Genomic DNA, 144,179 nt, shown 5'->3' with positions numbered 1-144,179 from the left:
CAAGGATATTGGCCTGAAGTTTTCTTTTTTTGTTGTGTTTCTGCCAGGTTTTGGTATGAAGACAATGCTGGCCTTATAGAATGAGTTGGGATGGAGTCTTTCCTGGTCAATTTTTTGGAATAGTTTCTGTGGGAATGGTACTGAAGTTGGCTGTGACTCTATTAGGTCCTGAGCCTTGCTTTTTTTTTTTGGTTGGTAGGCTATTTATTACTGATTCAATTTTGGAGTTTGTTATTGCTGTGTTTGGGGAATCATTTTCTTCCTGGCTTGGTTTTGCAAGGGTGTGTGTGTCCATGAATTTATCTATTTCTTTCAGCTTTTCGAGTTTGTGTGCATAGAGGTATTTGTAGTAGTTTTTATGGTTGTTTTTATTTCTGTGGTATCAGTAGTAACATTTCCTTCATAATTTCTAATTGTGTTTATTTGGATCTTCTCTTTTTCTCTTCTTTATTAGTCTAGCTAGTGGCCTGTCTTATTAATGTTTCCAAAAAACCAACTCCTGGATTTATCTTTTGAGTGGTTTTCCACGTCTCAATTTCCTTCATTTTAGCTCTGAGTTTTGTTACTTCTCATCTTCTGCTAGTTTTGTGGCTGATTTGTTCTTGCTTCTCTAATTCTTTCATTTGTCATGTTAAGTTGTTAGTTTGAGATCTTTCTAACTTTGTGATGTGGTCATTTAGTGCTATGAATGTCCCTCTTAACAATTCCTTAGCTGTGTCCCAGAGATTCTAATATGTTGGATCTTTGTTCACATTAATTTCAAATAACATCATGATTTCTACTATAATTTCATTATTTACCCAACAGTTATTCAGGATCATATTATTTGATTTCTATGTAATTGCATGGTTTTGAGGGATAGTCTTAGTCTTGAGTTCTACCTTTATTGTGATGTGGTCCAAGAGTTTGTTTGGTTTGACTGGGCTCTTTTACGTTTGTTGAGGATTGCTTTATGCCCTATTATGTTGTCGATTTTAGAGTATGTGTCATGTGGTGATGAGAACAACATATATTTTATTGTTTTAGGGGTGAAGAGTTCTGTAAAGGCCTATCAAATCCATGTGGTCCAATGTTGAGTTTCAGTACTGAATGTCTATGCTAATTTTCTGCCTCAATGATCTGTCTAATACCATCAGTGGAGTGTTGAAACCTCCTACTATTACTATGTGGGAATCTATGTCTCTTTGTATGTCCCTAAGAACTTGCTTTATGAACTTGTATGCTAATGTGTTGGGTGCCTATGTATTTAGGACAATTAGGTCTTAATTGAACCCTTTAACATTATGTAATGCCCTTTTTTGTCTTTTTAAAAAAATCTTTATTTTGTCTGCAATTAGGATTATAAACCCTGCATTTTTCTGTTTTCCATTTGCTTGGCAGATTTTCCTCCATCCCTTTATTTTGAGTCTATGAGTGTTATTACCTGTGAGATGGGTCTCTTGAAGACAGTATACCGTTCGGTCTTGCTTTTTTAATCCAGTTTGCCACTCTGTGCCTTTAAATTAGGGCATTTAGCCTGTTTACACTCAAGGTTAGTATTACTATGTGTGGGTTTGATCCTGTTATTGTGCGGTTAGCTGGTTATTACATTGGTTTGTTTGTGAGGTTGCTTTATAATGACACTGATTTGCGTGTTTAAGTGTGTTTCTGTGTTAGCTGGTAGCATGATTTTTTTTTCTACATTTAATATTCCTTTCAAGATGTCTAGTAAAGCAGGTCCCTTTCAAGATGTCTAGTAAGGCAGGTCTGGTGGTAATGAATTCCCTCAACATTTGCTTATCTGAAAAGGATCTTATTTCTCCTTCACTTAGGTAGCTTAGTTTGGCTGGGTGTGAAATTCTTGGTTGATGTTTTTTTCTTTAAGAATTTTGAATATTAGCCCTCAATTTCTTCTGGCTTGTTGGGTTTCAGCTGAGAGGTGCACTGTTTGCCAGATAGGGTTCCCTTTGTAGGTGACCCGCCCTTTCTCTCTAGCTGCCTCTAACATTCTTTCTTTCATGTCCATCTTGGAAAATCTGACAATTTGGGGATGTTCTTGCATAGATCTTAGAGGGGTTCTCTGTATTTTCTAAATTTGACTGTTGGCCTCTCTAGCAAGGATGGGAGAGTTGTCATGGACAATATCCTGAAATATATTTTCCAAGTTGTTTGCTTTCTTCTCTTCTTTTTCAGGAATGCCAATGATTCATAGATTTGGCCTCTTTACATAATCTCATACTTTTTGGAGGTTTTATTTGTTTCTTTTTTTCTTTATTGTTGTCTGACTGTCTTATTTCAGGGAACCAGTCTTCAAGTTCTGAGATTCTTTCCTCAGCTTGGTTTATTCTTCCATTAATACTTGTGATTGCAAAAATTCTTGTATTGTGATATTCAGCTCTTGTATTGTGTTATTCTTGTATTGTGTTATCTGTATTGTGTATTCTGTATTGTGTTATTCAGCTGTTATGCTCTTTTATTTTTTTTTCTTTTTTCTTTTTCAACAGTGTTTTCATCCTTCAGCTCCTGTATTATTTATTGTGATTCTTATTTCTCTTGGATTGGGTTTTGCCATCCTACTGAATCTCAGCGATCTTTGCTTCTATTCATATTCTGAATTCTATTTCTGTCATTCCAGGCAGTTCAGCCTGGTTAAGAACTTGTTGGAGAACTGAGCATGGGTGTTTCTTTAACTGCAGTGCAGGTTGATTATAGTCAATCAACTTATTTTCTGGATATTTTCACCTGGGCCAATGCTTTGTGCAGAGTCTTTATTTGAAGCTAACTGTCTCTGGTTTTCAGAGGGGGGTAAATTAGCATGGTATTTTTGGTGTTGAAGTTTTGGGGTGTGATCCAGCAGGTGGCACTTAGGCTTATTAGTGAGTTGGTAGACTCTTGCTCAGTTGTGTGGTTCCCTTATGTTTCCTCACAGTTGCAGCCATGTTGCCTCTCAATGTTCTGAAAGCATGCATTCCTTCCTACCTTGAGTGCTGGCAGTAGATCATGACTTGACATTCCTGGGTTGCCCACTGCAGCTCTGGGGAGATCTCAGTGTTTATGTTCCTTCCCCAACTTGGAGGCAGCAGAGGGAGGGACCTTAGTAATGACTGTGGTCAATAGTGGTTTGCTTGTCTCCTGGGGGCTCCACCCCAGAGAGCTGCAGAACAGGAATTGCTTAGTGCAATCAGCCCTGGGTGGAGGTTCTGTGCTGTGGGCCCAAGCCAGGAGTTCTCTGTCTGGTGACAAGCAGTGGGGGATATGTGGGACCCTTGGGAGACAGACTGGCCTCCTCTCCTTGGTTAGACTGCAGTTTGTTGGAGGTGTGGATAAGGCATTTAAGATCTTTGCTATTTTGTTAGTGCAAGGGTAACGGCAGTTCCACTGCAGAGGCAGTGGCAAAGAGACTTTCAGTTGCCCCTGGAGGCTCTGTCCAGGGAGTTGGTGAATTTGTACTAGCTCAATAGCTCTGGTGGCAGGTGGCTGGGCCCCAGGCCTGGAGGACTTGCCCATTGAGGAGATAGGGGAACAAGGACCCAGCTAGCAGTCTAGTCACTTTTCTGTGGGGCTGCTGTGGTATGCTGGGAGCCCACTCCAGTCCCTAGTTGCCTCAGATTTCCCAGCACCTGGAGGTATCACCAGTGAAGGCTGAGAAACAACAAAGATGGGGGCCTGACACTCTCTCTGGGAGCTTCATCCCAGGGAGGTGAGGTATGGGCCTGTTGCTGGCTCAAATGCACCTGTAGCAGGTGGCTGGAGACCCCAGTTGGGAAGTCCTACCCAGTGAGGAAAATTGGGATCACTGACCTGCTTAACAAAGCAGTCTGGCCACATTTTCGTAGAGCATTTATGCTGTGCTGGGGGTCCACTTCAGCCTGCAGTTACCTTGGATGCTCTGAAGCCTGAATATTACAAGGCCTAAATTGCCCAAATGGGAAAGATGGCAGCCCACCCCTCCCTCTGGGAGCATTGTCTCAGGAAGGATTCAAATCTCTGTCAGCTGGGGAACACGGGCAGGGGTGGCTGGAGGCCCCTTTTGGAAGGTCCCACCCAGTGAGGAGGAACAAGATCCAGCACCTGCTTGAAGCAGCAGTCTGGCCACATTCTGGTAGAGCAGTTGTGCTGTGCTTGAGGATCCCTTCTACCCCTGGTAAGCTCAGATTCTCCAAAACCTAAAGGTTGGAAAGGCTAAGGTGCCCAAAGAGTAAAGATGGCCACCTGCCCTTCCCACCAGGAGCTCCTTTTTAGGAAGTGCAAGGCTGCTCTGGTGACTGGCTGGAATGTCAAGTCAATGGGTCTTATTCTGTGAGGTGCCATGGAAGTGAGGCCTGCAGGCCGTTGCTGATGAGCCCTCTGGATTCAGCCTCTTTCCTTGGGTTATATGCAGGGGTCTAACCTCCCACTTTGCTGGAGTTGCACTTACTTTTGCCAGGAAGCCCGAAGCCCAGATATCTAAGGTCCCAGGGTCTCCATGAGTGCCAAAAATACATGTAGCTCTGTTTGTCCGACTGAAGGCCCTGGTGGAGTGGGTTCACAAGGAGATCTCCTGACCTGAGGGTTGCAAAGATCTGTGGGAGAAGTGGGGTTTCCCAGGTCACACATTCACTCACTGTTTCCCTTGGTAGGGGAGGTTGTCCTGACTCCGTGTTGCTCCTGGGTGGGCTGTCCTCTGTCTTGCTTTTCTTCATTTTCCATGTGTCAAATTGTTTCTTTGATTAGTCCCAGTGTAAGTACCTGGAAGTTTCAGTTGAAGGTGTTGTATCTACTCACCCCTTCCATTCCTCTCCATGACAGCCACACATACTAGTTGCTTCTAGCCGGCCATCTTGGCCACTCTCAATATTTCTTATTTTATAATTTTTTTATGTGTGTGGTTGTGTGTAGTGTTTGTTATAGAACACTCTATTTGTGATTTGGATAAGAAGAATATGCCAACAAAAGGATTTGCACAGCGCACTAAGGGAATATTTGTCTATTCGTTATTTGAAATATCTTACATGATATTAAGTTATTAAAATAAAGATTATTATTTTATAAAAGTATTCAATGTAGAAAGTCACTGAATACTAAGATCAATAAGTTACTGGAAAGACAATTATGAAATAAAACAAATATTTCTGGAAAACAGAGATTCCTAAATCAAAGATAAGTAATTTTACAAACACATTGTAAAGTTTCTACCAGAAAAGGCCAGGTGTGGTGTCTCATGCTTGTAATGCCAGCATTTTGGGAGGCTGAGGTGGGAGGATTAGTTAAGCTTAGATGTCCCTGATCAGCCTGGGCAACAGATCTTGTCTCTACAAAAAACACAGAAAAAAAAATTAGCCTGGTGTTGTGGGTGCACCTGTAGTTCCATTTACTCAGGAGGCTGAGGTGGAAGGATTGCTTGTGCCTGCAAGGTAGAGGCTATAGTCAGCTGTGAATCATGCCACTGTACTCTAGCCTGGGCAACAGAGCAAGACCCTGTCTAAAAAAACAAAACAAAAACAAAAACAATAAAACGACTCTACCAGAAGAGAAACTCTCTTCACATTAAAGATACTTGACAAAGATATCATTGCTTACATATAACCAGAATTGGAAACAAAGCTTCATTCTGAATGGTGGTAAGTTTTCTAGTAATAGGAAGAGCACCAACTTTGGTGAGCATGCCTTTATAGGCTGTGTAAGAAAGAGAACATTTTCATGGTTAGAGAGGAGCACAAGATGTTATTTTAATATGTAACTTTGCCCAGTACTCCCATTTTTAATAAAACAAACTATTTTTCACAAATACATTTTAAAATGCAATACACAATGTCTTTCTCAGGAGGTTCGATTTGCAGAGGTAAATTTTATATCAAGAATATTGAACAAATTTTTCAATATTCACAAATGTTCTAATTTAATACAATTCATTTAATACTATGACACATCAATGTAATTGTAGATGTTGATTGTCTAGCTTTCAGAAAACTTAATAGAAAAGAATCATTAGAGGTCTTCATTTTTACATCTATAAGATTTTGTTTAGTATGATAACCACTTGAAAAGAATAAGAAAACCAAAAAAATTATTTTAAAAGTCCTTGTCATATTAGTTAAGAAAACCCATTGAACTCTATATATTAAATATATTTTAGAGTCAATTTTGCATTGGACCTTCAATATTTTGGTGGAGAACTAATTAATTCACCAAAAAGAAAGAAATAGAAATCAATTAATAGGGATTTATAGAGTACTTATGGAATGTTCAGCTTTGGGCTGGATGCTATAGAAAAAGGATGATATTTAAGAGTGAATCACTACCTTCAAGAAAATTACAGTTTGATTGAGGAATTGCATTAGCTCAATGAAAATAATTTTGGAATGGTGCAATGAGGAATGGAGATGATTGAAAAAGTTTCATAAAGCAGCTGAGAAAGGTTGGGGCTTGAAGAACAAGTAGGATTTTGAAAAGTTCAAGAGTATCAGAAAAATGATAGTAACATTTCTTGAGCCCTACTAATTTCTAGATATGGTGCTAAATTAATCATACACATTTTTTACCTTTAATTTTCATAGCAGTCCTATGAGACAGAAAAAGTTATTGCCATTTTGTAGTTGAAGAAACTTAAGCTTAAAGAAGTGAGTGAATTTACCCACAGTCCACAGCTTATGTATTGCAGAAATGGGTTTAAATATAGGCCTGTTTCTCTCCCCAAAATTTATGATGCTTTGCCCATTACAATATTTCAGAGGTGAAAACTGCTATGATAAAATATAGAGGCAAGGGAGACTGCTCATCTCAGAGAGAAAAAGAAAAAAAAAATCAGTAGGTACCTACGGAACTTGAGACATTTTCCCCTCAAGTATTGCAGATTTCAGAAGTTTCCTTGGGCTTATTTTACCTCTTTATGGAATAATATCCATAAATCTGTCTCCCTTAACTCAAAGTACAGCATTGCTCTGCCTCCAGTTGCTCACATTATCCTTGAGTTGTTTTATATATTCACCCCTTTACTAATCCTTTAGCAAATTCTGTTGTCTCCCTCTCAAATATCTGTCCTTGTTCTTGTGTCTCCACCTCTGCCTAAATACATATATCAATTTCTATATTGATATCTAGATCTATTTTTATCTAAATCTATATTTGTGCAGTTAACCCTTGAAGAGCATGGGTTTTGACTGTGCAGGTCCACTTATACATGAATTTTTTTCAACCAAAATGGATCAAAAATACAATATTTCCTGGATGCAAAACTTCCTATATACAGATTCCTCAGGACCAACTGCAGGACTTCAGTATGTGCAGATTTGGGTATATGTGGGTGTTCTGGAACCAATCCTCTGATTATTCCAAGGAATTACAGTATATCTTTATCTCTATCTATATACCTTATCTTTAATTCTATATCTGTGTCTATTTCTCTCTGCATATCTATATCTAAATTTCTGTTTCTATTTACATCTATAGCAACATACCCCATCTTTGTACTATACCTACATATATATGTCTGTACCTATACCTACATATGCACCTACACCTTTACCCATATTTAATTTATTTATACCTATATCTGTACTTATACCTACATTCATCTCAAATCCATCTCCACTGGAACCAACCTAGTCCAAGACATTATCATCTCCTAATTGGATTACTGTAATAGTTCCCTTACTGCTCTTCCAACTGCTATTCTTGAACCTCTATAATCCTTTAAATATGTAAATTAGTTCACACAAATTTCAAAAGTTTCCAATGTCTTCCCTCACACTAAGAATAGTATGTGAATTTCAGTTCAGGGTCTATTGACTACTTTTCCTCCCTCATCTCCTTAAAATCTCCCTCTCAGTCACCAAGCCCTATCTGCTATAGCTTTTGCTCCTTTTAAATACATCAATTTTTGATGCTTTAGGATTTTTGTACTTGCTATTATTTCTGCCTAGTATAGTCTGCTGTCAGAAGTAAGCATTTTAGTTTCTTTTTGCCATTCAGGACTCAGTTCAAATGCTGCCTAGGTAGAAAGCCATCCTTGATCACTCAACATTTTGCTGGAGACTCTGCGGTGGATTAAGGACAGCAACGCATGCTTTGGTACCTCTCCTTTGGAGAGGTAGAGTTTATATAGCATCTCCTTGAGTCTGGGTGGGCTCTGTGACTGCTCACACCAAGAGAATATGGTAGAAGTGTTGAGTCAGTTTCTAGGATCTAGCCATAAGAAGTTGGCAAATTTTACTCACATTTAGAAGCAAGTTGCCATGTAACTACAAGTGTGAATCCCCTTAACTGCCATACTTTGAGAAACACAAGCCACGTGGAGCAGCTCTTAAGGATAAAATGCCATGTGAATATATAGAGAGAGACAGAGAGAGAGATGAACACCCTGAGAGACTCCGAGGTGCTAGACGCGTGAATGGTTTTTGGAAGTGAATCTTCCTGCCCCAGCTGCTGCTGTGTGGTTCATAGACACACCATCCAGCTGAATCTTTCCAGAATTCTCAACCCACAACAACTGTAAACAAAACACAATGTTGTGTTAAGCCACTAAATTTTGGAGTAGTGTGTTACATAGTAATAATTAATCAGAACACATGTCCAAGTATGGTTTATTCACACTATCCTTTTAATTTTTCTCCTAGTTATCACTGCCTGAAATGTCTTCCCTCACTTCCTTCTTCCCTCCTTTCCTTCCTTTCATCCTTTCTTTTCTTTCTTTTCTCTGCCTCTATCTTTATTTCCTTTTTTTTGGTACCTATTTATTGCCTCAACTATAGATTATAAGCCCTACACAAAAGGTAACTTTGTGAATCTCTTCTCTACCGCATCTCTAGCACCTAGAAATGGGCCTCACCCATTTGATATCTTTATAAAGTTGGTATCTTTAAATATTTATGAAATAAACAAAATAAGCCTGTGCACTTAATTATTCTAGCTGCATATTGTCAGTATTTAATCAAAGGTGTGACACCCATCCTTGTACATAAATACACAAATAAGAGTCTTGCTAAAATAATTTCACTTATAAGTGGGGGAAAGAATACATGAAATAAGCTATTCTGTAGTTTTACAATGTGATGGGTTTCAGCAAAGTAGGATGCTTGAATGGGGTAAAAATTATACCTCTATACTGCTTTTTGGCATTAGACTTCAGTGGGATTCCTAATAGTTGGCTCAGTGCCATAATGAGCTTCAAAGAGAAAAAAAAAATCATAGGTTTTGAAGTAGCTTAAAACACACCCTTTAGCTCCTCAGTACTAGAGCTTGTAGCTGGCAGAGTTCCAAGTCCCTTTTCTTCAGCTGCATGGTGACATGGAGCCCGCCATGAGGATCCTGGATGCTCGGCTGCCTCTGATCTGAGGAGCTGACACAGAAATAACTTCCATTGCTCATAGATGACTCTTCACAAGGCCAGAGTTGGTACTGCTCTCCAAATACCAACTCGAGGCCATTTGAGAACTCCTGCTGTGGAGAAGATGAGGTTTTCAAGATATAAAGACGAGGACCTTTCACATCCTCGCTCTTTGTGCTTAGTATAAAGACAGAAAAGGCAGCAGAGAGTTAGAGAGGTTCTCGTCATCCATAAAGTAACTAAACTGAACTGGCCACTTCACAGACGCCTCCTATGCTGCCCACCAGCCCGTCTCCGTGTTCCCCTCTAAGATCATTCTCTCCTGCCTCTGTTGTCACAGGGCTGAGCAGGCCACCTTCTTTTGACTTTTGCAGTGTGCAGGGCAACTCCCATATTCAGGGCTTTTGCACAGGCTATTCACTCTGACTGGTACTTTCTGAACTCTGACCCTGCTCACCCCATTCAAAATCAAGGCATCAGTTTAAATGTCACTTCCTCTGGAAAGGCTTTCTGTTCCCCTAGGCTAGGTTTTTTTCTCTCTGCTACACAATTGTATTATACCCCTTGTTGCAAGGGACACCTCCATATTTAAGCAGTCAATCCACTATGTCAAGTATTTTCTGAGATTAACCGATCAATCAATAGTGTTATGCATACTCTGGTGTTAGTAAGCTCAATAAAGGGAGAAATCAGGCTTGCTTTGTTCTTTTCTGTATCCTGAGGACGTAGCATGAGTCCAAGTATAGATCAGACAGTCAACAGTTGACGAATTAATGGTTGATAGGTGGATGGATTACAGGGATACTCTCTTTTATTGATTTTCACCTCTTGGATCTGGAAGAATCTGTGTATCCCTAGTGAAGGTGAGAGTCTTCATACCTCAGTTCTTTATTTCTAATCCTTATAGGTCACTGATCTGTTCAATGGCAGCTTTAGCTGCAGCCTGTGTTCTGGACCAGTCCTAACTTGAGACAGGAGGTGGATAAAATGCCCATTCTCTAAGGCCCCCATTCCAAAACCTGGCCTCCAGATGACATTTCTAGACACACACTGGGCCAAAAGGGAACCTGTTACCTTGAAGAGAAGGACTCAGTTTTGGCAGGATTCATCACCTGCTTACTAAAGAGCCCTTGGACCCTGAATAACCAGTGGTGATACCCAAATAGTACGCTGTGGTGGCTATGGTGAAAGACTCCTTCTGTTTGAGAAAAGCAGAGGATAAAGTAAAGATGACTTTGTCTTGCACCATGGACACCAGATCAGCCACAGTGGGGTAGAGCCACAGGCAGGCTCTTGGGGTCCCTAAGTCTAGGCCTAAGTTCTTAGACATTTATGCGCTGAGTTAGAATGGTGAGTACTAGACCTGGTAGCATTCACCACAAGCTGACTGAAGAGCCCTTGGGCTTTAAGTGAATATGGGCAGTGGCCTGGCAGAACCTGCTTTGGGCCGGTGGTGGTGGTGACCACACCACCGGAGATAGCTTCTTCACTGGAGAAACCTCATCTTCTCCACAGCAGGAGTTCTTAAATGGCCTCGAGTTGGTATTTGGAGAGCAGTACCAACTCTGGCCTTGTGAAGAGTCATCTATGAGCAATGGAAGTTATTTCTGTGTCAGCTCCTCAGATCAGAGGCAGCCGAGCATCCAGGATCCTCATGGCGGGCTCCATGTCACCATGTAGCTGAAGAAGGCTACACTTCTTCACCGGAGAGGCTCTTCTGCCTGTGGAAAGGAGAAGGACGAGTGGGAAGGGCTTTATATTGTGGTTTGAATGGCAGCTTAGCCACGGGAGAAGAGAATGTCAGGTAAATTTCTAAAGTTTTTGACTTTGATCCCTGGCTCCTAGACAACATTTCTGGACCTGCCTAGAGCCTGGAAGAACTCACTGTACTGAAGGAAAAGACACAAACTGATTGGCTTCACTACCTACTGCTGGTAGAGCCCTAGGGCCTTGAGTGAACATAGATGCTAACCGGGTAATGGTTAATAAGAGACAAGAAGGTCATTATATAATGATAAAGTGGTGAATTCTGCAAGAGAACAAAACAATTATAAACATATATGCATTTAACATTGGAGCTTCTAGACATATACAGCAATATTATTAGAGCAAAAGAGAGCAATAGACCTCAATACAAGCTGGAGACTTCGACACTCTACTTTCAGCATTGGATAGATCTCCCAGACAGAAACTCAACAGAGCCACATCAGACTTAAGCTGCACTGTAGCTAAAAATTAAAACCAAAAAATTAAAACAATTGAACCCATGGACATAGAGAGTAGAAGCATGGTTACCAGAGGCTGGGAAGGGTAGTGGGGATAGATAGGCGTGGGAGTGAGCTGGACATGGTCAATGAGTATAAAAAATAGTTAGAAAGAATCAATAAGTAATAAAGAATTGTAATTTTTTCAGAACTTGGCTTCTGGACTGGGGGTTCTAGCAAAGGAAAGGTCTTTGCTGCCAGCACTATGCCTTTGTCTATTCTCTGGGTGAGTCTCCAGTTGCACAGAGTGGGGATTTTCCTGGATATAGGTATGAGGTTCTTTTTATGATGTTAGTGATGGGTGCCCTATCTACACATTCAACAAAGTGTCTGTTGGAGAGCTGCTGTGTCCATTTTTTGCTCATAAACGTGAAATGCAAGATGATCAGAGCTTCCTGAGTATCTTTCCTGTGATCGATCCAGACAGTGCCAGTCCCCCAATTTATTCTGGGGAAAGTAAATAAACCTTTGAAGATAATCATCAATAGGAAGTTTCTGTGTGCCCATAGCCAGACTAAGAACTTTTCTGCTAGATACACAAAAGTACAAAGGGATCGAAGGGAAAGATCAGTCATTTTGTAAGCCATGAACACAAAGTAAATATATTAATTAGGGGAAAATTACATTTTACATCTAAACTTTGTCATATTGTTTTCTTTGGGGCTTATGTTTATATTTCTGTTCAATAAATATTTTGAAATTTTAAAAAAAGAATGAATAAGACCTAGTATTTGATAGCACATCAGGGTGATTATGGTCAATAATAATTTAATTATACATTTAGAAATTACTAAAAGTGTATAATTGGATTTTCTGTAACACAAAGGATAAATGCATAAGGGGATGGAGACCACATTTTCTACGATGTGACTATTGTGCATTGCATGCCCATATAAAAATATTTTATGTACCCCATAAATATATATACCAACTATGTACCCCCCAAAAATAAAAATAAAGGCTGGGTATGGTGGCTCATGCCTGTAATCCCAGCACTTTGGGAGTCCGAGGTGGGCAGATCACGAGATTAGGAGATCGAGACCATTCTGGCTAAGACGGTGAAACCCCATCTCTACTAAAAATACAAAAAAAATTAGCCGGGCGTGGTGGCGGGCACCTGTAGTCCCAGCTACTCGGGAGGTTGAGGCAGGTGAATGCGTGAACCCAGGAGGTGGAACTTGCAGTGAGCCGAGATCATACCACTGCACTCCAACCTGGGCGACAGAGCAAGACTCCATCTCAAAAAAAGAAAAAAATCAAAAGTAGTAAAAGAAAACTTAAAAAATGCCCATTCTCTTATTCATGAATTTCTTATAATGTTGTTTTTCCTAATAAGGGCTCTAAAGCCTTTGGTGCTGTTTGCTGGAGTCTCAACTATATCCTTTCAGGATATTCCATTATGATAAAGGAAACCCAGTGCACTTAATTCAAGCCTAAGCTTCTGCAGTATGTTGCAATTACTGAAACATATTTAAGTATCTAGCCTAGTCCTTGGCATATGGCAGGGACTCATTAACTGGTAGTCATCATTATCAACATGATTATTGATTATTAGTCAATGTTACAGTTGGGCAGGCTTCCCCTCTCCCTGTGAGTTCCATGACCACTTCTTACATCTCCAAGACATTCTTTCAAACAGGTCCAGAATTTTTTACTCTGACCCTAGTCCATAACCTAAGGCTTTTCTCTCCTTGCCTGTTTTTTTCTGATGCTGCTGTCATGCTTCTCAGCAAATAACTGCACTGTGTTTGTGCTAGAATCTCACTTATTGAGACTCAGTACATCTATTGAAAACCCACAGCTACTTTTTGAATCCCTCCCTTAGCAGAATCATTTAAACTGATCATTAATGAGATCATTACAACTCTTTTTTTTTTTTTTTTTTTTTTTTTTTTGAGACGGAGTCTCGCTCTGCCGCCAAGGCTGGAGTGCAGTGGCCGGATCTCGGTTCACTGCAAGCTCCGCCTCCCGGGTTCCGGCCATTCTCCTGCCTCAGCCTTCCGAGTAGCTGGGGCTACAGGCACCCGCCACCACGCCCGGCTAGTTTTTTGTATTTTTTAGTAGAGACGGGGTTTCACCGTGTTAGCCAGGTTGGTCTTGATCTCCTGACCTCGTGATCCGCCCGTCTCGGCCTCCCAAAGTGCTGGGATTACAGGCTTGAGCCACCGCGCCCGGCCGAGATCATTACAACTTTTGAATATGATTGCTATATCCTCCAGTCTGAAATACTAATATTAGAGTCATTGTATCTGAGCATCTCTAATCTCTAATAGTTAAGAGTCTGGAGATTAATTAGAGTCAGACACACAAGTTTTGAACAATGCCTCCTTTACTTAGAAGTTCTGAAAATTTGGAAAAATTGTTTAATTCTTAAGCTTCTCTTTCCCCTTCTATAAGATTGAAATCACTAAAAGTACCTGACTCCTAGGGCTACTGTAAAGATGAAGTGAGATGAAATGAAATTAAAAGACTATTAGCAAGCCTGTTCTCCTCCCAAGTCTGTCTGCCTACCTGCGACTACCATGTTTTTACTCGGTCTTAACCTCTATCCCAAGACTGTGCTACATGTGTCTGGCTCAAGCACTGCCCCTGTGTATTAACTGAAAGCACACATACATTATTCATCTCCTGGGACTTTGGGAGTTGGAGATTGAACAGATGCCAATATTTTAAGCACATTTTGAATGCATTCATTTGTATAATCACAGTAGCAAATATTCTTTTTGTATTCTGTTATTTCCTGGGAAATCTTTCATATGAACTGGACTATTGAGTTTTCAGGAAAAAAAAGGAAACCAACTTAAAAAAATAAACAATTATAAGTGCAATCATTTTTTTAAAGTTTTCTAATTTGACTTCTGCTTCCAGAAGATGAAGTAGACATACTTCCCTCATCATCATGCTAAATACAACTGAGAATATTTTTACATATAAATATCAGAATATTTTTATGTAAAACAAACATAAGACATCTTTGAAAGATACAAGAGAAGATGGTTGATTGGTCAAGATTCTCGGGACCTAAAGAATAACATGGTGATCAGTTACCTGGGTTTTCCTTTTGCCTCATATATCCTGACCTAGAGCTAATGAAGCCAGTGAACTAAAAACACCAACTTGCACAGATGTCAAAATTTCCAACTAAAGCCCTAGACAAAGAATTACAAAGGGGCAGCCTAGCAAGACAAAAAAATTTGGAAAAAACCTGCTCTATTCTAGCTAAAGCTCTGACCCCATCCTACCAGCAAAGGCTGAGTAGGGACCCACTCAAGGCTATTAGCAAAATCCCAATGCCCCTGCTGGGCTGGTTTTGAAGGTCATGTAGAAAGCCCGGATTGAATCCCTGTTGGCCAGTAACGAGCTCCTCATTCACCGTGATAGTGCATGTAATGTGGGAGCCTGGATTTCTACTCGTGCCTGGCAATAATGTTCTCATTCTCTAGCTGGGTGGTGTGAAGGAGACCTAATGTAGAGGATGATCTTTCACCATCACCCAGTGGTGACAAGGGCAGCTCCACTGCTGTCAGTGGAGACAAAATGGGAGTCAAATCCCTACTTCTGTCTAGGAGTAATGAAGAAACTTACCTAACTTCTGTGTCAATGAAGGCTGAGTACCAAGCTGAAATTCTACCTCTGTGGTGATGCCTTCCCCTTTCCTCATCAAAGTTACATAAAAGAAAGCCAGCTAAAATAGAAGTTTTAATAAGATTGAAAATTTTGTGACACAAAAATTTCCAGTTGTCTTTTAAAAATGGTTTGTCATATCAAAAATCAGTAAGATCTCAAACTGAATGAAAAAAAGACAATCAAAAGATGGCAACACTGACATAACAGAAATGTTAAAATTTTCTGACAAAGATTATAAAGCAGCTATCATAAAACTACTTTAATAAGCAATTATGAATACTCAAAACAAACTGAAAAGAGAAAGTCTCAATAGAGAAATAAAAGTTATAAGTTTATAACTGAGAGATAAAATTTTTAAAATAAAAAGTATAGTGGAGGAGCTCAATAGCAATATGGATAGGGCAGATAATCAGTTGGCTAGAAAATAGAATAATAGAAGCTACCCAATATGTACAACAAAGAGAAGACAGACTAAAAAAATGAGGTAATCCTGAGAAACCATGTGACTATCATAAATGATCTGACTTCCATGCCACTGGAGTTCCAGAAGATAAGAAAGAGGACAAGGCTGAAAAACTGTACCAATAAATAATGACTGAAAGCTTCTCAAATTTGTTCAAAAGACTTTAATCTACAGATTGAAGATGAGTGAACACAAATCAGAAAAAGAAAGAAATCCAAGGGCAAAATATCTTGAGAGTGGCCAGAGAAAAATGACACATTACCTTTAGAAAAATAACAATTAGAGAAAAAGCTGTGAAGCTAGATTAATATTTTACACAGCCTGGAACTGATTGTCAACCCAGAAATCTATACCCAGCAAAAAACATTCTTCAGGAATGAAGAGGAAGTAAAGATATTCTAAAATGAGAAAACAAAATGAATGTGTCTAGTCTCAGACCTATTCTAAATTAATGGCTAGAGAATGTTTCTTTAAACATTAAGAAACTGTAAAATAAGAAACCCTTTAAGATCAGTGAAGAGGAGAGAATAAGGTAAGAAAAATTTATAATAGCAATTCCTTCTTCTCAAGCTTTCTAATTTTTTTGATAGTTGAAGCAAAAATTATAACAGTGTAAAATGTGGCTATAAATATATGCAGAGGAAATATTTAAGACAACTATATTATAACTAGGGGAGGGCAAAGAGAACTAAAGAGAGATATAGGTATTATGATTTTTTGAATAATAAAATAATGTCACCAGTAGACTGTGATAGAACACCATACACACACACATACATGCACACACACGCACAAACACACACACACACACACAATGTAATGCCTAGAATAACCGCTGAAACAGCTACATAAAGTTTTATATATAGTTTATCTGTGGTATTTTAATATACACAAAAGCACTTCTGCTAAATCTCAATAGAATTCTAACAAACTTCAAGTGAATCACAGAAAGGCAGGAAAAAGAAAACAAAGAAATGAGAAGCTGAAAGAACAAACAGCAACTAAAAATGAAATGGAAGGCTTAATGTATTAATAATTACATTAAATGTAAATGATGTAGTCACACCAATTAAAAGACAAAAATTGGCAAAATGATCCAACTATTTAAAAAACAGATATATCATGCAAAGAATTGAAGGAAATCAGAAGTGGCTACACTAATAATAGACGAAGTAGTCTTCAGTGTATAGAAAATTACAGGAAAGACAGCAGGATCCATGAACTGATAAAAGTTAAAGCCTATGAAAAAGACAGTAATCTTAAATGTATATGCACCAAGCAAAACAACAGATCCACAAAATGCATGAGGCAGAAACTGACAGAACTGAAACAAAAAATAGACATTCATTATTATACTTGGAGACCTCAACACCCCTCTCTCAAAAATTTATAGAAAAACTAGGCAGAAATTAGTAAGGGTATAGAAGAACTCAACAATACCATCAACCAACAGTATTTACTGGATATTTTTAAAGAAACAACAGCAAAATACACTCATTTTCAAGTGCTCATGAATCACATGGTTGTATACAGGGCCATGAAATAAATCTTGAAAATTTAAACTAACTGAAATTATACAGAAGGTGTTTGCTTACCACAATGGAATTAAATTAGAAATCAATAAGAGAATTATTGCCGAAAGTCTCCAAACATCTGGAAGCTAAATAGTATATTTGTAAATAATCCATGGGTCAAAAGGTAGTCCCAAGAAAAATTTTAAAAAGAATATTTAATTGAAAGAAAATAAAGCTGCCGGGCGCGGTGGCTTAAGCCTGTAATCCCAGCACTTTGGGAGGCCGAGACGGGCGGATCACGAGGTCAGGAGATCAAGACCATCCTGGCTAACACGGTGAAACCCCGTCTCTACTAAAAAATACAAAAATCTAGCCGGGCGAGGTGGCGGGCGCCTGTAGTCCCAGCTACTCGGGAGGCTGAGGCAGGAGAATGGCGTAAACCCGGGAGGTGGAGCTTGCAGTGAGCTGAGATCCGGCCACTGCACTCCAGGCTGGGCGACAGAGCGAGACTCCGTCTCAAAAAATAAATAAATAAATAAATAAAGCTTATTAAAATATGTTAGACACAGCTAAAGCAGTGATAAGAAGAAAATTTATGGAACCAAATTCAAAACTTAGGTTAAAAAAGCAGTTTCAAATCAGTAATTAAGCTTCCTTATCAAAAACAAAACCAAAAAACACCTTACAAAGGACAAAATAAACCCAAGTAAACAATGAAAGAGAATAATAAACGTAAAAGCAGAAATTAATGAGCTTGAAAATGTTAAAACGTAGAAAATTTAGCAAAACCAAGAACCAATTATTTGAAAAGATTAATAAAATTGATAAACATCTAGCAAGACTGAGAAAAAAAGTGAAAATACACAGATTACCAATATCAGTAATTTGCTCAGGCCTTTCTAAGAGAAAGGCTTACTGGCTTGAGTCATCTTTGGAATAAATTGACTGCATTTAAAAGAAATTTTTCTTTTAAATAGCTGTCTGATGTGTATCTATAAAAAGTTACAGCAGAAATATAATATCTACTTCAAGAAATTCATTGGCAAGATTGAAAAGCAAAAATCAGATTTAAAGTAAATTTATTTATTTTTTTTGAATGATCCAATTGCTTGTTTTGAATTTTCTGTGAGATTTGCTACACGATGCTTCAATCTGTGGTCTAGTGATTAAGATTTGCACTGTCAGTGCTTTTGCCTGGGGTCAATTCCTGGCCAGGGAACAAGTCCCTTAGAGATATAAACTTGTTTGGCTCAGGAGAGAAACATTTGTGAGAGTTAATTGGAGTTATTTGTAAAAATCTTTTTGAATTTATATTTGTGTGACTCTTGACTCTTTGGGGTACCCATTTGACTAGTAATCCTTTTCTTACCATGAAAATCTTTTGCTTTTCTGTTTGTCTTACCAACTCTTCATCTCTTCATTTTTCATTGATCAGGGGCACATTGGTTGTCAGGCAGCTGTGTGCAGGTGACTAACTCAAAGGTTGGAATCCCTGGGGATATGGCTAGATAGAAATGTGTGTTGTACCCGATCCGTGCCTCATAAAAATTTCCTTCCTTTAAGCTGTTTTGAGGTCTGGATCTTGGAAGGGCTTCAGTTGTCTGTTCTTCTTTGGAGACTGGCTAAAATCACAAAGGGCTTCTGGGCTTCGGTCTTGTATGTGAATATTTGTTTTGGTTTATAGGTCGTTGTTCATATACTCCTTTGGTTTATATTCAGAGCATGATAGAAACTTTTTTGTTTGTTTAACCTTCTCTCCCGAGGTAAACATGGAGCTATATACTCAGAAAGAAAGGAACCAGTAGAGACAAAAACAGACATTGTACTCTGGAAGCTCTTTTTGCCCTGTCTTTCTCATCTCTGTTCATTAGATTTTTATGTGGGCTTTCTTAGGAGTGGGTAGGAGAGATCCTTGTGACTAGCCACAGACTGGGCCAGAGAGACAGGCCTCCTGCCTCTGCCCTGAGCCTAATCTCTGAGCAAGTCAGCAGAAGGTTCCTCCCAGGCAGTGGGAAAGATGCTGCCCCGTTTACAGCCCGCTCTAGTCCCTTGGTTCCAGGGGAAGGCCTGCTGCTTCCAAAGCCCACCCATTCTTACCCACATCCAAAACTCCTTCTAGGTACAAATTTCAGGGGAAAAAAACTGGTAAATGGGAAAGTTTGCTCTTTGCTTGGCTAAAGTTTGATGATAAAATGTTTTAAGCATTCTATGGTCAAAAGTCGCTTAATTAAAAGCTAAAATCCAGGCTGCAATATTTTTTAAAGGCCTCTGATTTTTTCCTTTTGAATCCTGTTTCTCCTGTTAGTTACTTTTAAGTCAGCTGGACTTCTTTTTCTTGAACTCCTACTAACTAGATCTTCATTGGCCTTTTTGTGAAACTTAAACTCTCCTGAAACTGGTTACTTTAAGACCCATTCTTCCATTTACTTCTGCTTCTCCTTCCTTTTGCCACCTTTGTCAGCCCCTAGTTCTTTTATTTGAAGGTTAATGACTAAAAAATTTCTGAGAGAAAACATCAGAGTCTCGGGTATCACATGAAGTGATCTAAAGGAGACTTCTACTGACCCTGAGACCTACAGAGGAACACACAAAAAAATGTGCCACTGACCTCTTTACTGGGGATTTCTGCCTTCCTTACAGAGTCTCAAGACACACAGATGGGCTCATCTCAGGTCTGAAATTTTGCTCTTTTTTTGTATTGAGCAACCTAATTAATTTGGCTTTTGGATGCACAAGTGTATGTGTGTTGCATATTGTGTCTACATGTTTATTTCTATACGTGTGTTTATATATTATCTACATGGTACCAAATTGACATAGAGATAAAATGAGCATGTATGAACTAAATAATTAAGCCCAAATACTTTTCAAAGTTTATTTGACTTAAATAAATCCTTAGGAAATTAGATGAGTTAAAGATTGTTGGTTTAGTAGAAACATTTTATCTTCTGGATTATCAGCAAAACACCTCAGTAGTTTTTGTTTGGATAGTAACTGCCTGATATACATGTGTTATATAACAATTAATAGAAAAAAAACGAGATGACTAAACTGTGTCTAATGTCTGATAAAATTTTTCAAACATATGGGAAAACTGGATAGCCACATATAGAAGACTGAAACTGGATCATTCTCTCTTACCAAATAGAAAAATTAATTCAAGATGGCTTAAAGACTTAAATCTAAGATCTGAAGCTAAAAATGTCTAGAAGAAAACCTAGGAAAAATTCTTCTGGACATTGACCTAGGCAAGGAATTCATGACTAAGATCCCAAAAGCAAATGCAACAAAAACAAAAAATACATAAATGGGATTTAATTAAACTAAAAGGCTTCTGTAGGATGATAGAAATAATCATCAGAGTAAACAGAAAACTCACAGAATGGGAAACAGTATTTACAAAATATGCATCCAACAAAGGATTAATATCCAGAATCTAAAAGGAACTCAAATAAGCCAGAAAAATAAAATAAAATAAAATAAAATTGCATCAATAAGCAGGCAAATGACATGAATAGTTTGTTCTCAAAAGAAGATTTACAATGGCCAAGAAACATATGAACAAGAATTCAACATCACTACATCTTCAGATCTAGTCATCAGGGAAATGCAAATTAAAACTGCAATGAGATAACACCTTACCCCATCCAGAGTGGCCATCATTAAAACATCAAGAAAACAATATATGTTGGCATGGATGGTGAAAAGGGAATGCCTATATACTGTTGGTGGGAATGTAATTAGTACAACCTCTATGGAAAACAGAGTGAATATTTCTCAAATAACTAAAAACTGATCTACCATTCAATCCAGCAATCCAACTACTGGGTATCTACCCCCCAAAAAAGAAGTCCATATACATATATATATAAATGCCTGCATGTGTATGTTTATCACAGCACAATTTACAACTGGAAGGATATGGAACTACCTAAGTTTCAATCAGCCAAAGTGTAGATAAATAAAAAGTGGGCCAGGTGTGGTTGCCCACACCTGTGATCCCATCACTTTGGGAGGCCAAGGCGAGCGGATCACGAGATCAAGAGATTGAGACCATCCTGGCCAACATGGTGAAATCTGGTCTCTACTAAAAATATGAAAATTAGCTGGGCATGGTGGTGTGCCCCTGTAGTTCCAGCTACTTGTGAGGCTGAGGCAGGGGATTTGCTTGAACTCAGGAGGTTGCAGTGAGCCGAGATTGTACCACTACACTCCAGCCTGGCGACAGAGTGAGACTCTGTCTCCAAAAAAAAAAAAATAAAGGAAGAAATAAAGAAAACCTGGTATATAGATACATAGAATACTACTTAGCTATAAGAAAAGAATGAAATATTGTCTTTTTCAGCAACTTGGATAGAGCTAGAGGCCATTGTTCTAAGAGAAGCAACTTAGGAATGGAAAACTTATATATTCTCACTTACAAGTGAGAGCTAAGATGTGGGTCTGCAAAGGCATGCAGAGTGGCATAGTGGACATGGAAGACTCAAAAGTCAAGAAGGTAGAAAGGGTCTGAGGGATTAAAAAACTACATATTGGGTATGATGTATATAGTACATTGGGTGATTGGTGCACTAAACTCTCAGGCTTCACCATTGTACAATTCATCCATGTAACCCAAAATCACTTTTACTCAAAATGATTGAAATAAAAAATAAATGAAATAAAATAAAGTAAAATAATTTCCAAGCCTAATTTTTAAGGATTAATAAATCAAAGAGATGTAAATGGGATATAAGTTTGTAAATATACTTTTTTCATGGATAATCATACTGATATTTACTTAAAAGATTTCCCAAATCACTTTAGCAATATACCCTTCTAGTTTTGCTGAGTTAACGATAGATATTCATCACATTTCTAGGTTATTTCTAAGTAATATATAATACTAAAACATTAACAGGAGATTTAAGTTTATCTACTTTTGGTTTCTTATTACAAAGAAACAAAATAGATTTAGATCTGTTAGTAAATTTGTTCTGTTCCAATTTTTTAAAAAATATTATTCCATTAAGAAACATTTTTATAAATTATAAAACGGTATTCATAATTTTATTTTTGGTTTACAGTTGCTAAAGATTGAAGCTCTAATTAATGTAATTAATTAAAACTACTAAAAATAAGAAAAACAATTTTGTACATACAGTTTACAAGGATGTGTTTTTGGTGAGGAAGGCTGTAAGGAATGCGTGAAGATATGGATTTTGTTTAAGGAAAATCATTTATTTTTAGTGTAGAGTATACTTAAATGTTGTTACAAAATGAACAAGTGGAGAAAAATTGTTGTAGGTAAAACTAAATAAATATGAAAAGTTGGAAAAATAAAAGAGAGTAAAAGAAAATCTTATATGGTTAAACAAACTCAAGCTAAATGAATTTATTAAAGGGTTTTAATATTGAGCCTTAATATAAAAAGTACACCGAAAGAAAATTAGAATTTGGTTTTCTCTTTTTTAAAAAAAATTGAGCACTCACTCTCCCATGATATTTCTCCCTTGCCTGTTAGATCAATTTTGTATGCCTTTTTCTATTAATCTGACTATCGTAAATTCATTTTCACCAAGTCTTCAGAGGGTAGAGGAGAAATTTTCCCTCCTTGAATCTACAACTTGAAGATCAATTCTTACATTAGTGATCTAAAATTGCAGTGAAAGCCTGGGTACTACCCTTAAGCCATAGCAGTGTATTAGAAAGCAGTTAGGTAAAGATAGGACATGTCTATTTGTCAGGTAATATTATTGTTCAAAATCATTGATTCTCCTATTTGTAAGCACTTATAGATCCTTGTGTTTGCCTTATAATTGGCAATACAGCTGTGTAGATGACATGAACTTTCCTGTCCTGTTCTTAAATTTGTCTAGTGCTATTACGGGAAGTCAGGGACTCCGAACAGAGGGACTGGCTGAAGCCGCGGCAGAAGAACATAAATTGTGAAGATTTCATGGACATTTATTAGTTCCCCCAAATTAATATTTTTATAATTTCTTATGCCTGTCTTTACTGCAGTCTCTGAACATAAATTGTGAAGATTTCATGGACACTTATCACTTCCCCAGTCAATACCCCTGTGATTTCCTATACCTGTCTTTACTTTAATCTCTTAATCCCGTCATCTTCTTTGTAAGCTGAGGAGGATATATGTCGCCTCGGGACCCCGTGATGATTGCGTTACACTGCACAAATTCTTTGTAGAGCATGTGTGTTTGAACAATATGAAACCTGGGCATCTTGAAAAAAGAACAGGATAACAGCAGTGTTCAAGGAACAAGAGAGATAAAACTTCTGGTTGCTTGTGAGCCGGATGCAACAGAAACATATTCCTCTTCTTTCAAAGGCAAATAGGAGAAATATCACTGAATTCTTTTTCTCAGCAAGGAACATCCCTGAGAAAGAGAATGCGCCCTGAGGGCAGATCTATAGACTGCCTTTTATGGTAGAAACCGAAGGGATGAAATAAGCCCAGGTCTCCTGTAGAGCTCCCAGGCTCATTAGGACAAGGAAATTCCCACCTAATAAATTTTGGTCAGACAGGCTGTCTGCTCTTAAACACTGTTTCCTGATAAGATGTTATCAATGACAATGCATGCCTGAAACTTCATTAGCAATTTTAATTTCGCCCCATCCGTGGTCCTGTGATCTCGCCTTGCCTCCATTTGCTTTGTGATATTTTATTACCTTGTGAAGTATGTGATCTCTGTGACCCACACCCTATTCGTGCACTCCCTCCTCTTTTGAAAATCGCTAATAAAAACTTGCTGGTTTTACGGCTCGGGGAACATCACGGAACCTGCCGACACATGATATCTCCCCTGGATACCCAGCTTTAAATTTCTCTCTCTTGTACTCTTTCCCTTTATTTCTCAAACCAGCCGAGACACCTAGGAAATAGAAAAGAACACATGTTAACCATCGGGGGCGGGTTCCCCCATACAGTGCAATTTGAGTGAATATGATATAAGCCATGTTGGAGCAGAAGCTTTAAATAGGATGACATGGTAATCTTGCTTCTGCTTCCTGCTCTGAGAATGGTGCTTTCCAAATAGAGGTTGCTTCTTTAGCCTGGAAATCTAGCTGAGAAGATTGATAGAGCAGCACACAATGGGAGCAGACCCTCAGGTGGCCTGAAGCCTACATGCAATATGAACAAGAAACATAACTTTGTTTCATATAACACTGAGATTCTGAGGTAGTTTGTTACTCCAGCAAAGCCACCAAATACATGTGCTTATACAAATGCTAATGCATGTACACCTACCTAGAGGTTTGTGGTTCTGTGACCTTTTATTCTGACTCTGTAAAAATACATGATTGTGTTGTATATTAATAGAAAAGTTTAATTTACGTACATTTAGTAATTTTATTTTGGTTAGTAATACTGAATAATCTCATAATAAATATAAGTAATTTGAATAGGCTGCCTTTTATCGGTTTGCACATATTATATTAAAGCCAGTGAAGTAAATTTAATGTACTATTTCAGATATCACAATGCCTTTCAAGAACAGTTCTATAAATAACTAGAAGCAATACTTTGCTAATATATTTTGAGTTGGTAAATGGCTGTATTGGTAAAGCCTTATTTCAAGCTTTAATTTTAAATGACAGGAACTCAAATCACACCAGGTTAAGCAAATCCTAATGCATAAATATATAAATAAATAAATAAAATATGTCTGTGTGCATGTAGGCATGTGTGTGTGTGTGTGTGTGTGTTAGAGCAAATATTAATTAGCTTGTGTAACTGAAAAATAGAGTTTGAAGCATGACTGGATCCAAGATCTCAAACAATGTCATCAGTGTCCCAGTCCCACTTCTTCCCTTTGTCTTTTTCTTCTCCTTTTTCTTATGTTTGTCTTACTCTGATTTATTTCTATTTCTGAACTATGCCTCCCTTTTTTGGCTCAATTCTTAGAGCTGGCGGTGAGAGTCTCATCAGAAGCCACTGAGACTGAGAATATGAGATGAGGTTGCATAAAGAAAAATCAAGGTGCTATTATCAGAAGAGGGATAAATGTTAAGAGGGCAAAAAGAAAAACAAAATCAATTGTAGGAGTAAATGCCACAAAGCATGCTCAAGAAAACACAGGTGTCTGCTAAATTGTAACAAGAGTGAGAAGAGTTAAATGTGGGGCATTTGTTTTGCTGAGTGAATGATGCTAATTTGGGGCCAGAGCTGAATTGTTCATGACAACAAAGTAGAAGAAAGGAAGGCCACCTGATCCTCCTGATAGTATACAGGCTTTTCTGTATACTAAAGGAATGTTACCCAACTACTTATTTAAAAATACCAGTTCAAACAGGGGCCATTATCAACTTAAGAGCTTGTCAGGGGAATCTTAAAACTTCCTTTAGCACTGTCTGTAGAATTTTGGTTTCTATACACATTACAAGGCTTTGTTATTCAAGATTTAAGTGGGAAGAATTAAAGAGGTGTCTATCAGAAAATGGTATCATTAGGTCACAACTTTCTCCCACTTTAGTTCTTTTGGTAGTACTTTGTGTGCATGATTCAGTATCTTTCTCTTTATTTAAGAAATAAAATCAATATGTAAAAATATAGACTTTTAAAATACAGTCTCCCAAGTGTCTGTTGCAGTCTCAGGCCCCCTTTTTCTCCTTCATTGTTCTCTTAATTGCTACTTCAAAACAATTAGTTAGGTATTCATACACAAATATGTGCAAATGAAAGGGGTTTAATATAAGTGATTTTTACTACTAGTTAATTTCTACTTTTGGGTCTACTGATAAGATCTGGAAAACTGCTTTATTTGATACCCTTACCCCTTGGGGCATAAAAAAAGCATGATGTGAAAGCTACCTAAATACCTCAAAAGTACTGCCATTGTTAAAAATTGTACTTCAACTTGGAAAGTGTTTTTGAATTGTCTCCATTGTCTGCCTGGCACTGTCTCAGAGAGAATGTTATGTTGAAGATTACATTATTTGTTACTGAGTAGATTAGTTATTCAGGATCCAGAATGGCATTTGAAGTACTGTAATCAATATGGGAATGGTTAGGAAGGAAAGAAGTAATCATAAGAAAAATAAATGGAATTGATTGATTGAACCATAGTTTCAAAGCAATCAGAAAATATTTATTAAATATTATGAGTGGAGAGAGATGCAATGAATACATTAAATACATATATTTGAAGCTTCTGAGAATTACCAGATAATGTGTAAAGTGGAGGGGGTAGTTAAAATGTAGCAATTACAGTTTTTCTTGATGTGCTAGGTTAAAGATGTCTGCTGTATCTTTGCTAACCTACCATTGAGGGGGTGAGTCTATTTTCTATCTTCTTGGAGTTGAGTTTGCTTTAAATAATTTGGCTGATCAATGAATGCAGTGAAAGTGGTCTTCTGGGACTTCTGAGGCTAGGTCAGAATGAGGCTTGCAGCTTACATTCAACTGAAAGAATACTCATACTGGGAACTCTACTGCTCTGCCAATGAGGCAGCCCAAGCATCCTGTGAATGGGCCTTTATGGATCACAACCAAGTTACCCTAACAAAAGACTAGGCCAAGTTCTCAGACAACAGCCAGCACCAACTTGCTAGCCATATGAGGGAACCATCTTAAAAATGCATCCACTGGTACTAGCCATGCCACCTCAGCTAACATTTCAGGGATCAGAAAGGAAACACCCAGCTAAGCACTTCCCCAGTTCCTCATCCACAAAAATCATGATCCAAAGAAACTGTTTTTTTAGACCACTGAGATTTGAAATAGTTTGTTACGTATCAACAGGTAATGGGAACACTGGATATGGATTAAAACAAACACCCAAACAGCTGGCATTGAGAAAGCAGTGGTGTTACATGTAAAACTTCCTTTGCAAAGCTAAATACATGATCTATTCACAGACAGTTTAAACACAGGAAGTGATTACATTCAGTTTGCAATGCTAAAAAGAGCATTTAATTAGTAAGATTCCCTTCCTCACGTTTTAAGTTTGGCTCTTTCAGTCTCTTTTCACCAGTGGAAGGCCTGAAGGAGAGGGAGGAGCATGTTGCTGAGGATAAATATCCTGGCCAGGACTCCAATGTCCTCTGCACAACCTACAGATGCCTCAGTGACTAATCTTCATCTGCAGATAATTCAGAAACAGGGCAGATCCCTTGGATTTGAAAATGGGAACTAAAACTCATCCATCTTTTCCTGATGGCTAAACAGGCTATTATTAGCAGGCCAGATGATTTAATAGGCCGGGGATGGAAAGGCACATGTTGATAATTAAACACTCCAGAGTTCCATTCCAAAGCAAGTGTCCTTTAACAACTCGCCTCAGGTTTGTTTGCTGTAAAAACACTTATCCTCCACTTTCATGTCTCTGGAATATGTGCAGGCTTCAACCTAAACTTTTCTGATGGATTGAAATGTGGTTTGTCAAACCAATATGCAATTGTTTGGGTGACATGTTACATGGAATTAACTGTCCTAAATCAGCTTTATAATTTATGAATGTATAAATCTCAAAAAGAAACGAGACCAGTCTTTCAGCAAATATAAATCAAGGTCTAATAGATTGTGATAGAGTCATATGAGAAATGTAACTTAGTGCTGGCTCTGATAGTGATTGTTTGACCTGGAGCAAGAGCTAGGAACTGAATGTTTGTGCTCCCCCAACTCCCCGCCCAAAAACTAATAATCCCTAATGTGATGGTATTTGAAGGTGGGACTTCTGGGAAAAATTAGATTATGAAGGCAGAGCCCTCACAATGGGATTAGTGCCCTTATAAGAAGACAGAGAAGAGAGTTGGCTGGCTTTCTCTCTCTCTCTTACATGAGGAAACCACAAGAGAACCCTCACCAGACACCGAGTAGATCTTGGGCTTCCCAGTCTCCAGCTCTGTGAAAAATACATGTTGCTCAAGTCGCCCAGTCTATGGTATGGTATAGTTTGATCATTTGAAAGATTCTGATTCTAAAGTTCTGTCAAGAACTAGAGTTTGCTTATTCTAGAAATTTCATTATCAAGCCAAATCCTTCTCTCAATGATAAATTGGCTCATGGAGTGGTTAATAGAATATGATTTCTTTTTTTTCTGCAGTCCTACACAACTATTTTCTCAGCTTTTTTATTTAACATATTACCTAGCACTCTTTTCAAAAATACAATTTTCTTTATAAGAGTTAATATTAATTTTACTCATGACTAATTGTGTCACACACTGTGCTCAAAGCTTACAGGTGTAATGTGATGTATTCCTTCCAATAAATCATTGAGGTCAGATATAATCAGCTTTATTTTACAGATGAGATGATTAGATCTCTGGGAGGCTGCATATCTTGCACAAGAGTGATGGAATTCAAACTCAAATCAAGTTCTGTCTGATGCCAGAACCCCTACTCTTTTGGGTATTTGCCCTACAACTTTTAATTTAGATGTCTACATTGAGCCTAAAGACTAACCAAAGCTTTTAAAGCAAAAATATTTTAATTATTTATACAGTTTGAGCAGAAGTCATGTAAAATTGAAGGCTACAGTGGTGGCAAGCTCATGGAAAAGAGCTATTCTCTATGGGATGATATTTGCCTTGATCTCTTGAGTGATTATTTTCCATCCTCACCTTTGAATAGGCTTCAGGGAAGCATTGAACTACAATAGTGCAGGGAAAGAAAATCACATAGTTTTCTTCAAATATTCTTCAAATGTTCTTCCTGCTCTTTGAGGTAAGACTGCTTGATATTACTTTCTGTGCATTGTGGTATGTGTTAGTGTATTCTCACACTACTATAGATAAATACCCGAGACTGGGTAATTTACAAAGAAAAGAGGTTTGATGGGCTCATGGTTCTGCAGGCTGTACGGGAAGCATGGCAGCATCTGCCTCTGGAGAGACCTCAGGAAGCCTTTAGTCATGGTGGAAGGCAAAGTGGGAACAGGTTTCTCACATGGCAGGAGCAGGACCAAGAGAGTGTTGGTAGGGAGAGGTGTCACACACTACTAAACAACCAGATGTCATGAGAACTCACTCACTGTACAACAGCAAGGGGGGATGGTGCTCTTCATAAGAACTCTGCCCCCATGATCCAATCACCTCCCACTTGGCCTAAACTTCAACGTCGGAGATTACAATTTTACATAAGATTTGGTGAGGACACAGATCCAAACTATATCATGGTACTTCCAGGGAAGGGGCTTAATTATTTTAGTTAGAGTTACTTTCTGAACATTCCTGGCTGTTTTATGTTTCTGAACTTATAAACTTCGATTCCTCCTTAACAATAGATTTCCGTTGTTCTGGAAGAGTCACCACTATGACTTTAAGTTAAATGAAGGTAGAATAGATCCGTATTCCTTCTTATGAAAGATGCACTGAAACCTGCCTACTTGAGTAGGGCCCAAGCTCAGACTGAGGGAGCCTTGTTGCTTCTCCAGACTCACAACCTACTATGGATTGAACATCTGCATCCCCTAGCCCCAAATTCATATGTTGAAATCCTTACCACCAAGGCGATGGCATTAGAAAGTGGGGCCTTTGGGAGGTGATTAGGTCATAGGTACAGAACCTTCATGAATGGGATTAGTGTCTGTATAAAGAATGCCCAAGAGAGACCTCTCACAACTTGAATGTGTGGTATCAGGTTAAGTTACAGGGATTTGTACATACTATTTACTGTTTCACTCTGCCTGAACTTTTATTACGGCTTATCCTCCCACTCCATTTCTAATAATCCAGCAAACACAGAATCGTGGGTATTTTTGAAGAAAATGTGGCTTGTATATGAACATATCTGAGCTACTAAAGCTGTGATAGTCCTGAGCCTTGATTTTACCCTCCTTTGAAAAGTAACCTGATTTGCTGCCTTTTTTTTTAAGATAGTTTTAACGCCAACTCTGTATCTCATTTTAACGTCATGACCTCTATGAAGACCTTATTTCCAAATAAGGACACATTCTGGCCGGTTAGGATTTCAACACATACTTTTTTTTTTGGCGAAGGTCGGGGGAAATTTCATGTGATTAAAACCGTTTTTTTCTTTTTTTTCCTGGGTTGTATTCACCCTTCTACAGAAGCAGGTGTGACTACAGCTCAATGGTTGGAGGGCAATGAGACAAAGGGGAAAAAAAACCCAATTACATCTTACCAAAGTAGTTTAAGTAAAGGCAAAAAGACTAGGAACTCATTTCCCAACAAACTCCTGCCTTTCACAACAGAAATTTATTTCGCACAGTTCTGAAGGCTGGAAGTCTGAGATCAGGGTGTTGGCATGGTTGGTTTCTGGGGAGGGCTCTCCTCTTAGGTTCTTAGGTTGCAGACCATCCCTTTCTTGCTGTGTGCTCACATGAGCTCTTCTTTATGTGAATACAGAGAGAGAGAGAGAGAGAGAGAGAGAGAGAGAGAGAGAGAGAGAGAGAGAACAAGTTCTCTGGTGTCTTTTATAAGGCTACTAATCTCATCATAAGAGTCCAATCCTCATGACCTTATTTAATCCTAATTACCTCCAAAGGCCCCATCTCCAAACACCATTGCACTGGGAGTTAGGGCTTCAACAAATAAATCTGGGGGTTACACATGTTCAGCCCGTAACACCAAGAGATGTTCTGATTTATTTTATATCGAGTGGAGCCTGTGTATCTGAACTTTTAAGCAATTGGGACACACAGTTACTTGGTCAAATTATTTTATTTTCCTTCCTTCCTTCCTTCCTTCCTTCCTTCCTTCCTTCCTTCCTTCCTTCCTTCCTTCCTTCCTTCCTTCCTTCCTTCCCTCCTTCCCTCCTTCCCTCCTTCCCTCCTTCCCTCCTTCCTTCCTTCCCTCCTTCCTTCCTTCCCTCCTTCTCTTCTCCTTCCCCCCTTCCTTCCCTCCTTCCCCCTTCCTTCCTTCCTTCCTTTCAACAGGGTATCACTCTCTTACCCAGGTTGGAGGGCAGTGGCGCGATCTCGGCTCACTGCAACCTCCGCCTCCTGGGTTCAAGCCTCCTCCCACCTCAGCTAATATTTTATACTTTTTGGTAGAGACGAGATTTCATCATGTTGCCTAGGCTAGTCTCCAACTCCTGAGCTCAAGTGATCTGCCCACCTTAGCCTCCAATAATGCTGGGATTACAAGGGTGAGCCACTATGCCTGGTCCAAACTATTTTCATAGTCCTTTATCTCTATGGAAAAGTCTAGTAATTTTGTATTGCTGGTTAACACAAAAGACCACAGGCAAGCAGTCAGAAGCCACAACATCTTTCTCCACCATTCCGATTGCTTGGTGCCTGTCTTGTCACCCTTCATCTTCTGTAAACACCTGAAGAAAAGTTACCCATTTCTGACAGCCCTTCTCTAAATCTCCTCAGAGGCAGCTACTTATTAAGCCTTTAAAAATACAAGCTGATTGGTCAAATAGAATCTGGAATTATTTATTTCAACTCTTTTGCTTCAAAAACAGTACAAATAAAGCATCAATACATGCACATTATTAATACTCTTCTGTAATAAAGTAATCTCAGGAACACATTGGAAATTTTACTGCATCTAAATTCTGTTATGTGTGTCCATGTGAAGAGACGACCAAACAGGCTTTGTGTGAGCAGTAAAGCTTTTCAATCACCTGGATGCAGGCAGACTGAGTCCAAAAAAGGAGTCAGCAAAGGGAGATGGGGTGGGGCAGTTTTATAGGCTTTGGGTAGGTAATGGAAAATTACAGTTAAAGAAGGTTTTCTCTTGCAGACAGGGGTGGGAGTCACAAGGTGCTGCATGGGGAGCTCCTGAGATTCGTTGTCCAGGAGAAGGAATGTCACAAGGTCAATTGATCAGTTAGGGTGGGACAGGAACAAATCACAATGGTGGAATGTCATCACTTAAGGCAGGAACTGACTATTTCACTTTTTTTGTGGTTCTTTGGTTGCTTCAGGCCATCTGGATGTATATGTGCAGGTCCCAGGGGTTATGATGGCTTAGCTTGGGCTCAGAGGCCTGACAACTTCAGAGTCTAGGGGCTGAGGGGTTATGATGGCTTAGCCTGGGCTCAGAAGCCTGACAAATTCAGAATCTAGGGGCTGAGCCTGGACTAACCAAATAATAGAAATACTGAAAGACAAACTCAGCCTCTATTTTGTAATTAGTCTTTCTATGTGTGTTTTTTATACTCTGGTGAATCTAAACAACTCCAATGCAGCAGAGCACTTAGTAGGTCAAATCTTATTCTAGTGTTGCTGTTAGATGTACTAGAATTGAAAATGGGATCGAAAGAGATTTTCTTCCTACAGAGCTGAATTATGGATAGAAGCTCAGGATAGGCAGTCTCAAGACCCTGTCCCTCCCCTTCAGTTTCATCCTTTGCATCATTGTTATGTAATATTTTTAAAAAGGTATTTTTAATGCCAGTATCCTGGAAAATATATTATAAATATAATATTCTGAAATTCACAGCCTCCTCTCCCCACCCCCCTGCCACCAAATCAGAGTAAAAATCACTCACATGCTTCTAACTTCTGGAAAATAAGTTTCCTATCTGTCCATCCATTATAGGATTTTTCTATTAACTTAGCACACCCTGATTTGTTTGAAGAGATAAATTTCACCCCCAGCATTTCTTTAATAATCCTTTTTTACTTTCTTCTTATCTCTCCTCTTGCTGCTATTGTTTGATAGTGCCACTTAAACAGGTCTTTCCACAAGGTTACTCAAATTAAACATTAGCTAGCTCAAAAAAGTAGCTACAGAAAACTACTGACAGTATCTAGCAAGATAAACATCCGCTTGCTAAACTTTTGAGATTTCTTTATTTCCACCTTGATTGTCTCAGGGGAGTGTTGTTTAAAGACCACCTGACTTGCTTTCTATTGTGTACTCAGATATTAGGCCTTCTGGTGCCAACCAGACCATGTGGCATTGGTAATTGACTAGATTTCACCTCATTTGGTTGATAGCAAATTTAACATCTATATGTTCTTTGCCAAGGCTCGAGAGATGGAAACTCTACATTTAGAGATTCATTTCTTTGAATTAAACAATAGCAAATATTAAAGAAACAATTTCTCCTTTTATCTATGGTTCTCTGGGAAAGGTAAAACAAACAAACCCAAATCAAAAACAGTAACAAAAAACAACTTCTTAGCTAACATCTAAGTGAGAATCAGTTTATCATAGATGGTCCTCTTATAGAAAATGCAGATAAGCTGAGAGCCCTCCATGCACAAATGGAGGGGTGCTGGATACTACAGAAAGAAGATCAAGCCTCAAAAACAAAAGTTACAGGTCAGAGGTATCACAGGTAAACTTTCCATATTTAATCAAGGGCAAACCCTGAGTAGCAAGCTCTGTCTTAGGGCAAGAATGCTTTCTTCTCTGATTTTGTGGTGAGTGGACAGAGTCTTTATGTTCAGACATGCCTCTGAGGAATTCCTGGTGTCTCCGCTATTACTCATGAAATCGGGACAATATTGAAATTCATTGAGTTGAGTGTCACTATCTATGAAAAGTTCATAATAACATATAACTTTTAATAGTGCTGTTGGGACAATCAGATGAAATAATGTTCCTAAAGTGTCTGGCTTGAATAGAGCCTGCATACACACCAGTCCACATCCAGCACAGAAATCTCCCCTTGGCTTCCTATACTTCTTCAGTTTTTTGCTGTTCTCCTCCATCAGCAGCACATGAAAAAGGGATTTGTCATTTTGGCAGGGCATGATGAAAACCTATGTTAGAGTTGCCTGAGAACTCGTAGCTCAACAGTTGGCTCTGCCTATTTTCTCTCCCTGTTTCTTTCCTCTACCTCCCCAAAGAAAAAAGGAAGTGTGTGGCTGGGCTTTGAAGAAACAGGACTGATAGTTCCTAACATCAGCACTATTAACATCAAAAAGCCACTGGGAATTCCACATCCTATTTTCTACGATATACATGTACAGATAGCCAAAGACCTTTAGAAAACACCAGAAGAAAACCAGGTGAACTTAAATTTTACTTTATTATATACTATAGTACATAATAATAGTATTATATTATTAAATATAATATACTATATTATTCTATAGAATATAATGTATAGAATAGTATGAGACCATTGCATAACATATAGAATAATATAGTATATAGAATAATGTAGATAAGCTGAGAATAATTTATTAAATATTACAGGATACTATTATATGATAATGCTATACTATTATTTAATACTTTATTAAATAGCATGCATATATATATATATATATTATTGCATATACCTCTAGAATGCAGGGGAAGGTGCTCTTTACAATTAGGTGGCAGAAAATGTGGGAGACAATGAAGAATCCTTAGTGACAACCTGTGCACGGTTCATGGGAAGTCAGTTTTTATGTAATGTGGAATTCAGGTGAAAGAAGCATGTATTGGGGGGTGTGTGTGTGTGTGTGTGTGTGTGTGTGTGTGTGTGTGTATAAATAAGGGCAAATAGAAGGAAGAAGATAGAAGCAAGAAGAAAGCAAATTTTGAAGGCTTCAGTTGCACAGGATCAGTCAATGTGCCTTCTGAAACCCTCCAGGTTGGATTGCCTGGATGAGAGCAAGACTATTTTCTTTTGATCTTTCAGTCACTGCCTTTGTAAGTATAAATTAATAATATCGATCTGGGGAAGAGGATAATGGTTTCTCAGTCAAAATGTTATTTGCCATTGGAATTTATTTCCTTGTTGCTTGATTTTTACGTCACTGTCCCAGGTCTTCAATATTCATCAGGTCCACGGAAGTCGTTGGGACATACATGAAAGGGATCTTCTGCCAGGACTCATGCACCACCTCCCTGCCCCTCCTGCTTTCTACCCTTGATATAAAATAATACTTTTGATTTTTACTCCCTGACAACATTGTGAATTAGTATAATATGCCTCTGTCTCCCGAAGCTTGTCCTGGTGGTATAACATAGGAGAGAAATGTTAGATACACAAAAGCAACACAATGTCAACAATCTTGGAGAGATAGGAAGCAGTATTAACCAAAAAAAGGACCATATGGAGATTACTGTGGGGGGAAACTCCATTGTCATCTGCATTGAGAGGACAAGACACAGGAGAGCTTCTGTGAATTAGAGGAGCAATAACAGCAAGGAGACATCATCAGAGTGACAGGGTGGATACTAGAAGAAAAGAGAGGACCCAGCAGTTATAAAATTGACTCAAGAGGTACACAGGAAATAAAAATATGAATTAAAATTAAAAATTCAATAGAAAGGATAAATAGCAAAGTGTATCCAGCTAAAATATAGTGCCCACCTAGAATATGGGGTTTGGGTGCTACCACAAGACAGCAGGAAGGAATAGAGAGATAGAAATTTTTTTTTTTAAGTTAAGAGATATAAGGAAGAGAACTGTAAGTTTTCACGTTTTTATGACAAGCTTTTTTTTTAAAGGAAAGAGAGGACATAAATGGAGGTGAAAATGTATTTTATGAAATAAGGGGTGAGAGTTAATTAAATTAGAGGATAATGAAATACCTCAGATTGAAAAATATTATAGTGTGCTGAAAAATTAGATAAGGAAAATCCACAATAGACAACTTACGATGAATGATAAGAATAAAAATGGCAACAATAATATATTAAAATTTTTCAGAAAAAAAAGAAGATCATTTAATATTTAGCTTCTCCACAGCAATACAAGGAAAACTAAAGAGGCAACATTTTCAAAGTGTTAAACAAAATTAAACTTAAAATTTTTAGTAAGATAAATTTTAAAAATAAAGCTATTTTCAGTTCTCATGAGGTTTACCCTACACAATCCTCTTTGAGAAAATTCTTGGGGGAAGTACTCAGGCAAGAAGAGAAATGATTTCTAGTAGAAACACACAGACACAGACATGCACACACATGAAATGTACATGAAATAAGCACATGAAATTAGGAATGAGTAAATAATTCTGTCAAGTTTATTGTCTAAAGAAGCAAAGACAGTATATATTGCCTAGAGAAGTGAAGATGATACATACCTGAGGCTACTGAGGTATCTTCAATTACTATATGGGTATAGGGGAAGAGAGTAACTAATAAATTTAAAATGATATTTTAATATACACTTATAAGTTAAACATAATTAATCGAAGGCTAAAAATAGAGCATATATCAAGAAGAAATCATAGAGGAGATAAACACATAATAGATTTAGCATTGAATGACAATGCAAATGCATTTCTAAGAGGGAAATTAATAAGCATTCAATTTAAAAAGTTGGACAAAGCAAACAGAAGAAGAAAACCAATGAAGCAAGCGGGGAGCCAATCATAATTAAAGAATATATCAGCATGCAATCCCCAGGGGCTGAGATTTTAGTCTGCTTTGTCCGTTGCTAAATCTGGGTGCCTAGAACAGTGCTAAGCAAATGGCAGGTGGCTCAATCAATATTTAATAAGTAAATGAATAAGTAAACCCAATAATATATAAAGAATATTAGCAAAAAATGTATTTTTAAAGGATTCATATGGTAAAGATATCTTTGGCAAGACATATAGAACAAAATAAAAGAATATAAAATCAATATGATACAGAAAAATGTAATGAATATATGTACAGAAAGGGTTTAAAAATAATACAAATTTTATTATAGCAGCTATTCAGGAATACATTTGAATATATTTGAAATCTAGAAAGAAGAGAGACACTTGTAGAAAAATATAAAAGGCCAAAATTGGAGCAAGAAGAGTAAAAACCCCAAATAGACCAATAATCATTAGATAAATTGAAAGGGTAATTTCAGGCTTTCCTCAAACGATGCCTCAAGTCCAAATAGCTTCATAGTTGAGTTCTTCCATACTTTCAAGGGATAGATGGTTCCTACCTTATAAAAGACTTTTTAGAAAACTAAAAAAAAAGGTTTTAGAAAACTAAAGTTTTGATGAGGCTAATATATATTGAATAAAGAAAATGCAAAATAAGACATTTGTAGATTCCAGTTATCTATCACCACATATAAGACTAATCATATAACTATATTTTGTAGTTTGCAGTGTGCATTTTATGTTTTAAATTTAAAACTAAATTGTATTGTATATATTTATGGTATACTAGGGGGCACACAAAGGTAGTAAAATGGTTACTATAGTGAAGCAAATTAACACATCCATCATCTCAAATGTTTACCCCACCCCCTTGTTTTTTGTTGTCAAGAGCAGCTAAAAGCCACTCATTTTGCAAAAATTCTAAATACTGTACAATATTATTACCTATAGCCCTCATGTTGTACATTAGGTTTCTAGACTTATTCATCTTACATATCTACTATTTTGTATCCTCTGATTTACATCTTTTCATTGTTGTATTCTCTGTCTTTGTATATTTGACTCTTTAAAGAAATGATTCCACAAAGATTTGTGATCATATAGTATTTTTCTCTTTATGTCTGGCTTAATTCACTTAGCATAATGTCCTCCAAGTCCATCCATGTTTTAGCAAATGATAGGATTTCCTTTTCTATTATTATTATTATTATTTTTTAGACAAACAGTTTTATTTGAAAGGGGGAACAGCCAAGTCCCCCGGACCGCGGCCAAGTCCCCCCGACCCCGCGGTCCTGACGACGTCAGTGTCAGGCGTGGGAGGACCAGTGTCCTGAGGAGAGAAGACAGGGTTAGGGGTCAGTAGCCGGGGTCAGGAGTCAGGGGCCAGACCATGCGAGCTACCGCACCCACGGCGCCTGTCTGGGCCTGGGTTTCGCCGCGCACGTGGATGCCTCACCCTGCTTCAGCTCTCGCTGGTCGGGCTGCAGCAGCTGACCAGCACCGATCGTCCGGCACTCCCCAGTGAGATGAACCCAGTACCTCAGTTGAAAATGCAGAAATCACCGGTCTTCTGTGTCGCTCGCGCTGGGAGTTGGAGACTGGAGCTGTTCCTATTCGGCCATCTTCTAAAAATCTTAACATTTTGCTGAAAGTGAAACATTTATTCCAAAGCATAAGGAAAGATGAAAGAGCTATAGATAATACTTTGAAAAAGAAAAGTAATGAGAGCATTTCCTCTGGAAAGATATATTGCAAATTCATTGTAAAAAGAAAGAAAGAAAGAAAAAAAACATGAAAAACCTGATACCAAAACAAAAGAAATACATAGGCAAAAAAATAGGAAAAAGTAAATTAATAAAATAATACTCACTTGCTTAAAGTGATACTCATTTGCATATTATAATTCGATTTAAATCACAGAGGAAGGAAAACTGGCTAAATTTATGGGGAAAAAGATGCTTAATTCCTACCTTACACCATAAAAGAAAGTGCCACTCCATGGATTAAAGGCTTAAATGTGAAAGATAAATCTACACAACTCAAAAAAAAAAAAATTGGAGAAAATCTTTATTACCTAGGAGTGATGAAGAACTTCTTAAACAAGATGGCAAAACGAAAAACTTAAAAGTAAAAATTGGTAACTGTGAATACTTAAAAATTAAGAACATCTGTTTAATGAAGGATATCATTAATAAAGTTTATCATGGAAAATAGATAATAATAGTAGATACGTTTTTTCCAGTCTACCATAAAAAAAATTACTTGCAAAATCAAAAGTCAACATAAGATTAAAATTCAATATAAAAAGAATTCCTAAAAGTAAATAAAAACGAAGGGGGTAGGAGGTCCATTAAAAAATCATTAAAAGCTGTGAATAAGGAATTAAAAGAAATGACAGTCAATAAATAACTATTATTAATAATAATACTAACATTTTTACTATTATTATGAAGACTTCTGGCCTGGAGAAGTAGAACACAAATTCAACAGTGTGTGGCCTTGAGAATGGAGTAGAGGTGGGAGTTGACATGAAAGAGTTGTCATCAGAGATATGTGGACCATTTTCAGCCGCTATGTATCTGAAGCTTCAGCCACGTCTCCATGGAGCTATAACTGGATAATAGGAAAACAGCAGATGATAATGAATAACCAAGAAGATGGTCCTTGTGGCCAACTGTGAGACATTTTCTGGGGCTTTTTAAGAAAAGGTTGGTGACAAAATTAGAAGGAATCTTTAGAAAAAGTTTAGAAGTATTGCAATAACCAATGGGAGAAAAACCAAATGAATGTCATCTGGGAGCTGTTATAAAACCGCCTTTTCATACTTTGGGACTAGCCTGGTAAATCAGAGCCTTAAGGATGAAATATCAGAGCCTAGATGCTGGTTCTATAAAGAGGAGTAGATCATGGTGGCTGCCATCTGAGGATGGAAAACCTTTACTGTCACTCTAATTAAAATAAAAATTATTACTGTTCTTCCCAGTGAGCTTAAGTCAGAATACTGAGCGAACAGCTTCATCGTGAATAGATAGAAATGTTAATGCTTGATGGTGATGACAGTGATGAACCATGGGCAAATAAGAAGAGCGCTCTGAGACTTGATGTTACCAAGGAAGTAAATTGCCACTTTAGGAATTAAATTAAATTAATTGATTAATTCCTGCCACTTTGTTAGTAGATATTTTATTCTGATTTAACATGGCTAGTGTTCAGAAGCCTGCTATCTCAGAATTGACAAAGACCTTCGATTCCATTCAGCCCATCCATCATTGATAATGTTTATATGTATTTAATCAGATTATATGTCATCACATAAAATGTAAATTTACTCAATTGCTATTTGTTTTGTAGAAACTTACAAGCTGAGATAAACAACTCATAAGGAAATGTGAGGGATTCAGAATAGCCAAAACAATTTTGAAAATAACAAGGTTAGGGGATTTTCATTTTCCAATTTCAAAACTGACTATAAATCTATCCAGTCAAGATAATGTGGTACTGATATGTAGATCAACATAAATATCAACAGAATAGAAAAAAAGTTAAGAATCCAGAAATAAATCCATGCATTGGGTTGGTTGATTTTTGACAAGAACACCAAGATAATTAAATGGGGGAAGAATAGTGTTTTCAACAAATAGTGTGGAGCGATTGGATGTTTACATGCAAAAGAACGAAGTTTAACACTTACCTTACACCATGTACAAAAATCAACTCAAAATGGATCATTGACCTAAGTGTAAAAGCTTAAAACTCATAGAAGAAAACATTACACTAACTTCATAACTTTGGGTTGGAGAGTGATTTCTAAAATATGACACCAAAAACATGAGTGATTAAAGAAAAAATAAATTGAAAATATTTGTGCTGCAAATGATACCATAATGAAAGTGAAAAACAAACTCACTGAGAGAAAAATATTTATAATTATGTATCTGATAAGGGACTTTTGTTCATTATATATAAAGTGTTGTTACAATTCAACAATAAAAAGACAGACTAATTGGAAAATTGGTAAAATATTTGAATATATGGCCGGGCACAGTGGCTCATGCCTGTAATCCCAGCACTTTGGGAGGCCAAGGGGGGTGGATCACGAGGTTAGGAGATCGAGACCATCCTGGCTAACACGGTGAAACCTGTCTCTACTAAAAATACAAAAAAATTACCTGGGTGTGGTGGCAGGTGCCTGTAGTCCCAGCTACTCTGGAGGCTGAGGCAGGATAATGGCATGAACCCAGGAGGTGGAGCTTGCAGTGAGCCGAGATCATGCCACTGCACTCCAGCCTGGGCAACAGAGCAAGACCCCGTCTCAAAAAAAAAAATTGAATATATATATTTCTTCAAAATAGTTATACAAATAGATAATAATCACATGCAAATATACACAACATCATTACTTCTTAGAGCAATGCAAATCAAAGCCTAATGGCATGCCACTTCACACATCCAAGGATGGCTCCAGAAAAAGTTATATGTATCAGGATTTTTTAGTTGTTATCAATAATGAGTCAATAGTAAGTGCTGATAAGAGTATGAAGAAATTGGAACGTTCACACAATGTGGATGAGAGCGTAAAATGGTCACTTTGGAAAATATTTTAGCAGTTTTTCAAAAACTTAAATACAGTTACCACATAATCCAGCAATTCCACTTACAGTGTACACTGAAGGAAAGGGAAAACATATCCAGATAAAACTTGTACATGAATACTTACAGCAGCATTTTTATAACTGACAAAAAGTGGAAAAAATCCAACTATCCATCACCTGTTGAATGAATATATGAAATGAAGTCATTCCACATGATGGAACCTTATTCAACAGTGGGAAGGAATGAAGTACAGATACATGCCACAGCTTGGATAAACCTTGAAAATACTACGCTAAGTGAAAGAGGAAGTATCCACTAATGCTACACATTATTTGATTTTGTATATATAAAGTGTCCAGAACAGCAAATCTTTTGAGCCAGTTAGTAGATGAATGATTGTCTACACCTAGGGTTGAATGTGAGGAATGGGGAATAATTGTTAATGAGTATGGGGTTTGGATTTGGAGTGCTGAAACTGTTCTAAAATTATGTTGTGGTGATGGTTTCACAACTCTGTGATTATATGAAAACCCGAGAACTGTGTACTTTAAATGGGTGGATTTTATGGTACATAAATTGTCTCAATAAAGCTGTTTAAAAAGCAAGTCATCATTTTATCCTGCATCTACCTGTTTGGGATCAGATGTGGTCATTTAATATAATATTTTCTATTCTTCCCAGTAAATGCCAATTGCACATGTAATATGCATGTCATTGGGATCATCATCCTAATCATTGATACATACTGTAAGTTAAAATAAAGTTAATGGCAAAGTTATTTTGTATGCTATTAATAGCCTTCCCCTATGGTATTCATGATTGCTTTTTGTCCATGTTCATTCCTATAGGTAAATCGTGCATCCACTTACTTGTCAGCACTTCTTATAAGGCAGGCATTATATTGGATGATGAGTATCCATCTAAGAGAAAGTTTAATGCCTACTCGCTGCACTTAAGAGGAAGGCAGCCTGTTACGTGAGCTAGACAAAGAGATAAATCCTGGAAAAGTTGTATCTGTTAGGATTTTTTAATTGTCATCAATAGAAATAAAGTCTCACTAACTTCCTTCAAAAAGAAACTTCAATGAAAACTATGGATTACTCACAGTACTGAAGGAAATTTGGAGTAACTAAGGCTTCTAAATGGACAAGAGCCAGAGAAGCTCCATGATAAAAGGCAGGAACCAATCAGTGTTGTTTTTGTCAGGCTGCCAGTGCTAGTATTAATCAGCCCTAACCATTCTCCATCCTGGTATCTTTCCACTCAAAATCTCAATTTTCAAGAGAGTAAGCTCAATTGGCCTAGCTTTATCTCAACCCACCACTTGGCCAGAAGGAAGCAGGACACTCTGGATGGCAAACCACCTAAGAATGCACATCACAGAGAAAGAAAATCGAAAAAGAGGGCATGAATTCTGAGCAGACACATAACAGAAAATTGCCACTAAAACAGCTCTATGTTGGAAAAATTTAGAAGTACATAGCGTTAATACTGGAATAACCCCGAAGGGTTTAGGGTGTCTTCCTGTTGGAAGTGATGTTTTAACGGAAATATGAAAATAAATATCAGTATGAAGTAGGGAGCAGGGAGTGGGGTTGGGAAGTCATGAGGAATTTTAGCCCGATATTACTTCAGTAATATGAGTCAAGGCGTAGAGGATTGAAAGCTCTAATTCATTAAAGAAATGGGAAATTAGTCACACCAAGTCAACAGGAGACTTTTGGATATGGGATTTGAATATGGCTAAAGAAGTGGGAACTGGAAACCTTATAAACATCTTTCATGCCTTTACTGTAACAAATTCTGAACTTTGGAATTCAGGAGAATCATCTGAGGATCCTCAAGCAGTAGGTGATATGATTAGATCTGCAATTCAGAAAGTCTGGCAATTGCGAAGAGTGGTTTGAGGGCTGGACAAGAGAAGCAGACTACTGAGGAGGTTATTTTTAAAAGTCCAGTGGAAGCTTGAAAAGAAATAAGTCAGGGAGATGCAATGAGGATGCAAGAGAGGGGCTCTATATGAAAGCTGTAATGGAATGAAAGAGCCCAGGGCTGGATGAGTAATTGGATATGAATTGGAGAGAGAGTTTCAGAGAGAAAGGAAAGAGTCAAGAATCTCACCTGGATTTCTAGTCTGGGGGAGTTCTGTAATTTCTCAGGAAGACTTTTTGCTGTTGGGTTTACTATAGTAGCTCCAGATGCTCTAGTTTGTGACTGTCTTGTCTTTCAGATGACAGGATGGAGATAACAAGTCCCTCAGGCTTATCTCTGGGCACTCATGTTCTACGAATCCCAGTTCTGATCCTGTTGTGTTTGTTTTGGAGCCTCTGGAGTTTAGAAGTGAAAGCCTAAGCAGTCTCATTTCCTCTGTCACCACAGGGCTTTGTTGTAAAGGCTTCACTGCCTTAGTGCCCGAGGTCAGTTTAAAAGTTGCTGCAGTTTGGTCATTCGTGCAACCCTGAATCACTCTTTTCAAAGGCAAGATGGAACACTCTCAGGGCAATGCCAGCAAGGCTTATTACTTTAGATAGTGCGGTCTGTCCTGGATGCACTCAAAATGTAGTATAACTTTGGTGCCCTGCCAGTGCAATGCAATTCAAACTCACACTCCAAATGGTAACTTCTCTCTTGCATTATGGATTCACTGATCCAGGAGTGCAACTTAAACTTTCTGATTAATTCAGATGACCTTTTATCAAATGGAATCACCAGGTTAGAAGGGACACTAAGTGGTCATTTACTCTGACCCACCCTGTGTCCCTGGCAAGACTCAACATAAATTCATGGAGGAGGTTAAGTGCTTAGGCTTTTCTTTTCTTTTTGATCTTTTCTTTTCTTCTTTCCCGACCCTTCCCTTCTCTCTTTCTCTCTCTCTCTTTTTTTTGACAGAGTTTTGCTCTGTCATCCAGGCTGGAGTGCAGTGGCACGATCTCGGCTCACTGAAACCTCTACCTCCAAGGTTAAAGCGATTCTCCTGCCTCAGTCTCCTGAGTAACTGGGATTACAGGCATGTACTACCAAACCTGGCTAATTTTTTTCTTTCTTTCTTTCTTTCTTTATTTTTTTTAGTAGAGATGAAGTTTCACCATGCTGGCCAGGCTGGTCTCAAACTTCTGGCCCCTGGTGATCCGCCCACCTCAGCCTCCCAAAGTGTTAGGACTACAGACGTGTGTCACTATGCCCGGCCTCAAAGAGCCTTCTGCTTATTGGAGCAGTCCCTAAAGGTGCTTAGTGTGAATCTTGCATAGCCAGGTAGGTCTTCTAAGGATAAAGTATGGTTTGCTCCCTTGTACAAGTCACCTTCTTGTTCTGGACTCATTAGAAGTAAGGGAATCTGCTTCTTGTCACTCACACACTTCTTCATATACTTGAGAACTATTATTAATTCCTTATTTAGCCTTCTTTTCTGTAGGCTAAATAAACTCTGTTCCTTTAGCCTTTCCTCAGGGGGAATATTAGTCAAACCTTTAATCATTTTAGTTGCTATCTTCTGGACTGCCTCCAAATTTTTCACAGCGCACTTTATTTGGAAGAGCTGAAAGGGAATGAAGTAGGGTAAAAATCACATTAATTCAGATGCTGACAATTTGAAATTTGTGATAATTCAGATGGAGATTTTCCTAGCAAACACTTTCTTCATGGATTGTGCAAGTCCGAGGCAAGCCAAACCAGGAGCACGTGGAGTCTTAGGAAATATTCAAAATGCTCATGAGAGCTAGGCTTTTCCCAAATGTATCAGTGGTGTACTTTTCCACAGAGCCGCTCGTAGGCCACATGCAGGCACTGTTGTTACCTGGTCATTTCAGCAAACTCCCAAAAGACCTACACTAAGCCACAATGCAAGATTAGAATGAGTTGTTGTTACTGTGACTGCACAGTCTCTCCCCAGTGAGTGTGCTTATTGGGCCAATGGCCCAGTCTGATATTGTTCCAAAATTTGGGGCTGTAAGTCACCATGATTTCTGTATGTATTCTAAAGTTACACAATTATCTTTTAATTTGGTCTGGGGCTTTTCTCCAGATGAGAGCAAATACTCTTTCATGAATCTCCATGATCGTTTTTTACTTCTGCGTACAGAGGTTGAGATGGTCCGTGTTTAACTTCAAAATGTGTTCATTTCCCAAGTCCAAATTATTCATTCATTTATGTATTGAATAAACATTTAGTAAACGTGCACTTTGTTCCTAGCACTATATTTTCAAAAAAGAGTAAGATATGCCCCTATCTTCAAGGCTTCTTAGCTTGGGGTTGAGTATTATAATACAGTATCTTTGAGAGCACAGAGGAGGAGCAGTGCATGTTTGCCAGGGAGGCCAAGGAAAGCTTCATAACAGAGGGGACTTCTAGAGAGGTGACCATATCACAAAGGGAAACAGGACTTTTGCAGGTAGACAAAATGGAGAAAAGAGTATGTACAGTATCACCTCATTATATGGAAACAATTTAATTAGATTTCACCTAAGCCTGCTATAATGACTGAATATTTTTGCTATGAAAATTCTAAAAAAGAAACCTTACACCCATTTGTATATAAATCTTAATGATTTTAAGAAGACAAAATAAGAATTCCACTATTGAGACACTCAATATGGTAGACAAGGAGATATAAAAATATTTTTGTTATTGGTGATAATGGGTAGTGATATGGTCTAGCTGTGTTCCCAACCAAATCTTACCTTGAATTGTAATAATCTCCATGTCAAGGGTGGGGCCAGGTGGAGATAATTGAATCATGGACCAATTTCCCCCATACTGTTCCTGCGGTAGTAAGTGTCACAATATCTGATGGTTTTATAAAGGGGAGTTCCCCTGGCAAGCTCTCTTGCTTTGCCTGCCACCACATAAGACATGACTTTGCTCCTCTTTTGCCTTCTGTCATGAGTATGAGGCCTCCCCAACCATGTGGAACTGTGAGTCAATTAAAACTCTTTCTTTTATAAATTACTGGGTATGTCTTTATTAGAAGCATAAGACTAGACTATCACAGATAGATTGGTAATGATGGGCAGGTTGAAGGATATATCACAAATATACGGCAACAATGGATTACCTGATTGCTAAGATTTAATTCCCAGTACTAGGTAGGGCTAAAAAATCACAGGCTTCACAAAATAGAGATAAGCTCTTTTCTCTACGTATATTGAGAGATATCAGATTTCCTTCCAGTTAGGGAGATCCTAAGATAGCCCAGAAGCAGCTAATTCATAGAGACCCAGCTCTTCATAGCAGTTCAGGGAACTTCTATAAGTTCAGACAGTTCAGGGAACCTGAGAGGCCAGACGTATTTCTCTAGTGAAAGCCCTTCAAAAGAAATCATAAAAAGTATGGACTAAAGGTTCCAAGTGGATTTATAATCTGCCTCTGTCCAGAGTTAAGGTTTATTTTCCATGAGTTTCAGCACGAGGATCTTTATCATCAACACAGCTCCTAATCTAATCAAGTGTATTATCACTCTCTGCTGGTGTGAAAATCAGGAGAGAGAGTCTAAGGACAAGAAAAAGAGCCACAGCAGTGATATTTGTGTTCTAATTCTGTCCCTTATTAACTGAATGATCTTGAACCAGTGACATGACCTCTCTATGTAATGTGTGGATAGCAATCGTATGTACTTCATTGGGTCACTGTGAGTTTTAAATGAGTTACCACATGCAATATGTTTAAGTCAGGATTGGCACACAGCGGATGCTGGATGTGTACTAGCCCTTATAGGATGGGTTTCTACCCAATGCCTAAGGGCAAATTACTCATGGCAGTTTTCCCTCATTCTTTCAAAATTAAGAACCACCATATGGGCACCATATACCACGTACTATGTGCAACAGGTTAGACCAGTGCTTCCCAAACCTTCACGTGCCTGTTGTTCACTTGGGGGCCTTTTTCTAAAGCAGATACTGATTCAATAAGTCTGGGATAGAGGACCAAGATTCTTTAGTTCTTAAAGTTCCCAGATGATGCTAACACTACTGACCAGTGTACTAGATTTTATGTAGAACTAGTATAGATACTTGAATCATGGTTCTATTAGTGCATTTGGGTGGGTCTAAAAAAATACAGGCTTAAGTGCTGCTTCCAGGTGTAGACATCTGGGTTTGGTTACAATGGCAAATTTCATTTCTCTAAGAACTCTCTCACTTACAGCCTGTGTAATGTATTTGTACCCTATTGCTTGTGATTTATAACTCATAACTCTCTCATCAGTTAGTCTTTAAATTCTTACACTAACTCCTTAATTAAGATAGAGTCAGAATACATCCTCTGATCAATTCACAGCCCTGACAAAACCTGGTACTTAGGGACAAGTTAAATTGATAAAGAGTTCCTTCTAGCATTGGTTCTCAAACTTCACCATTAATTGGAATCACCTGGAAGACTTTTTCAGTCACATACTGCAGGACTCCATCTCAGGAGGTTCTGATTCAGAAAGTCTAGGTTAAAGGCCGATAATTTACATTTCTAACAAGGGCCAAGGTGACGCTAATGCTGCTGGTTTGAAGACCATACTTGGAGAATCAAATGCCTTACAATAATGAGGTCTGCGTGCCTGTGAAGAGGAACTGACTGGGCAAGGGTGGCCAATCATACTTGATATCATCAGGTTCAAAAATAGCACAAATGTAATACACATGTAACCAACAGATTAAGGGAGTAGAGAGGAGGATAAATCCTATTTCATCAAAACCCACAGCAGCTGAAACCAGCTCACAGCATTCAAAGCCCTTATTTACTGTCAACAGAGAGGACCGCATGAAATTGAGGAAAATGATTATGTATAAAGGCCAATCCTGGTTTCTGTGTATTTCAAAATCAAATAATAATGAGGCCCAGACAATTTACAAATTTTTCACTGAAATGCACCACAAAATCATCCTAATTAGCATATCATCATGCATCAAATGTTAACATTCACCTCTATCTCCTCCTGAAATCTTTTTCTGATAGCTCGAGGCAGAGGTGAATGTTTCCCCCCCTCGGTTGTGTAGTGTCCATACCACACTGGTAGTAGTTATAATTTTATGTTACCATTTACAGGATAACCAAGTTTTTAGACTTGAAACTCATAGAGGATAATGAACATGTCTTTTATTTCTGTGTTTTCCTTGTCTCTCACAGTGCGTCTAACATATATTTTAGTATTGTATGTCTGCTTTCAGAAATTATAATAAAAATTGCTCTGCATTCAATACACCTGTTTCTGTTACAAAGTTCAGTGTTAAATATGTATAATAATTGGTAGAAGAAGGAAGTTGGCATGATGTCACTGTTAATACAGATATTATATCTACAGGAAAATAGTATTTTCCCACATGAAATAACTTCAGTAACATGTTCAATTCATGTATGATGTAAAATTAATGTTTTTGAAAACTTCCTGGTAAAAATCTCAAAGCATGATTTATAAATAAGACATATCTAGACAATGGAATATTATACAACAGTGAAAAGCAGATATAACTAAAATTGATCCTCACTATGTATGGATCATGTAGTTGCAAAGTTGCCTACTTCCTAACGTTTATTTGTAACTTCAAAATCACATGGTCATTTGTGATAATGCACACAATAGTGAAAACATGAGTTGTGACATACACAGTCCCAGCTGGGGTCAAACAAGGAGATGCTGTGACTTTTTGCTTCAGCTCTCAGACTTTAAACAAATGACCTTTGCATGGTCTGTTTAGTGGCCTATTTTTCTCACTTTACTGTTTTTTGTAAGTGGTTTTGTTATTCGAAATAGACCCTAAGTGAATGCTCAAGTCCTGTCTAATGTTCCTCAGTACAATAAAACTGTGTTGCACCTTACAGAGAAAAAAATATGTGCTAAAAAGTTTTGTTTAGGTATGACTAATAGTATGGTTGGCCATGAGTTCAATTCTAATGAGTCAACAGTATATATCAAATAAGGTATCTTTAAATAGAAACACACAAAAAACAAGTTTATGCATTGATTGGTTGATGGAAATGTTGTAATCAGAGTTTCACAGGAACATAACCCTGTATTTCCCCTAAAAGCAATAGTTCAGTATTGGCTAATGCATTGTTCAGAGTGGCTTTATATAACATCATTATTGAATAATGAGAATTAACTGTATAGCAACTAGATAAATTTTAGTGACATAATTCTAAGCCAAAATAGCACATCCTAGAAGACTGTGTGGTCCCCTTCTTATACAATTCAAAAGCAACTGAAACAAAACAGTACAATGTTGAAAAAAAGTACTTTAATAAAGTGAGGAAACAGAACATTCAGGGTAGTGATTACCTCGTGAGGGTAGAAGGAACGGGACTGGGTAGAAGCAAATTGGGAGATATGAGGTATTAAGTGCTGGGTTCATGATTGTCATCTTTTAAATGTCTCTATGGTTTGTATACGGTTTATTTGGCCCTTCCAAGTCTCATGTTGAAATCTGATACTCAGTATTGCAGGTGGGGCCTATTGGGAGGCTTTTGGGTCATGGGGGTGAGTACCACATGAATGGCTTGGTGCCAATTATAAGTAAGTTCTTGCTCTGTTAGTTCCCTCAAGAGTTCTTTTGAAAGCTGGTTGTTAAAAAGAGTCTGACACCTTCTTCCTCTCTCTTGTGTCCTCTCTTGCCATATGATCTCTGCACATACCAGCTCCTCTTCACCTTCCACCATGAGTGGAAGCAACCTGAGACCATCACCAGAAGCAGATGCTGGCCTCTTGCTTCTGCTTCTTCTACAGCCTGTGGAACCTTGAGCAAAAGAAACAAAACAAAAGAAAACAAAACAACAACAACATCTCTTCTTTTAAATAAATTATCCTGTGTCAGATATTCCTTTATAGCAATACAAAAATGGACAATATCTAACTGAAATAAATTAACAAATTAAGAGAGGATAATTTATGAAAGATGACATGGGCCATAAACCAAGGATTCCAATTAAATTAATTAATTGCACTGATATCTACTGATACATATCTGTACATTTTACATACCTGCAAATATTTGTAGTGATTAAATGAATAAATAGATATCTTCTGTCCCATAGAGGTGGCTTTTGTCCCTCTAAATTGAGGCTTTCTCAATGAGACCCTGACTCTGCTATCTACATGAAGATTTGGAAGGCACCCTCCCACTGATGCTGTGAGTGCTCACACTTTACTAGCAACTGCATTACTCATGTCATTCCTGACAGTTCAGACACCTAATGTATGGATGTATCACTCACAGAAAGGTGTTCCATAGTGTGTAACAGCACCTTAGGTACCATCATGGAATTCAGATGTATCCCTGGCCCAAGCCATCAAAACTGCACACTGAAAGAAGGAAGAACAATTGTTCAAACTGAGATCAGAAATACAGACCAAAAAAAACCTAGATCTCGTGTGATTTAAAGCTGTAGTTTAGAATGAAAGCCAGCTTTAAAGCCAAGAATTCTATGGAAATGGGCAATATAAAGTGTCTGTAGTGTTGAGACGGATACAGAAAATGTAAATGTTTTTAAGTATGAGTTTGCTGCTGGTTTGCCAGGATGGCTAAATCTAGAAAAACCTGAAACTAGTGTGATTGGATTTGAGGAAAGGCAAGTATTGTCAAGGCAACAAGGAGTGTACTCTCTTAAATGAGAAATCAAGGTATATTCTCACTGGAGGTTTGCCTTTGATGTATGAATGTTATATACCAGCAACCAGTTTGCTCTTAGCGGTCGATAATTTAGGGTGATTTGTAGAATGCACCTTGCTGTATCATGCAAATGACACAACCTTCTTTGCCTGGGCTGCACTGGAGTACGGCTGGTGGAACTGAAACAAATGCCTGATGTTCAAGCAGCATTTAATCACACGTTTGGTTTGATTTACTAATGCTATTGTCTTTCCATTTTCTGTTAAGAAATTATTAGCAGGAAGTAACTCGGCCTGAACGCCACAATATGTTGGATCAATTTAAGAGACAGTATAGATCACTGGGATTTCTTTTGTCAAACGGAACCATCAGACTTGCATATTAAAAAGTATATATTTCTGTTTCGAGTGTGTAAGTGATACATTGCTTACCATTATGCAAAAGGCCACCCAAGACGACAAGAGGAGAGATATGAATGGATGGCAGGGAAGGCATGATAAATATGTCATTGCATACAAAGCTTATATTAGACTCTGGGTATCTTGTTATGTTGCGAGGAGTTTCCCTCTTTTCCTTAGAAGGCGGCTTGCCAATTCAACATTGTCACCCATGAACTCAGTGAGAGTCCATCTTCTGCCCTTTATACACACATGCTATCACTAAAATATATTACAACTATAAATACCTACTCATATGGCAGTTCTTAAGTCTGGGCTTTTGACAAGCACTGTTTAAAAATCAAACTCAAGACACATTCTCTCTCCTTTTCATCCTCTAATGCATTTTTCATCATACTTGCTTTTCTCTGTCACATAGGGTCTGTTTTTGAGTGTCATGCCGTCTTTTGCTATCCAGTGCATGGACAGAACAGCTGAGTAATTATATCAATGTGACTGCAGTTTTACCTTTGGGGCCCTCTTGCTTCACTGGCACATAGGTGACTAAACCAGGATGGTGACATTCCTTGCTGATAGGAATTGACCATGTGACTCTATCAGCTGGCAGTACAGCAGGCAGCTGAGTCACACGGGATAACTTTACAGCTTAGCAGTGTGAGTCTGAGAAAGGCAGGCAAAACGAGACCCTAGGCACTCCATCCCAAGTGAGTTTGGTTTCAGATTATGACTGAACAAATAAAATCTAAAAAGACATTGTGGACCAGGGAAAGAAGTAGCTCTCTGGACTCTCTAACCTTGAATCAGGCACTTAAGACTTTTGAGCATCCATTTCCTTTTCCACCTTCCAATTAGATATAAGGTAAAGAGCAGTAATAATAATAATAATAATAGTCACTAACATTAAATGATTTAATAAGTGGCCTTTGCATGCCCTTGTTTATTAGCAAGAAAATAAACACACAAAAGCACCAAGGCCGAATGCACTTAGAACCAAAGCAATTTGTACAAAAGCAAGTTGAGCAACAGCAACTTGCTTTGGATCCAAAATTTTCTGCGAGTGTTTTTTTTCCAATGTTGACCATTTGGGTATACAACAAGGTAGATTCATAAGCCTTTATGAATGCTTTTAAGCAATTTTCCATGTTACAGATTTTGTTGGTTTTCTTGTTTTCCTATGTTTCAGTGTTTGTACATTTCCCATTTTACTTCCAGCTGAGTTTTTGTCCTCTTTGCTATTTGTAGCCATGAAAAGATGCTCATTTAGTTTGCCTTCAAGTAATAATATCCTAGTGTTGGTCATCTCTTGTTATTGTCATTTTGGTTGCTCCAATGTATATACTTATCCAAAACCTAGAAGGCCTGCTTTGGGCCAGTGAACCAGAATCTGGTCAAAATAAGAAAGCACAGAATGAAAACTTCAATGGTTCTTGTACTTATTGCACTGGCCAAAATGCTGAGCATCTACTCCATGCCAGAAGCTGAGCTTGATCCTGAGGCTATGGTAGTCGCCCTAACAGACAGCACTCTTGCTTTCAAGAAACTTACAGTCTAGCAGCAAGAGGTAGATAACAAAAAAAGTAAATATATTTAAAAACAATCAAAGTATAAACTCCACGAAGGAAATCGAGCAACATGAAGTGTTAAAGAGTAACTCAGAGTGTTACAAACTGTGAATGGAAGGAGGGGAATGTACTAGCCATGATCAGATCTAGGAAGCAAATATTTCAAAGAGACTTACAGTAGTTTATCTGGAACAGATGATTTTGTAGAAAGGAGTATGAAATAAGATTGGAAACATAGTTTGGGAAAACAGTCTTTGAAAGCTGCGAATATCGCAGAGAAGCAGTCTTATCGGTTGAATTGTGTCCATCCAAAAGATGTTAAAATCCTAAGCCTCAGTACCTGTGAATGTCACCTTATTTGGAAGTAGGGTCTTTGTAGATGGTCTGAGATGGGGTTTTTAGAGTGAGCCCTAGTCCAACATGACCGAGTCCTTATGAAGTGGGAAAATTGGATAGAGAGACATACACCGGGAATGTTATGTGAATACAAAGGCAGAGATTGAGGTGAGGCATCAACGAGCCCAGGTAGGGTAAAGATTGGCAGCAACTCCCACAGAAACTACAGGAGATGCATGGAGCCATTTCTGTCTCATAGCCCTGACAATGAGCCAGCCAGCTGACATCTCAGACCTCCAGAGCTATGAGACGATGTATTTTTGCTGTTCGTCCACATAGTTTTTGGTACTTGCTAGAGCAGTCCTAGGAGACTAATAGGGGCAGTGACCCCAAATCCCTAGTGCTGTGGCAGATGCATCCCTGCACCTCAGTGCATGTCATGGCCTCATAACATTTCTTAAAACAACCTCCAAGTAGCCAGTAACAGTCAACTGGGCTTAGCAAAACTGAGAGAAAACCCATTGGGCTAACATATTTGAAGTTTTGTTTTGTTCTGGTAGGCAAGAGAAAGCCCTTTGAACATTTTGAGGAGAGAAATTAAATTCACCAACCTACCTTTTGACCTCACTTTTCAGCTTAAGGGATGTTTATAAGCTATTTCGTTCCTCTTCTAGTGCTAGCGTTGATTTCACAGAGTCCTGAGTGCTGGTTTATCTGTCTGTTTCCTCCTGTAAACTCGGAACTATCTGAGACGAGGAATTTGTAGTTTATAGTTCTGTATGGCCAGCATTTGGCCTAGGCCTGGTGTCTAGCAGGTGCCAATTTATTGCTTGCTTGGTTGTAAATCTTGCTGTTTTTACTTTTTATTTTGAAATAACTTCATACTTTCAGGAAAATTTCAGAAATAATATTAAGAACTCTCATATAGCTGTCAATCTGATTCATAAATCAACATTTGGCTACATTTGCCTTATAATTTTCTTTTTTCTACATAAGCAAATTTTTTTTTTCTGAACCACATAAGAGCAAAGATAAAATAAAAATTAGAATAAAAAAAGAAATTGGAATTAACACTGTGATTATAGACATAAAGCCTCTACACCTAAAGATTTTATCATTACATACATTTTCTAAGAACAAAGGCATCAGCCTAGGTAATCATAGTAAAATTATAAAAGTCAGCAAATTTAATACTAATAAACATTATTGTTTATAGTCAATATTTAAATTTTTCTAATGTATTCTTTGTAGATTTTATCTTTTGTGATTGATGAAATGCAAGATCACACATTTAATTTTTTGGGTGGGTCTCTATAGTTTCCTTTAATCTAGAATCATTTGTTAGCCTGTCTTTTTCCTTCATAAACAGTTTTAAAGACTACAGAACAATTATGCTGGAGAATAGTCCTCAGTTCAGTGTGTCTGACGTTTTCTAATGATTAGATTTAAGTACACATTTTTAGGCAGGGATGCCATTAATGTAATTTTGTGTTCTTCTCAGTACAGCATATCAAGAGGCACATTATGTCAACTGGTTTGTCCCATTTTTAGTAATTTTGATTTTGATTGCTTGGTTAAAGTGATAACTGTCACATTTTTCCACTTAGTTAATATTTTCCCGTGTTAATTAATAAATAATTTGTAAGGAGATACTTCAAAATATTATTTTCCTCATGAAATTTTTATAGACTAGTTTTAGTGTCCATTGTTGATTCTTGCCTGATTCAATTATTATTATGGTGATTGCACAATGGTTATTTTGCTAACTGAATCATTTCTTCTACATTAGAGGATATCGTGCTGTGTTTTCTCCCTAAATGTTTATTTTTTTTTTTTCACTTATTACCAGTATGGGCTCAGGTATTATTATTTTATTCAATGGATTATAACTCATTAGTGTCATTATTTACTATGAAGCTCAAATTGTCTCAGATTTATCCTCTGGGAACCACTTCACTCTGGCCTTTTTGTACTTTTTGCTTGTCCTTATTATTTATTTTCTCAGCACTTTTTATTTTCGGCACAGCAAGATATTCCAGTTTCTCTTATATTCGTTATGCCCATCTCTGGAATCATTTATTTCTCTAATTTATTTTAGAGGAAAATGATGCTTAGAAACCAAGATTTGGGAATAATAAATTCATTAAGAATTAATTCCCAGCACTTTGGGAGGCCGAGGCCTGAGGTCAGGAGTTCAAGACCAGCCTGGCCAACATGGAGAAACCCCGTCTCTACTAAAAATACAAACATTAGCCAGGCGTGGAGATGGGCACCTGTAATCCCAGCTACTCAGGAGGCTGAGACAGGAGAATCACTTGAACCCGGGAGGCAGAGGTTGCAGTGAGCTGAGATCGCGCCACTGCACTCCAGCCTGGGCAACAGAGTGAGACTCAGTCTCAAAACAAACAAACAAAATAAAACAAAAAACAAACAAACAACAACAACAAAACAGAATTAATTATTCACTATTTCAAGACTATTTTTAAAGTTTATTTTATTTATCACTTGCTGGTTCCTTGTAACATTTGCAAAAGATTCTCTTTTAAACTTTCTTGTAATCCAGCGTAATTTTTTTTCCTCTCTCACTCTCAAAATTTTTTGGTTAACAACCCTGCCTTATCCACCCTGTGTTTTTTGTTATCTTTAGGTAGACTTTGAACTTCCCTCCTGTGTCTGGGAGAAGGTGGCTGATATGGTGTGGCTCTTCATCCCCACCCAAATCTCACCTCAAATTGTAATCCCCATGATTCCCATGTGTCAAGGGTGGGACCAGGTAGAGGTAATCAGATCATGGGGGTGGTTTCCCTGTGCTGTTCTCATGACAGTGAGTGAATTTCAGGAGATCTGGTCATTTTATAACCATCTGGCATTTCCCCTGCTTGCACTTACTCCATTATGCCAACCTGTGAAGAAGGTGCCTGCTTCTCCTTTGCCTTCTGCCATTATTGTAAGTTTATTGAAGCCTCCCTAGCCAGGTGGATCTGTGAGTCAATTAAACCTCTTTCCTTTATAAATTACCCAGTCTCAGGTATTTCTTCATAGCAATATAAGAACGAACTAATACAGTAGCCCTCTGCCTTTTTCAGGTAAATCCTACAATCTCCTGTTTTCATTTCTTCTTGTCTTCCCTGAGACCTTCTGCATCTACTCTTCCATTTTCTTCTTACATTTTTCCTTATTTTTGTATACACAGTATACTTCTCTGCATATACATTCTCAGGTCTCTTTTATGTTAGAAAAATATCTTATCTAACGCTATACTTTTGAAGAAAACAGCCTAACTCTGCTTTGTTTCACTATCAAAATGCTTACCAGAGCAGACTACCTTTTCTACCTTCATTTTGATAGCACACACACACTCCTTGAGGGCTGGCAGAGATCTCTGCTCTTCAATGATCTCTTCAGTGTCGTCAATAATCATAAAGTCAGCCATCCTACCTTTCTCGTGGATTTAATACTTTATAAGAAAAAGACATGTAGGGAAAAATTTGGAATTGGTATTAAAAATGAGATGTTACTAAATGGTGTTTAAAATGAGAATGGGAGTTAAAAAAAAAAAAAAAAAAACCTCTCCAAATTAGGTAAAGAAAAAATGTACCTCAACACAATAAAAGCCATAAATAAAAAGTTTATAACAAACATCATACTCAATGATGAAAAGTTGAAAGCTTTTCATTTAAGATCAACAACAAGACAAAGATACCCAGTCTTATCGTTTTTATTCAACATAGTACTGGAAATCCTAGCTAGAGCAGTTAGACAATAAAAAGAAATAAAAGTCATCTAAATTTGAAAGGAAAAAGTTAAATTGTCACTCTTTACAAAAGATGACATGATTTTCTATAGAGGAAACCCTCAAAACTCCACCAAAACACTGATAGAATAAACAAATTTAGTAAAATTACAGAACACAAATTCAACATAAAAATAATAGTATTTCTATAAACTAATAAAAAGCCATGCAAAAAGGAAATTTTGAAAAAATCATATTTAAGATAACATTGAGAAAAATAAAATATTTTGGAATAAATCTAAAGAAGTAAAAGATCTGTACACTGCAAACTCTTCAATTTTTTATCAATATTTTATAAAGCTAAATAAATGGAAATACATTCAGTATTCATAGATTGAACCAATAAATACTGTTAAAATGTCCACACAACACAAAGAGACCTACAGATTCAATGCAATCCCTATGAAAATTTCAGCGACAATTTCCACAGAGATAGAAACAAAAATCCTAAAATTCTGAGAGGAACACAGAAGACCCAACTTACAGTGAGTCCAGTGTCACTTCCAGGTCACTTCCCTAGTGTCAGAGGGCATAATTGGCATATACATACTTAGCAGCTGACAGAACCCCCCTATTGGCTCCCTGACTGGTAGGGTGAGGGCTATTATGGTGGGAAAGGCCAAATGGAAGCCATTAGAGCTGCCTCTACCTGGAAAAATAGTAAATCAAAAACAATATTGCATCTCTAGAGGAATTGTGGAGATTAGTGCTACCACCAAGGACTAGAAAGATGCAGGGTTGGTGATTCCCACCACATACCCATTCAACTCTTCCACTGACCTCTGCAGAAGACAGGTGGATCTTGGAGAATGACAGTGAATTATCGCAAGCTTAACCAAGTGGTGACTCCAATTGCAGCTGCCGTATCAGATGTGGTTTCATTGCTTGGGCAAATAAACACATCTCCTAGTACCTGGTCTGCACCCATTGACTTGGCAAATGCCTTTTTCTCCATTCCTGTTCATAAGGCCCACTACAAGCAACTTGCCTTCAGCTGGCTGGGCCAGCAATATGCCTTTTCTGTCCTACCTCAGGTATATATGAACTCTCTGGCTTTGTGGCTTTGTGTCATAATCTTATTCACAGTGACCTTGATCACTTTTCATTTCTGCAAGATATCACGCTGGTCAACTGCATTGATGACATTGTGCTGACTGGATCCAGCGAGCAAGAAATAGCGAACACACTGGACTTATTGAAGAGACATTTGCGTGCCGGAGGATGGGAAATAAATCTTACTCAAATTCAGGGACTTTCTACCTTAGTAAAATTTCTAGGGGTCCAGTGGTGTGGGACTTGTCGAGATATTCCTTCTAAGGTGAAGGATAAGTTACTGCATTTGGCCCCTCCTACAACCAGGAAAGAGGCACAATACCTAGTGGGCCTACTTGGACTTTGGAGGCAACACATTCCTCATTTGGGTGTGTTCCTCATTTGGGTGTGTTTCTCATTCCCATTTATCAAGTGACCCAAAAGGCTTCTAGTTTTGAGTGGGGTCCAGAACAGGAGAAGGCTCTGCAACAGGTTCAGGCTGCTGTGCAAGCTGCTCTGCCACTTGGGCCATATGACCCAGCATATGGGTGTCAGTGGCAGATAGGGATGCTGTTTGGAGCCTTTGGCAGACCCCCATAGGTGAATCACAGTGGAGGCCTTTACAATTTTGGAGCAAGGCCCTGCTATCTTCTGCAGATAACTACTCTCCTTTTGAGAGAAAGTTCTTGGCCTGTTACTGGGCTTTGGTAGAAACTGAATGTTTGACTGTGGGTCATCAAGCCACCATGCAACCTGAACTGCTTATTATGAACTGGGTGCTTCCTGACCCATATAGCCATAAAGTGGGTCATACACAGAAGCATTCCATCATCAAATGGAAGTGATATATATATGATTGGGCTCAAGCAGGTCCTGAGGGCACAAGTAAGTTACATGAGGAAGTGGCTCCAATGCCCATAGTATCCACTCCTCCCACCCTGCCTTCTCTCCCCCAGCCAACACTGATGGCCTCATGAGGAGTTCCCTATGATCAGTTGACAGAAGAAAAGACTAGGGCCTGGTTCATACATGATTCTGCACAATATGCAGGCACCAGCCAAAAGTGGATAGCTGCAGCACTACAGCCCCTTCCTAGGACATCCCTGTAGGACAGCTGTGAAGGAGAATCTTCTCAGTGGACAGAACTTTGAGCAGTGTAACTGGCTGTGCATTTTGCATGGAAGGAGAAGTGGCCAGATGTGCAATTATATACTGATTCATGGGCTGTAGCCTGGAGGTCTTAGTTCCAGAGGGAGGAATACTGCCACCATGAGAAGCAACGATTCCATTAAACTGGTAGTTAAGATTGCCATCTGGACACTTTGGGCTCCTCCTACTTTTAAGTCAACAGGCTAAAAAGGGAGTTACAGTGTTGGTTGGGGTGATTGACCTGGACTATCCAGATGAAATCCGTCTAGTACTCCACAATGGAAGTAAGGAAGAGTATGCATGGGATACAGGAGATCCATTAGGGCATTTCTTAGTATTACCACGCCTTGTGATTAAGGTCAATGAGAAACTACAACAGCTGAATACAACCAGGACTACAAATGACCCAGACTCTTCAGGAATGAAGGTTCGTGTCACTCCACCAGGAGAAAGACCACGACCTGCTGAGGTGCTTGCTGAAGGCAAAAGGAATACAGAATAGGTAGTGGAAGAAGGTAGTCATCAATACCAGCTATGACCACCTGACCAGCTGTAGACATGAGGACTGTAATTGTCATGACATGTAATTGACATGACATGTAATTGTCATGTCACTGTAATTGTTAAAAACATGTTTGTGCATTACACACTTGTACTAAGAAAATACCTTCATTTTATTTCCTTTCTCCTTTATCATGTGATATAAGATTTATTGACTTCACATCAGCATTTAAGTATTGTTAACTTTATATAATAGTATTTGGGTTGGGGATTGGTGCATTTCTGGTTGTACAAATGATAGTTGTATTTTGTTAGGTGTAATTATGATATTATTATTGTCTTTAGTTGAAGATTATGTATGATCTCAGATGTGTATGGATTCCAGTTGACAAGAGGTGGACTTATGATGGTTAATACTGAGTGTCAACTTGATTGGATTGAAGTATACAAAATATTGATCCTCGGTGTGTCTGTGAGGGTGTTGCTAAAAAAGATTAATATTTTAGTCAGTGGGCTGGGATAGGCAGACCCACGCATAATCTGGGTGGGCACAATCTAATCAGCTGTTAGTGTGGCTAGAATATAAACAGGCAGAAAATATGAAAAAGGAGACTGGCCTAGCCTCCCAGCCTACATCTTTCTCCTGTACTGGATGCTGCCTGCCCTCAAACATTGGACTCCAAGTTCTTCAGTTTTGGAACTCAGATGGGCTCTCCTTTCTCCTCAGCCTGCAGATGGCCTATCGTGGGACCCTGTGATCATGTGAGTTAATACTTAATAAGCTCCCCTTCACATATATATTCCATTAGTACTGTACTTCTAGAGAACCCTGACTAATACAGTGTCCATCAATAGATGAGTGGATGAAGCAAATGTGGTACATATAAACAATGGAATACTATTCAGTCTTAAGAAGGAAATCCTGTTATTTGCAACAACATAGATGAACCTCAAAGATATTATGGTAAATGAAAGAAGCAGGCACAGAAAAACAAATATGACACAATCTCACTTACATGTGGAATATAGTAAAAAAATTGAGTGTAAATAGGATCTGGGAGTGGAAATTAGGGAGAAAGTCAAAGAATAAAAAACTTCTGGAGGAATATATTAAGGAGAACTATTGCACAATATGCTGACTATCAGTAACAGCAGTGGATTATATATTTGAAAATTGCTAAGACGGTAGATTTTAAATGTCATCACACGCACACAAAGGAACTATATGAGGTGTTGAATATGCTGCTTAGCTTGACTCAGTTATTCTGCAATGTAGATTAACAAAATATCAATAAGTATATGCAATTTTTATTTGTCAGTTATATTAGGTTGGTGCAAAAGTAATTGCAGTTTTCCCATTACTTAAAAAAAAAAAAATGGCATAAACTGCAATTACTTTTGCACCAACCTAATAAATTACAATGTCTTTTTCTGATCATTGTGGCTACTTTTTTCACATAACTACCAGAATAAGCTATCAGTGTTTCTAAGGTGTCTAGAGCTACAAAATAAATAAGTAAACAAACAAATAAATAAATAGAAGGAGAGAGAATGGCAATTTGTGTTTTTCCATTTACCCATTTGGTGACTTATTTAAAATGTGTTTTTATTTTATTTTATTTTGAAAAATGGAAAGAACAGATTCTTTCCTCATGGGAATGTTCTCAGGACCAATATTGTAAATTGTAATGCATCATATAAATGCTAGTTCTTATTATTAGATAATTGAAAACTACATATCATAATGTTACCTTTAAAACTATAAAATGTCCACAAAGATTAGTGTTAATTATTAGAAGGCTGAAAAATATTGTCAGTATATTTGCATCTCTTTGTGTGTGTGTGTGTGTGTTTTTTTTTTTTTTTGAGATGGAGCCTTGCTCTGTCGCCCAGGCTAAAGAGCAGTGGCACGATCTTGGCCCAGGTGCATGCCTGGGAGGCATCTCCCTCCCAGGTTCAAGTGATTCTTCTGCCTCAGCCTCCCGAGCAGCTGGGACCACAGGCGTGCACCACCATGCCCAGCTAATTTTTGGATTTTTAGTAGAGATGGGGTTTCACCATATTGGTGAGGCTGGTATCAAACTCCTGATTTCAGGTGATTCTCCCGGCTCAGCCTCCCAAAATGCTGGGATTACAGGTGCGAACTACCACGCCCAGCTGATTTGCATCTTTTCTTACCTTTTCTTTTCATCTCCTGAATACATTTTATTTTCTTCTTATGTTCTTAGTTTTGTTCCTAGGGCTAGTCCTCAGCTTTCTCTATTTTCCTTTTCCTGCCATCTTTCCTCTTAGACATATTACACTGTCATTGGATCCTCAGCCTTGTGGGGAGCGAATTTTCAGTTGCTGTCTTTCATCAGACCTGTGTCCTAACCTTCTCTCTATCTGCCAGACAAATTCACCTAGGAAGTCCTTCCAGATTTTAGCTAACTCAAAGTCAAACAATATTAACTTGTTTTTCTTTCCCCACAAATTCTGTTACTTTTTGGGAAAAATTCCAATTATTTTTCCACAAAAGAAATTCAACTCTTTCTGCATGGGGTTGGCAAGTTCTCTGAAGCAAAAACAGACAGACTTTTCTTGTTTTCTTTGCCATTTTTTAAACTGAAGTTAGATTAGTGTATCTCTTAGGAGAATTTTCACTTTTTATTTGATATTACTATCAAATCTAAACAAAACATATTTCTAGTAGATTTTTTTTCTAAAAATTGTGATTAAGTACACATAGCATAAAATTTACCATCTTATTCATTTTTAAAAGTTCAGTTTGGTAATGTTAAATGCGTTCATACTGATATACAATCAGTATCCAGAACTTTTTCATCTTGCAAAACTGAAATTCTATATTCATTAAACAGCAACTCACTATTTCCTTTGTTAGGGTTTTTCTTTTCTTTTCTTTTCTTTTTTTTTTTGAGAGAGTATCAAATCCTATCTTATTGATCTTACTGTTATAATTGCTAAAAGGATTATTACAATACATTTGTAGAGTGGGCACTCAAGAGATTTGAGATCATCAAAATTCAACTAGCATTTCTTTTCTGTTTATATTAAATAATATCATTGCTTTTGTATGAAACTGTTTTATTGTTTTGTTGTTTCAGATAATAATGAAATTGGGTTTGTTGTGTATTATGATGGGCAGATTTGGGATTTTTTGTAGGGGGGTAACGTTTGCTGATTTTATTTTATTTTTTAAATTTTAGATTCACGGGATACATATTCAGGTTTGTTATATGTATATACTGTGCAATGGTGAAGTTTGGGCTTCTAATATACCAAGCACCCAAATAGTGAACATTTTACCCAATGTCCCCCTCCAAATCTCCCTCCTTTTGAAGTCTCCAATGTTTACTATTTCTGTCTTTATATCCATGCATACCCATTTTTTTTTTAGCTCCCACTTGTAAGTGAGAACATGTGGTATTTGATTTTCTGTTTCTGAGTTATTTCGTTGGATAATGGCCTCCAACTCCATCCATGTTGCTGAAAGGGACATGATTTCAATCTTTTTTATGGCTGATAGTATTCCATGGTGTATATATACACCACATTTTCTTTATTTAGTCATCCATTGATGGACACTTAGGTTGATTCCATGACTTTGCTATTGTTAATAGTGCTGTAATAAATAAATGAGTACATGTGTCTTTCTTTTCATAATTTTTTAATGTTCCTTTGGGTAGATGCTCAGTAATGAAATTTCTAGGTTGATGGTAGATCAATATTTAGGTTTTTTGAGAAATCTCCATGCTGTTTTTCTGTAGAGGTTGTACTAATCTACATTCCCACCAACAGTGTAAAAAATGCTCTTTTTCCACATCCATGCCAACATCTGTTTCAAAAACATTTTATAATCACCTAATGTATGCCAGACTCAACACTATGAAATGAAGGGAGAGATAAAAACACCATGATACAAATAGTAGTCTCAAGAATTTTCAGAGTTATAGGAAATACAGATGTGAAAACTAATAATTAAAATAGAACCTAATAGTGCAATAATATACCTTGTTCCGGCATCATTGCTAAAATAGAAGGTATATATTAATGCTGAGAAATGGCAGAGTATGCTTCACAAGAAAGGTAGTATTATACAAGCATTTTTCTTCTTTTTAAAGGCTGTATGGTATTCCACTGTGTACATATGCCACGTTTTTAAAACCCATGCATCTGTTGATGGACAATACTAAGCGAAATAAGTTAGGCACAGAAAGACAAATACCATATGCTCTTACTTAAATGTGCAATCTCAAAAAGTTGAACTCAGAAAGGCAGACAGCAGGATGGTGGTTACCAAAGGCTGGGGCTAGGGGTGGGAGTGGCAATGGGATGGGAAAAGGAGTGGTGGTCAAAGGTTACAAAGTTGCAGTTAGACAACAGAGAAATAACTTTTAATGATCTATTGTTACATAATGGTGACAATAATTAATAATATATATTTCAAAAGTACTAAGAATAGATTATAAAATATATATATGTAGGTGAGGCGATAGATACGTTAATTAGCTTGATTTAATCTTTCTGCAAGGTATATATATGACAAAACATCACACTGTACCCAATAAATACATATAATTATTTGTCAATTAAAATTTTTAAAAAACATTCTTTTTTGCTTTTTTACTAAAATGTCTCTAGAGTTTGGAATTATTGAATCATTATTAAATACTTACTAAATGATTGAATGAAGTGATGCCTAGTCTGATTTTGTTGGAATAATAGGAGTTGGCTGATCAAATGATAGGAAAGGCAAGTTTAGGCAAATGGCAGTAATTAAAGAAATGAGAAACAGCATTGCATAAAGGTAGTATGGAAGCTGGGTTTGGTACTATGTTTATTAAGGTATGTGAAGGAGTTAAAAAGTAGGTACATTTATAGAGAAGGAAGGAAGGCAGGAAGACCCAGGCAGGCAGACAGGCAGGAAGGAACAAGGGGAAGGAAGGAAGGAAGGAAGGGAGAGAGGGAGGGAGGGAGGAAATGGATAAGTGAAAATTACCAATGATCTAATTTTTCATGTCTTCCTGAAGGAAGGAAAGGACAGAATTTGGTTTCTGAAGCCCATTCAGAAGGGGTTATTCAGGGTGTTCTTAGAGAAAAAAAAGAAAGACTTGGGATGAGAAGACAGAGGCAATTGGACTCTAGAAGGAGGTGAGGGGAGCTTCCCAAAAGTCTGTAAAAAGCACAGATTTTCCAAGTCATGAGACCTTCCCAGAATCCCTTCTAACATCACACTGAGGCTAAATGACCTCTGAGACCAGGAGACCTTAGCTGGACTAAGGCTTTCCTTTCCCTACCTTAGCAAGTAAGACCATACCCAAGGGTGCCTAAGAAGCCAACATATCCCCTACACTCAAGAGACTAAGGAGAATTAAACCAGTGACCATTTTAGCAAAAACCAGGGTTGTCCAAAGTTGTGGGTTCTCTATAAATGCTCATAATTGCATAAGGACCCCTTCCCACAACAGAAACTTTGCACTTTGCTGTGCACTGGGTGGCAAAGAAAAACTTCTAAATGACTCCATAAATTCTGCGGCAGCAAGGCAGGATAGGTGGTGGGAGTAGGTCAGAGTTGGTTTAGATAAATAAAAGGCATAGCATATGTATTTCTACCCTGAACTGTAGAATTAAAGGCAAACCAAAATAGTGTCCAAAGAATAGACACATGCATAAAGCATTGCAGTCTGTGCTCTTCAGCAGCCAATCATCAGAGTCAGGCATGAGGTTGCTAAAGGAACGTCTTATATTGGAAATCAAAGGGGTAAAAAGAATGCTGGGAAAAAATGTCTACAGAAGACCAAGTTAAAATGGGGTAGAAAGGAAGCAGGTGTAGACTGTTGAGTGGGATGGTCTCTCTGAAGACGCATCCATAGTCAAGCCTTTTCCTCTTCCTCAGCTTGCCTCAGGCCATGCTGTCGAGCTTCTTGGCATTGGAGTGCTTTCAGTAAGTACCTGGAGCTTGGGGATGGACTACTTAGTGCCTTTTCTTCACTTTAGGTTAAACACCTTAAATATCTTTAGTACCATCTGAGTCATAATAATAAGATCATTTCCACAGGGGAGTGTCATGAGGCCTAATTAGTACCTGTAGAGAACTCTGTGATCTTACAAGGAAAGGAGTGCAAAGTGCTATTTAACCTGGGAACCAAAATGGATAAAGAGATTGCTCAATTTAGTTAGAGTCATAGTCATCCAACACACTGGAAGGAAATGCGAGTCTCTCCATAGGGATACTTTCCAAGGTCAGGATTTTATAAAGTCAATATTTTCCTATTGGTAGAGTAGCTTTCCAGTTCAGTGATTTGGGAGGCAGCTTGCTACTGTGGAAAGGATGGATACACAAAAACTAGGTTCTAATCCAAGTCAATCTGCCGCTACTTAGCAGTGCAAAATAAATTGGTCAATTAATGGCTTTAGGTGTATTTTACTCTTCTATAAATTTCTTCTATAAATTAAAGGGATAAAATGACGCCTGAACTAAATGAATTAAGTGAACAAATAAGCTAAAGGACATCTGAAGTTCTTTTCAACTCTAGCATTTTCATGGTTTCAATTCCTGGTTTTACATTAGACAAATTCAGTTCAATCAATGTCTACTGGGTAGGTTTTATGTGGCAAGCATTGTGGTAGCTTCTAGGCAAGGTCTGCTTCTTTGTGAAATATCAAAGGCACCATACATATAGAATCATCACTCCCTAGAAGTGTGCAACTAGAAGGACCCTAGAGGGGTCAGTTAATTGACCCTAGAGGCTCAATTAATGAAGTCCAGTCATTGAATAGGGAAACGAGAGATGAACTGTTTGCATTGGTAGGAAGTAAACTAAAATACCTCCAATGAGTTTATGTCTGCACTGAATTTTTAAAGTTTGCTAGTAGACAAAGCAGATTAGGGAAGGTTCTTTAAGGGACGATAATCTGATAAGAAAGAAGAGAATATACAAAAGCGTGACCCGTAGGTGAAAACTTTCCAGAGTATAAAGTTCCAAGGGGCATGGAGGTGACACTTCATTACACTTCTATGTAATCATCTGTCTCACTATACACAGGTATGACTTTTTAAATCCATCCCAGCTTCAAACAGCAGTGGTTATTTTTTATTTGCAGTCAAGATTGTTTTAAATCTTCATATCACAGGATCCAAAAAAGATGATTGAAACAATATAGAATCAAACACAAACAATGCAGGCTAAATCTTGCTTTGCATTTTCTGACCTGTTTAAGAAAAAAGAAAATGCAGGATTCCCATCAAGGCAAATGACCCCAGGATTGGAGGTTAATTTTACCGGGGAATTCATCTATGCCTGGCTTCTTCCAGAACTTGTCACAAAGAAGTGCAAATAAGGAGACCAGAGAAGCCAGCCAAGCCCTCTCTAAAATTATCCCTGTCATCAGAAACAATTAATACTACGTACAGCACAGTATTGTTCTAGGACTAGGAGCCAAAGGAGTTTAGGGAGATTTGCAGATCATATAATTTTGTAACTGGGGTTTATGGTTGGCACTGGTTGGTGTGTCAAAGCTTAATAGGTGGGAGGATTCACAGAGGTCCAAATGAAGCTATTCAAGGGGTTCAAACAACTTTACTAGAGGAAGTAGATGGTTTATATCATTGTCACAGCCTTTGGAAATTGTGCCTTTTATTTCTATTTGGAGCTGATCAAGTTGACTTGACTCAATAGAATCCTACATTGTGTTTGTGTCTTTGAATGCATTTGTGTGCCTGTGTGCCTGAAAGTGGGTGAGATTTTCTTTTTTTTAAATTTTTTTCTGCATAACATTCTTTGGGTACTGAATAAATGTCAAACCATCATAACCAGGAAACCTTTTCAGGTTGAACTAATGGGACCTCAAATGAATTTACCTACACTCCTTTTGCTTTTGTTAATCCCGAGTTCAGTCACACCTGACATTCTTTATACATTTTAACAAAAGGAAAGTCACATTGCAACTGAAAGGCTAATGTAAGCAAGAAAATAAAAAAAAAAGAAAACATGATAAAAAATAGGATAAACTATAACTTTTTCAATTAACATTAAATCATGACTCATTGTCTAGCACATTCTTTCACTGTGGTTGGGGTAGGGAGGCAGTTTCAATTTCTCCATTACTGATGTTCAATCTAAATGAAATATCATAAATATTTTTAAAGGAGTTTCATTGTATTCTTTTTAAGGTGGAAATAAACATGCTTAACCTTTATAGCTCACTCTGCATTTATATGATCTTCATCCTAATTTTTGTTGTGAAAAAGTACAGCTTTATTTTCTTGTTCTATTTTTACATTTGAAAAAAAAAACATTTTGGAAAAAAGACTAGTTCATTAATAAATCCATCCTCTGGACGCTGGTTGACATTCAGTTTAATAAAACCAAGAGTACTGTTTTTCAGGCTCATGAAGAAAGAGCAGAGAAATCAGTATTTATATTTTTGGTTGTTGTTAAAATTTGAAGTTTTTCCAGGGCAGGCTAACTTTGAGGTTCATGCAACTCTGGGGACTAAGTGAGAATTTCATAAATAATCAGAATGAAGAAAACGCATATGTAGATAGGGAAACATTTTCCAAGCAGAGTAAAGGTTTTCGGCAGCATATGTGACTGCACAGTTATCCTAGCTCATCAAGTTGAAATTATAGGCAAAGCAAAACAAAAATACAGAGCTCATGTTTATCTGGGACACAGGGATTAAAAGAAACATTCTTGCTTTCTGAGGAAAACTGCAAACAACCCTTCTCCCCCTAAAAAAAAAAAAACTCTCTACAATAGAATCCCTAACGGTCAAAAGAGGACATGTTATAAATCTACTTTGAAAGACAGCCTGAAGCTGACCACCAACATCGGTATTTGTGTGGAGGAAAGAGTGCCACCTACCGAATCACCACCTTTTAGATGTTTCTGTCAGCACTTTGATTTTCCTTGGAGTTCTACCAACCCTGGAGTGTGACCTTGCTTAGAATGAAACCTGACCTCATTACAATGCAAGCTTAGCTTTTTGCAGGCGCATTACAAAATCAGCCAGAACCCCTCATCTGCAGATTTCCCCCCATATAGTGCCACACAAAAGAAAGATAAGGAAAGGGACTAAGTAGAACCAAAACAGCAAGAACAGCTGCAAAAGAGGATCAGGCATCTGTGTAATGATATGTTTAGTCACTAAACACAACTATTTTATCTTAAGATAGACTAAAAATCCAGTACATATGTTTATGTAAAGTCTTCTTATTCTCAGTCAGAGGAAAGTGCCTGACTAAATGTTTTGTTGGATTGAACTTAATTGTTGACATCTGGAATTGGTTAATGTTAATATTAACCAAACCATTTGGCTAAGTAAAATGTTACGAGAGAAAGGTCTATTCTGAACATATTGTGTGATGTTAACATAGGTAACTGCACAGTTTGATGGAAACCCTGCTAAATATATGAAAAATTAATAGATATCAATAAGTGTGACAAATATTGATTTTTAAGTTAATCATAGACATTATATTGTATTTTCTAAGTCACACATTCAGGGAGTCCTCTCTATATTAAAATACATATTGCAAAGATTCAAATATATGTATCAGGATAATGGCTTATCCTTTAGCTCCTAAGCATATTCATATGTTATGAACTGTGACAATGCTAGAAAGAACAAAAAAATGCAAAAATATCGACCATATGTACTTCTGCCATCTGATTCTCTTTGAAATTTCCCATCATCCTTTGTAACAAATAACTTATCTATTATATGTGCCTCAGTTACCATTCACCTCTAATTGGCAAAACAGAAATATTTTGGGGACCATATTTTCCCTAAGAATAGTGCAACTAATAATAATAATTTTAGATATAAAGATAGACATGCACATTACTGTAAGAGAGGACGTGTTTAGATACATTTGCTCATTTTGTGGCAGATACTATTGGTGTCCGTGATAGAATTTAAAAGTTTTATAAAATATGTAGATTGGTCTTGAGAAATTCAGAAAGTGCCAGCCAGCCTTGAGCTAGACTGAACAAAAACATTCAGAGTGGCTTAACTCAATTAAATCGCTATCCCCAGACATCTTGCTATAGCTAGTAATTGAAACTAATGACAAATGTTTTACTTTCATAAAGGGCACAGTGTTACAAAAGCCTAAGTATTTTTCAGTTTTTATTACTTTTTTATTCTTTGAAAATAAATTGTTGGAAGATACTAGAAAGGAAGCAATCAAAAATAAAATATGGGATTATGTCAAAGGAACTAGGATGCAACATGAAAGATCTCCCAATGGCCAAAGCTGGAAAAATTTGAACAACAAAATAAATAGTATGCTATTGATTATAGCCCAAAATATAAAATAAATATAAATGTGTCTATACTAATATAAACAAGTATTAAATAGATTAAAAATGGAGAATAGACAACTCTTCCTTACAGAAGATTGTAAATACTCTCTCACTTCTGAGTATGAATTGGATCTAGTGACTCATTCCCTATGAATAGAGTATGGAAAGGAAAAAAATAGGAGCTTTGCAGTGCAAAACACTTGCAATTACTGTCTGTGATCAAGATTAATATTATCAATGATACCAGGTGGATATCATGTACCCCCGATATACTGAGATGAGGAGGGCATTTTCCCTCTGTGGTGGTCCTTCCGAAAACCCATAAGCCTATTCTAATCATAAGAAATACATCAGACAAACCATTTGATCAACATCCTACAAAATACATCAACAGTATTTTAAAAATTGTCAAAGTTATGAAAAACAAGAAAAGATTGAGAAAATGACACAGACCAGAGGAAACTCAGAGACATGACAACTGAATGCAATGCAGGATTCTCAGTTGGATCCTGGACCAGAAACAAGAGAGTAGTGTAAAAACCGGTGAACTTCAAATGCAGTTTAAAGTTTATAATGCACTAATGCTGGTGTCTAGTTTTGACAAAGGTAAGATCATATAAAGTGGTAATATTAGGAAAACTGAAACTGGGTAAGTGGTATAAAGATTTCACTCTGAACTATCCTTGTAACTTTTCTAGAAATCTAAAATTATTCTAAAATAAAAAGCTTATTCAAAATGTTTGAAGCAAATCTATTCTTTGTGGAAACAAAGTTTGTCAAATCTCTTAAGATATATCTATCTTTTGGCTGCTCTGTACTAATAAAATTTATTTGTGAGATTTCATTACTATACATGCTTCCTATCAAAATATATTTATTTGTAACACTTCTGTTTAACAATGGTACAAATAGCAGCCTTACATTGTAAGTAGATAACACCGAGACTTTAATTAGGTAATATCTGGGTAAGTGATGATGTTATCTGCAAAGGAAGTGTTGAAAAAACAGTTAGTGTCTGGATATATTTTGAGGATTAAAAACAGCAGATTTGTTGAGGTATTAGACAGAGGGAATAAGAGAAACTGCTGATTCAAAGAATTCCCCATGGCTTTGAGCCTAAGGAGGATGGGGTTACCATTAATTGAGATGGGAAAGACTTCAAGAGAAGTAGGTTTATGAGAAAGGAGGGGATCACACCTCAGGTAGGGATATGTTATCTCAATATATTAGGCTTACGATATATATTTACGCTATATATTGAACATTTAAAATATGTACTATAGACAAGATATCTAGGGTAGAGATATAAATTTGGGAACCCTTAGCATACAAATGAGACTGATTGACAGAAGCGAGGAAGTGGATGCGGAAAGAAAAGAGGTGGCTGGGGTCCTTCGACATTAAGAGATGAGATAGAGGAGGAGGATCCAAATGTGACTAATGAGTTGGAAAGACATCAAGGTGAGAGTTTATACACCATGGCAAAGAGAGAGGAACCCAGGTAGCCTCGGTGGACAACTGAGTTAGAGACAGAGCTGAGAGCTGGGGGAGACCAAGGTGGCAGGAATTTAAAGGCAGGGTATCAAGAAGAAGACTGTTTCAGAGAGACAACACTCTGAATCTGTGCAGAGGGAACCCTCTCAAGTATTTAGCAAAGTAAAAATCAGAAAATGCATACCAAGTAATAAAGACCGGAGAAATAAGTAATCCAAGGCAATTAGAGGAAAGAGTGCCTGGTACTCATGCAGGCTAAGAATAGCACTTATTTCTAGCAGCCAGAATAATAATAATAATGTACAGGACTTGGGTAGAATACTTAGAAAAGTTTTGTCCCAGTGGAGGAGAATAATTATTCCTAGATAACATGCTACTCTGGTTCTGCCTAGCACAACTTAAGAGAAAGACTTGAAAGGATTAAATTGTTTCCAAGTAAATAATTGGGTCTTAAAACACAGCTCAAAAGTATTACAGAAATATTAAAAAAAAAAACCCCACATCTCCCATCAAAATAAAATTTATAATGTTTGGCATCCTATCAAAATTAGAAGGCATGCAAAGAAGCAGAAAAACATGACCGATGATAAAGAGAAAGATCGATCAATTGAAACTGACACAGATGTGACACAGATGTTAGAATTAGCAGACAAGGATAATAAAACAATTATTATAACTGTACTCCATATGTTCACAAAACTAAAGGAGGATTGAAAGTGTTAACTAGAGATGTAGAATATATAAAAAAGACTCACGTTGAACTCTAGTCATGAAAATGACAATGTGTGACATAAAAATGTACCTGAAGGAATTAATGAAAAATTAGATCCAACAACAGGCAAAACAAAAAATAGTGAATTCAAAAATATTGCAATAAAAACTATTCAAAAGAAACATACACAGAAAAAAAAGAACAAAAAAAAATACATCAAGCAGTCTAATGTACATCTCAGTTGAGTCCCTGAGAAAGAGAAGGGACACAGAAATTTATTTGTAGCATTAATGACCCAATATTTTCCAAAATTGAAGATATCTGTAAACCAACAGATTCATGAAGCCCAACAAATCCCAAGTACAAATAAATTAAAATAAATACTGGAAGCAAACTGCACCAAAACACATTTAATCAAATTTCTCAAAACCAGTGGTAAAGAGAAAATTTTAGAATCTCCCAGGGGTGGGACACAGAGCGGTAGAGACACATACGAGTTACAATAGCAAAGAGAAGCCAAGGAGAAATGAGAACTCAATATAATGTGATATCTTAGATGAGATCCTCAAACAGAAAAGGATGTTAAGTAAAAACTTAAGAAAATATGTTTTAAAAATATTAACATTAGTTAATAATAATGTATCAATATTTGTTTAATAGTTGTAACAAATATACCATACTAATGTAAGATGTTAATAATAGAAGAACTGAGTGAAGAGTATATGGAAACTCTGTGTACCATCTAAAGATTTTTTTTTTTCTGTAAATCTAAAACTTAAAATGTTTATTTAAGACTAGGTGAGGTAGCTCATGCCTGTAATCCCAACACTTTGAGAGGCTGAGGCAACAGGGTCACTTAAGGCCAGCAGTTCCAGACCAGCCTGGTTAACATAGTGAGACTCCATCTCTAAAACAAACAAACAAACAAAAAAATTAAGGGTTAATTTAAAAGTATCCACAGAGGAATTAAAATATGGATGCTGGCAGATTTGTTGTTGAAATAATGCGAGTGAAAATAATACTGGAGAACAGTCTTTAATTGATTGAAAGAAAAACGGTCAACTTAGAATTCTACCTAGAATTCTATATACAACAAAATGTGTTTCAAACATGAATAGAGATTCTTCAGTCACACAAAAGGTGAAAGAATTCATTATGAGTAGGCCTTGATGATAGAGAATGTTAAAGCGAAGTACTTTAAACAGAAAGAAGAGAAAATCAGATAGAAATACAGATCTATATCAAGGAATGAAGAGGACCAGAAATGGTAGCTACTTGGGTAAATAATGCAGGAACAGAAAACCAAACACCGCATGTTCTCACTTATAAGTGGGAACTGAACAATGAGAACACATGGACACAGGGAGGGGAACAACACACACTGGGGCCTGTCGGGGGTTGGGGTGGGAGACGGAAAAGCATTAGGAAAAATAGCTAATACATATGGGGCTTAATACCTAGGTGACGGGTTGATAGGTGCAGCAAACCACCATGGCACACGTTTACCTATGAAACAAAACTACACATCCTGCACATGTGCCCCAGAACTTAAAATAAAAATAAAAAATTAAAAAAGATACTCTTCTTATAATTTATATGCCATCAAAAGTAACTGAGAAAAAAGTAATTAACTGTGATATAAAGATACAATATATGTAAAAATAAAATTATATAGCCAAAAACTGTTTGAGAAAATTAATAACATTAATAAACTTCTAGACAGAATGATCAGGGAAAAAGAAAGAAGACAGAAAATTCAGTAATAAGAAAGATGATATTACTACAGATCAAACAGATAATGATAATAATGTTAATAATGCATTATTTTAACAATGTCATCCCAATAAATTCACTAACAAGTAAAATAAACAAATTACTTAAAAGGTACAAACTACCAATCTCAATTAAGAAGAAATAGATAACTCAACTAGAACTATACCTATTTAAAATATAAATTTCTAAACATATAAACAAAATACTAGTCCAGATGGGTCTATTAGTAAATTTTACTAAACAATAAAGAAAACATAACAGTAATTTTACACAAACTTCCAAAAAATTAAAAATGAGGAAATGCTTCCTAACTCATTCTATGAAGCCAGCATTACTCTGGTTCAAAAAGCAAAGACACTGTAAGAGATAAAAACTACAAACCAATATATATAATAACAATTGACATGAAGTATTTTTAAAACACTTAGGCAATGAAATTTAACAAGACATTGAAAGTGTTTTTAAAACAAAAACACTCCTTTAATAAACTAAAAATTAAAAATATATATATAATCGTCTCGATCATTGAAAAAAAATCATTTAAGTTCCAACATCTATCAGTGATTAAAAACAACAACATAATTCTCGGTAATGGAGGGGAATGTCTTCAACCTGATAGAGGATATCCAAGGAAAATCTCCAGATAGTATCACAATTAATATTGAAAACTCAATATTTTACCTCTGAGATTAGAAAAGAAGCAAGGAGTGTCTACTTTCTACTTTTACTTATGTTACCATGGGTTCCAGTCAGGATAAAAACGCAAGATACGAAAATAGAGGCATTTAGAGTGGAAAGCCAAAACAGAAATTCTGTATTCACAGTTGACATGATCATTTATGTAGAAAGTATGTTGACTCTACCAATACATTAATAGAAGCAATAAATGCAGATGCAGTGTATGTAATAAAGAAACAGTCAGTTGTGTTTGTATATATAAGCAACAAATAATTTTAAAATTACATTAATAAATTTATGCCATTTAGAAGAGCATGAAAAATATCAAATACTTAGAAGCAAATCTATCAAAATATGTAAAATAATTATAATGGTAGCCATAAAATATTGTTGAAAGAAATTGAAGGTGCTCTCAATAAAAGGAGATACATGCTTTGTTCATGGTTTCAATGACTCAATATTGCCAAGACAACAATTTTCTACAAATTGAAAAACACATTTAGTATATTGTTAGTAAAAATCTCCGCAGACTCTATTGTAGAAATTGATGAGTCAATTCCAAAATTCCTATTCAATGTAAAAAACCTAGAATAGCCAAAACAACTTTAAATGAGACAGTATCATGAATAATTATAAAGGTACAGCTATCAAGACAGTTTAATATTGGTATAAAGATAGACAGATATAGCAAAGAAAATAGAGATTTCAGAATTAGATACACATATGAACAACTATTTCTAACAGAAGTGCAAAGGCAATTCAGGAGAAACATTATAGCCTTTGTAGAAATAGTGTGGGACAAGGATATTCACGTGCCCAAAAAATGAGTTTCCATTTTGCACGACATCCAAAAATTAATTTAAAATGAGATATGAGCCTAAGTATAAAATCTAAAATTTTGAGGCATTTAGGAGAAACCTAAGAAAACATATTTGAAACCTTTGATTAGACAAAAATTTCTATCTATAACATCAAAAGCATGATCTACATAAGGAAAAATTCATATACTGAACTTAACATTAAAAATCTTAAAGGACACTGTTCAGAGAATGAAAAGACAAGCCACAGATTGGGAAAGAGGGATGGCAAGTGAACACCTGAAAAGATGTTTAACAACATGAATCAGGTCAATTCAAATTAAAAACATGATATATAATTACACATATATTAGATGGCTAAAATGGAAAAGACTGACCATATCAAGTGTTGATGAGGATGCACAGCAAATGTAATTCCATACACTACAGTTTCAAATGCAAAATGTTACAACCAGTTTGAAATTATTATTAAAATAATTAAACTAGATACAGCAGATATATCTACTCTATGATTTTCTAATGCCGGGCATTTATCCAAGAGATGTGAAAACATAAGCTCATACAAAGACTTGTGCTTGAATATTCATAGCATCCTTACTATAGTTAAAAACCAGAATTAACCCAAATGCCCATCATGGATGAATAAATAAACAAATTGTAGTGTATGCATAAAATGGACTACTACTCAACAATAAAAATTACTATGCTATTAATACACACAACACTGAGGACAAACCCCAAAGTAAGTATGCTGAGTAAAAGAAGAAAGACAAAAATTCCATTCATATAAAACTCTAGAAAACGTAACTAAACTATAGGGACAGATAACAGGACAGTGGTTACTGGTGATGGCAGTTGGGATAGGATGACATGTCACAAGTAAAGTTCTGGGGGTAAAGAGTATGCCCCTTACCTTTATTGTGGTACTGGTTTGAGTGACACAAACATATGTCAAAATTTATCAAATTGTACACTTTTTAAATATATGCAGTTTATTGTTTGTCAATCATACCTTTAAAAACCTGTCAAAATGCATTGGATTTTGCATGTATAGTAATTACACAGTAAATATTTTGTTGAATGAATGAAGGAGCAAGTGAGTGAAATGATTGTGGATGGATCAGCATTTTCTGTAGAACAGTTGCAGCATTTGAAAAATACCAAGTATGTGAAAAAACACTAAGATTATATAACAAATTGATTCCTGGGAAATCATCCTATCCTATTGAAAGATATCCCTCCCCCCACCGATGCTCATCACCACTGTTCATCAGAGAAATGCAAATCAAAACCACAATGAGATACCATCTCACACCAGTTAGAATGGCGATCATTAAAAATTCAGGAAACAACAGGTGCTGGAGAGGATGTGGAGAAATAGGAACACTTTTACACTGTTGGTGGGACTGTAAACTAGTTCAACCATTGTGGAAGACAGTGTGGCGATTCCTCAAGAATCTAGAACTAGAAATACCATTTGACCCAGTGATCCCATTACTGGTTATATACCCAAAGGATTATAAATCATGCTGCTATAAAGACACATGCACACATATGTTTATTGCAGCACTATTCACAATAGCAAAGACTGGGAACCAACCCAAATGTCCGTCAATGATAGACTAGATTAAGAAAACGTGGCACATATACACCATGGAATACTATGCAGCCATAAAAAACGATGAGTTCATGTCCTTTGCAGGGACATGGATGAAGCTGGAAACTATCATTCTCAGCAAACTATCACAAGGACAGAAAACCAAACTCCGCATGTTCTCACTCATAGGTGGGAACTGCACAATGAGAACACTTGGACACAGAATGGGGAACATCACACACTGGGGCCTATCATGGGGTGGGGTTTGGGGAGGGAGAGCATTAGGAGATATACCTAATGTAAATGATGAGTTAATGGGTGCAGCAAACCAACATGGCACATGTATACATATGTAACAAACCTGCACATTGTGCACATGTACCCTAGAACTTAAAGTATAATAAAAAAAGAAAGATATCCCCCCATTTCAAAAAATCTGATAAATAATATCTAAACAAATAAAAATGCAAAATATCTTCTTTATAATATGAACGGTGATCCCCAAACAGTGCAGAATTTTGAAGTGACAAAAGAAATAAATCTCTTTCTTGTAATTTTAGTGTTAAAGGGAAACAGTTAAATTTTGAACAAATGAGTACATATAATGTTCACAGTAACTTTCATTTAATAAGTATATACATATTCAGCTAGAGAAAATCTACAATTTACTCACTTAAAAATGATTTCCCATCTCTGCATATCTATAAGACAATAACTGGGGAGGATCATTTTTATTACAGAGAAATTGTTCATTTTACAAAAAAGTTCACAGAGGAATTATTGAAATATCAGAGTTAACTAGAGCATTCAACTGTTAGTTATCAGGTCATTTACTTTATACGATGGGGTTATGCTGGAGGGAAAATGAAGTTAATATCCGAATGGAGTATTGAAACTACTTTGAATTGAGTCTATCCCACAAATAAGAGTTTAAGAATTTGGAAAAGATAATATAAATGAATTGAAAAAATACACATAGTTAACAGCAATTACCTTTTGATAATACCTGTAGTGATATGTCTGTAGTGATATAAGATGATATCAGTAGTGTGATGGGGTACACGTGATAGGGGTACATGTATAGCAGATGCTTGAATCAAACATGTACGTAAGCTAAGGTTTCCCAACTGGAATACAGACCCTTTTTAGTTGAATATTCAGATATTGCTCCCAATTACCAGACAGACCACTGGTGACTCTTATACCAAACAAAGGCATATAGGAGGAAATCTGTGAGCATCAGGCATCTCAAACCTAACAATGCATTTTTCTAGTCCTCCTTAACCACGTTGCCTTGACAAGCATGTCTCCATGGAACCAAGAGAGACTAGAGCCAATGAACCAAGAACTTTACTTCCCATCCTCATTCCCTATCACGGCTTGAGCTAAGCAAACTATGCTGGGTGTGAATACAATTGTGATATGTGTGTAGAGTTTCCCATTAGCATGCATGTCAGAGAACCAGACCGGCACACATCTTTTATTTCACCGGGGGTTGGGGCGGGGAAGGGGAGATACAGCTATATAGCCGCCATTTTTTTCTGGATCTTACCAGCCCTCCATTCTGCTGCAAAGAAATCACTATGTATTACTAAACAGAGCCAGAAGGAATCTCATTTGTGTTCACAAAGAAATCTTTGTGAAACCAAAGATTAAAAACAAAAGGCAAGAAACGAAACAAACAAAAGATACCACTTCTAGTCTATATTACTTTTACTGGAAGCCAATATGTTCATTAGGCACCACTGACAGTTTTATGGTTACCTTATTCCCAACATATGGTGAACCATAGTGATGGTACCACTGTTACTACCACCTTTCACCAGATACTGTCATATACCATGGGGTACTGTCCTATCACATCAGGCATCATTGTCTTTCCTGTTGGTCAGCACCCTTTTGCACCCAAACTGGATAAAGGCAAAATAGATAGAGCACACATCTGCTGATATGTTATAACAGTGTTGCGTTTTGTTCATCCATCCAATTAACATTTAGAGAGGCTTCTAGTAGGTGATAAAGAGACAATGGTTAACTCAAATAGACAGTCCTTGTTCTTATGAGGCTTTCTAAGAGGGGAGTGGCATGCAACAGAGATGAGTGTCTTGACCTAGCAAGGAGCATGTTGAATTTGAGAGGGTTGGATTGTACAGAGCTTTATCCTCAAAGCACTGGGAAGTCATTAAGTGTTAAGGGAATAAGGATCAAATTTGCCTTTGTAAAATGTCCTGCTTGGTTACACTGGGGAAAACAAAGTAGGTGTGGGGAAAGCAGTTATAAACCTCTTGCCTCAGCCCACATGAGTTGAAGAGACACACATCAACCAAAGAGAGTTTCAGAGGGAAAAAAATTCAACGAGACTGGTTATCGATTAAGTGTGGGTTGTAACAAACTGCAAGAGATTAGGGACAACTCCCAGGCTTCTCATTTTTTTGCTGACAAAAGAAGGGAGAAACCCTCTTCAATTTTGCAGCTCTCATAGGATCCCAAAGCAGCACTCTCTGTCCATCAAATCTAAATTTTTACCAAAGGAGGCCACTGTTTATTTTCTATGTGCCAGGTAGTGTTAAAGTTGTCATCACGCAATAATGCATTCACTTCTCTAAACAATTCCGTGAGCTAAGTGCTCATTATCCTTCCCAATTTAATGACCAGAAGAGTGAGGAACTGAACTTGAATGTCCAGCTAGGATATTCAGCTAGGATAGGGTACAGTTGAGGTTGTTAGTTGAGCAGCTTAATTCAAGATGGCTTGTTTTAAAAACTGTAGCACTAAGCTCTAGAGAACTGAGCTCTCAGTTTATATTTTTTTGTCCTTTTCGTCTCTTAATAAAATGCAGACATAAATTCATGGAAGTTTTGTGTGTGTGTGTGTGTGTTTTCTGTATGCATGGGGCTGTTTGTGATATATGTAAATATGTGTATGTGTGTCACATGCATGTTACTATGCAAGTGTGTATGTTTAAGTCTGTGTTGTATGTTGCTTGTGTGTATTCTTGTGTGGGAGTTAGCTATGTTGTGTGTCTGTGTATGTGTAACATTTATGTGTGCATGTGTGTTTGTGTGTAGTGTGTATATATGTATTGGTGCACATGCTGGGCTAGGAGGTAAAACCTTCTCCTCTGACAGAGAAGCTTTTACTCCCAATTTTGTTATGACCTGATCCTTTTTTCATCAACACAAGTCTTTTTCCATTCTGAGTAATGTGCAAATTATTTTTAAAAAGATAATCTCTCAAGTTTCCAGCATTATACTAAGTTGTTTTTATTATACTGTGTCTTAAATGTTTGTATGTGTAAAGCTCTTATGTAATATAAAGCAAAAATAAGTTTATAAATTAAATAAAAACAGAAAATATATCTAAAAATAACAACATTAGTGTACTGTGATGGATGATGTTGTTGGGTTGAAACTAAATTCCAATAATGTGAATATGGCATCAATATGCTATGGCACAAGTTTTTTCTAATTTTAAAGTGGCATGTATTAAATTTCTCCACCAATTTCAGCTCTTCAGTATATCATGGACTCTTTTTTTTATTAAATGAGCTTTGATGTAGTTTGGCTTATGTTTTATGTTAAATGGTATTTATGTGTCAAACAAATTTCTTCCTTTCTTTTTCTTTTTATTAGAAGACAGTAATTAAAATTGCATTATGTAAAAACTAACACTGACTCTGAAAATCTTGTATTGCCCAGCTATAAATTAGTGTGTTCTTACAATGTATTGTAGCTATTTGTGTTATCATCCAAGTGAAATATAAAGCTTTTAAAAAAAATCTTAGAATTCTTGAAGCCCTGATGCAGAAACATGGCCTTGGATTTTCTTTCCCTATAGAGGTTAATTAGTGTATCACACAAATAGGTTCCTGTCTGCTAGTTCCTCCATTCCATAGACATACTCAGTTCCATCAGAATCCCAGGAAGGATCACAGATTGGCCTTCAGCTGCTCCCTGCAACCTCCACTATCCCCAATCTAATGCAGCCTAAATATTTCTCTCTGTATACAATTTTAACAGCTGTGATCATTGCCTGGATAGCATTCACTTGGATGCTACCATTTTCATACATCCATTCTTTCATTCATTGCTTGCATAAGTATATGCACTCTGGGCCTTTTGCTTGGCACTGGGATTACAAAGGTGGATAAGAGGCAGTTTATGCTTTCAGGGACCTTATTCTACTGCCACATGTAAGCAGTATAGGAACCTAATCCAATCTCAGCATCCAGAAGAATGTCCTTAAAAAGATGACCATGAGCTAAATTCTGAAACAGTAGCAGAAGTAAATTAGAGGAAGAAGGAGGGACATTTCCAGCAGCAGAAGCAGCAAATTACAAAGGAAATAAAAGAGGTGAGTTTGTCTGGATCAGAGCATAAGGGGAACAGTGGTGGATGTTAAACAAGGCCATGACATGAAGTATCTTATGTGCCAAGCTTAGAAGTTTGGACTTTTGCCCCAAATGCTGCAGTATTAGTCTGTTCTCATACTGCTATGAAGAAATACCTGAGACTGGGTAATTTTTAAAGATAAAGAGGTTTAATGGACTCACAGTTCCACATAGCTGGGGAGGCCTCACAATCATGGCAGAAGATGAAGGAGGAGCAAAACACATCTTACATGGTGGCAGGCAAGAGAATATGTGCAGGGGAGCTGCCTTTTATAAAACCATCAGATTTCATGAGACTTATTCATTATCATGAAAACAGCATGTCCTTACCATGACGCACAGGGATTGTGGGAGCTACAATTCAAGATAAGATTTGGGTGAGGACACAGCCAAGCCATATTAGCTGTGGAAAGCCTGTGCTGAGTGTCAAACGGAACAACAGAATTTAATAGCATCTTGAAAATTCAATGAGGAAAAGATGTAAGAGATAGATAGAGAGGGGGGCATGGCTAAGATGAGGAAAACCAGTTAGTAGGATAAGATAGGAAGATAGGCTGGGCGTGGTGGCTCACGCCTGTAATCCCAGTACTTTGGGAGGCCAAGGCGGGTGGATCACGAGGTCAGGAGATAGAGACCATCCTGGCTAACACAGTGAAACCCGTCTCTACTAAAAAAAATACAAAAAATTAGCCAGGCATAGTGGTGGGCACCTATAGTCCCAGCTACTAGGAGGCTGAGGCAAGAGAATGGCATGAACTTGGGAGGTAGAGCTTGCAGTGAGCCAAAATCGCACCACTGCACTCCAGCCTGGGCAACAGAGCGAGGCTCCATCTCCAAAAAAAAACAATAGGAAAAGAGGGAGGTGTTTTTGAACTTGCTGAAGGAGCTGAAAACTTTTTTTAAAAATCAAAGATGAGGTCCTGTTTCTGGCTTGGACATTGATGGGATGGAGAGTAATAAATGTTGAATACTTAATATGCACAAAGTACTAGAATGAGTGTTTTGCATTTATCATTTTGCTTAGTCTTCTAGAGGAGCCTTAATATTCTTTTAAGGTTGATGTTGTTCTCCCTTTTTATTAAGTGGAAGATCCAGATGACTCAGTGATTTCACAACTTGCCAATTTTGAATCTCGTTCACTGAGCTAGAAAACACTGGAGGAGCAATGGTCATTTCGGGAATAGAAGATGAGTCTAATTTTGGACAAGTTGACTTTGAGTCATACATTGGGAAAGGCAGAGAGCTGCACAACTCCAGGGAGTATCATTCACATAGACTATGACGGCTAATTCTACTATGTCATGTATTTGCAAGTGAATATATTTAGTATGCAGATGTATATGCATGTGTGCAGCTCAGCATCAAGAACCAGGCTGTAGATTTAAATTCAGAATATCAGATTATAGTCTCTGGAAGATGAAAGACAGTAAATAAGTATTTATTGGCTAGATGTCAAATTGATGACGATGAAAGCTTTGGATATGGGTGAGATCATTCAAAAAGCATACATAGAGAAAGGTTTGTGCCACACAAACCTTTAAGGATTAGGCAATAGAAGAAAAAGCCATAAAGAGGATTCTGAAGAATGTACTAGAGCAGTAGGAAGAAAACCAAGAGAGTTTTGTCTCAGAAATCAAAGAATGAGTAAGTTTAAAGAGAATCTGGTTATCACTGTCAAATATTGCCAAAAGTAAAGAAAGATGAAACCTGGAAGGTGGACATGAGACTTAATGGCAGACAGATCCAAGAATCATTTTGATGCCTTAAAAGCAGTATGAACTAAGGAGAAGCTGGGAGAATGTATACCTTGGTGGCTTCTTAGAATATGTAGAATTTTTCACTTGTCTCATACCATAAGTGATTCTAGGAATGTAACTACTTGGAAACCCTCTGTCAAGTCAGGGCTGTTGTTGTTCTGTCACAGTAGAAATTTGCCAGAGACCATCTCACTGTTTGGGTTTTAAGTTACACTTCGTTTATAGTTACATTGTTTCAGAATCAGCAATGGTCATATATTTGGGGAAAAAAAAATCAACCAAAGAATCATAGAATCTCGTAATTCCAGTAATTCCAATATTCTGATCTCATTGTCTTCAAAGGAAACTGAAGCTCAAACATTTATATCCCAAGTATTGACATATACTAGGCTGGTGCTGTTGTCTCTATACCATATTACCTTACTAAGTTTAAATATTTTGTTTAAACATTGTTCAAGGAAATCTCTGTCTTTCTTGAAATAATCCCAGAATAGACACATTTTTAAAAAAGTGATAAAATACTCAGAAGCACAAAGTGAAGGGAAGACTCATATTTTTGAAAACTACACACAACAGGACCCTACCTTTAAGCCATGTAGATGTTAGGGATCACAGGAGCAACTACACCCCAGTTTTTACTAAATTGTTGCTCAGATATATTTTCCCTTCCTCAGCTGATTGTTAGCAAGAATTGGAGCCTAAAGGTCTTCTGTCCACAAAATGAACAAATGATCAAGTGTTCATATTTATAATCAAATAAACTTAGAATTGATAAAAAGTCACAAAATGGTTATATGGTTTAGTTATTACATACATGGAAAATTTTCATCTTATTCCTCTTTCCAGGTGAGATAGATATCAGTCAGCTAGGAGACTCAAAGGCCTTGGACAGAGAGTCAGACCAAGGTACAACCAATGCCTCAATTTTGAGGTTGAAATTTGACTTCAAATTGAATAAACTATTATTTAGTCGTGAAATTTCTATGTGCCTCAGTCAGGAGTCTAGGAACTCAAGGCAACTAACTCTTCTTAATTAGACCTGCAAATCCTAGTGACTATAATTTCCTGCCTGTATTTCACTAACAATGATACCTAGCAGCTGTGTAGGATTTCTAAATTTTCTTCACCTTTTTCTTCCATTATGTCACCTTCTCAACAAATCAGTGATATGGATAAAAAAGACATTATTTTTCTCCTTGATACATTAGAAGACAAGATGAGAGATTAAGAGATGTGTTCAAAATCACACAGTTAATAAGTGGCAGAACCAAGTTTATAGCTTATCTCTGTAAATCTTTGAAGTGTACCAGGCAGTTAATAAAGAAGAATTCTTCGGCCAGGCACGGTGGCTACACCTGTAATCCCAGCACTCTGGGAGGCCAAGGCAGACAGATCACCTGAGGTCAAGAGTTCGACACAAGTCTGGCCAATATGGAGAAACCCTGTCTCTACTACAAATACAAAAATTAGCCGGGCATGGTGGCAGGTGCTTGTAATTCCAGCTACTTGGGAGGCTGAGACAGGAGAATTGCTTGAACCCCAGAGGTGGAGGTTGCAGTGAGCCAAGATCACGTCACTGCACTCCAGCCTGGGCAACAAGAGTGAAACTCTGTCTCAAAAAAAGAAGAAGAAGAAGAATTATTCTTCTTCATGATGCTTTTTTGACTTCTAGAAAGTTAAGAAATAAATGATTTTTCTCTTATGGGGAAGATGAAAAGTGGATGTGGAATCTTTCCTACTTCTGCAACTGAGAATTGAAATCTAACTTTATCCCTGTGAGCCTAGGATGCCCATGGTAACTTGCTGGATCCACAGAATGTGGCAAAAGTGATGTTCTAGACTTCTACGCCTAAGTCATCAGAACCTGTGCAACTCTGTCCATGCCTCTTGGAATGCTCATCCTAGGAGAAGTCATTGCCATGTAAGAAATCCTGAGAATACCATTCTTTAGAGAAGTTCAAGCTAGTCATGTGGAGATACTACATACAGAGAGAGGGATGACCTGCTAGTCCCAGTTGTGTCAGCCATCCCAACTGAGGCAACATACTTTTAAATTAAAAAGCCATCTTGGACATTGCAGCTCAAGGAGACACAATGAGAGAAAATTGAAGATGAATTTGACAAAACTAAGGTTCTTGACATATGAGTATCATTGAACTGGCCCAGATAAATTGAGATACTTGAGTCATCTTGGCTGAGGTTCCAGTCATCACAGAGCAGGGATGAGATCATCCTTCTCTACCTTTCTGAATTGTGAGCATAATAAAAATCGGTGTTTTACACCACTAAATGTTGAGGTGGTTTGTCATGCAGCAATAGATAAACAGAACACCTTAGTTAAAGCCTTTGATATGACTTCATGATTGAGTGCCCTTCAAAATCAGAATTGTTAGTCATGGAAATAACACAGCAAAATGCAGTTATTCAGAGCTTTTGGGGAATAAGTCATCTTGGATGATAGAATGATGGCCCTTCAAAAGATAGAGGTGATTAATCTTTTAAATGTTGGTGATAATGTATTTTAACTGTTTAATATGCATCATTATACAATCACTTATATATTGAAATTTATAATATGTTGACCACGTACTATGTGCCAGGTCCTATGTTAAGGACTGGGTTAGAGTCTTTTACCTATCCGGTGTAGCCCTTGCTCCCCCAAGTAATTTTCCCAAAGTTACAAACAAAGAAAGTTATAGAGACAGTTTTCCAACCTAGATCTGCCTCATTCCAAACTTCATAGGAAGATATTTTGCAAGGACAAGTTCCCAGGTGGTATAGTTGAGGCCAGTGGCCTACTCTCATGTTTTTGCCTTTATCCATTATTTATCATCAATTTTATATGTCACCTCTCTGAACAATAGTTACATTGAAAAATTATACATTGTTACCCCTTCATATCTGTGGGTTCTGCCTGCATGAATTTAATTGCAGATTTAAAATATTTTAAAAAGTAAATAAAAAATAATACAGCAATAAAACATAATAAAAATTTAAAAATACAGTATAACAACCATTTACATACTCTTTACCTTGTATTAGGTATTATAAGTAATCTAGTGACTTTTAAGTAATAATGACTTAAAGTATACTGGAGGATGTTTGTAGGTTATATGCAAATATTATTCTATTTTATATAAGGTACTTGAGCATTTGCAGATTTTGGTATCCGGCGGGTGTCCTGGAACCAATCCCCCATGGGTATAAAGAGATGACTGTATTTTTATTTGTCTACAACCTTCTAAACAAGAAAAGCTGAGCTACATTGTAGAAATGAATTTTGCTTGTGTTTCTGCATGGTCATAGCTTGAATTTAATCAGCAAATTTAGGTGAGGCAAACTGCTTGCAATCATTTAAGATGGAATCAGTGATAACAATAATGATTTCTTACACTTTCCTGGTGCTTCTCACCTGAGGATTGCAAAAGGCTCTATAAACATTAATTAAGCCTTACAGGATTTCAATGAGGTCATGAAACAGTTTAATTACTGTAATATATTATGATTTTTAAATAAAGCAAATATAACTTCAGAATCACATTTTGAAGCACTCCTTTGCTCTTGTTGGCATAAACCCAGGAGTTTAGGAATGACTTTGTGTTCCTTCATTTGTTTTCTAACTTTTAAATAAATTGTTAAATAATATAGCCCTTTTTCATTTGGAAGAAACAAGAAAAATTGCATTGTGTATTTCACGGGAATTAATTGATTTATCGACTTAAATTTCATCCTTGGTCAATATTGGGCACAGTGTTATACACTCAAGAATGCAGAGAATATAATATGCCCTCAAAGGCTTACCAACTCAGAGGGGAGATATACAAGTAAAGTACAAGGAATGTAATGTGATTAGAGCTGTAATAGAGGTATGCATAAAGTATTATTCAAGAATGGGAAAGTATATTTAACTCTGTAAAATAATGGCTAACACCATACAAAGCTTATTATGTTGCAAGTACCCTTCTAAGATTTTACTCACTATTAACAGCTTAATTTTCACAATAATTCTGACATGGAGGCATTATAATTTTCCTCATTTTATGAACAAGAAAACTGAGGCATAGAGATTGAGTAACCTTTCCATGGTTACATAACTCATCTGTGTGTGGTATCGGCAGAATTTGATATTAGGCCTTATCTTCGGGTCCTTGCTCTTGATCACTATTCTATAGTGTAAACATGGATGGGTAAGAGGAGATCCTAAAGGAATAACAGAAAGGAGGAAGCACAATGGAATATTTTATGGCTACAAAAATCTCCTGTTAACTAAGCTTTGGTAATAGAGAAGCTCTATAGGAAAGTCAGTAAGAAATAATGTTGACTGCATTTCTAGTCAGCACTAACATGTGGACAGAAATCATCAAAGAAAGGAAAAATTTTACCGTTGTGTTTCAGTACCTTCCAGCCTCTCCCAATGATAGGCTTGGCTCACAATTTCCTGAGTCATCTGTGACTATGGTTATTTCTAAGTAGCTCTGAAGTGCGTTTGAGTCACATGACATGACACAGCTACACAAAACAGTGGGCAGACATATGCTTATGCAATTAAGATACACCTCCCCCAAATTCCTGAGATTCTACCTTTGCTACTGCTTATATGTCTATTCTCTAATGATAAAAATAATTCTGTTCACATGGCCAAAGCTTGGACCTCCTCTTTTTTAATCTTTTCTATTTATTCTCTCTAGCCTTGGAATGTGGTCTTCTGTTCTTCCTGTCACAGAACACTCAAAACCATGATTTCTGCCTAAGGACTCCCATTTCCATGGCTAATGCTATCTACCTCCTTGGGGATTCTTACATAAGGTTGAAAGTCTAAATAGAGCTCCCACTGGACGTGCTTCACTTATCAGTGTAGATGAAACTCAATATTTTCCTGACTGATCTTCTTGATCATCAGTTTCACTTGGCAAAATACTGACTGATGGCACAAAACCTGGCCACTAGAATGTTCCAAGTGTATTTTTAAACATTAAAGAGCAATAAGCATTTTCTTTATACTTTTCATAATGGTATATATTGACATGGTCCTGTATTTCAGTATAGCCATCCCTGAGTAGGATATGGCAAATTTAAGAAAGACAAGGTGGATATAAGAGAAAAAAATAGAGAGATGCATTTACCTAACAGGTAATTTTTGAGTGTTTATAATATACAGGCACTATATGACACAAAGAGGATTTCAAGGAGCATGTCATGTAGGGAAAGAATCAAATAGCTAACCAGGTCTTAGTCCATTTTGTGTAGCTATAACAGAATTCCTAAAACTTGATAACTTACAAAGAAAAGAAACTTATTTCTCACAGTTCTGTAGGCTGGAAAGTTTACAATCAAGGTGACAGCATCTTGTGTGCGCTCCCTTGCTGTGTTCTCACAAGGCAAAAGACAGAAGGGAAAGAGACAGAAAATCTACTCCCACAGTCCCTTTTTTATGGCAGTATGAATCCCTTCATGAAGGTGGAGCCCTCCCAATCAAAATACCTCCCATTAACTGCACCTCCCAATACTGTTGCATTGGGGATTAAATTTCCAACACACAGGGGACGTATTTCCAATTTTAGGGGACATATTCAGACCATAGCATTCTGCCTCTTGCCCCACAAATTCATGTTCTTTCCATGCAAAATACATTTATTCCATACCAATAGTCCCGAATGTTTTAACTTGTTTCACCACAAACTTTAAAGTCTATGTCCAAAATCTCATCTAAATGAGATTTAAGTGAGATTCAAGGTACAATTCATCCTGAAGTACTTCTCTTCAGCTGTGAGCCTGTGAAACCACACAATTTATGTGCTTTCAAAATGCAATGGTAGGCGAGGCATAGGATAAACATTCCATCACAAAAAGTAATAGAAGAGAAAGAGGGAGTAACAGGTCCCTAGTAAGTCCAAAACTCAAAATGGCAAACAGTATGAAATCTCACAGTTTGAGGATAATCTTTGACTCCATGACCTGCCTTTCAGACACACGGGGGCAGAGGTTGAGTCATCAAGACTCCTGGCTGCTCCAAGCCCCCATGGCTTTGCTGGGTACTGCCCACACCACTCTCATGGGCTGGAAGAAAGTTCCTGCAACTCTTCCAGGTTGGTGTTGGGTGCTGGTGGCTCTACAGGACTGGAGTCTCAGGGCCCTCCTGTTTCCCCAGGTCCACTAGGCATTGCCCTTGTGGGCGATCTTTGCAGTAGCCTGGACCCCATAGTTCCACTGAGCATTGCCTGAGGCTTGGGCGGGTGGGGTGGAGGTGGATCTTTCTATGGCAGCTATACCACTGTAGCACATCTCTGCCAGAGTCCTGAGGCTGCTGGAGACATCCTTTGAAATCCAGGTGCGGGAAGCCATGCCTTGACAGCTCATCCCCTCTGTGTGCCTGCACCATCAGCACCATGCGGTTGCTACCAAGGCTCACTGCTTGCACCCTTTGGGGCACAGTGGCCTGGGATGCAACTGGACTGCAGTTGGGTACATTTGAGCCACAATTGGGGTGGTGAAGGAGTGCTGTGCTGGCACGTGGGGAGTAAAGACCCAAGGCAGCCCTGGGCAGTGATCCCTGGGGTCCCGCAGGTGCGCTGGGCTCATCCCTTTAAACCATTCTGCCTCAAAGTCCTAGCATTGTGGGGCTATGACAGAAGAGGTAACCTCCTTGAAGGTTTCCAAAATGCCTTTGGGGTCATTCTCCTATTGTTTTGATGAATAGCAGCTGAATTTCTTTGATTCATACTAATCTCTCCATCAAATAATACTTTGGCCACACCCATGGTATTCTCTTTCCCTAATTTTTAAATTATTTACATGGCCAGGGTGAGAGGTTTTCAAATTTTTTCCTCTGTTTCCCTTAAGATTGTAAATTCCACCTTTAAATCATTTCTTTCTTCTTACATTTTACTAAAAGCAGTTAAGAACAGCCGCAGCACATACTGAACAGGTTAGAGATTTCTTCTGCCAGATATCGTAGTTTATCACTCTTAATCTCTGATTTTCATAAAGTCCTGGGACACCAACATAATTTGTGATGTTCTTAGCTACTTTATAAAAAAGATGGCCTTTTCTTCAGTTTTCAACAACTTATTCTTCATTTTTGTCCGAGACCTCATCAGCATGGCCTTTATAGTCTGCATCTCTTCGAGCATCTGGACACGTCCACTTAAGGAATCTCTAAGAAGTTTCAGACTTTTCCTACAGCTTTTCTCTTCCTCTGAGCCTTGAACAGAATTGCCCTTAATCCTTCATTCACGGCAATACAGGTTTTTTTTTTTTTTTTTTTTTTTTTTTTCTGTTATGTCCTTCAAAACTGTTCTAGCCTCTACCTATTAACCAGTTCCAAAAACTCTTCCATATTTTAAGTATTTGTTATATAGCAACATCCCATTCCTCTGGCACCAATGCCTGCCTTTGTCCATTTTGTGCTTTTATAGCAAGATACCTGAAACCGGGTAATTTACGAAGAACGGAAATTTATTTCTCAATTCCGGAGGCTGGGATGTCTGAGATCAGGACACTGGTACCTGTTGAGGGCTTTCTTGCTGCATTCTCACATGGTGCAAAGTGGAAGGGCAAAAGAGAAAGAACTCACTCTTGCAAGTTCTTAATAGTGATAGTAATCCATTCATGAGGGTGGAACCCACATGACCTGAAGGCCTTCCATTAAGACCCACCTCCCAACAATGTTGCATTGGAGATTACCTTACTAACACATGAATTTTGGGGAATACATTCAGACTATAGCTGCAGGTGATTAGGCTACAGGTAATACACACTGATTATGAGGATGGGAAATCCCTTAAAGAGACCAATTTACTAGCTCTTATTATATCAATTAATAATGCTGGTGAAAAGTAATTTCTTATCTGAGGTCTATTCAAACTCTGGGATTTAGGTAGGTGGTGTCAGTGTATGTGTGAATATGCACTTGTGATTGTCCAGAAGTAGAAAAGTGGGGATATGTTCTAGGTCAGAGGAAATAATATATACAAAGTCATGAAGTTAGAGATGGAGATTAGGTGTCTGGCTGCAATACTGCATATGGAAGAGGTGGTGATGAGGAAAAATAGAACTTCCAATTAAGGTACTGGTTGTGGAAATTTGTTGCAGGGATGTATTCAGGTGGTAGAAACAATAGGAATTTATTGAATTTGATGAATTGATTGAGTATGAGGGAGTAGTTAAAGGTGACTTCTAGTTAGACCACTTGCAAAATGAGCAGTATCACTCTTTTCAATGACATACGGGACACAGAAGGAGACCGAGATTTACAATGAGTTCAGTGTTGGAGGTGATACAATTGAAATAATGAGAGTGAAGAGAATGGGCTCTGAATTCAGAGTGCCTAGTTTTAAATCCTGATTGCACCATTTATTAGCTGAGTCATCTTTGGTGAATCATCTCTACATACCTTTATTTCTTTGTATTTAGAATGTTGTTGGATAATTGGAATGGTTAATTTTACATGTCCACTTGACTGGGCCACAGTGACTAGATAATTGGTCGAACGTTTTTCTGGATATTTCTCTGAGGACGTTTACAAGATTAACATTTACACTGGTGATCTCTGAGGAAAGTGAGTTGCCCTCCATATATGGGTGGTCCTCATCAAATCAGTGGAAGACCTGAATAGAACCAAAAACTGACCTCCCCCAACAGAAAGAGTATTCTGTGGCAAACACTGGCTCTTCTTTGCATCTGCAGCCTGATGGCCTCTGGAACTGAACTGCAGCATCAGCTGTTCTTTGAAACTCACCTTGCAGATTTAGGACTTGTCAACCTACATGTAGGTTATATGTACATTAGATCATGTGGGTTATATATCTATCTGTCTATCTATCTATATCATATTGGTTATGTTTTCTGGAGAATGTTAATATAATTATAACATTACTAAACTCATAGAGTTATTAAAATTAAACAAGATAATGTAAATATTTCAGAATAGTACTTAGTATACTGTGAATACTCAAAGTATTAGATATTGTTTAGGTAGCTTTTGGTATTTCTTGATATCTAACATGTATTTGCACACATTGGCATGTATTTGGAGTTTATGGCTACTATGTAGGATGGAGATAAAGGTTTGATATTATCAGCACATAGATGATAAATGATGCCATTAGAGTAGATTGGATTATCCAGAGAGAAAAGATGCTATGTGAGAAAAGCTTAGAGCAAAACTTTTAAAAAGCTAATATTTAACATATGGACAAAAAAGCTTTTCAAGGAGAAACTCGAAAAGAAAAAAACCAGGAAGACATTTTGCTAAAGCACTGTGAAATATGCTATTTGCAAGATGAAAGTTAGCATATGACATTGACTTGATGACTAGAATTAGAGTGAGCATATGACCAAGTGTACATTGACCTGTTCTGGTTTACATTTGTTGTCCAAGCATAGTTATTAATTAAATTTTATAGGAATCTAAGATTCAGTGAAAGAAGTCAGCATGTTATTCAAGAAAATTAAAGAATTTATATACTCTGCTTGAGAAAAAAATTTTCTCACATTCTTCCACAAGATTTGTAATAAGGAAGAACATAATGCAGAAACGCCTCTGCTGTTGTCTGAATGTTTGTGTCCCTTTAAAATTCACCCCGAAACTGAATCCTCATTGTGGTCATATTAGGAATTGAGACTTTTAGGAGGTGATTAGGTCATAAAGTCTCTGCCCTTATAAATGGGACTAATGGCACTTATATGAAAGGCTTGACGAAGACTTCCATCCCTTTGGCCACGTAAGAATATAGCAATAAGGTGCCATATATTAAGTAAGCCTAGAGCCCTCACCAGGCATTAAATCTCCTGGTGCCTTGGTCCTGGAGCTCCCAGCCTCTAGAACTGTGAGAAGCACATTTTTGTTTATTTAATCCCAATGGGAAATTCTGTTTTAAGAATTTGAAAGACAAATCTTAAAATTCTGTTTATAAATTACTGAATATTATAGCAGCCCAAATGAAGCCCCTGGCAACCATTTTAGGTTAAAAGAATGAAAGGAACTATAGTACTGCTTTAGTAGGTATAATCAAGGATAGACCATTAAAGGAGTAATTATATTTAAACTATATTTTTGATTAAGAGCCAAGTGGTTTGAATATGGAATATAAAAGAACAAAAAGAGAAGAGTCTTGCAAGTTTTTGAACTAAGCAACTGAGTGAATAGCCTTATCATTGAGTGAGCTAGAAAACGTCTTGGGAAAGAGTCAATTTTGGAGGGAAAAAAAACTACTTCCATTTTGATCACATGAAATTTGATATGTATTTTAAAGATTTATGGAAGATGATGTATAATAAGTAGGAGGCTGGGTCTATATCCCTGGAGAAAGTCCTGTGACAGACATATCATTATGATATTTATTATATTTAAAGTCATAGAACTGATGAAGTTACATCGGGAAAAGTGGAGGTAGAAAACTCAGGGCCATCATTTAAAGGAGCCAGCAAAAAAAGACTGAGAAAGAGAAAACAGTAAAATGTAAGAAAAAACAGTTGCATATGGTGCCATTGAATCCCAGAGAAAAATACATTCAAGAAGGGAGCAATTAATGGAAGAGAATTATGAGCAATTAATGGAAGAGAATTATGAGAATACTCAGAATTATTGAGTTTTGACTAGAGTAAGAAGAAAAGTCAACGATATTCTTAATAAGATGACCAAAGTCCAATCGGGAAAGGTGAGGAGAGAATGAGAGGTGAGCACGCACAGTCAGCAAAGAGAGACAACTTTTAAGGGGTGAATTCAAAGGCAACCAGAGGAGATTTGTACACAAAGGAGATTATTTTGTTATTATAGTCACAACCTTTTTATTTTGGAATAATTTTACGTTTATAGAAAAACTAAAGAGCTTGTTCTTGGAGGTTCTGTTTTAAGATAGGTAACTTTTAAAGAAGAGGGATAAATTGATGAGCAAAAGAGATAAATCCAGCAGACAATAAATTCTTCGAGGAAGTGATCCACAGAGGAGACATTCCTGATGAAAATAAAGAGGTTTTTCACTAACTAGAAATAGACAAAGCATGGAAGGCAGAATACATGGAGATGATAGGGAGCTGGTAGACTTGATAATAGAAGGATGAATCGTTCTTTATTAATTATATGGCAGAGTCAATAGTTAAGGATGAAAAGTGAGAAGATTTGGAGTTTTGAGAAAATAGAGAAAATAGAAAAATCATTTTCTGTAAGTGAAAGTGATCTTTCTAGATAAATTTTCTCTGTATTAAATACCCATTCAAGATCTGTTATCGTGTCTTTGAAAAGTAGCCTACCAGAGAAACGTGCAATTTTTATATTCTGTATAATATAGGTATGTTTGGATATAGGTACAGATTTAGCAGAAAGTTGGACTTAAACTAATATAAACCAGGATTCAGATTTTGCTAAGATTGCATAGACATACCCTAAATTAATCCCCAGTGAGCCAAATGTTTAATTCTCTCCTCTTGGCTTACTTCTAACTAATAGAATATGGAAAAAGTGAAGGGATTTTCCAGATACCTAGGTAAGGTCCCTAACTATTTGAATTTGTATTAATCAAAAGGGAGGTTGTCCTTGGTGGGCATGACCTAATCAGTTGAGCTCTTTAAAAGAGGGCTTAAGTCTTTCCTAAAGGTAGATACTTAATGCAACAGAGACACACTTTCTCTTTTTTGATGGTTTGGATGAGGTGAGCTTCATAAACTTTACAACCACAAGAAAAAGTATTCTGCCAACAACCGAATGGAGCCTGGAAGTGGTTCTTTCTTTAACCCAGCCTCCAGAAAAGAACATGGGCTGGCTGATAACTTGATTTCAGTCTTGTTATACCCTGAGCGTAGAATCTAGCTAATGTTCAGACTTCTGACCTATAGAAGCTGTGAGATAATGAATGGGCATTGTTTTAAGCCATTAGGTTTTTGGTAACCTGTTACACAGCATAGAAAAACGTAACAGAGGGATTACAAAAATTCTAAATAGGAAAAAGGAAGTTGAGTGTTTTTAAAAAGGGATTATGATGCCAGACTGTGAAAAGGAGGCTAAACGTGGATGGAAGTGATAATGGAAAGGAGGTTATAGGACAAATATTATAGGGTTATGGGTTAGAAAATTCAATAATACTAGGTAACTTCTGAAGTGAGCATTTGGAGATGAATTGGAAAGAAAAACTTGGTCAAATTAAGGATAAGACAAATGTGGGGTTATAAAGGTACAATTATTGGTGTAATAGCAGGGTAGATCATATGAGAGGCTAAAGTAATGTGGAAATATTAGGTTTGTACAAAGGTAATTGCAGTTTTTGCCATTAAAAGTAATGGCAAAACCAGTAATCACTTTTGCACAACGTAACAGAAATTTTTGGAGTCAAGGACTTAGAAGATGTGAGAGGCCAGCATGTTGGTTAAATCTGTTCTATTTATATCGATCATTTTTTAAAATGAGGACCAGAGTGGTATCGAAAACGGATACATACAGTCATCCATAAATGAAAAGAAAGGACTGAAATTATAACTACCAACACCAAAGAGCAGAAATAAATGATAAAATCTCATTACACGCACCTTAAAGAAATTGAGGTCTTTGAAGAAAGAAAAGGGTTTGAAAGAAGCAATCGGGAGCTAGGAGGGTAAAAAAAAACCCATTTCCCAGTTACTATGAAGATGAAATTGTGAGAAATCTAGTCTGTGGTTGACAGAAACTGGGAATCAGAGTTCTCAGGGGACACATATTTCAGTTCGAGAAAGAAAGGGATGAGACCATTCAGAGAAAAATTGAAGGATATTTTAGACGATTCAGAGAAAAATTTGAGGATAGTTGGGATATTTTATTGATGGTGCATTGCCAGTGCTCAGGGTCAGTGTGACAGGGCTTAAGAGGGCATGGTGGTGAGTTCAGATTTAGGGACAGAGACCAGGAAGGAAAACAGCTTCTGGGTGAGGGAGACTTAGGTGGTACCTGAGGTAGGATGGAGAGTGATGCATGATGGGATTGCTGATTACCAGAGTGTGGAAACTTCAAGGCTGCTGAATTTGACCTGGAAAGAACACTGATTCACCTGAGGCTGAGCAGAAATCACTTGACTATTCTAAACTACTACTCCCATCCATCTCCATTGCACTTGTGGTAGCCAGGAGTGTGCTGGGTGGGAGGAACTGCTTATGCCACTGTCTTCATATATATATATATATATATCATATAATATATATCATAAATATATATAAATGGAGTCTCGCTCTGTCGCCCAGGCTGGAGTGCTGTGGCGCGATCTCGGCTCACTGCAAGCTCCACCTCCCGGATTTACGCCATTCTCCTGCCTCAGCCTCCCAAGTAGCTGGGACTACAGGCACCCGCCGCCAAGCCTGGGTAATTTTTTGTATTTTTAGTAGAGACGGGGTTTCACCATGTTAGCCAGGATGGTCTCGATCTCCTGACATCGTGATCCGCCCGCCTCGGCCTCCCAAAGTGCTGGGATTACAGGCGGGAGCCACCGCGCCCGGCCTATCTTCATATTTTAATGGAGTTATCACCAAAAGAATAATATTCCTGCCTCTTATTTCTCCTCTATATCTTCAGTCTTTTCCTCTGGAATAGAAATACTCCCAGGTCCACATTTCTTTACACAGTAAGATAATCCATTAAATGACTAAAGAACTGTGGAATTGTTCTTCTTATTCCCCTCAACCTTTACATGAGATTTTTTAATTCTTTCTTTTTTATTTATTTTATTTATTTATCTATTTTTGAGACAGAGTCTCACTCTGTTGCCCAGGTTGGAGTGCATTGTCATGATCTCAGCTCACTGCAGTCTCCACCTCCCAGTTTCAAGTGATTCTCAGCCTCCTGAGTAGCTGGGACTACAGATGTGCGCCACCACGCCCAGCTAATTTTTGTATTTTTAGTAGAGAAGGGGTTCTGCCATGTTGGCCAGGCTGGTCTCGAACTCCTGACCTCAGATGATCTACCCGCCTCAGCCTCCCAAAAGCCTGGAATTACAGGTGTGAGTCACCATGCTCAGCCAACTTTACATGAATTTTGTAGGCACATACTATCCCTCAGAGAGGCTGACCCAAAATCTAGGACAATAGGGGATATGAGAGGGTGAGCATGGAACAGAGAACAATAGAACCCTATTTACTTGCAAATCAAAGCCTGGTTCTCCAGTCTAAGTTTTCGTTCAGTAGTGAAGCTAATGGTTGATTCCTGTCATTCTGGGTCTATCTCTTAGTTGTTTTCAAATCTTGGTGAGAGATAGATAATTAGGATATATTCTGATTCTCTAAACCTCCAGCAGCTATAATAGAAGACTTGTATCCTTGCTCAAGTTGGAGATATTCTGGTAACCTAGAATATACACCTCAGGGCAGCTGTTTACACTCTTGAGGGAAAAGGAGAATGAGCATATTTAAGAAAACTAGCACAAACTTGGTACGTAATATATGTATAATATATGTCCTTTTTTTTTGTCCCTGCATAAAAAGTGAGAGGCCTTTGAATTGCTTGTTGGTGGTAACCTGTGTTCTACAATTGAACATCCTAGGTCTTAAGAATGCCAGAAAATTCTGAATCATCATGTGAATTTGGCAGCCAAGGATGGGTGGAATTTTTAGTTCTAATGATACACTGAGGGTTATCAAGGGGTCATTTTTTCATGGCAGTAGAAATGAGGTTGAGGATTATGAAGATTATCTAAGAGTTAAACACCTGACTAACAGTGCAGCGAGAGTGGCTGAGGGGAATGGAACTGACTGCCTTGTGCCAACTAGTTTACATGGACTGGGCAAGTTGTTTCACACTTGGAATTTGCAAGACCTTTGAAGATTACAGCTGCCGAATAAAGACAGAGTCAGCTGGATGAGGTATTTCTTTCTTGGGAGGTCATCTGTGAGCATTGATGCTAGACTCAGACTGAAATTGTCTGTGGTTACATCTTTCCACCCCCTAAGCTGTCTAAGGAAGCTCTTATGATGTAGGAGAAAGTAAAATTTTCTCACATAGATAAGCAGAGATGAAAATGTGGAGAAAAATCTTGATATGTTCAATCCCTAGATCCAATCATCTCTGCAAACAGCATCATCCTTGCCCTGGATGCAGTTTAATTACATGAGCCAACTCATTTCTTTCTTACATAAATTATTTCAAATTGGGCATGGTTTTAACTGCGTGTTGTTAGTAATATGGAAAAACTGTATTTCTTCTTTTCCTTTTCTTCTCTATTTTATCACAATTTTCCATACTTTTCTATGAGGAATAAATATTCATTTGTAAATATAAGTATATTAAATATCTATAGTATAAAAAAAGAGAGAATAATAAGAATTTCTGCCATTAGCAAGCCCTGAACATCAATTTGACTGGGGAATATCAAATGTAAAAATGTCATCTTAGTCCATAGGGTGTTACTATAACAGCATACTTGAGGCTGGGTAATTTCTAAAGAAAAGAGGTTTATTTGGCTCACAATGCTGGTGACTGTAAGGCTCAAGATTGCGCAGCTGCATTTCATGTTGCTTCAACCTATGGGAGAAAGTGAAAGAGAAAGAGATGTGAAAATAGATCACATGGCAAGAGAAGAGGCAAGAGAGAGAAACTGAGGAAATCAGACTCCTTTTGAAAACTGGGTCTCATGGAAACGAATCCACTTCTGTAAGAGAAGAGTTCACTCACCACCTTGAAAGGGCATTAATCTATTAATGAGGGATCTACCCTCCAGGATCCAAATACTTAATACTAGGTCCTACCTGCTGATACTGCCACATTGGGGATCAAATTTCAACATAAGTTTTGGTGGGGACGAACCACATGTAAACCATAGCAAAAGGTGTCAAGGACCAAAATAATCTCTCTCCAGTAAGAAGTGGAGGGTCAGCATCAGTTTGCTATTATTACTTGTGTAGATTGATCAGTTTGGAAACGAAACTTCAAAATTTGACTTGGATTATCTAAGAATGTATATCAAACTCATGGTGGATAACTTATACAGAAAAGGAATTTGCATAACATTGTAGGAGAGTTCACAAAAGTAGTTTTAGAATAGGATAAGAGCCAGAACAGTGCCAAGGATCTAGAGAACACTGAGTAATAATCACAGCATGATAGCGGAGATGAATCAAGTTCTATTTTAAAATTTATTTTGGTAATAGTTTTACTCTTTCCAAGATTTAAAGTCCTGGGAGAGGCTTGCATTTCTTATTCTTGGTACTTTGATTTATTTCAAGACGACCAAGACCAAGACCAAGTCTGACCTTTTCTCAGATGGAAAGAAAATTCCTCAAAAGGAAAAAAAGAAGAAAAGGAAAAAAAGAGAAGAGAAGAAAAGAGAAAAAGAGAACAAAAAAGAAGAAGAAACTATATGTGAGCATTGTTGAAACCACAATAGGGAACAACTTGGAAACAACAATACTTCCTTCTAGCATCGAGTAAAACAACTCAGCATTTGCTATTGTTCCAGATATCTACAGCTGTGTCACAAATCACTGGAAATCATAGAGACTTAAAACAATAACAATTATCTTATATTTCAAGATTTCTGTGAGTCGAACAGTCGGGAAGGGCTCAGCTGGGCATTTCTGGCTCCATCTTGCTTGATTGCTGTCAGAAGGGCCCTGGTGCTAGAACAACAGGGAGCTGAAGGAGCTGGGAGCTGTATGAACTTTTCATTTCTTCAAATAGTTGTATGTCTGTTCTCTCCTTGTGATCTCTCCATGTGAGCTAGTTTGAACTTTCTCATAGCATAGTGGCTAGAAGACAGATTGCTCATATGTTGTCTCAGGGCTCCAAAGGTGAATGCCTCAAGGAAATCAGCAGAAACTATGTCGCTTTTATGGACTTGCCTCAGAAGTCATGTAGCATCATTTTAGTCACAGTCACAAGACCATCCAGATTGAAAAAGAGGGAACTAAGACCTCACATTTCAATATGAGCAAGAGCAATGTCAAAATCACATTGAAAGAAGATGGTATGTGTTGGTAGATATTGTGGGAAAATGTAATCTGCGACAACTTTGAACCCCAAACAGACTGAATCCCTATATAAGAAGCTTGGTGATATCTTGAAGTCTTTATATAATTTTTCCCTCCCTCTCTCACCTACCCCCCATATTTTGGGCCTGAAACAGGCAGGATAATACTAGTGCAACTCACTGCCTGATATTTTTAGTGCACTTCACGAAGACAAGTGAAGTTGCAAATGAAGTAAAATAAATTTCAATATGTGAATTTCTTTTTTCATCATAGTTTTATGAATATGAAGAATATCATTTCTATAGGACTATTCTTGAATACCTCAATCATAAAAGGGAGCCTTTCTTCTATGAAGAAATTTCTGAAGACTTTTCTGTTTTTAGCAGAGTACATTTCATGATTCAAAGCATATGTGTTGTGCACATCAGCTATGTGCCAAGCCCTATTCTTGGTGATGGGAATACAGCAGTAAACAAAACTTATTTTTTAAAAAAATCTCTGCCACCATGGAAGTTACCTGAATACAATAGTCACTTAGGAAAAGGACACTGCCTATTAATGCATATGTATTCAAATTCTTCCACCACTATTGGATAAGGCTCTGGGGCAGGAATGATATCTTCACCATTGTATTCCCAGGGTCTAACACAGTGCCAGGAGGACAGCAAGGGTTCGATAAGTATTTATTGAACTAATGTGTAGATATGGGGGAATCAGGTCAGCTGCTTAAAAGAGGGGGCTTTTCTGACAAAGGAATCAGGATGTTCTCTTCTGAAAGTATTGGCCTAGATGAAGCTTGGGGAGATTGCTGAACTCTGTCCTTAGGGATAAAGGTTTAACAAAGCAAGGGGGAGGAGCAGAGACAGGCTCGCTGTCACACTCTCAGTAAGAGAAGAATAAAGAAATAGCTTTATAATTCCTCTGTGTTTGTTATTCTTGCTTTTCTCTGTTTCCCTGTAGTGATTAATAATCATTTTTAAAGAAAATGTCATGTGTACCTGTCTTTGGGGACTGGAGGAAGGAGGAAGCTAGAAAGACAGCTACATTGTGCAGGAAGGCTGGAGGGGAGAGGACCCTCTGGGGACAGACTTGGAATTGGCAGCTTTAAGCAGGGATTGGGAAGAGTCCCTGAGGCCTGCTCTGAGGAACAACAGGGGAGTGCCAAGCCTGGGCTGCACAGGGTTTGAGGCATCAAAGGGCAAAGCCTGTGTGCTGGCTTGACCTATCTTTGCTGAGGTTTTCCTTGTACAGAATTAAAAACATATTCATCTTCTTCTAATGCTTTTGTGTTCTCTGTCAGTTAAATGTGCCATCCAATACAGAAATTTTCTTTAAGCCCCACTCTGTTTCCTTCTTATCTTTCATTGATAATCACTTATCCAGTCCTGTCATTTCCACCTGTGAATATCTTTCAAAACAGTCCCCTTATTTCCAACCTCACCATCTTCTGCCTGAGCTCAGCCACTTTATGTCTCCTAGATCCACCATAACTGCTTTCAAATTGGTCTTCAGCATGAAAACCCTTAGTATTCCATATGACTCTTCTTAAAGAGAAATGAGATTATGGCTTGCTCTACTTCATTTGCTCTGCTGTGAAAGCTTACTACCTTCACGATGAAGTTTTAAACTCCAGTATATGAGACCTCTGATCTTCAACTACATTTAGTCTCACTTTTTCGTGCTTCCTTCTTAAACATCTATTACCCTCCTCATATAAGTTTGCTCACTAAAGCCCAAGTATGCCATACAATTACAAATGATGACTCATATGCTTTTGTTTACAATATTCCCCTTGCCTAGAATGCCTTTCCCTGTCTCTCCAGGAGAAAAATTCCTTCTCAGTTTGAAATACTTAGCTCAAAGACGACCTCCATTCAGTGAAGCGTTCATTTTCTGCTTTCCCACAGGCACTATTATCTTCCATAGTCTATGCACATCCCACTGTAAAAAACTTTACAATTTTCTCTAAAAGTTCTTAACTACATATTAACCATCACACCAGTTGGAAAGAGGATCTGCATTACTTAGAAATTCTAAATTAAGAAATTACATAAAATATTTCTGAACTAGAGTTCCTTTAAATGTCTAGCAGGAGCAAATGCCAGTCCTCTTTTAAGAAATGAACCCTTTAATGAACCCTTAAAATGAGCCTTTTGAGAATTCAACATCCCACATAGGCTATCTTCAATAGCCTATGATACATATTCTTGTTGTGGGTAAGTTTCCTCACTAGATGGTGACTTCTTTGAGAGGAGGGATTCGCTGTTAATCAACACAGTGTCACAAGTGCCTAGTATAACATTGGTAAATAACACATAAGAGGTGAGTAGTAGAATGTGAAAATACATAGGTAGTTGTTGGTCCTCAGTTACGTGATGGTAGAATAAAGGTAGAAGTGCAAGTCTAGGTAGGTGTGGAGGTGGCCTCTCTGCTCCACGTCACTGATTGTACATGGAAATCTTCCATTTTATTGCCTAGGGCTATAAAGAAATTAAACCAGGAAATACCAGTACAACAATTTGGTCTCTGGACAGCCGGAAAACCTCACTTCTCTAAGAAATATGCAAGTCTGTTCCTGGATGAAGGAGAAACACCAGATTTGAACAAAACAGGGTTGTATAACTGTATGTACATCTACACCTAAAAGTAATGTGTTCATTTGTTTTGTGCCAAAAAAGCCTATTTCCAGGTGTCTTGTGAGGGGCCAGCCTATCTAGAAGTAATGACTTCAGCCCGGCAGTATGTTTCAAAGAGGAGACCCTGCAGCAACAGCAATAATAAACAACAATAAAAATAATAGTAAATGTTGAGGTTCATTAAGTGCTTGCTATGTGGAAGTCACAATTTTAGATGTTTTTATTCACATTGGCTCATTTAATACTTACACTGACCCTGTGGAATAGATGCTAGTATATAGTATTCTCATTTTACAGATGAAGAAAATGAAGCACAGTTACTAACCTTCAGTAACTAGCGTGAGGCCGCCCATGCAATCATTAGAAGAGCTAGAAATCAAAATCAGTTCGTCTGGCTCCCAAGCTCAAACTCTTAACCACAATGCTGATTTTAGATGAGGCATGATTTAAAAAAAATTTGTAGCCATGGAAAATTTAATTTCAAAAATAGTGTTTAAAAATCCTATTATATGAGGTAAATAAAGGCTGAACTAGACTGCTTAGCAATATGGTGGACTGGATCCACTGGGAACTTTTCTTTTACAAATATGGGAATTTTTAAAATGTTTAAATATATATCTCAGTACTTTAGAAAATAGGGAAAGTTTACAAGGGACAGAAAAAAAGTGGGATCAGAAATAGAGTATACTAAAATGGAAGATTTCTTAAAAACACTCATGAATTCCTGGTAAGCTAGAGCTGTTCTTTTAACAGCTGTGTGGGGTAAGAGAAGAAAAGATCTTGGACCCATAGAAAGTTGCAGAATCACAAAAGGCACATTTGAAAAGATGGAATTCCCAAAAAAAGACACTCCCTAAGTGAAATGCTGAGTAAGAAACACACACACACACACACAGTGTGAAGAAACAAATCAAAGAAACTTGTCAATTCCAGCCATAGGTCTTAGGTAAGATAAAACTTTAAAATTTTCTCTAGAAGTTCTTAACTACATATTAACCATCACACCAGTTGGAAAGAGGATCTGCATTACTCAGAAATTCTAAATTAAGAAATTATGTAAAATATTTCTGAACTAGAGTTCCTTTAAATGTCTAGCAGAAGCAAATGCCAGTCTTCTTTTAAGAAATGAACCCTTAAAATGAGCCTTTAAGAATTCAACATATTTCTATATGTTTCTATATGTCTCTCTATATATATGTCTATATGGGCATTCTGGACCCAGATGTTGTGGAATTCAATAGCTAACACCAAAGGACCACAAATCTACGGAAGAAATAAATACGCTCATAAAGAAATAAGGTGTGTGTTTCTGGGGTAACATATGAAGAGCTTAGAAAGTCATTACTCCTGTTCTCACCACCCACACACACACACACATACAGACACACACACACACAAAATCACATAACCTTCTGTGTACCTACAACAGGTGCCCAAAACAGACAGCCTTTGCTAAAGTCAGTATTCATATGAACACTTAAATTGTAATTGATTGTAGAGGCCAGTGTGAACTAGCTTGGATATTAAAAGCTCCAGGAGCCCAGTCTTTGGAAGGCCCCTATACTTTTGTCAGTTCTACCTTCAAAACCCCTACTAAGTTATCAGGGTGAAGACTGGAGAAAACTCTCACGATACTTCAGAGGGAAAAAGATAACCATTGTGAAATATGCCTAAAGCATTCTATTCTCATTAACAAAAGATTGCCCTCAATCCTGAAAAGAAGCTGTTTTGCCAAACAAACCTAACAAACTTGGGTTTTATCACAGCTTAACTGATTTTGGGTGCTCTCTAGCATTTTTTTTCACCTAAGACAGAGAAGACAAAAAAGGTAAGAAGCACTTTTATGGGTCATAGCCAAGGGCAAAGGCTAACCAAAAGACTAAGACCTAATCACAGCATACCAGAATGCTTCCTTTCCCCCTCATGTCTTACCACCATGTCAGTCAGGCTCCTGTAGAGTAAAACTGGGTTACAACTGCAAAAACTAGAAGCCTCGGATCCTATTTAAGAAGGAGCCTCTGGGGAAACCCAATGATGAAAGGAGACAAAAATAAGAGCATTTGAGGAAATTTTACTTTCTGACAGCGATAGCCACAGTAAAATAGTAAAGACAGCCTAACTCCTAGTCAAGTAAACAAAAAACTTCACATAAAGACCTATTTACTCAATGTATTGTATGTGATACATCACAGCTAGCTTTGAACAAAAAATTTACAAGGATTGTAAAGGCTAAAAACACAGTCTAAAAAAAAACCAAGTGAACATCAAAACCACACTTAAGTGTAGCAGAGATTTTCGAATTACTAGACCATGAAATTAAAATCACTACAATTAATGTGCTAAAAATTGCAATGGAAAAAAAAATGAGCAACATGCAATAAATAGATGGGAACTCTAAGAACAATTCTGAAGAAAATGCTAGAGATCAAAAACAGAGTTCTATAGAAACCTCTAACACTCTAATGCAAAGAAAAAAATAATTTTAAAATGCAACGTAATACCTAAGAACTGTGGAACAATTATAGAATGTATAAGTATGTGTAATTAAAATACCAAAAGAAGAGGGAAAGAAAAAAAGAAATTTTTGATGCAATAATGTCTTAGAATTTTCCAAATTTAATATAGACATTAAATCACAAAGCTCCTGGAAACTCTGAAAGCACTAAGAAGAATATATATTTTCTACCTAAAATATCTGTACCTAGGTATATTCTATTCAAACAGTCATAAATCAAAGATAGAAAATATCTTCAAAGAAGACAGAGGAAAAAAAATAAGGCACAATGAAGATAAACACACAAAAAATCTATAGAATCAAAGACTTCAGATTTTGGAATTTAGCATAATGAATGCTAAATATATTTAAACATATATTTAAGTACACAATGATAAATATATTTAATGGTGATACATATGAAATACATTTAAATGTTAAACATCATTGAATGTACAAAACATATTTAACATTAAATACATCTAAATGAATTAAATACATATTATATATTTAAAGAGATGAACAACCAAACTGATTTTAAGCAGATTTTGAAAAAATGACCAGAAATAATTCTACAAAGAAGAATAAAATAAATGGAAATATAAGTCTCATGTATTAGCCAAGGTTCTTCTGAGAAACAGAACCAATAGCATATGTATGTATCAATACATGGATATTTATTTGAAGAAATTGACTCTTGTGATTATGGAGGCTGGCAAATCCGAGATCCATACAGTGAATCGGCAGGCTGGAGTCCAGGGAAGATGATCAGGATTTTTTTCTAATTCAGATCTTTAACTGATTGGATGAAACTCATTTTCGTTGTGGTAGGCAATGTGCTTTACTCAAAATTCGCTGACTTAAATGTTACTATCATGCAAAAACACCCTCACAGAATATGCAGAATAATGCGTGATCAAATATCTGGGCAGCATATTTGCCCAACCAAATTGATACTTCAAATATCATCACAACTCTGTATGAATATGGTAGATTCAATTGACAGCCATATTCCCTGCTCTTCCTCAGATCAACATCATTTGTCACAAGATTTTGTAGTTCCTCCACTCAAACTGTAGTATACTCCCCTGGATCTTAACTTTGATTTCAGCCATAGTGATTACTGTGGCTAATATAGGGAAGTAGATGTAATGGGTGCCACTTTTGAACTCAGGCCTTTAGAGGTTTCTTTGCGTGTTTTCACTGGCTCTCTTAGGTTTCTGCCATCATCATGACAAAAGCATGTCAGGAGAACCCCATGGAGCAGAGTCACCTCAATTGAACTGCCAGGACTAGATCTGTTAACCCCTATCTAATCCACATGATACCTCAGGTCGGCACTTTCTAGTTGAGCCCAGCCAACATCATCAAATCTCCAGAAAAACCATAGACTTGTGGATGACAGTAAATCATCAATGATTTAAGCTATTGGATTTTGTAATGTTTTATATAGCAATAGTTAACTAGTTCAGTTAAACAATTAATTAAACATATCTTTAAAAAGAATTACTTAATAAGAAAATGAGTTCAAGTAAACATTTGAAATACAACACTGACACATAGAACAAAAATACAAAAGACGGGTAAAACTATGAATGATGAAATGAGATCATGCATAAACGACAAATTGAAGATGACAGAACAGATTTTAGTAAAGAATTAGTATCCAAAATATGTAAATGACTCCTAAAAATTAACACTAAAAATAAAAAAAAAACTCAAGAGAAAAAAAGTGATCAAAAGGTATGAACAGGAATTTCATAGAAGAGAAATTTCGACCAGCCAATAAATGTATGAATGTGTCTACTAGTTATTAATAAATACCACATTACTAGAATAGTGATGTGCAGAGGCCTGGAATTGTCCTGAGCTGATTCCCAGACACGGAATAAAATATACTGATTAATAGTGGTGTTTTATAATTAAGAGTTTGAAGAGTTTGAGCTTATTTGTATCAGCTTGTCACTATTTGTTTACTAACAACAAGAGCATTGATTATTTTCATTTGCTTTTGGTGAGACCCTCCAAGAAAGGTGTGCCTTTGAGATTGGTTATGTAGAAAAAAAAATGTGCTTATGTAATCAAGAAGGTATAAGAAGACTGGGATAAAACTCTGTATTGTACTTTCTGTTTCTGAGGTATGCTGTGTACATGTTAGTTGACAGTAAGAAAAAAAGATGTATTCAGTGTGGCCTTTACAAGAGAAGACAACTGGAACTCACGCTTACCATTTCTAACCTCTTGCCAATGAGGCAGTCTTTGTCATTAATACCTATCCTGACTTTGTTATTATTTTGTATTACTATTCTAAAATAACACATAAATTTGTAAGCATTGTGACTTTGGATTCTGTGAGTCTTCTTTTTCTATCAAATCCTGTCTAATTGTTGCTGCTAGTGAAAGCAAGATAAAATTAAAAAAAAAAACAGGAATAATAAGTATTGATAATATTTGGAACAAGATGAATTTTCATACAGAGCTATTTGGAGTATGGATTGATATGGCTAATTTTAAAAGTGATTTGAAATGGCCTGGTAAAGTTGAAGATGAGTGTTTCCTCAGATCCAACATTATTTCTTTAAACTTTTTAAAAATTCGCACACCTGGCCACTAAGATAGGTATATAAAATTTTAATAGAAGTAGCTGCTTCTAACACAAATATCCCACAAGAGAAGAAGTAACATATACATTTTGGTCTATATATAAGAGAATAATAATGGACGCAAACAAGTCACTGAAGAATATATTTTATGAGACTGAATATCAACCATCCATAAAAACTAGGAATATCTGTTTTTAAGGCTATAAACACTTTAACATTCTAAAGATGAACAAGAGAATGATATACAGTAATTCAGATTACGTTATGTTTACCTGTGCTACCATTTTGTTGGGGGAGAAAGGATTTTTAATTAAAGAGTTTGCTACTGGTTTTGTTAATGTACTATTTTAGAAGAGTTTGTTTTGTTGTTTGATATGCCTGAAAAAAAGCTTGAAAGCTATTTGTCTTGACCCATGCCATCTATTGACAGCTAAATATATTGAAAACCAGAGAGATAGATAGCCTATATTATCACATACTTTACTACTAGCAGAGGTGTGTCTAGGCCACCTGACTTGTTTGTGCCACTTTCTGTCTAGCCAAGGAATTCATATATTGTGCCACGTGGTAAAAATATGGCCTGACATCCTGAATCCATCGAAATATATCCAGAAGATAGGGTGTAGTAGTAAGGTGCCATGAAATAACAAGTGGGCAAGACTTAGCACCCTTATTCTAGGCCATACAACAAAGCATACCACTAAATAGTCTTTCTTAGGCAAGATCCCAGCCAGCAGGAGTGGTGCAGTGAACTCTGCTAGAATATTGATCCAAACACTGGAACTTTATTGGAATTCTCTGTAATGCTTTAAGTAACATGAGGAAATGCTTTTAATGAGACACTTGGGAAATTTGGAATAGGGCAGTTTACTTTTTTCATAATGCTCAATGGCTAAGAATTTTTTTTAGTTTAGTTTAGTTTTGTTTTGTTTTTTATCAGCCTATTAGGCTCAATAGTAAAAATACGTTTCCAGCTTTCGAGACATAAATTCAAGCTGGGAGAAGTGTGATGCCAGTAAAGGCTAGCCAGCCTTCAGAATCATTTTACATCATGCAACATTTATGTTGGAACTTAATGGACATAAGACACTAGAATTTAATAAGAGACTAAAAGAAAATGGATGAGATGAGACACTTGAAGAATATATGTGGAGGAGGTAAGATTAGTTAAGGTGGGGATATTTTCACAACTTTGGGAGGACAGGGAAGGATTTTATAGAGATTCTCTTCTTCAAAGATAGAGCAGGATGGTATGAATCTTGCCCATTATAAGGATTAAAGGGAGGAATGAGGATTTTTGTACAATGATACGCAAATGTGTTTCTATGACTGGCTATATCAGAATACTGAAATTTTAATAAATGAAGATTTATGGAAACTCCAAGGTTGTATCACTTTTGGGGGAAGGCGATGAAGGTGAGGCTCAAATATTTGCATGAATAAAGATTTTTCAGATTATTTTCATGGGAAGCCAATTTTGAAATCATTAAAACAGTCAATCACAGGGATAGAATGAAGTGGTGAGATCTTCATATCCTGATATAGGAATGGGATTGCTGCACGTGGAGGAGGAGTAAAAGAGACTCTCCATTCTCATATTCTCTGACTCAGGATTGAGAGAGTGACAGCCAGCGATTTATGGTAAGAACATTGTCCTTAGTATCTCTCTACCTCCTCTCTGACTAACACAGATACAAAGTACACAAGATGCTGCTCAACACCCGAGTCTGGATGAAAGAGAAAACCACAATTAGTGAAGCCAACTGGTATTTTTTAGTGCTTCTAATGGTAGATCATATTTCTGAAGACTTGAAAGATTTATGGCACATACCGTACACCTGGTGCATTCCAGATGAGTGGAACTTGCATGCTCAGAAGTGAGCGGGAAGATGTGCTGCATTGAATTTTATTGATTTTCCTCTTTGCTTGTATAGTTTTATGATGTTCCATTTTCTCTTTCTGTTGGTTTGGAAATTGTGGCCTCACTTATTTATTTTCTTCCTTCATTTTACATTTAAAATGTATATGTAACACTGCATCAATTTTCACGGCCACGGGAAAGGGCTGGGTGAATTCTCTGACCAGGAAAAGATAAACTAGTGATAGAGGAGTTAATTTTTTTTTCCTCTTAAGAAGCTTTCCTTCAAGTTCTCTTCCATTTTCATTTTCTCACATTCTTGGAATGCATTTATAATTCGTTTTTTCATTTCATAACTTTCTGATTTTTAGCACTGAAATCTCACTTTCAGAGATTACATATTGATAGCTCTGAATTTTTTTCATTTGTATTCTGTACCAACTCTTTGGTTGTGAGCAATTTCCTTCTACAGCTTCTTGATATAACTCATCTAGCAATAAGACCAAACAGCTGAATTATAATAGAAATAGGGCTTTTGTCTGTAGAAGCTTGGCAATTGATGAGGATCAACTTTGCTAACAACTCCCCCCACTGTCTTTCCCCCGCTGGTCTTTGCTCAGTTCACATTGTGGTTTTAATTAGACTATTATGCCTTTTTTTGTATTATAAAGTAGCTTTCTCTAAATAATCTCAAACTTTTAGATATACAAGCCAATTAGATGTTGAAGTCATATTTGGGCTCATGGCCCATGGCATAGTGTTCAACCTCTCATTTTGCTAGTTCTTTACAATATCTGATGAATTAATATACTAGATTAGACAATGACAGCATATGGGTCATTGCTGGCTTGAAGGCTGAGATCAAAGTCAGTTCTCACTCTCCTTGTTAAAATAAAATAATTTGCACACATAAGGAGAGGACAAAAGAAAAAGCTCTTTTTGTCAATGTTACTCATAGGAGTGCCTGTAAAAGGTACCCATTATATTATAAATATTCCCAGATTTCAGCCATTCTTCTACATCATCACAAAAATTCCCGTATCATATCCCACCTATATTGTTACAATTAGTTTGCATCATGTAATATTGCCATTTTTGTAGTTCAAAAATGGGTAAATATTGAGAATTTCATATGCTTCGATCTAATAGTTTACACTTTGTGTTAATTCACTTTTTAGCATACTATCTTTAAAAGTAAAAAAAAAGTCACTAACACAAAGAAAACTTGTACCACTTGTAATAAATAAAATGTAACAATACAAACAAATGCAATAAAAAAAAACAGACAAGGGAAATGTTATTAAATTCCAGCTAGATACTATTGCCTGCCAAATGCTCAGAGCTGGGAATCTGCACTTTCTTTAAGAGAAGAGATTAACAAGTAAAACAATGCCTTGGTCCTTCTCTTGAGATAATCAGTATTGAAAAAAATTAAAGAGAATAACTCTTTCAGTCTGTGATTTAATATTATTTAATTATAACAATTTGGAACCACACTTCCTGCATTTTGATAAACATTATACTAGATCACTTATTTTGCCCAGTTTTCCCTTTTGTGTTCAGCGGATACTTCTAAGCCTGCAAATAATGGCAAAGTTATTTACATGCCATCATCTAGGACTGAACTGATTTAATAAATCCTGTCACATGACACAAATAATATCTTGCAGAGAGTCCACATCACTCTTTACATCACTTATCAGAGCATGTTTTAATTTGTTATAGTTTTTTAATTATATTCTGCTTTTCTTTTTTAGGTTCTGTGAATCCAGGATCTTCTCTCCTCCCTGGGTCAATGCAAGAAGTGAATGAATTAGGTAGAGATAGACATCTGAGTCAATGAGTACAAGAAAAAGATGTAAAAAGTGATAATATTTACAGAGAAAATATAGTCTATTTCCATTTCCGTAACACTCACTTCTGAACTATAAAACTGGTATGTAATACCTTAAGGTGAATGCATTCATTGTCTAATTAACCCCTTACTGACTTCTGCGCATTAGATATTTTGGTTCCTAGAGGTATGTTGTCGTGTGCTATAGAGGATGACAAGCAACTGGATTAAAAGAAGGTATATTTGCCCACAATATAGCAATCAAATAGAAAAAATGTAAATCTTATGAGAAATGTAATATAATTTACAAAATTATTTTACTACAAATTTATATGCAATATATAACAATCACATATAAACTGGTATATAGGAAGACACTATTTCATGGAACTATCAATAAAATGAGAAAGAGAAATAGATCCATGGGAGATGCATAGATAGAATTTATTAGACACACACTTAAAAATATCTATGTTTACTACATTCAAGTAATTATATAACAAGATGGAACTTTTTTTTAAGGAGACATAAAAAGTATAATTGACAATAAAATAAAAATTATAGAACTGAAGAAAAAATAACTGAAACCACTAATTCAGTAGATGCTTTTAGAAGGTTAGATAACTGAAGAGAAAATTAGTGAACTGGAAGACAAGTCAGGAAAGATAGACAGACTGAAATGTACAGAGACAAATAGATGGACAATAGAAAAAAAGCATTAGATACAAATGTGATACAATGACAAGTTCTAATATACATGTAATTGAAATATGAGAGAGGAAGAAGATTATAATAGGCAATATTGGCAGATATATGACTGAAAACCTTATAAAACTATTGAAAGATATCACTTCAACCTAAGAGATAAGAAAGTTACAAATCTCAAACAGGATGAATGCAAAAAACAAGCAAACCCACAGTCAGTCATATTATAGTAAAACTGCTGAAAACCAAAGCAATATCTTAAAAAAATAAATCCAGAGAGGACACATTGCATTCACTGAAGTAATAATATGAGAAATGCTCAACAGAATCAATAGAAGCCAGAAGGCAATGAAATGATATCTTAAAATTTCTGATAAAAACCCTGTAATCTTAAAATTCAATACCCAGAATTTGATGTTTTAAAAGGGCATGAAGATATTTTCAGACAAACCAAAACCAAAACCAATAGCTGCCACTGGATTGGTGGTAAAGTCATTCAGTAAAGGAAATATTAAATGTGTTTAGGCAGAAAGAAAATCATCCAAAGAATAAATGAATAAAATGGCTAGAAATGTTTGTAAATACAAACAAATATTGACTGTTTCAAACAACAATGAGCTAGCCAGGCAAGACTGTTGAGCTTGGGCTTCCAGCACAGTGACCCTGCCCATGCTTGAAATCTGTGGGTGGGTACAGCTCTGTGTTCCCCTAGAATATATCCAGAGATGTGCGGCCTCCTACCCCTACTGCTCCTAATCAGGTAAGACTTACCGAGATGGGAAGTCCCCAAGCAGGAGAGTAACCTCCATTCTCAGAACACTGAGAGGGTTGAAATACCCATGTTCTTGGATTAGTGGAGGAATGGGGCATGCCTCCCTTCACAGGGCCAGACCGGGAAGAGTGTGTCCTATCAGCCAGCCATGGCCACTGTGTGGGGGAGTCCCATAGCCTGGAGGCCTGGAACACATTAAAAAGTGATATGGTTTGGCTGTGTCCTCACCCAAATATCATCTTGAATTGTAGTTTCCATAATCCCCACATGTTGTGGGAGGTACCTGGTGGGAGGTAATTGAATCATGGGGGCTGTTACCTCCATGCTGCTGTCATGATAGTGAGTTCTCACAAGATTTGATGGTTATATAAAGGGATTTCCCTGCCTTTGCTCTGCACTCCTCCTTGATGCTGTCATGTGAAGAAGGACATGTTTGCTTCCCTTTCTGCCATGATTGTAAATTTCCTGAGGGTTCCACAGCTGTGCTGAACTATGAGTCAATGAAACCTCTTTCCTTTATAAATTACCCAATCTTGGGTATGTCTTTATTAGCAGCGTGAGAACAAACTAATACAAAAGAAAATGTGGGTGTGGTATCAGTGATCAGTGGCAGCTAATTTAAAGCTTAGGAGTAGAACTGGTGAGGGACAGTCATCCATCTTATCCCTGATCACAGATCATAAGTGAACATGTTGAAATACAGAAGAGTCATGTGGTTGAATAAGAGCCTATCTGTCAGCTGTCATTCTTAAGCACCAACTACTGGATCACAGTCCAAATTATAATGCCAAAAATGTTTTGCCAGTACACAGTGCTTGTAAAACCTAGGGAAAACTCCAGTAACAAATAGAGATGCTTTATAGACCCTTGACCTTCTAAAAGCATCCAGAAATGAAGCCAATTGACTATACTCCACCTACATCACAATTAAAGTAACACTAGTCCTCTCAGATGAGAAAGAATAAGTGCAAGAATTCTGACAATTTAAAAAGCCAGTGTGTTTCCTTACATTCAAACACAGTATGCCCTCAGCAATGATTCTCAAACAGATTGAAATGACTGAAATGGCAGATATAGAATTCAGAATCTGAATGTCAAAGAAGCTCATCGAGAACCTGGAGAAAGTTGAAACCCAATCCAAGGAAAACAAGGAACCAAGTAAAAAGGATCCAAGAGTTGAGAGACTAAACAGCCATATTAAAAAAGAACCAAACTGAACTTCTGGAATTGAAGAATTCACTACTACAAAGATTTCATAATATAGTCACAAGAATTAACAGAAAAATAGACCAAGATGAGAAAACATTCTCAGACTTGAAGACTAGTTCTTCAAATTAACTCAGACAAAAATTTTTTTAAAAAAAGAATTTTAATAAATGAATAAACCTCCAAGAATATAGGATTATATAAAGAGAACAAATCTATGACTCACTGGCATTACTGAGAGAGAAGAAGAGAGGGAGAGAGAGTAAGAAACTTGGAAAACATAGTTGAGGATATAGCCCATAAAAATTTTCCCAATGTTGCTAGAGAAGTAGACATACAAACTCAAGAAATACAGAGAACCCCTGTGAGATGCTACGCAGGCAAATGTCTCCAAAACACATGGTCATCAGATTCACCAATGTCAACACACCCACAAAGTCTTAAAAGCAGCTAGAAAGAAAGGTCAGGTCACTTACAAAAGGAACCTTATTAGGTTAGCAGCAGACCTTAGCAGAAACTTTACAATCCAGAAGAGATTAGGGCCCTATTTTCAGCATCTTCAAAGAAAATTTAAACTGTGAATTTTATATTCTTTCAAATGAATCTTTATAAAGGAAGGATAAATTAAAACATTATTATAAAAGCAAGCACTAAAGAAATTTGTTACCACTATACTAGCCTTAAAAGAGGTCCTGGGAGTCGCTTCCAAGATGGCTGAACACGAATCACTCCAGTCTGCAGCTTCCAGCGAGATTGATGCAGAAGACGGGTGATTTCTGGATTTCCAACTGAGGTACCTGGTTGAACTCATTGGGACTGGTTGGACAGTGGATGCAGCCCATGGAGGGCAAGCTGAAGCAGGGAGGGGAGTTGCCTCCCCTGGGAAGCACAAGGGGTCAAGGGATTTCCCTTTCCTAGCCAAGGGAAGCTGTGACAGACTGTATCTGGAGAAATGATACATCCTGGCCAAATACTGCACTATTCCCACAGTCTTAGCAACCAGCAGACCAGGAGATACCGTCCTGTGCCTGACTTGGTGGGCCCCATGCCCACGGAGCCTTGCCCACTGCTAGTGCAGCAGTCTGAGATCGACCTGCAATATTGCAGCTGGATGGGTGGAGGGGTGTCCACCATTGCTGAGGCTTGAGTAGCTCACAGTGTAAACAAAGAGGCCTGGAAGCACAAACTGGGCAGAGCCCACCACAGCTGAGCAAGGCCTACTGCTTCTGTAGATTCCACCTCTGGGGGCAGGGCATAGTAGAATAAAAGGCAGCAGACAGCTTCTTCAGACTTAAATGTCCCTGTCTGACAGCTCTGAAGAGAGCAGTGGTTCTCTCAGCATGGTGTTCGAGCTCTGAGAACAGACAGACTGACCCCCATGTAGCATGTCTGGGAAAAACCTCCCAGTAGGGGCCGAAAGACACCTCTAACAGGTGGGTGCTCCTCTGGGATGAAGCTTCCAGGGGAAGGATCAGGCAGCAATATTTACTATTCTGCAGCCTCCGCTGGTGATACCCAGGCAAAAAGTGTCTGCAGTGGACCTCCAGCAAACTCCAATAGACCTGCAGCTGAGGGGTCTGACTGTTAGAAAGAAAGCCAACAAACAGAAAGGAATAGCATCAACATCAACCAAAAGAACATCCACACCAAAACCCCATCTGTAGGTCACCAACATCAAAGACCAAAGGTAGATAAAACCACAAAGATGGGGAGAAACCAGAACAGAAAATCTGAAAATTCCAAAAATCAGAGCACCTCTTCTCCTCCAAAGGATTGCAGCTCCTCGCCAGCAAGGGAATAAAACTGGACAGAGAATGAGTTTGACAAGCTGACAGAAGTAGGCTTCAGAAGGTCGGTAGTAACAAACTTCTCCAAGCTAAAGGAGCATGTTCTAACCCATTGCAAGGAAGCTAAAAACCTTGAAAAAAGGTTAGACGAATGGCTAACTAGAATAAACAGTGTAGAGAAGACCTTACATGATCTCACGGAGCTGAAAACCATGGCATGAGAACTTTGTGATGCATGCGCAAGCTTCAATAGCCAATTTGATCAAGTGAAAGAAAGGATATCAGTGACTGAATATCAAATTAATGAAATAAAGGGAGAAGATAAGATTAGAGAAAAAGAGTGAAAAGAAATGAACAAAGCCTCAAAGAAATATGGGACTTTGTGAAAAGACCAAATATACATTTGATTGGTGTACCAGAAAGTGACAGGGATAATGGAACCAAGTTAGACAACTCTCTTCAGGATATTATCCAGGAGAACTTCCCCAACCTAGCAAGGCAGGTCAACATTCAAATTCAGGAAATACAGAGAACACCACAAAGAAACTCCTTGAGAAGAGCAACCCCAAGACACATAACTGTCAGATTCACCAAGGTTGAAATGAAGGAAAAAATGTTAAGGGCAGCCAGAGAGAAAGGTTGGGTTACCCACAAAGTGAAGCCATCAGACTAGTAGTGGATCTCTTGGCAGAAACCCAACAAGCCAGAAGAGAGTGGGGGGCCAATATTCAACATTCTTAAAGAAAAGAATTTTCAACCCAAAATCTCATATCCAGCCAAACTAAGCTTCATAAGTGAAGGACAAATAAAATCCTTTACAGACAAGCAAATGCTGAGAGATTTTGTCACCACCAGACCTCCCTTATAAGAGCTCCTGAAAGAAGCATTAAACATGAAAAGGAAAAACTGGTACCAGCCACTGCAAAAACATGCCAAATGGTAAAGACCATCAATGATATGAAGAAACTGCATCAATTAATGAGCAAAATAACCAGCTAACATCATAATGACAGGTACAAATTCAAACATAACAATATTAACCTTAAATGTAACTGTGCTAAATGTCCCAGTTAAAAGACACAGACTGGCACATTGGATAAAGAGTCAAGACCCATCAATGTGCTGTATTCAGGAGACCAAATCTCACGTGCAAAGACACACATAGGCTCAAAATAAAGGGATGGAGGACGATCTACCAGGCAAATGAAAAACAAAAAGAAGCCAAGATTGTAATACTAGTCTCTGATAAAATAGACTTTAAACCAACAAAGATCAAAAGAGACAAAGAAGGCCACTACATAATGGTAAAGGGATCAATTCAACAAGAAGAGCTAACTATCCTAAATATATGTATGCACTCAATACAGTGGCACCCAGATTCCTAAAGTAAATCCTTAGAGACCTACAAAGAGACATAGACTCCCACACAATAATAATGGGAGACTTTAACACCCTATTGTCAATATTAGATAGATCAACAAGACAGAGGGTTAACAAGGATATCCAGGAATTGAACTCAGCTCTGCACCAAGCAGACCTAATAGACATCTGCAGAACTCTACACCCCAAATCAACAGAATATACATTCTTCTCAGCACCATATCACACTTATTCTAAAATAGACCACATAGTTGGAAGTAAAGCACTCCTCAGCAAATGTAAAAGAACAGAAATCATAACAAACTACTCTCAGACGACAGTGCAATCAAACTAGAACTCAAAATTAATAAACTCACTCAAAACCACACAACTACGTGGAATCTGAACAACCCGCTCCTGAATGACTACTGGGAAAATAACGAAATGAAGGCAGAAATAAAGATGTTCTTTGAAACCAATGAGAACAAAGAAACAACATACCAGAATCTCTGGGACACATTTAAAGCAGTGTGTAGAGGGAAATTTATAGCACTAAATGCCCACAAGAGAAAGCAGGAAAGATCTAAAGTTGACACCCTAACATCACAATTAAAAGAACTAGACAAACAAGAGCAAACACATTCAAAAACTAGCAGATGGCAAGAAATAACTAATATCAGAGCAGAACTGAAGGTGATAGAGACACAATAAACCCTTGAAAAAAAAATCAATGAATCCAGAAGCTAGTTTTTTGAAAAGATCAACAAAATAGACCACTAGCAAGACTAATAAAGAAGAAAAGAGAGAAGAATCAAATAGACACAATAAAAAATATAAAGGGGATATCACCACCGACCCCACAGAAATACAAACTACCCTCAGAGAATACTATAAACACCTCTATGCAAATAAACTAGAAAATCTAGAATAAATGGATAAATTCCTGGATACATATACCCTCCAAAGACTAAATCAGGAAGAAGTTGAATCTCTGAATAGACCAATAACAAGTTCTGAAATTGAGGCAACAATTAATAGCCTACCAACCAAAAAAAGTCCAGGACCAGTCAGATTCACAGCCGAATTCTACCAGAGGTACAAAGAGGAGCTGGTACCATTCCTTCTGAAACTATTTCAATCAATAGAAAAAGAGGGAATCATCCCTAACTCATTTTATGAGGCTAGCATCATACTGATACCAAAGCCTGGTAGAGACACAACAAAAAGAGAGAATTTTAGGCCAATATCCCTGATGAACATCGACACATAAATCCTCAATAAAATATTGGTAAACTGAATCCAGCAGCACATCAAAAAGCGTATCCACCATGATCAAGTTGACATCATCCCTGGGATGCAAGGTTGGTTCAACATACGCAAATCAATAAAGGTAATCCATCACATAAACAGAACCAATGACAAAACCACATGATTATCCTCAATAGATGCAGAAAAAGCATTCAACAAAATTCAACAGCACTTCATGCTCAAAACTCTCAATAAACTAGGTATTGATGGAACGTGTCTCAAAATAATAAGAGCTGTTTATGACAAAGCCATAGCAAATAACATACTGAATGGGCAAAACCTGGAAGCATTCCCTTTGAAAACTGGCACAAGACAAGGATGCATCTCTCACCACTCCCATTCAACATAGTGTTGGAAGTTCTGGCTAGGGCAATCAGGCAAGAAAAAGAAATAAAGTGTATTCAATTAGGAAAAGAGGAAGTCAAGATATCTCTGCTTGCATGTGACTTGATTATATATTTAGAAAATCCTGTGCCCAAAATCTCCTTAAGCTGATAAGCAACTTCAGCAAAGTCTCATATACAAAATTAATGTACAAAAATCACAAGCATTCCTATAACCCAATAATAGACAAACAGAGAGCCAAATCATGAGTGAACTCACATTCACAATTACCTCAAAGACAATAAAATACCTAGGAATCCAACTTACAAGGGATGTAAAGGAGCTCTTCAAGGAGAACTATAAACCACTGCTCAATGAAATAAAAGAGGACACAAACAAATGAAGAACATTCCATGCTCGTTGATATGAAGAATCAATATAATGAAAATGGCCATACTGCCCAAATAATTTATGTATCCCATGCTATCCCCATCAAGCTACCACTGACTTTATTCACAGAGTTGGAAAAAACTACTTTAAAGTTCATATGGAACCAAAAAGAGCCTGCATAGCAAAGACAATGTTAAGCAAAAGGAACAAAGCTGGAGGCATCATGCTACCTGACTTCAAACTATACTACAAGGCTACAGTAACCAAAACAGCAATGGTATTAGTACCAAAACAGAGAGATAGACCAATGGAACAAACAGAGGCATCAGAAATAACACCACACATCTACAACCATCTGATCTTTGACAAACCTGACAGAAACAAGCAATAGGAAAAGAATTCCCTATTTAATAAATGGTGCTGAGAAAACTGCCTAACTATATGTAGAAAGCTGAAACTGGATCCCTTCCTTACACTGTATACAAAAATTATTTCAAGATGGATTAAAGACTTAAATGTAAGACCTAACCCCATAAAAACCCTAGAAGAAAACCTAGGTAATACTGTTCAGGACATAGGCATGGGCAAAGACTTCATGACTATAACACCAAAAGCAATGGCAACAAAAGCCAAAATAGACAAATGGGATCTAATTAAACTAAAGAGCTTCTGTACAGCAAAAGAAACTATCATCAGAGTGAACAGACAACCTACAGAATGGGAGAAAATTTTTGCAATCTACCCATCTGATAAAGGGCTAATGTCCAGAATCTACAAAGAGCTTAAACAAATTTACAAGAAAAAAACAACCCCATCAAAAAGTGGGCAAAGGATATGAACAGACACTTCTCAAAAGCAGACATTTATGCAGCCAACAAACATATACAAAAATGCTCATCATCACTGGTCATCAGAGAAATGCAAATCAAAACCACAATGAGATACCATCTCATGCCAGTTAGAATGGCGATCATTAAAAAGTCAGGAAACAGCAGATTCTGGAGAGGATGTGGAGAAATAGGAACACTTTTACACTGTCGGGGTGGGAGTGTAAATTAGTTCAAGCATTGTGGAAGACAATGTGGTGATTCCTCAAGGATCTAGAATTAGAAATACCATTTGACCCAGCAATCCCATTACTGGGTGTATACCTAAAGGATTATAAATCATTGTATGATAAAGACACATGCACACGTATGTTTCTTTCAGCACTATTCACAATAGCAAAGACTTGGAATGAACCCAAATACCCATCAATGATAGACTGGATTAAGCAAATGTGGCAGATATATACCATGGAATACTATGCAGTCATAAAAAAAAATAAGTTCATGTCCTTTGCAGGGACATGGATGAAGCTGGAAACCATCATTCTCAGCAAACTATCACAAGGACAGAAAACCAAACATCGCATGTTCTCACTCATAAGTGGGAGTTGAACAATGAGAACACATGGACACAGGACAGGGAACATCACACACTGGGGATGGTCAGGGAGTGGAGGACTGCGGGAGGGATATCATTAGGAGAAATATCTAATGTAAATGATGAGTTGATGGGTGCAGCAAACCAACATGGCATATGTATACATATGTAACAAACCTGCACATTGTGCACATGTACCCTAGAACTTAAAGTCTAATAAAAAAAGGAAAAAAGAGGCCCTTAAGGGAATGCTAAACACAGAAATGAAAAATTGATACCTACTACCACAAAAAAACACAAGCGCAGAGCACACAGACAATATAAGGCAATTGTACATCAAGTCTACAAAACAACCAGTTAACAACACAATGACTGGATCAAAATCTCTCATATTAACACTAATGTTGAATGTACGTTGTCTAAACACCTGCTTAAAAGGCGCAGAGTGCCTAGTGTAATAAAAAGACATGACTCAACTGCCTGCTGTCTTCAAGAGACACATGTCACATGTAACATCACCCACAGGCTTAAAGTAAATGGATGAAGAAACAAAAAAGAGGAAATAACATAAAAGAGCAGGAGTCATCATTCTCACATCAGATAAAAGGCTGTAAACCAATAATAATCAGGAAGACCAAAGAAGGACATTAAACAATAATAAAGGGTTCAATTCAGCAAGATGACTTAATTATCATAAATATGTATGCACCCAACATTGGAGCATCCAGAATCACAAAACAAGTTTTTCTTAACCTATGAAAAGACATACATAGTCATACAATAATAGCAGGGGAATTCAACACCCTACTGTTAGAACTAGAGAAAAAAAATTGAGGAAGAAAAATAACAGAGATATTTAGAACTTAACACAACATCTGACCAAATGGACATTAGAGAAGTCTACAGAATACTTTACCCAACAATACAGAATTCTTCTCATCCACATATGGAACATATTCTAAGATTGAGCACATGCTCAGTCATAGAGCCAGTCTCAATAAATTCAAAAATGTAGAATTATACCAAGAACATTTTTGGACCACAGTGCAATAAAAATAGAAATTTTTAAAAAGAACTCTTGAAACTATGCAAAAACTTGGTAATTAAAAACTTGCTCCTAAATAACTCTTGGGTGAACAACAAAATTAAGGTGGCAATAAAAAATCATTTGAAATTAATGAAAACAGAGACTCAACATACCAAACTAATTGGGTTGCAGCTAAAGCAGTGTTAAGAGGAAAGTTTGCAGTGCTAAATGTCTTCATCAAGCAGTTAGAAAGATCTCAGATTAACAATGTAATGTCACACTTAGAGGAACTAGAAAAAAAAAAACTCCAAAGATAGCAAAAGAAAAGAAATAACTAAATCAGAGAAGATCTGAATGTAATTAAGATGCAAAAGTCCATTAAAAAGGTCAATGAAGCCAAGAGTCAGTTCTTCAAAAGAGTAAACATGATTGATAGAATGTTAGCTGGGTTAACAAAGAAGAAAAAAGATCATAACAAACACAACTAGAAATGACAAAGATGGCATTACAAACAGTCCCACAAAAATACAAAAGATCTTCAGAGCCTATTACGAACAACTCTATGCACACAAATGGGAAAGCCTAGAAGAAAAAATAAATTCCTGGAAACACACAACCTCACAATATTGAACTAGAAAGAAAGTGAGAACCTGAACAGACTAATTAAAAGTTCCAAAATCTGAATCAGTAATAAAACAATCTAACAACAACAGCAACAACAACAACTGGACCAGATGGATTCACAGCCAAATTCTACCAGAAGTACAAAAACAGACAGCAATCCTTCTGAAAATATCCCAAAAAATTAAGGAGGTGGGGCTCCTCCCTAACTCATTCTACAAAGCCAGCATCATCCTGATACCAAAATCTGGCAGAGACAAAAGAACTTCAAGCCAATATTCCTAATGAACATACAGGTAAAAATCTTAACAAAATCCTGACAAATCAAGTACAGCAGCACATCAAAAAGTTAATTCAGCATGATCAAGTGGGCTTTATTCCTGGGACACAAGATGGATTCAACATATACAAATCAATAAACATGATTCACCACATAAACTGAATCAAAACCAAAAATTATATGATTATCTTAATAGCTGCAAAGAAAAGCCTGCAATAAAACTCAACGTCCTTTCAGGATAGAAACCACCAATAGGCTAGGGATCAAAAGAACATACCTCAAAATAATAAGAACCATCTATGATAAACCCATAGCCAACATCATACTAAATGGGCAAAAGTTAAAACTATTCCTCTTGGGAACTAGAACAAGACTACTCTCACCACTCCTATTCAACATAATTCTGGAAGTCTTAGCTAAAGCAATCAGGCAAGAGAAAGAAATAAAATGCTTTTAAATAGGAAAAGAAGGAGTAAACTATCTTTGCTGATGACATGATCCAATACATAGAAAAAGCTTAAGACTCTAACAAAAGTCTCCTGGACAAGATAACAATTTCAGTGAAGTTTCAGAATATAAAACTAGCATAAAAAAAATTAGTAGTGTTTCTATATGCTAATAATGTTCTAGCTGAGAACCAAATCAGGAACACAATGCCATTTGCAATAGCCACCAAAAAATGAAATACCTGGAAATGCACAGAAACAAGGAGGTAAAAGATCTTTACAAGAAGAGCTACAAAACACATCTGAAAGATATTAGAGATGATAAAAATAAATGGAAAAACTATTCCATGCTCATGGATTAAAAGAAAGAATAATATTAAAATGGCCAGACTGCTCAATGCAATGTACAGATTTAGTGCTATTATTTTTTGTTTTTGTTTTTTTAATTTTTTAATTTTTTAAATTTTTTTATTATTATACTTTAAGTTCTAGGATACATGTGTATATAGTGCTATTATTATCATCAAAATGCCTACGTCGTTTTCACTGAATTAGAAAAAAAAAAAAAAAACTATTCTAAAATTCACATGGAACCCAAAATAAACCCAAACATCCAAAGCAATCCAAAGCAAAGATAAAGCTGCAAGGATCATGTTACTCCACTTCAAACTATACTATAAGGCTACAGTAACCAAAACAATATGGTACTGGTACAAAAACAAATATGTAGACCAACGAAACAGAATAGAGCATCCAGAAATAAAGCCATACACCTACAACCATCTGATCTTTGACAAAGTAAATGAAAATGGCAATGGGGAAAGCACTCCCTATTAAATGGTGCTTTGATAGGTGGCTAGCCATATGCAGAAGAATGTAACTCGTCCTCTACCTTTTACCGTATATAAAAATTAACCCAAGATGCATTGAATATTTAAATGTAAGACCTTAAACTATAAAAATCCTTGAAGAAAATCTAGCAAATACACTTCTCAATATCAGTTTTGGAAAAGAATTTATGGCTAGGCTCCCAAAAGCAATTGCAACATAAAACAAATTAACAAGCAATACCTTATTCAGCTAAAGAGCTTTTGCATAGTAAAAGAAATTATCAACAGAGTAAACAAACAGGCTACAGATTGGGAGAAAATATTTACAAACTATACATGTGAAAATGATCTAATATCCAGAATCTACAAGGAAATTAAACAACAAGGAAAAAAACAAATAACACAATTAAGAAATGGGCAAAAGACTTGAACAGACACTTCTCAAAATGGAAATGCAAGCAGCCAACAAATATGAAAAAAAAATGCTTAACATCACTGATCAGAGAAATGCAAATCAAAATAATAATGATATACCTTATACTAGTCAGAATGGAAATTAGTAAAAATTCAAAAAATAACAGATGCTGGCAAGGCTGTGGAGAAAAGAAAATGCTTATACACTCTTGGTGGGAATACAAATTAATTCAGGCACTGTGGGAAGCAGTTTGGAGATTTTACAAAAAATTTGAAACAGAGCTACCATTTGACATAGCAATCCCATTACTGGGTATACACCCAAAGGAAAATAAATTGTTCTACCAAAAAGATACATATACTTTTGTGTTTATCTCAGTGCTATTCACAACAGAAAAAAACAAGGAATCAACCTAGGTGCCCAAGTGTATTAATTTTCTCTTGCACTGCTATAAAGAAATACCTGAGACTGGGTACTTCATAAAGAAAAGAGGTTTAACTGGCTCACAGTTCTGTGGGTTGTACAGGAAGCATGATGACTTCTAGAAAGGCCTCAGGAAACTTTCACTCATGGCAGAAGGGTAAGGGAAAGCAGGCATGTCTTACATAGCCTGAGCAGAAGAAATGAGTGAGATGGGGTCGGGGGATGCCACACACTTTTAAACAACCAGATTTCATGAGAATGCTATCACAAAAACAGCACCAAAGGGTTGGTTCTAAACCATTCATGAGCACTCCATCCCCATGATACAATCACTTGCTACCAGGCCCCACTTCCAACACTGGGGATTACAGTTTGACAGGAGATTTGGACAGGGACAGAGATCCAAACCATATTAACATCATCAGTGGATAAGATAAAGAAAATGTGGTACATATACATGGAGGACTACACAACCATGAAAAAGAGTAAAATCTTGTCCTTATTAGCAACATGGATCCAGCTGCAGGCCATCATCATAAGCAAATTAACACAGAAACAGAAAACCAAATACTGTATGTTCTCACTTATAAATAGGAAATAAACATTGAATGTACATGGATACAAATAGGAGAATAATAGACACTGAAGGGTGCCAGAGGAGAATGGTAGAGAGAGGATCTTGTGCTGAAAAACTACCTATTGGGTTCTACGCTCGGTACCTGGGTGATGGAAACATCCACAACCCAAACCTCAGAATTATGTGGTACACCCATGTAAGATACCTATGCATGTACTCCCTGAATCTAAACTAAAATAAAAAAGATTCAAACGGATAAAACATAAAATATATTTTAAAACCAACAAGGAATATTGTTGGTTTATACAAATAGAATTAAAACATATTACAACACTAGCTCGTGTATTAGGAAAAGGAAAAAATGAAATTAAAGTGTTTTAAACAATTTTCCTGGAAGTGGTGAAAGTATCAATTTATATTAGACTGTATTAAGGCAAGGATTCATGTTACAATCTCAAAACAACGACTAAAATAAAAGCAACTTCATACACATTTATAATCTAAACCTAGTATCTAAACAGTAAAAGAAAGATAGTTTAGCTAAATAAATGTCTGACGATGAAGAATTGAGCCCGAAAACATACAGGTTCATGATAGAGGAACAGTTCATTGATACAATGGTCAGTTAACCAGAAAGAAATAGTGATTCTAATGTCGCATGCTCCAGTAACTTGCTTAAAAATATCAAATAAAATAAAAACTCACAGCACTAAACAGAAATACATACATCTGCATCATAGTGGGAATTTTAACACACCTCTCATTAACTGATAACAAATGCACAAAAACATCAGTAAATATATAGAAATATACTTGGTCCAATTGACAAATACAGAACACTGAACCCAAGAACTTCAAAATACACTTCCTTCTTAAGATCACAGAGAACATTTACCAAAACTTACTATATTGTATGCCATAGAGTATGTACAAATATCAAAAGCGTGAAAAGTTGAAGAGATATTCTTTGACAAGGGTAGAATTAAGCTAGAAGAAAAGGACAAAAATATAACTAAAAAAATCCACATATTTAGGAAAAAAGTAACATCCTTGCAGCGTTTGTTAATTTAGATAGAGCCATAATTTAATATCATCAATAATGATGCTGGAAGTTATTGTTTAGTATAGGCCAGATACTTTTTTAATTTTCGAGAAATGTATTTGATATCTAGTCATTAAATTAAACATTTTCAGGGGAAAATAATGAGATAATCATGGTAGATAATAATACTAATATTTATTTAGTACTTAACATTGCCCAGCATTGTCAAGTAATAGTTTCACAAGAATTACCTTACCTAATTTTCTGAGTAGAAAGATAATAGAAACATTCTCATTTATACTTTTCAAATGAGAAATTCAAAGTTAAGATTAATTGAATAATTTTCTTAGAGTAATGTTTTCTGTCAGTAGTAAAATTGCTAGAACACAGGTTGCATGATTGTAGATTTTATACTCATGCATCCGTTATTTAAAATTCACTTTTTTTTTTTTAAACAGGATCTCCCAGGCTGGAGTGCAGTGGCAGGATCATGACTCACTGCAGCGTTTACCTCCTTGGCTCAAGCTATCCTCCCACAGTAGCCTCAGAAGGAACTGAGATTTCAGGTGTTTGGCACCAGCTATTGTTTTAGTGTTTTGTTTATTTTTGGTAAAAAAAGAGGTCTTGCTATCTTGTCCAGGCTGGTTTCGAACTCCTAGGCTCAAGTAATCCTCCTGCCAGTCTCCCCAAAAAAATGAGATTACAGGCATGAGCCAACATGCCTGGCCTAAAATTCACTTTTCGTTAAAAAAAAACACCACCACAAATATCCATTCCAAATAAAATGTAGCAACATTTAAGTAGTCTATCCTAAACTAATAACAAATATCATGTTTAAAGGCAAGTTACTGGAAGAAGTCATGTCAAAGTCAGTACAAGGAAATTTTGTTATGATTCTCCATACTTTCCAATATGATTAAGTTAAAATTTTTTAAAAAAATATTATAAATAGTAAACATTTAAACAAAATATAATTGTAAATATTGTAAATGTACACCTCTCAAAAAATCAACAGAACAATTATTTGAATAAAATAATTTAGAACATGAACAATTATGAGACATTAGAAAGAATAAGAGACTTTTTGTATATAAATATTAGCCAGGTAGAAAATATATTCAAGACAAAATACCCTATTCAAGTAGTAACAGAAATATAAACAACCAAAATAAATATTAAAAGAGACATATGATACCATCATGAGAATGTTGACAGAAAATCAATGGAGGACATGAAGAAGATGGTGATTAAATTAATAAATGTAGAATTCTGGATTAACTTATATATTTTATGACAGTCAGAAACTCTAGTAGAATTATTTTTCTTATTAAAATAATCTATGTGAAAAATTTGTCTGGAAAACACTCTTCACAAGTTAAAATTAAATTTGAAAAGAGGAATAATAAAAGAAGACTTTCTTTACCAAATATTGAAATAATTGCTTAAAGCTGCCATCATTAAACTTTTCTTATTGGAGAAGTAAGCAACATATTATTAAAGCTAGACAGAGCAGAAATAGACAAATACATCTACTAATTTAATGTATGACTAAAATGAAATGGCAATGAATGGTGTTCAAATAACCGCCTGATCCTTTGGAACAGAATTGATTCCCAACTCATGCCTTGCACCAAAATTAAAACTAAAAAAGCTAGCATGAAAAGTTTAAATATAAAGTAAACAACCATAAAAGTACTTCTATTTAAATAGAGAAATTTAATTTTAGTACGTTAAGTATGACAATAAATGCAGAAATAATAATTCAAATTTAGATAAAAGGCAAAGGATAATTAAAATTGACAAAAAATTAAACATTTGTGTTTTGAAAAACTGAAATTAAATAAAAAAATAGGTTTTCATTTTTAAATTTTTCCTTTACTAGGATAGGAGGTGGTGCAATACAGCTAAATAGAAGCCTTCGCTGATTGTACTCTCCACTGGAATATCAAATTTAACAACTATGTACAGAAAAAATCACCTTCAAAATAATAAAAAAAATCAGGTGAGCAATTATAGTAACTGATTTTAATTTTATATTGATGAAAGAGACATTGAAGAGTGATGAAAGACAGTCTTGAGTGGCCAACACCACTCCTCCCCCACCCCCCAGCAGTGGCCATGTGGTGTAGAGAATTTGCATTTGGTGGTGGGGGACTGCAGTAACTGTGGGGCTATGCACTGGAACGTAGTGCTGCCCTGTCACAGCAAAAAGTATCATCAGGCAGAACTCATCCAGAGTCCAGGGAGGGAGCATTTAGATGGGCCCTATCCAGAGGGGAATTGCACATCTCAGCAGATAAAACTTGAGTTTCTGCAAGCCTTGCCACTGTAGGCTATAGTGCTCTGGGATCCTAAATAAACTTGAAAGGCAGTCTAGGCCACAATGACTGCAACTCTTAGGCAAGTCTAGTGATGTGCTAGGTTCAAAGCTAGCGGACTCAGGGGGCATGCAAACTAGTGAAATACAGAGCAACTAAGGGAGTGCTTGCACTTTTTCCCAACCCCATGCAGTGCAGCTCATAGCTCTGAATGAGAGTCCTCTTTTCTGCTTGGCAAGAGCAGATGGAAGAGTCAAGAGAACTTTGTCTTGCAACTTGGATACTAGCTCAGCCACAGTAGGATAGGGCACTGGGAAGACTTGCGATGCCCCATTCCAGGCCCTATTTCTGAGACTACATTTCTAGCACACCCTGGACTAGAAAGGAACCCAATGCCTTCAAGGCAAGGACCTAGTCTTGGCAGTATTTATCAATTTCCTACTAAAATGTCCTTGGGACCTGAATAATCAGCAGTGGTACCCAGATAGTACTTACCATGTGCCTTGCACAAGACTATGAGACGGGCCGGGCGCGGTGGCTCAAGCCTGTAATCCCAGCACTTTGGGAGGCCGAGGCGGGTGGATCACGAGGTCAGGAGATCAAGACTATCCTGGCTAACATGGTGAAACCCCGTCTCCACTAAAAATACAAAAAACTAGCCGGGCGTGGTAGCGGGTGCCTGTAGTCCCAGCTACTTGGGAGGCTGAGGCGGGAGAATGGCGTGAACCCGGGAGGCGGAGCTTGCAGTGAGCTGAGATCATGCCACTGCACTCCAGCCTGGGAGACACAGCGAGACTCCGTCTCAAAAAAAAAAAAAAAAAAAAAAGACTATGAGACGTTCAGTTTTCTGCTGTGACCTACCACAATCCCAGCTGTGGTGGCTGAGGAGCACTACCTCTGCTTGAAAAAAGTGGAGGGAAGACTAAAGGGGACTTTGTCTTGCATCTTAAGTACCAACTCCACCACAGTGGGGTACAACATTAAGCAGGCTTTTAGGGTCCCAGATTCCAGGTCTTGGATTTTGGATGGCATTTCTGGACCTTCCTTGGGCCAGAGGGGAGTTCAATGCCTTGAAAGGTGAGTCTCAGGCAAGACAGCATTCACCAGAAGCTGACTGAAGAGCCCTTGGGCCTTAAGTGAAAATTGACAGTAGCATGGCAATATTCTGCATGGGCTTGAGTTGGTGGTGGCCACAGGGAAAGACTCCTCTGCCTGTGGAAAGGGGAGGGAAGAGTAGAAAGAGCTTTGTCTTGTGGTTTAAAGACCAGGTAAATTGCAGTAGAACAGAGCACCGGGTAAGTTTTTAAGGTTTCTGACTCTACACTTTGCTTCCTGGGTGGCATTTCAGGAACAATATGAGGCCAGGGAATCTTGCCACCCTGAAGGAAACAACATAAGTCTGGCTGGCTTTGCCACCTGAAGATTGTAGAGCCCTAGATCTTTGAGTAGACATAGGTGGTAGCCAGGTAGTGATCAAAGTGATCCTTTACATCTGGCCCATACCAATGGTAGTGGCCACATGAATGCTTGAGTCACTCCTCCCCCAGCTCCAGGTAGCTCAGCACAGAAAGTGAGATTCCATTTGTTTAGAGGAAAGTAAGGGAAGAGAATAAGACTCTCTGCCTGGTAATAGATAATTCTCGCAGATGTTATCCAAGACTACCAAGGTGGTACTTCTGTGAGTCTGCAAGAGTCACAATATTACTGGGCTTGTGGTGGCCCCTGCTGTGGATACTACAGCAGTGACCAAAAACTTGGATTACAAAACCCAAGTCCCTTTGAATCTGGAAAGCCTTCCTAGGAAGGATGGGTACAAGCAAGACCAGACTGTGAAGATTACAATAAACACATAACTATTCAATGTCCAGACACTAATGAATATCCTCAAGCACCAAGACCATTCAGGAAAACATGACCTCATGAAATAAATATAGTAAGTCCCTAGGAACCAATCCCAGAGAGAGAGAGAGAGAGAGAGAGAGAGAGAGAGAAGTGGCTTTTCAGAGAATTCAAAGTACCTGTTTTGAGGAAACTCAAAGAAATTTAAGATAACAGAGAAGGAATTCAGAATCCCATCAGATAAATTTAAGAGAGATTGAAACAAATTTAAAAGAAGCAGAAATTCTGGAGGTGAAAAATGCAATTGGTATACTGAAGAATGCATCAGAGTCTCTTAATAACAGAATTGATTAAGCAGAAGAAAGAATTAGTGAGCTTGAAGGCAAACTATTTGAAAGTCAAAGGAAACAAAAGTCAGAAGGAACAAAAGAAAGAATAAAAAAGGTTGAAGCACGCCTACAAGATTTAGAAAATATCTTCAGAAGGCCAACTCTAAGTTACTGGCTTTAAAGAGGAGGGAGAGAGAAAGAGAGAGAGGGAGAGAAGTAGAAAGTTTATTCAAAAGGATGACAAGAGACCTTTCCTAACCTAGAGAAGAATATCTATATGTAAGTAAAGAAGGTTATAGAACACAAAGCAGATTTAATCCAAAGAAGGCATCCAATGATCAGTCTCCCAAAGATCAAGGTAAAGAAAAGATCTTAAAAGCAGCAAGTGCAAAGAAACAGTTAACATACAGTGGTGCTCCAATATGTCTGGCAGCCGACTTTTCAATGGAAACCTTACAGATCAGAATAGAATGTCATGATATATTTAAAGTGCTGAAGGAAAAAAGCCTTTTTACCCTAGAATAGTATATCAGGCAAAAATACCCATCAAACATAAAGAAGAAATAAAGACCTACTCAGACAAACAAAAGCTAAGGGATTTCATCAACACCAGAGCTGTTTTACAAGAAATGCTAATGGGAGTTCTTAAATCTGAAAGAAAATATTAATGAGCAATAATAAATCACCTAAAGGTACAAAACTCACCAGTAATTGCAAGTACACAGAAAAACACAGGATATTATAACACTGTAATTGTGGTGTATAAACTACTCATATCTTAAATAGGAAGTCTAAAAAATGAACTGACCAAAAATAATAATTACAATAATTACAAAAATAATAATAACAATTACAATAATATTATTGTAATATAAATATTACAATAATATTATTGTAATATAAATATTACAATAATAATTACAAAAATAATAATAACTTTTCAAGACATAGGTAGTCCAATAAGATACAAACAGAAACAAAATGTTTAAAAGTGGGGCATCAAGTTGAAGCGTAGAGTTTTTATTAACTTTTTTCTTTGCATGTCTGTTAGTTTGTGCAATCAGTGTTATGTTGTCATCAGTTTAAAAAAATGAATTACAAAAACTTATTTTCATGCTTTATGGTAACCTCAAATACAAAATATACAGCATACACACAAAAATAAAAAGTAAAATATACCACCAGAGAAAATCACTTTGTCTAAATGCAAGACAAGAAGGAAGGAAAGAAGGAAGACAAGACCACAAAATAACCAGAAAACAACAAAATAGCAAAAATATGTCCATATTTATCAATAACAGCATTGAATGAAAATGGATTAAACTCTCCAATCAAAAGACATGGAGTGGCTAAATCTATTAAAAAAAAAAAAGACTCAATGATCTTTTGCCTACAAGAAACACACTTCATCTATAAAGACACACATAGACTGAAAATAATGTGATAGAAAAAGATATTCCATGCAAATGGAAACAAAAAAAGAGCAGGAGTAGCCCCATTTATATCACATAAAATAGATTTTAAGACAAAAACTATAAAAAGAGACAAAGAAGGCCATTATATAATGACAAAGGGGTTAATTTAGCAAGAGAATGTAACAATTGTAAATATATATGCACCCAACACTGGAGCACTCAGATAAATAAAGCACATATTATGAGAGCTAAAGAGAGAGAGATAGGCCTCAATTACAATAATAGTTTGAGAATTTAACATCTCACTTTTACCTTTGTAAAGATCATCCAGACAGAAAATCAACAAAGAAACATCAAATGTAAACTGCACTTTAGACCAAAGGTACCAAATAGATATTTACAGGACATTTCATTCAATGACTGCAGAATACTCATTCTTTTCCTTAACACATGAATCACTGTCAAGCATAGACAATATGTTAGCCCACAAAACAAGTTTTAATACATTCCAAAAAACTGAAATAATATAGAGTAGCTTCTTGAATCAAAACAGAATAAAATTAGAAGCCAATAACAGAGGACTTTTGGAAACTATACAAACACATGGAAATTATACAATATAACATTGAATGATCAGTGGGTCAATGAAGAAATTAAGAAGGAAATTGAAAAATTCTTGAAACAAATGATAATGGAAACACGACATATAAAAACCTATAGGATACAGCAAAAGCAGTATTAAGAGAGAAATTTATAGCTATATGCAACTACATCAAAAAAGTAGAAAAACTTCAAATAAACAGTCTAACAATGTATCTTAAAAAACTATAAAATAGGCCAGGCGTGGTGGCTCACACTTGTAATCCCAGAACTTTGGGAGGCTGAGGCAGGTGGATGACGAGGTCAGGATATAGAGACCAGCCTGGCCAACATGGTGAAACCCCGTCTCTACTAAAAATACAAAAAAAATTAGCTGGGCGTGATGGCATATGCCTATAATCCTAGCTACTTGGGAGGCTGAGGCAGGAGAATGGCGTGAACCCCGGAGGCGGAGGTTGCAGTGAGCCGAGATTGCGCCACTGCACTCCAGCCTGGGCGACAGAGTGAGACTCCATCTCAAAAAAACAAACAAAAAACAAAACAAAAACTAGAAAATAAAGGACAAACCAAACCAAAGATCAGTAAAATAAAAGAAATAATAGAGATCAGAGCAGAAATAAATTAAATTGAAATGAAGAAAACAATACAAATGATTGATGAAATGAAAAGTTGATTTTTGAAAAGGTAAATAAAATTGACAAACTTTCAACCAAATGAAGAAAAAAGAGAGAAGACTCAAATAAATCAGAGATGGAAAATGAGACATTAAAACTGATACTGCAGAAATTCAAAGGATCATTAGAGGTAACTATAAGCAACTATATACCAATAAATTGGAAAACCTAGAAGGAAAGGATAAATTCCTAGACATACACAAACCACCAAAATTGAACCATAATGAAATTTAAAAACTGAACGGATAAATAACAAGCAATGAGATTGAAGCCATAATAAAAAGTCTCCTAGCAAAGAAAAACCTGGGACTTGGTGGCTTTACTGCTAAAATTTACCAAACATTTTAAGAATAAATAATACCAATCCAACTCAAATTCATTCTATTACACCAGCATTACCCTGATACCAAAACCAGACAAAGATACGTAATAAAAAAGAAAAGAATACTATAGGCAATCCCTGATGAACATAGATGCAAAAATCCTCAACAAAATTCAATAACACACTAAAATGATCATTTGTCATGACCAAGTTATATTTATTCCAGGAATTCAAAGATGCTTCATCATATGCAAATTAATCAATGTGATACATCATGTCAGCAGAATGAAGGCCATAAATTATGTGAGTATTTCAACTGATTCTGAAAATCAGAAAAGGAAAATTTAATACCCCTTCATAATAAAACCCTCAAAAAACTGGTGTAGAAGGAACATATCTCAACGTAATAAAATTCATGTACAACAGACCCACAGCTAGTGTCATACTAAATAGGGAAAAACTGAAAGCCTTTCTTCTAAGATCTGGAACATGACAAAGATGTCCACTATCACCACTGTTATTCAACATAATACTGGAAGCTCTAGCTAGATCAATCAGACAAGACAAAGAAATAATGGGCATCCAAACTGGAAAGAAAAATGTAAAATTATCCTTCTTTGCAGATAATATAATCTTATAATTGGAAAATCTAAAGATTACAACAAGAAATACTATTCGAACTAATAAATTCAGTAAAGTGGCAGGATGCAAAATCAACATATAAAAATCAGTAGCATTTCTATATGCCAACAGCAAATATTAAAAATGTGAAAAAGAAACTAAAATGCAATCCCATTTACAGTAGCTTAAAATAAAATTAAATTCATATGAAGTAACTTAACCAGATAAGTGAAAGATCTTTACAGTAAAATCTATAAAACACTGAGGAGAGTAATTCAAGAGGATACAAAAATATAGAACGATACTTTGTTCTCTTGGATTTGAAGAATCGATATTAAAATGTCCATAGTACCCAAAGTGATCTACATATTCAATGCAATCTCTATCAAACTACCGATGACAGTCTTCACAGAAATAGAAAAAACAATTCTAAAATTTATATGGAACCACAAAAGGCCCAGAATTGTCAAAGCTATTCTGAGCTAAAAGAACAAAACCAGAGGAATCACATTATCTTACTTCAAATTATACTACAGAGCTATAGTAACCAAAACAGCATGACAGGATGGTAGTGGCATAAAATTAGACACATAGATATCTCTTTTTATAAAAATCAGAAGTAGAAAAGTGAACAAGATGGCTTCTTTCCTAAAACTCTTCGACTTTTTGTTCTCTTAGCCCATTGAGTTTACCTACTAAGCCTATGGTCAATAAAAATGTGGTTATCTGCTACATGAGAGGTTTTTGGCCTCTACCAAGATAAGATTACACTGCTTTTATCCTTATGAGGCTACTGCTGCAATGGCAACCTGAATATTTTCAGGTTTTATCCTTGGACCAATTGTGATTTATACTCTCCTCATAAAGGTATGAAATGGTTTGGGAATGTACATCGTATAATCAACCTCAAGGTCAGCCTTTTTAACCAAAGTTGACACTGCACTTCCTGTTTTATTTTTCATTCCAAATTTTGGCCAGTCACATTGTCAATGGAGCTTGTTGGAAATTTATTTATCAGATGAAATGACAGCATTAAGATACTTCAATAGTAAAATATACAAGGACAATCCAGTAGTACAACATGTAAAACACAGAAATGTTTCCATCTGAATATAAATTATACTATTAATACATTTATGAAGAGAAAGCTATAGGTATAACAACACTTTGCAAGTTAAAGATCAGAAATAATAAAGTCCAAAATTTAATTATTTTTATCTGTATGCTTAAAAGAATCTAGCTTTCCACAGTTTCATATTCTGCATAGCCTCTGCCAGTGATATTTTTGGTGACTGATGGCATTGGGGTTTCATCAGCAGCTGTAACTTGGACTGTCTTTCAAAAAGTTCTGTATACTTTCTTCAGTTTCACGTGTTAACTTACTTCCAAGACTCTGATGTTTCTAACCTTTTAAAGATTTCAGAGAACTAATGGGACACATGAGATTTTCACAGTCCGGCCCTGCAGTCATCCAATTGGAGAATGAGCCAATCTTCTTTCGCAAGGGCAGTTATCCCAGACAAGTTCGTGTTCCAAGAAGCCAGATCAGTATTTCCAGAGACCATGGCAGATACTTGGTGGCATCAGGGTAAGAACAATGAGTGGAGAAAATGTGGTTGTCATCATTACCAGAATATGGGTTAGTTGTCTTTTTCTGGAATCTACAGTCTGTAAACTTAAGTTCATATTGGAGAAATCTCTGTGTAAATGATTCACTTTAGCATGGCCAATTTACCCTATCTTTGGTGGAGGTGAACATTCATGTTTACACAATGTATCCTCTGCCAGAGAATGCCATTTTTGTATTTTGTTGTCCTTTTGAAAAATTCAGCAGTTTACAATGTTTATGGCCTTATTCTCCATTTCCTATTTTTGTTGTTCTGCATAGACCCTCCTACTGATATTCTCAATACACTCTCCTAGGAGTAAGCATTCCCCATCCTGTTTTCATCAATTCTCACTATGGAATTAATTCGGTGTAAGACACCTGCCTCCTTAAGTGATTTCTTCAAGATTTTTCCTTAAGTAATTAACCAGCTTAGAGCCAGTTCAGGACTCTGTGGTGACAAATGACTTTTGAGTCTCCGGACAACTTTTATCCGACTCCTTGACTTTTTCATCTCACTGACTAGGAACTGTCAAAGAGAGATAATTGTCCAAGGGTTTCTCCTTAACCATTTTCTCTTTTTGCTACTGATAACCCATATAACTTTACAGCTTCAACCATTACCTTTTTCGCAAATGTATCCACTTTGCTCAGACTACCCATTTATGCTCCAATAGTGTAATTTCAATTTTTTAGTGAACATATATATTTTGAATACTTACCATCATCTCAAATTCAACACGACTGAAATGAAATTAATAATTTACCCTCTCCTACCAATAAGCTGGTACCCAAATTGTTTCCTCAGCTTCTTCAAAGGATGATATCATACTTAACCATCTGGGCTTGAAATTTCAGCACCATGTTTTATTTTTGTGCTGTGCACAGTCATCCATCCTTTTAAACCTGTTTTATCTAACTTATCTTCTACAAAGCCTTTTCTCTTAGTGTGTCTATGTAATTATATTGATGTATATATAATCTATACTTAATAATGCATACATATATACACACTGGCATATTCCATACATATTTATATGTGTATGCATCCAAATACATACACACACAGAGGGGTAATTCAGACTGAACTCCCTTAACATTTTCCCCCTTCCGTTTCTGAATTTATCCAGGTTTTCATCAACCACTACGTATTTTTCTACTTTATAAATAAGCTGTCTTTCAAACTTTCCCAAAGTTGTTAGACCTCTGCTCTTATTTCTGTTTTCTCTTACTTTCCCTAGGTCTTTGTTCCATTGAGTATCTCCTCTACTTCACAGATTACATTTTTTATTAAATCTGAAAATATATCTAGTTTCAAACCTGATCCTCCGTTCTATATGGGGTAATGATATCACCATAGACTGAATTCCTCAAACCATGAGCCAACAAATTATGCTTGACAGTCTTCAGTTTTACCACTCACATCTAGTTGTGAGGCCATCCGTTCCAAATAACTCTCCAATATATTTCTCTTTACCGTCATTGCCCTAGTTCATTTCTTTTTACTCAAATAGATTATTTCAAGTTATCCAGCTGGTAGTCCTGACCTCAGATAGTCCCCTGTGCTTCAATTAATTATTCACACTACAGACAGATTTATTATTCCAAAATAAAACTATGATCATGCTGCATAACTTCCTTGCTTAAAATATTTCAGTGTTTCCCTAGCCTGCTGATTGAGTGCCAGATTCCTCAGGGAGACATAGGGGGACCTTGAGGATCTGGTCCTCACCTTATGCCACTTTCTCCCATTCTCCAACCAGATTGACTATTTCAAGGGTTGTCTCAATATATCATGGTATTTTTTCCTCCTTTACTTTTATGCATATTATTGTCTCTGCACATAACAGTTGCCTCAGTCTGAAACACCTTTACCGCTTTCTCAGCCAAGTACTTCAAGATCAAAGCCAGTTTTACTTGCCTTGGTTTCCTAAGAAATATTAGGCATTTTCTTTTCTGGGATTCTATTTTTAAATAGCTCTTACTCATTACATTGTAACATAATTATTGTATTATTTTGGTCTTTATTTTTCATTCCTTTGCTCTCAATTACTTGTGCTTTCCACGTTTAGAGTAAAATTCAAGATTTTTTTTAATGGTCTACAAGACCCTGATCTTGCCTTTGGTTACTTTCCTGACCTTATTTCCCTCCACCTTCTCCCCAGCTAACTCTACTCCAGCCACATGGCCCTCCTTCCTATTTCCACACTCATTCTCATATAAGGTACTTTGTGTTTGTTGTTCCTTATGCCTCTTGTCCTCTTCCCCAGGTATTTCCATGTCTGGTGCCCTCCTTTCATACAGGTTTTTGCTCAAACGTTGCTTCCCTGTAAAGGCTGTTTTTCCTGAGTGTGCAGTTTGGGATGACCTGTGCTTCATATTTCCCAGGCATCTTGAATTACATTCTTCAGAATAATACATTCCCAGCCTGCCATCTGAATTACAACTCTTTGACTTGTCCATAAGGGTATATGTGCAATTTGTTCATCATGTCATAAGCATTCTGGTGTTGGCAAAGTATAGTTGGTATATTGGAGTTTTCTTTGGGAAATAATACTAGAGCCAAGTTTCCATATGAAGGTCATGATTAACCATGGATTAACTTAAACCCCCCAAAGCCTTTGGGAATATTTGACTACTGTTAATTAGGATAGCATGTAATGTAGTGGAATGTTTATCTGGACTTAAACTGCATAAAGAAATATACCTCAAGATAATATAGAATCTATGTACATTATTTTGTAAACAAATGTCATAATGTGGACACTGGTGTGCTACCTAATTTATAGTATAATACATATAACTAAATTTAGTTGTGCAGTAGATGGTAGATTAGCACTTTTGTGTTCAAAAATGAGATTTACCATCAATAATAACATATAGTCAAGATCATCAAATATCTGCCTTTGCCCTAGGAACACCAGAGGACCCTCACTCTCAGGATGAATGTTGGGTTGTACTGACCCGAATACTAAGTGTGCAGTCAGGGATTATCCCAACATCTGTTTAGGAAAGACAGATGTTGTCATTACAGACCTTCATTTGTGTGCTCCTCCATAGTTAAAAAGAATGATTCCCAGACATTGAATTCATAAAAGCAAGCAAGAAACAGGCAGAAAAAGAAAAATGGAAGTCTCCAGAATGTTTTGAATAAGAAGTTTCAAGACCAGAGAAGAAAATAAGAAACTAGAATGGGGAGTTAGGGGGTATGACAATGGTGAGGGAAAAAAAAAAAAAAAGGTATTGTGAAGAGGTCTAAAGCTACATAAAAAGCCTTTGTATAGTTTGTCTTATGTGAAATTTAATAACCATATAAAACCCAATACGCTTGTTTCATTGCAAGCAGGAGGATGCTATATATATATATTTAAAAATAAAACTGGAGAAACAGCATGCAACTCATAAAAGACATGTAGTTTGAATTTATACATGCATCCATCATGGGGTAGTGTGCACCAAGAGGCAGACCAAGACATTTAGTGGGGATACAAGGTGGTGCTTCCTTCTCTACAGAAAAAGCTGTTCAATCACAGCCAAGCACCTGATATACACAGGCATCACCAAGGAGAGTGACTTTTCAGGACAATAAAGAGTAGCAATTCATACTTTGCTTTAACAAATGGACAAAACAGGCTGGCTGTAGTCTCACTTTTGATGAGGAAAGTCAAGGGCTGCCCACAGGAAAAGGTCTTATTATGGCAAGGAACATCTAATCTTTGCCCACATCTTGCCTCCTTGGCTGTGCCTTGAGAATAACAGGTGACCGAAGTTTTGTGCCAAGTTCATTCTTGACCACAGAGCTGCCCCTAGTGGCTTCTGTGATTCGGAGCTTTGGGAAAAAGGAAAGGGCATAACTACGTGATCACCGATATAAAAATTACCACCAGCCTGTGAATCTCAGGTCCTCCCCTTGGAGATTGGCTTGGACCCAAAACCCCTTCTATCTACCGATAACAGATTGTGATATTTGTGCTCCAGTTTCATTGATCAAGGCTGCCAGCAAAGTTCATCTTACCTAGATTTTATCCAAGTGACAAAGAGAGGGGCAGATGGACCTGGCACAGTGTCATTTGTCTGGGGCCTTGACCCTGCCTAGGTATGGTGCCTGCTGGCAGTTGAACATTTTATACTCCTGGGTTTTTATCCAGGTCCTAATCTTGCAGCTGCATTCAGGGAAAACACCCTAAATACAGCTTCTGTCAAACCAGCCTCACAGTTGAATGTTCTTCCCAGGACCTGTAAAGGACAAATTGAACTATTCACTCACACATACCTCCCTTTTCAAAACGACTGCTGTCAACACGCTTCCTAAACACAGACTAATTGCACAGATTAAGATGGCGGTTTGCGTGATTTTCAGGAACTCTAAAAGCTTCAAAAAATCTAAATGGTTTTGTAAGTCTTCAGAATGCACACTTACAACAGCATAAATGAGGGCTTCTCTCCCATTAGGGAACTGGAGTCTGTTACTTTATCCCCATTGACTCTCGTAATATCCCTGGCTCAGCACCACATGCAACAGATGCAAAGGGTCACCAGTGAAGGGCAAAATATTTTGTGAAAATAATAGAACTATGCTATCTACATAGCCAGTTTTTCCCACTCTGCACTTTCAGTGCTATCGCCTTGTTTTCATATAATGATTTTCTTTTTATTTGCTAGAGTTTATTTTGTTGAATATGGCGGAAAGACAAAAAACAAAACAAAACAAAAGGAATGTATTTTTGTTTTTTCCCCAAGTATTAACCAAGCACTGTCCAGAGCCTACTTCATATGAGCTTTGCCATCCTAAAAAAATTTGTTTCTTATGCCTCTTCCTTGGCCCTGAACCTGAGTGATTTTTCTTAGCTAATCAAGCTTAAATAATATGTAACAGGCAAGAAAAAGAAATCACTAAAATATAGAAATGGCTGCAGCTGTTTTCTGCATTATAGGAGAATAGCAGAATTCATCTCGGCAGTAGATGCTCTTTTATTTAGGAAAACATACTGATGAGATTTTTAGATTATTCAAAATTAGGTCCCCAAGACTGGTCCAGGGTAGAAGTGGAGACAGAAGAACAAAATTACTCTGAATTATCAAGTGTCAAGAAGTTTGCTTTTGTGCCTTGCTGGTTTTAGAGGTAGGAGTAGTGGTGTATTCTAGAAATAGGAGAATATGGAAATTGAGACAAACACATTATATATAAACACTCACACACACAGACACACAGACACATCAGGAAATTGTGGCCAGCTGGATTCTGAACAAGAATAAGGCTTTCTAAAAAATGTCTTGGGATAGAGATGACTAAAAATTTTTAATAGTCATATTTATCAATCCTAGGCTGTTTGCCATTTTGCTATAATACCCCCCAATACCTCATATAGTGCCCCAATCTTCAGTTAGAATATTCTATACCCAATAGAATATTATATTCTGCATCACTTTGAATTAATGGTGGTTCCAGTAATGAAGGGGACAGGCTACCCAATGCACAGAGCTAGGTAGTACCTAGAAGGTTCAGGAGATGCAGAAGTAAACAGGTATTGTAAAAGGAAAGATGTGCAAGGAGAAGCAGAAGTAAGATGGAGAGGATGGCAGAGGTAGGGGCAGGAGAACATCAACACTCCTGCCCTGGAATCCTCAGGAGATGCAGAAGGGTGCAGGCTTTCTCGCAGTTGAGATTCGGTCATGGTATTTTATTTGGCTATAAAAAGAAACTATCGCCACAGCAGGTTCTATCTTGCCACAAATAAAACTGTTCACAGTTCCTTTTGGGTACCCCCAAACCTGAACCTCCTCCCCGTGTCGGCCATCCCTGCTGTCCATTTCCCACTCTCTCCAAACTCTACCTATAACCATTCTGTGCTTTCTGTTAAGCCATTTGCTTCAGTCTGGAAAGCCCCTGGGTTCATTTCACTGCTTAGTCACATTCTACCCATTATTCAATGCCCAACTAAAGCTCTACCTTTTTCATGAAGTTGATTTTGGCCCTTGGTGTCTACATGTTAATCTCCCATTTCTGAAGTCCGATAGCACTCATCGCAAGAAAGGCATAATACAGCAATGTGATAGTAATCTTCTATTTTCTGTTTCTTCTGTCTTCAGTTGGTTTGCCCCAGACAATAATGGATATTCTTAAGGTAAAGAAAATGTGTTGTTTATTTTTCTCATATGTTTCAACTCCATCTAGCCTATTCCTGGATACCTACTAATGTTTCAATTTGCATTTGGTTAATGGATAAAGAGTTGCATCGGTCTTTAAAATAAGAATTTATTATCCAGAAAAAGTTCACTTGTGGGAACCCAGCCAAGCGTTGTGTCCTCAGCTGATGCTGCTTATATGGGCCAATGTATGGTAAATGAAAAAATTACTATAATGAATAAAATATTAAAATCTTCAACATAATTTTGAAAAATAAGACTTTCTGAGCTCTATCTTTATGTGCTCTCCAATTCCACATAATTTTTCTACCTCTTCCTATTCATAAATGAACTCTTGTTTCCAATATAACTTCATTAAGAGAAGCCAAAAGAAAGATAAACCTAATGAATTCCTTTAGTCAAAGAGTGATTCAACTTGGGAGAACTTATGAATTCCTTCAACAATTATTTAAATATTGGGAGTATAATTAGATTAATGAAAGACTAGTATTTCAAACCTCAGATCAACTTGAGTATGGCAAGTTCCGACATTAAAAGTACAACCACAGACACAAATAAAGTGTATATTTTGAACAATTCTACATGAGTCAAGGGTACTGGAAGGCCTACAGAATTCATTACTTGTGCCCATTTTTACTGTTGCCTTCCCTTTTTATGCTTTTCACTTTTTAGTTTTGCTTTTTCTTTCTCTTGCACCCTTTCCCTTTTGCTCCATGCCTTATTCTGCATATAGCTTTGCATCTGTTGCCTTCACAGCTCTTTTTCATTTATGAGCTGTAGCTAGGCTACCATCATCTGCAAAAAGGCTGTATCAACTGAGAACACTTGGAAATAAAATGAAGGTGCCCCTCACATGAAGGTTAGTTTATAAAGTCAGAGCATAAACAAGAAGAAAATTGGATATTTTGAAATTACCCTTGAAACTCCCTTTGGTGGGTGCCATGTAAGAGACCTTCTCTCACCAAATTGAGCAAAGTCAGTGTTTCCTCCAGCATTGGAATTGATCACTATGTATTCAGCTGAACCCCTGATAAAGGAGTTGGCTTCTTCACATAGGCTATGTTGATCCAAAAATGAGGTCTTTAAACACATTTAATGGGATGAGCTGCTAAGGCTTTTTGAGGCATATGGCAACCAAGATGCCGGCAGAAGGCAGATTCTGGGCTCCCAATTTGTGCAATTTATGCTAGTTCTGGAATATTTGCACACTGAACGACTGTACAAGCTGAATATCAGTATCAATTAAGTGGATATTTGTCTTCTTTTCTACTTATTTTTCTCTTTCCTTTACCTTCTTTTTTTCTTTCTCTCCCATCAAAATATACATGATAAAATCCCATTGAGTTGAATATGTATATCATGTAATAGTACCCTAGCATCAGATGAAAGTGCCCATTACCTTGTAAATAAAGTCATATATCTCTCTATTATGCTCTTAGTCATTCACTTGAAAATAATTGAGGACATGCAAAGAGCTTCTGCCCATCAAAGGTGGCAACTTGCATGGTCAAGCAGATAGGTTTTTTGTTGTAATCCTTCATTGTCTCTTATCTTTGAATTATGTTAATAGATCTGATTAAGCAAAAAAAAAATGAAGTAAATATTTTCTATCATTAACATTGTTTTTTCTTGCTTTGCTTGTCACATGGGAAGCCTTTGAATTTTTTTTTTTTTTTTAATACTTTAAGTTCTAGGGTACATGTGCACAATGTGCAGGTTTGTTACATATGTATACATGTGCTATGTTGGTGTGCTGCACCCATTAACTCGTCATTTACATTAGGTATATCTCCTAATGCTATCCCTCTCCGCTACCCCCTCCCCACAATAGGACCCAGTGTGTGATGTTCCTCTTCCTGTGTCCAAGTGATCTCATTGTTCAATTCCCACCTATGAGTGAGAACATGCAGTATTTGGTTTTCTGTTCTTGTGATAGTTTGCTGAGAATGATAGTTTCCAGCTGCATCCATGTCCCTACAAAGGACACAAACTCATCCTTTTTTATGGCTGCATAGCATTCCGTGGTGTATATGTGCCACATTTTCTTAATCCCGTCTGTCACTGATGGACATTTGGGTTGATTCCAAGTCATTGCTATTGTGAATAGTGCCACAATAAACATATGTGTGCATGTGTCTTTATAGCAGCATGACTTACAATCCTTTGGGTATATCCCCAGTAATGGGATGGCTGGGTCAAATGGTATTTCTAGTTCTAGAT

This window comes from Macaca fascicularis, chromosome 5, assembly GCF_037993035.2.
Source record: "Macaca fascicularis isolate 582-1 chromosome 5, T2T-MFA8v1.1".
In the NCBI taxonomy this organism is placed as follows: domain Eukaryota; kingdom Metazoa; phylum Chordata; class Mammalia; order Primates; family Cercopithecidae; genus Macaca; species Macaca fascicularis.
Note: the sequence above shows the minus strand (reverse complement) of the source record.